Genomic DNA, 123,828 nt, shown 5'->3' on the forward strand with positions numbered 1-123,828 from the left:
TGAAGGACATTTTGTATTTCAGTTGTCTATACTGATTTTTTTCTTAACCGCTTAGTCTGAATTTAATCTTTCAATTTGTCTCTATTGTAATTCATATATATAAGACAAAGGTGAAAAAATCGGTGCATTTTTATGTTAACTAATTTTGGGCATGTGATTTTACCTCAAGATTGCGATTCCAAGCATCGCTAAGTTATTTATATTATTAAAAGCGTATCGTTTAATTTTTATGTTGAAAAAAACATCGTCAGGAATCTTGTATGTGTTCCGACTCATGTTGATGTTCTAGATGTCGCAACGCAGTGGAATAAGCTCAAAACCACCTTATGTTCAAGAGATAATGAGTCCTATCCTTTCATATATACTAATTGGCATCCGATCATGCATTGCCTTCTAAAAATGATCAATAAAATATCTAAAGCATTAAATTAACATACTTATTCAGAAATATAAGAACACCAGCTTAAATCAAGGACGAAAAACAAATATCAAAAGGTCGGAAAATAGCACATCATTGAAGTATTTTTTAAAAGAAAATTAAATACTATTTTCCTCTACTGTTGGCCAATTGGAATCTAACTGATTCCGATTCCTACTGGAAAAATAATGGATATTAATTAGCATTATTTATAACTTTTCAATAGAAAAATAATATTAGAGTAAACTGCAAGTATTTGTTTTTGCGGATGGTATTTTCAGATTTCTAAAGGATCTTACGAGGGTGGCATAGCTTCGAGGATGCGCCCTGGGCGGGGGAGGGCCGTGACGTCACGTCCTATCTCGGCGGCCATCTTGGATTATCTCGTCGCACCTGCGGGGTGCGGGGCGTCAGTATCGACCGCGCTAGCCGTGCACATTTTTCAGGGAAACCCTAAATTTCAAGTAATCCCACTCTGAATGTTTATCCTAATCAATTATTTCCGAAATTACAAATTTTTGTTTGATAATTTATTTTTTTTAGGTTGAAAATATTTACTAAATATATTAATAAAAAATAAAATTTTAATAATAGTATTTTTTTTAATTAATGTTTTAACAATTGAAAACATATTAACGATGTTATTACATAGCTAAACTATTGATTTAACATAAATATCTCTGCGTTAACATAATTTAATTCTGCGTGACTAAATACATATGTATGAATGTATACAGATTCAATTGTTATATGTAGAATGAATATATGTGATAAATTGGTGAAAAATATAATTTTATGTATAAGTAAGAGTAACTGCTTAGTTCATTGTCGGCTCTTTTAGGTGAAACCTTTTGAACTATAAAGTGGAATCCTTATATACCTTTCCAATCTTGTTAATTGATTCAAAGTGCTTGTAAAAGAATCTTGAAATAAAGTTTTTATCAATACATATATTTTTAGCATAATAAGTTCCTATTAATTGAATAGACAAATATATCACTTATATGTACTCGTACGTTAAAATTCAACTAGCTCGCAGGCAGGCGGTATCTGGATGCGGCAGCCCGATACAATCTTCCATCGTGCCCTGTTCCGCTCATCGCTAGGCTTTGTGCGACTTCAAACGATCCCTACAAAGACCTATTTTATTCTCATTTTTACCGGCTATAAAGACGCCACTGAAGTGGAGGGTGGAAATAATTAACTCGACGCTTTTCAACTTCCCTTCTTTACGCGGTGGTATTTAAATTGTACGATTTATAGTTGTTCTTTTAATGTTAGTGTAATTTTGTAGAGTTTACTCTTTCCCTGCTTTATTTTTTGATACAGCAGGTTTTAGAACAGTAAAAACGCATTACTGCTAAAATATCAAATGATTTACATAATGGTGAGTAGGTACTCAATGTTCGTTTTACTTAGTTGCCTTATCTCGTCTTCGTCAAACAATCGTCTCGTCGTACGTGAATGCTCCCGGTTCTCGCCTTCCGCATACAGTCAGGACTTGCCACTAAGTCATCAGTCTGGAGTTCGCCCTAAGCTACGTTTGTTGAACTGCGACCTCCACTCTAGGACTCCTGCACAAACGGCCATCGGTCCTACGACATACTTTATCAGCACATTCTCTTATATTTGTCTACTTTTTCTGTGTATTAATTTTTCAAGCTGTGCTGTAACTCCGATTCTTGTCCGGATAATCTGTCCTAATTTCATTGTGCAAAGATTCTCCGAGTACAGCTCGCTGAATGATCAAGGTAGAATTTGTGGACTACTTTTATCTTATAGTATGAGTTTGATAATTCATCCGCGAGTACTTAAACATTATTGTCTAATAACAGTTAAAACAGGAAAGTCATCAAGTGGCAATCGATGTTAATTCGAGACCACCGTGCAAACACTTATTGAAAACAATGACATTCGCATCATTAAGAGCGCGTGCGGTCGCAGCTGCGTGTGCGCACCTCGTCGTAGGAACTACACTTTGTATATACTTATAGAGGGCGCAATTGTTACAGTCGAGGGTGCTATCAAGGATGTTTTAGAGTGGAACTGAGAGGGTAAACGAAGGCACGTGCTGACTGTCGGTGGGCTGACCTCCGTGATATCGGATATGTGATGTTTGAAATTAATGAGTGATTACTATTAAAGTATCTTGTAAAAAAGGAAAATAAAGAAAATAAAATAAAATATTTGACCATCTTTATTTTAAGTATAACATTTAAGCAATTAAGCATAAAAGTTTCAGTATGTTTCTTTCTATTATTTTGTTCAAATATAAAATAAATTGGAAGAAATAACACATAGGAACTTCTCCTCCGCAAGTTCTTAAGATGTTCTTAATTAATGATTGAAAAATGTAAATATGTGACGCCGTGGGGTAGAATGGAAAACACCTTCACAAACCTTTGGTAATCTTAATATCAAACCAAGCTTTTATTTAATGTAAAGCATCCATTAATACTAGTATGTATTTCACCACAATCCGCCTGCAGAAAAAATCTTTATACCGGCAAAAACATTCATATGACGGTCAGTTATGCTGCATGTTGTAAATCTATTTTAAATCTATTTTCTATTAGTGTTATCAAAAACAAACACCCAATATATAAGGGAGTAGGTTATGATGGCAAGTGAATAATTTACGTAACATTGAAAAGCGAATTAAAGGAAAATATTACAATACAAAAATGCAATGAAGAAAATTACATGATAACAAAGCAGTAAGGATAGAGATTTAGGTTTAGATACTGAATACTTCTCTACAAATCCTATTGCTGAAATGCAGTAACAGATATTATGCATAAGTTTTCTTATAAATACATGTATTATTGTATTGTACTTATTGGCGTCAAAATATTATACGAGTAATAAAATGCAGTGTAATTAAAAATAAATATAAATTGAAAACAAATATGCAATTTTAAAACACGCGATATCCACTAACTGTAGTAAAGCTTTTAAACAGTATCTATACTTTTATGTTTATTTCGGAAAATGCTTCGAGGGTTTTTAAAACTGCATATATTTTAATGTAAAGGAACAACCCGTAAAATCTTGACTGCGTCTCCCCTTAATGAGATTTAAAGCGGATTCCATTACACTGCTCTACTGTGGGATGATCGACATACATAAGGCAGTATCTCATTTGGCAGATGAAATTCTTACTAGGTTTTATTTCACCATTACGAGATGAATTATTATTTATTATAAATATTGTTATTAACACGAAATTTTTACAGTAACTATTTTTCATATATTATTCATATTTGTATATATTTAAGCACTTAATGTTATCAATTCTTATGTTAATAAATTTATTTTAGTGTCAAAGCGTAGTTACAAGTCGTGTGTTTTCAGAAGACTATTACTTAAGTCTAAAGAATTAAGAAATTAAAAATTCATGAAAGATTTGCTTTCTATTATGTGGTAATATTATAATTTGTTATAATGATAACATTTGTTTGAAGCATACATACATAATCTGTTGTCATAATTACAAAACACTCAGATCAAAATTAGGTAGGTATATTTGAGGTGAGGGATAAAAATATTTTTAAATAATATTTTTTCCAAACAAGAACAATACATGTGTGATGTGTGTGTGTGCGTGATCTGGACTCTGGCCTGTTTCTTGACAGGTGGTTAAATCTGGGTTCGGGTAAATCGAAAATTGATGCTTTTTAAATGATAAAGAGAATGAATAATAAACGTAATTTTTCTTATTAGAAATTGTAACAAGATAGTATACACAAGTGAAAGACCGTCGCTACTAGCCTACCACTGCGATAACGCCCAGTAATCAATTCGATCGGAACGCGCGGTGGCGAAGCACGTAATTTTCATTTGTTAAACGCCACGCTCTCGCATTACTCCCATTTTATTATTTATTAACTCCGCCACACTTCTATTCAATGTTGGAATTTAATGTTTAACCTTACACAACTGTTATTCGATTTTGTTAAATTTATTTGAATAATTTTTGTCTTCTATTCACATAAGCTCCAAAAACTCGTAAGTTCAATTTGTAGATGCTACCGGGAAGTACTGACAAGTATTAGAATAGAGATTTTTTCTAACATCTAAAGTATAATATTTGAAATAAAAATATACTAATGATATCTTCTGGACTGTTTTTGGACACGGCAGTCACAGATGAGAGTTTTCTAGATACCACGCCGTCTGATCAAGCGTAGTCGAAGTTGTGTGTTGTAAGTGTGTGTATGTGCCATGCACAAACTTGACGCGCGACTGCTTTAGTTCGTGTTCGTGTAATTGTGCCGTTATAAACTTCAATAACTCTCCTAGGGTAGTAAATCGAGTCAATACAGTTATTACCTATAGCGGTATTTAATTTTAGAATAATTTTATAGTTTTCAAGTACGGTTGGATGACATCGCAGGTATAAAAAAGGATGACTCGCTCGGTTTTCAAACTATCCTATGAACGTGATATTTAGCCTACCCTAAATCTGTGATGAGGCATTCTAGACAAGTAGGCAGTCATATAATAACATATAGGTATAAGATCCTCTATTAGGTCGTAGTATTTTTTGATTTATTCATTTACAACATGGTTTCTTAATTATAATTTCACAGACATATATAATTTTGAGTAAGTTAAGTTTTTAGTTACATATGCACTTAAATTTTAATGTACCTGTTTTAAAAATGTGTAACCTTAACAAATTTAAATATTTAATGCGTCATTCAAAACTCATTTGATACAAGAGAGGACAATTTGAATTAATATAAAAGCTTAATAAAAACACGATGGCAAAAAATAATTGTGGTTACACGTGAACCTATAACAATTTTGTCTGATGAATAGGATTGTACTTCGATAATAAAAGTATTTTATAATGGTTACCTTCAAAGAGGTGATGGCGTCGTGTTTCAAAACAACGAATTCGATATCTTAGTTTTTCGCGTATTTAATTCAGACGCTCTGTCAGGTTGAGGGAGTTTATGTTGCCTTTATAATCATTTGATGTTTTTATAATAAATTGTATAACCCTTTCAAAACATATCGGTTTGTTTAATAGAATAGGCTTCGTGAAAAATGTGCCCAAATGCTTAGATATAATCTTCATTTGTGTTTAAAGTTCTCTCATGAAAGATAAAAGTAAATATCTTATGAAAATTGGCAACAAAAGGAGAGAAAGAATTTACAGGATTCGTGGTATGGTTTGAATTAATATAATAATATATTAGTTGTGATTACGACATTGTTTGTGCTATCTCAAATCATAGAGATACGGATTTGTTAAAAACCATTTCCGGGGTGGAAATATCCCACTGGATCTCACTATATTGTGGTAGGTCCAAAATCAGGCTCTGCGGATAGAACACGAATAACGTCCCGGTTTCAATTCCAGATCAGAAGAAGTTTTTCCTTTGAGAATATTTGTTTCATTATGCGGCTATAGTTAGTTATATTTAAATTACATTACATAGCATAGTGTAATAAGTTTCAAATACTAGTTCATAATAGGAGAAGAGGAATTTACGCAGCTCTAACGTTTATGGATTAAGTACTTCATTCAGTGTTGTCTACGTAATGCGTGATCACACGCAGAGAGACAAGACAATATTTTTATGTGTATGTTTATTATGATTATGATGACTACCTTGGCGAATAAAAATAAATATTAATGCAGCTTTTATTACTTCGATAAAAGAGATATAAAAAAGTCAATACATACCTTACCATAGCGTAGCTGTTAAGGCTACTAAGTACTAAGATTTGACGTAATACTAATTTAAAATTATTTATTAGGTATGTTTAGGCTAACTATGACATTAAAAATATATATTTCACGTGACGAATGCTCTTAAGATTGAAAAAGTTAGTTAAAGGATTCTGAGAAATAGGACCAATGGCGAGAGCATAGTTTACGAATAAAATACCAATTTTTTAAATAAAACAATTTACGTAATATATTTTCAATTCGAACTGTAATCCCATTAATTTAAATGATTGAAGGATATCACGCGAACATGGAGCACACGCGTCGAAAAAATAAATCAAACATTCTCTTACGACGCCCACCATTAATAAAACTCTTTAAAATATATTTAATAATGTCCACAAAGGTAGAGAGCACAATGCTCCATCCATAAAGGGGCAGCATTTATTATGGCGACAATATATCGAATACAAAAAGATAGTGTGACAAAGACGCGTACTTTTTAATAATATTGTCATTTCTCAGCAGCAGTGGACTCTTTCAAAAAGCTATAATGCAATAATTTATTTCTTTATAAAAGTTTTTTTTACTCTGTGGGAGAGTAAGAGCCAGGTGAGCACGGGTTAACTGATTTTTAGTGAAGCCTTTGAACTATTTGATTCACTTATAAATGTTACAACTTACAAGTATTGATTTTAATATATAATTGCCTTGTTTGACATGTAAATAAAGATTCGCGGTAATCATGAAAATGTCATGAGAAACCGTAGTAAATCTAATATAACGCCAATGAAAGTTGTTTGTGACGATAAATTTAATTGTATTTTGACGTGTATGTTATCAAATAAAAATATGAATACTAAGAAGCCAAAAAAAATACTTTTAATTAGTAGCTAAATAATATTTATTTATTAGATTTTTTTTTAAGTTAAATTGTAACCTAATACGTTGTTCAATATTAAGATATACATATATATTGTAAATTTTTATTTTTCATTTGTAAAGAAAAGCGTCTTTTTTAAATCTGTATACTTATATATTTAAAGTTACACAAGTAAAGACATATCTGTAAAAAAACCAGCGCCATTACTGAACTGAAAAGAAATAAAAGTACTAAATTTTGTCACAATAAAAACATAAATTGACCGATATGATACACTTAAATTAATGTTTTTCACATATTTCAAATATTCTGCGTACAACAAGGTTTGCGCAAAAAACCGTCGCATTTATAGCCTTCGTCGAGACGAAGTTGACATCGGAGCCACAATAAAATCGATGAAATATCTTTAGGGGCTGCGACAATAACTCATAGAATGCTTTGTGCCTAGCTGTTTGCACAGGTAGGCCCGTTGCATTTGTGCTGTGGCGCTTAGATTACGAGCTTCTATTCGTAAAGTTTTTTAAACAATTGCTCGAATGATTTGTTGTTTTGTTCTTAAAATTTTATGGCCAGTAAAAATATTTTGGCGCTCCGATAAATAAATTACGTACAGAATTTATAGGAACGTGTAAAAATGTATGTTTTATTAGTTGTAGGTAATTAAATTTATATTTAGGTCGAGAAATGTTTTAAACTGGTTTTAAAATTTGAGTATTCTTTGTGCTTCTTACTCATGTTTTAGGGTTGTGTAGTTATTGCATTTGTTTTAGATGTTGACCATATTTTAAAAAACTATTATATTTAGAGAGAGATAGAGACTAGACTCTAAATCCCGTCACCTCCTGGGTTCCGGGAAGCCGCATGAAGTCGTCACGCGGGACGCCCCGCCGGGACGGTAGCGCGCGGGCGGTCTGTGCCCGCCTTAATTAATTTTGATGCATTTACCTGCACGGCTCGAATACGGGATAGTTAATTTTGTTTTGTGTCACATGCCATTAACATATTTGAGCTAGTTTCTTGGATCTGGAGACGAATTTTAATTTCGTATTTACTATTCTTGGAGGTAAAACTAATAACCACTACTCACTTAACATATGTTCTTCGGCAGAACAGCAATACAAATGCTGTCCGGTTTGAATTGACAACTTTTCATCTGGTGGTCCATCTGCAAGTCCTTAGTTCTAGTAGGTTTAAGTATATTATGGATTAAAAGAGAATAATCTTATACTAAACGACCTACTTTTTCTTAAAAAAAAAAAAACAGAAAAGTTTAAGTTAATAGTCATACTTCTTAAATAAAAAGATACCAAATGTATACTGAAATAATAGAAATGCTCTATGTACAATTTCAACTTGTGCGGTACGAGTGCATCGATTTTCGTAACCAAAATTTCAATACCAGGAATTTATATTCATAAATATACAAAATTGGTAATAAATTTGAATTTTTATAGATAATTACGTAACATAGTTTTATTTTTTTTTTTATTATCAAATTATTATGAAATCCTTGCTCGCAAGGTGATCAAGATAAGCATCGACTTCCGAGCATCTGACCACTTCTCAGATCGGTAGCCCTCTGTCTAATTAAATTTAATATTTCATAATGAAATCTTATTTTATGTCGTAAAATATGAACCTGTAGATTTGGGGCTGGTGTAGAGTTTTGTAAAGGGTACAAGAAATCAAGTAGCAGACAAATTTATATTTCGAAGTGTAGAAGTCAATGTAGTGGCCTTTACGTGGGTAAATCCTATAGGATGGTTGGTAAGCGATGGTCATTCCTATTAAATTTCCCCTTCTCCTGCTCCTTTAACGTGTGGACATTTTATATAGGCGCGCTGTCCAGCCTCGAAAATCCTAATGGTGTCATTAGTTTGCCCTAAAATAGATAGGCTATTTTAGGTCGGCGCAGTATATTATTGTCCAACATAAATCTCTATCCATACTCGTATTCTCAATCATTTAGTAAAGAAAACTAAGGAAAATTCGTGTCAATTAATATATTTTTTAATTAAGCACCTTTTTAGTATTTTATATTTATAGTACAAAAAATATAGTTTATGGTTAATGTAAAATGGCGTTTTAAATTATACAATAATCGTATACTCTTATCGTAGCCATAAACACTAATAGCATAAAGAGGCAGGCGTGCAAAAATTAAGTAATATACTAAGTAATATTAGTGTCGTTTCTACCAGACCAAATTGGCCTATAAGGCTATTGATCTCAGGTTGAAATCCATGGTAGGGCTCGCAAAAAAATAAAAATTTCTTACGTCAGGAAATTATCAGCAGCCCGAAGGTTGAATGTTAGTAGGTACTGCTAATATTCCCGTACCGTAAAAACTGTTAGTTCTGCGCCTTAGCTTCCTTCGCTCGTGTATCCAATTGTGGTTTCATTTAATTATGAGAATCTAGATATAGAGTGTGCACTGTATTTTTGCACAAACTTATGCATTATGTCCTGCGTTTACTTAGGTCCGTCATTACAAGCTAGCCAACTGGCTAGTCTTCTTTGAGAATAGCCTGAAGCTGGAATCGGCCAGGAGGATATCATCGTAATGAACTTAAGTAAAATTTTACTAATAAATTATGGTTGTAAATACATAATGGAATAAAATAAACATATGACAATCAAATAAAGAAGTGTTCCTAGATTAAAATTTCAATATAATGTTATGATTTTAACTTCTTAATCAGTATCTAAATTAGTAAAACGATTACGTTATCTTTGATATTTTAATATCGTTGTTTATCTCACAGGAGACTGATAATAAAGGGCGTGTATCACATTACAGATAAATAAAACAATTTATCTGCTACTGTATCCAATCACTGATTAGCCGTTGCTAATCGACCCCTGTTATAAATATGAAGTTTATTTCTGAATACAGAATAGGAGTTTAAAAATTTACGCTATTAAAAATAATATGTTAGTATTGTATTAAATTTTGATTAATAATAATTATTATTTTAATTTAATATAAATAAAGTATTCTATAAATAAAAAGTATTTAATATATAAAGTATTTTTCGTTCACATTTCTCATTTGAGTTTACTTTATCATGCCTTCATGTGTAAAACATGCTTAATATTATTGTAAAAATATCTGATACTATAAAAATAAATTCAGTCCGGTGTCAACAACAACTTTATATATTTTAATTTAAGTAAATTAAGCGTATACAACATATATTGGGGTATATATTGGGATTACCCAAAATAACCTACCTGTTAAATAACTAAGAATTAGCAATATCAAGTATCAAAATTGGCGGTTTTGAATATTAACGCATAGTACACGCACAATCAAGATAATATTCAACTCAATTAATCCTACGCGACAGTCATAATTTGAGAGTTCACATGTGAAATTATATCGATTCTTCATTAAATTAACTGCAAAATAATCGCAATGAACACGAGCATCAAGCGTTCCTCCCACAATTCAACGGAACATAAAATTGAAATTACGTACTCAACCTCACGCCCAAGCGATTAGAAAGTCGCACAATCTTTGTCAACGAATTAAACTTTGACCGAATTATCGTCGACGGAATTGCGTTCACATCGTAAAATTATCTCGTATTGCAATAAACATGTCGGTGTTTCGGCGTGTTTGGAAACAAGGCGGCCGTGTCGAATGCTAATAGAGCGTGCAATGGGGATCGCTCGCACTGTGTGGCGCTGTCCGTCATTTTTGAGATGTACGTTACGAATGCATATTGATTTATTGACCCTATTGTTGGCTAGTAAAATTATACCTTACAAAAAATTATCCTAAAAATATTAGTAATATATAAGTAATATATATATAAGCATATCATGCTTAATAAAATAACGATAAACCGAAGCGCTGTAATAATTATACTTCAAAAAATCACGTTTCGTAATAATCTTAATAAAATGTAACATTTGAGAGAAAGATATGTACCTAATACTTTTGAATGATATATAATGCTACATTTTAATTTACAACAATACGATTTATTCTACATTATAAGCTTAAGTATTCTATTGTGCATAAATGAAAAAAAATCTAGTAGCCTTTCTTTTCTTTGCAATCTGTGGCAAACGGGGCATGTTTATGCGTATTGAAGACAAAGGCATCAAACTAAGCGCCAGATAAAAGGCATTTGTTGTATTTTTTTTGCCACTCAAACTTTCGTTTTTGGCACAAGTGAACAGACAATATTTAAATTTATATGTGTATTTATTTATATCTTAAAGAAACAAATGAAAATAAAGTAAATGTTGTAATAACTCTTTAATGTCTTAGGGAGAACGCTTAACGCTTATTCAATCAAGGAACTCCACGGCAGCTGATTTATTAAATACATATGTGGAAGAGTTATATCCGACACATACGGTAAACGGGTTCCATCACTGCCGAACACGAAAGGAATTATAATAATAAATGATGCCAATATTAACAATTGATGTTTACTTAAGACTTACCTGATATCCACGTGCTCAATGCACTAGGCTGAAAAAAGTAAAAGGAAAATAAAAAAAGACTGTGTTAATTAAATTAATGCATATCTTTATATATAAAATATTTGTATATAAAAGATCACTATAGCTACTAGGCTTTGACAATAAGTTTTCTAGATATCACTTGTTTGGTTTATCTAAATATGGCAATGAGAAATACTTGAGCTATTGAAAGGTTTACAAAGGATGGTCAACAGTGTATTCTTCGGGTAAATAAATAATCTGGGTAAGAAAATAAATAAATACCATTATTGCGTTTGTAACAGCTCTGTGTTGTCATACAAAAGGAAGCAATAAATCCTAATACAATGCTGTGTCACCGCGTTTGTTATGCAATTAATAGAAAAATGATTATAATAAATAGGCGTGCGGAGCGTTTAATGATATGTATCTGAATTATTGGAAACACGAAAGATTGCTGCTTTTTTTTTGCGCAACAACATTTAATAGCATAACAAATGCTTCGAGTCAGGAGAGTTTTCTCTAGTAGATATGTATTACGTATATTTTGCAATTTGTTATTAGAAATATTTACAAAATATACCTATGTTTGTGTGAAATTATTTACATATACCTATTAGTAAATTTGTATTTCATACGAATGATATCACTCAACAAAATGTACCTAAGATTGAACGATTCGTTAATGACATTTACAAATTATTTATTCAAAAATTTAAACTAATAACACACAAAAATATAGTACAATAATAGAAAACATTTTAACGAATCAATTTTATACTTAGCAACATGAATTTTAAATTAATTTAAGAAATGCCAATCCAGGCGCGTATACGTCACATATTAAACCATCATTAGCCTGTCACTGCGCATACCTGGCCATTCATTATGCTGTCAAAATATTTCTACCATCCCTACTTTTCGGGCGATTTTGGTGAATATTTCGATTGTTACTTCACAATGACATCTTAATATTCGCAACAAAGGGATGCATTTGTCATTGTCCATTAGACGATATTGTTGGGAAACATGTAAAATATTAGCGTTTGTTGCTTACCACTGTGACTGATCAAATCGTGAAGTAATTTTTGTATTATGTGTCAGCATATAATATTGGTCGTGGGGACAGCATCGAGAGAATAGCTTTATTCAATAGGTGCTAATAAAATATATTGTAACTTAGAAGTGATCGTATTTTAAATAGTTTTTAATATTATTTTTACATAATACATAATATTAATAAGTAATTAAATAGCATTTAAACGGATAATTTATAGAGTCTGTCATATGATGTTTATTTATAGCGGTATATTTTATCACAAAATAAATTTATTCATAGGTGTGAAACTAGGTAAGATAACCATATAGAATATCAAGTAAATACAGCATAAAATAAAAATCGCATTGTAATCCGGTATTGGCCGTAGATAAGGAGGGATTGTGACAAGGAAAGAATTATGTGCTCCAGAGGGCAATTTTTCTTTCCCGGGATTTATTCTCGTAATTTATAGAGGATCTGCCTGTATCTGGACTAACCCGGTTGGGTCCATGTTCCCAATTAAGGAATTACAATACTATGACGTAATTAGATTTTACTCTTTTCGTCAAAACGGCTCGGGACTTTCAATTTCATCATCATTAAATATGATTCTTAAAATTTAATTTCATGATAATTTTTTCTTCGTTAGAGAAAATAATTAATCCTAAAATAGATTATTCGGTGTATTTTTGTTAAGAATTAAATTATAATTATAATTTCGAAAGACTTGCTATAGTGTATACCTACGACAACAGGCGTTACTCTGATGCTGATCTATCTACAATCTTTGCATCGATTGAACGCATCGTTGCAATTTGACACGCAGAATTTTTACCGAACGTGCCTCGCCATGAATTGTTGGTGACAAAAGTGTTCCTGGCAGCAAACTTCGAGAGTCGGCTTATACCGGCTCTCACCCCTCGACCGCAGTCGTAAATTTAGGGTTTCATAAAACCAGATCTGAGATAAGACACAGTGTGGAGAGAGCGTCCCGGATCAAATGCGAACCTTCGAACCTACATAGACAATAAAAATAACGCCGGCGCATCTGCGGATACCATCCTACATCCATGCCACGAAATTTGTCGTGTTTACATAAAATACGCGCTGATGATAGCGATCGAGGATTCGCCAGAACTCGTGAAAAAAGAAACATGTCATTTGCAAGCGCACTGGCCGCTATACGAAACCGAAGCCAAGTACGAAAAAAATCACAAAGTGAACTGTCAAGGGGCTCACAAAAGCGCATTATGATTTTAACAAGTTTCTGAATTGTTCCACTATTATGAGGCGTGTATTATGTTTTTCAGCCATAGTAAGGGTATTTGGGCGCCTTTGTGGCTCGGTATTGACAAATAACTTAAGATTTACGCTTAAAGCAAAAATAATGGAGGATTAGTGCGTTGAGTAAAACTTTTTGTTAGAACCTTCATAGTCGTATGGCGCCACTGGCCCGATATTGCATTAATCCCTGTTCAGTCGGCTTGAGTATTACGTTGTGTTAGACGAAGTATTGGAATTAGATCATGTGGAACATTCCACGCAGTTAACAAGTAGAAAAGTAGTTTGCGTAAGTATCGGCGTAGTTGAATACAGAGACCGTCGGTAGTACAATAAGCCGCGCTCCGAATGTCTTAGTTAAGTAATTAAAACTTAAATATCAATTCTCGTTTATCCAACTCGAGTTCCTTTTGTAAGATGCTATCTTATTGATGCGTTTAAGGCTTCGATTCTCTGAAGCCTACAAGTTATAAAATTTACATCAAAGCATCGTATTCAGACCCGGAACGGGTTGTAGGCAGAGTAACGTGTCGGGGACATATATTTAAAGCTTCAGTAGATAGGGGTGCAATAATTTTGACAATGACTAGCAGCCTTACCCGGGCGAGGCGTAGGCGCGGGGAAGCGCGGGGCGCGAGGGGCAATCTGCGCACTAAATCACGCTACGAATAAAATTTATGGCGCCGAGATAAAAACTCGCAGCTTTTCTCTTTTACGTTCCTTCCCTCGTCCCCCCCGGCGGTCGCCTCACTCCCGCGTGGAAAATCCATAGGGATTTTTCCAAGTGTTCCGGCGACGGCGTGTGTGGGGTCGAAACGATTTTGTTTTATGCTTATTGCCGGCTCCGATGTTTTGTTTGCTAACTTGCACAGATAAGGGATAGGTACGAAGATTGTCTTCTCGGCTGGACTATTCTGAGAGCTTTTTCGGTCGCGTTACAACTCTGTTAGCGTTGTTAAGTATTTACTATCGTTATTTTTACTGTGTGTAACATCGTATTACAATAATTATCAGATGACATTAGGATTGATAAAAGATAAAAAAGATTATATAGCATCGTACCAACTTATCTAACCATATTGTTGGTTAATATTGCCTCGATGTTTTTAACAAAAATATACTTATGCATTATAAAAATATATTTAGCTATACACCTAGTACTTTGAGTGTCTTATGTAAAGAAGTTATATTTAGAAACGAACTACATTGAAAAATGTATAGTAGGTGAACAGTGAATAGGTAATTATTTTCCAACGTAATAATGATATGTATAATGTTACAGTTTATTATACATAGATTATAGTTTTTAAAAAACAACCGTATAAGTCAGTGTAACTGTATGGATTCCATCAGATCAAATTAGTTCTTCATTAGCCGGGCATCAACATCGCATTATCTGTTATTCGAATCATACATTATTATATAGTTTATTCCAACCATAAGTCGACAAACGCCCAATAAAATCATTTGACATCGAATAGTCGCGATAGTAGTGGTTGAGATCTTGTATAATCTATGATATTTATTACGGTAAGGTGAAAAAATTGCGTTTTAAATGTCGAAGAGCGGTTATAGACATTAAAGTGTATATATGTATATATGTAGTTAAGTTAAATACAGTTGAATTATTAATAAATACATATGAATCAAGAACTCTAGGCAGTGATCAATATGGTTGGGCTGTTGAGAAATCGCATGGAATAATTAAATCTAAGGTATGTTTATCTTCATTCCATTTTTTATTAGAATAGGCTATCACTTTGTTCAATTACGAAGGCGCGCCCCTCCGCGTTAAATGAACAGGTAATTTGTGTAAACAAATTTTTAGAATTGATTATCTATTAAGAAATAGGTTAAAAACTATTTAAATTTGTTTTCGTACTCTCTGAGGTATATACAAGTAGAGCGAGTAATAAATTATAATAATAAGTAGTCTTGTCTGTGCGTGATATCTTGGAAAGATTAAACATCGTTCTTGTAGTATTATTGTCAAATTGTATATCAAACATCTGAACCAACCGTACCTACTGCGCCATACATAGATACAGTAAATTCTTTAGATATTTGAATAATTTATTAATAATAGGTTACGTTCTGGAGTTCAATATATTGCGAAAAAAAAACAAGAGGGTTCTTAAACTTAAGCAATGTTTGAAATAAAACTAGTTTTTAACGGATTTAATCGCGTATATTAATTTTTTTTTTAACATCCCGACGTTTCGAGCACTTTGCAGTGTTCGTGGACACGGGCAGACAAAATAATTAAAATACGCGATTAAATCCGTTAAAAACTAGTTTTATTTCAATGTGTAATAATCGCGAAAATCTAAGACAACATTAAGCAATGTTCACGTGAACTAGCAATAAGCAGATTATTTCTTTGGTATATTGGCATAAAAAATCCGAGATGGCCCAGTATTTATAACACGCAAGTATTTATAACGCAATCATCGCTTAAGGTTCACCCTTAAGCGATGATTGCGGGCTCAAACCCAGGCAAGTACCACTGAATTTTCATGTGGTTAATTGCTTTTAAGTTACCAAAGGCTTTGAGATGGAGGAAAAAATCGTAAGAAAACCTGAAAGTGTTTAATTTTCCTGAAATTCTGATATATGTGTATCCATCGTCCCGCATTATAGCAGAGTGGATGGATAAGTATCAAAAAAGGAAAGGAAGTACTTTTTAGTTTTTTACTGTAATCGTTTATTTTTTATCTGTTAGAGTTACTGTTTATGCTTAAATTAATCCACCCATAATTTAACACACAACAGATTAAACGTTCGTCTTCTATTAAATAAAAATTATGATCTCATTATGATCTTTCATAGATTTTCCTGTACGGTTGTTCCTCGTTTTGGTGTGGCTATTTAGGTAATATTATCGTAGTAGATCAAATAAAATTATTAATATATTAAAGCTAATATCAATGTTATTTATTTCTTTTTAAATTAATGTTCCTAAGTTAGCAATTACGCAAACTAACGATTTAAGTATTTAAAAAAAACTAATAGATGGTAGCCTTTCGGTTTATACTGACGAATACGATATATTTATAGATGAATTAAATTAGGCCTTAATCTAAATAAATATTAAAAATAATGATTGAATGGAGGAAATAATACATGCTTTCCACGTGGACCGGCAATTTTTAATTTATATCAGATATAATTGCTGTATTTAAAGGCGCTATTAATATTTATTTATTTTTTTGTAAATATTTAAATATAAATATAATATAATATAGGAACAATTTTAAAGAAAAAAATTCAAGAAAGACGGATTACAAGAAACATCTGCTTGTAAGTACAAAATGTGAGACAAATTCATACCACAACAAAACCCCTACATTCATGTCATCCTGATTGTCTTATTTATCTTTATTCAATCAGTGTTTACATTATTACAACGGCGTGATCTCCGTCAAAATAATGTCCTTATTAGACTACAAAGCGTTTTCAAAGAAACTACAGCAAAAAATGTCAAAAATATCCACGTCGAGCCCAGAGATTACTCGAGAGCAAGGCCATCTGTGGATATTGAGACCATCTCACACGAGATAACTTATCAGCCGATCTCGACTTAGATTTTGTGAAGAAAAAGCGAAAGAAAAGGCTCCCATTTATAGATGAAGAGCCATAGACTACGGCGAACGCAAGCCACAATCGCATTAGGTCGGCGGCTGTCGAACACAACGATGATTTGAATTTTCATTGTTTATGGTGGCAGACATGTGTCAAAGTTCGATTGGAATTTAAATTCGGCTCCTTTGTTATACAATTTTTTTTGTCGAGTTGTAAACACGGTACAGTGATGTTCCAATTTGGTTACCAGTCTTATTTGATGGAAGGTTGTATCTATGACTGGTTGTATAGTTCAGACGATACTTTTGACGTCGGTATGTAGTATGAATAATTACGAATCATGCTCCGGAACAAAATCACCAAACAAATGTAGGTGCCTTTAACATCAAAAGCAGCTAGATGTCCGACATACTACCATAAGTCGGAACATCAAAGCTAGCTAGCATCTGCTAAATTAGCGAATTCAACTCAGCCAAGCGAGGGTACAGCACAAAGCGGCGACCATTTTGTTCCGACACTTTTCGAAATTGGAACGTGACGGTTGCAAGCGCTGCCAAGCAGAGACAATAACGTGAAAAGGAAAAATATAAATGGTCCTATTTTAAACAGAGGTATTGCGACGACTAATATTTTATGCTGTATTTGAAACATAAGCGAGTATACTGCATTTCAGTTTCTTTCTCTAACAATTGAAGGTTGAATATTGTGTGTGATAAATGGGTCGGTTACGTCATTACAATAGTTGGCGGTGTTAATTTAAAAGTGCGTTCTTGAACCCTTTCAGAGGTATTGTATCTTTGTACGCTTTGTACGAGAGATGGTTTATCTGCGTCGCGGGGTACATAAGTGCTGTTTTTTCATTCCGTAATGCTTTTACATTTCAAAGGGGTTAAATGTTATTCAGACTGGCTGCCTGCTTAGAGCGTGTGGGTGTTGAGGGGAACGGGAAATATCTGTTTACTCGGTTTTCGTGCAGTTGCTTTACTGTATATATATAATGTATGTATGTACATTTTATTGCATTTATATAATTTAAATAAATAAGGCAGCGTTTATAGTTTATATGAAAAAGAAGTTAATTTCATTTCGTTATAATTTATACAAATATAATATAATTAATGAAACCAATAAAATTCTGATCAGCTTGCCAGATCTTCTCGGTAAAGTCCGTGTTCACAATCGGTAGCTTATAGTTATTTAAATTTATTTTTAATGACGATTTAAAAATTGCAGTTAAAGTAAAACATGCAAGAAATAACTGAAATAAAATAGTTTTATTATTACATTTGATTCATATAAATATTTATTTATTTAACAAAGTTTCTATAACAAGCAAGTTTCAGATTCGTTTATAATATTAAGCAACGTTATTAAAGTAATAAATAAAAATATAGTTTAATATGGAAATGAAAAAGATTTTTGACAATCAATTAACAATTCTGTAATGGTAACAGCTATTATATAAAGTAAATATTTAACGTTTAATGTTTTATAGAGTAAAACTTTACTTATATTATGAAAGTACGTCGTTTAAAAATTGTTTCATGTGCAAAGGGTCAGAAGCTAAGTAGGTACACATATCTTCACGTGCCGAGATGTCATTCACCCACGTCTATGGCTCTACATTAAACGTTTCAAAGTCTCTATATATACAATACGTATAAAATTATTAATAAGTTATATTACAGGTGCTTATATAATTAAATAAGTTTTCCAAATAAACCTAATTAACCTCAAAATTTATTATGTTCATTTTTATTTGCAAAATAATTAATAATTCAAATGGGTAGTCTAGAAATAATGGCTAAGGTCGGTATCTATTCATAAGTATTAATTATAACAGTTCTAACCATACAACTTATTGGTGGTTATACAATAAATAAACGAAATTTCAGTGACGATTTAATGATGAATATTATAATTATGCTTTAAGTACGCCAGGAAGTACACGCATCGGTTATGACTCAGTAGCCTGCCATCGCCGTCCCCCTTCGTTAACGTAAAATTTGCTTTAAGTAGAAGTATGTATAACATGAGGCTCACTGAAACTTAAAAAAAAAAATCGGTTTTATTAAAATTTATAAAAAACAAAATAAATCAGTAAATATAAGTTATATAAAATGTATTTATTGTTTTATTAAATATTATTAACTAAAGTATATAATAAACATATGTTTTCATCTGTAGATACACAGACAGAAATGAAGCTGTTGGCGTCGGTAACATTTAATCTTGAAACGTAACAGCTGTATAGAAACGTTCCACAAATACGTCCACCAACTTTACTTCTATCGTGACCAATAAAGTTTCACTTTAAAAACGCAATACAAATCTTGAAATCTTTACTTATTTAATATTTATTAGCATTAACACTTTTTGACATACTAGACATATTAAAAGTTATGACGATCTACAATTTCTATACGATTTTGTATAATATCTACAAGTATATAGTATAATACAGGTTTTTCTGTGGGTATGTCTGTGTATGTGTGTGTGTGTTTTAAATATGCTGTCATGTCAGTTGGCCTGTACAAAAATCTACCACAGACATTATATCTTATTATGTGAAGTCTCTCATCCATTTTAAGTCTCAAAGTAAAACGTCGTATCTCACTTACTAAACGATAAAGATATTTTCTATATTCAAAGATTTAAGCTTATGTTATTCATCTGTTTGCAGCAAAGAGTTCAAAGTGATTCTATTAAAATTAATGATTTGATCTCAAATTTAATGTACATGTCTACATATCTTTAGACAAACAATTATTTATTCATTGCTTATTTCCTGTACTTACACCAAATGAAAATAATTATCTAAATATACAACATAATGTCATTTCTATGTAAACGTCTTTATGTAGTAATTGTTGGTAATTTTATGTAACAACCAGAACAATGATAATATTATTTACCATATAATAGTAGTGGCTAGGATTTATATAGCTGTACTTAATACCTAGTTAGTCATGTTTGTAATTGTTTATAATTGCATAATTATAGTTTATATATTATAGTTTATAGCCGCATAATATGAACATTATTCATAGTTTTATGGCGTAATATAATCTAAATCAAATCCGGTATCTATTGGATTTGATTTAGGTATATATTCTACCATATATTATTACTATTAATATAGAGTAAGTAATATATACTTATTCATTATATGTAGCTAAGTACACGAGAGACTGGCGCGATGTTTCAACGGGCTATTCAAAGTAGGAAACAACACGAAAACAATATCCATGTTAACTATAAAAAATATCCGTGTGACTAATAATAATATCTGTTTACAAATAAATTCGAACCATCGGCATTGATGTACGAGTCATTATCACTATGCCAGACGGCATTTGAAATGTAATACTATATGTTGTATTCATAAAAATATTAGTTAATGGTTTTAGTTTTATAGGAGATTTCATTTAATGCTTCTTGATTTGCTTATTAATATTCAAATATATATCATAGTATATTTTAGATGTTAAGTCTGGAGTTGTAGAAATGTTACTAACTACAAAAAATATTTTAAAACATACCTAATTTTTAACTGCTATTAAAATTATAAAAAATTCAAGGCTAAAACTGAGTCTTAGTAAAAAATCGTAAATATCTCACAAATGGACAAACGCCTCCTTGTTAAGGAGAGTGTGGAGATAAAATTTTGTCCTCACACGCATTCTTCATTATCGGGCACGAAATAAATTATAAAAATAAACTCACTCATAATCAGAGTGCGCTAATTTGCTTTCACCTGATAAAGTTTTTGCTGCTGTAATATAATAAAAAATTACATGAAACAAAATATAAAAAAAATCTCTACCATTAAGAGACGACTCCTTTTTTATTACCATTGACTCGTTTTTTGATTTCGGTTTACGTATTACTACTAGTATAATAGATAAATATTGAATATTTATTAAGTTACAGGTAGTACTTAGAGCAGCAGTCTTCTATATCTTTGGTTGTTCCCACTGTTGGACAATGACAATGTTAAAGAAAAGTATTCAGGTGTTACATCACGATACGGCTCCGTTCCAGCTTGCGAATATATTTCCAAAGATAGACTTTTTTCTGAGACATGCTGTTTACTCCGACTTTTTAACGCAGATTATGAGAGATAATTTAAGCACAAAGTTGTTTAAATATGGTAAATTGTTTAACTTACTAGAACCCATGACCCTCAGTTTATTTAACTCCATTTTCTTATCTACATTAGATATTAGCCGTTTTTATTTGATCATAATGAATTGATAACAATTACATTTATTAAGTGGTTTTTACAGTGATATTATAGAATATGTATGTATATACATATTTTATTTGTAGTACCTACCAAAACAAAAAATTATGGTGAGGTTGCACCTTTATACTTATTTATAACAGATTCTAAATTCAAACATTCTGCTATTACTTACTATTTATGTACAAACCACTATTTGACACAATACTATTTATGAGAACTTAAGCTATAAATAAACATAGTATCATAATATGTTATAAAAATAAAGTGGGTATCTATCTTTAAACCAGTGGTAAAATTAACGATTTATTAGTAGGTATGGTAGTTGCCTTAAGTAGGTTACCTACTAGTAAAAGTTTATTTTAATTAAAATAATTGGTATTAAATTTTTATCCATTCTACTTCCAATCATATTCCAATGTTCAAAGCTATAAATAAACTATCATTTTAACATCAATCAATAATTGTTTACCTTTACCTAAGTACTTTCAAACTAACACGCTTAATTGTACCGATTATGTCTATTAGCGTAACAAAATTGACAGAACCTTAAGTATTGCTGTCTCTGTCTTATATATGAGGTGAAAAAAGAAAGTCAATCTTAATTTTGTCAACTTTATGTATATACCTACTTTATATAGTATGTATTCATAGTAAATGTTTTTTATTTACATTACCATATACCACCAAACAACATAGCTAAACAAGTATTAAATTGAAGCTTAATAATGAATTATAATATTAAATCGATTTATAGTTGATTAGTAATCCGTCCATATTTTAGAATGAAATCAAAAACAAGTTAATTTCCAATATATATTTAAAATGGTTCTTCTATTACTAATCGTGTCGTTAGTCAAGTTACCGTTTTCAAATAACGTAGATATGCTTAGGTTTAATATATTGAGAATATTTTTTTGTTTATAATAATAATTAATTAGGATATAAATCAATATTTATTCATAATAATAGTAATTAAATATCCTCCTTCAAATGCAGGATTGTGTTTCAGTCAGTCTTTATTTAGCGGTTGAAGCTTATCAAATTTTAATTTGATAAAGTCGTCAGTAACATATTATATTACCTACTGACTTTTTATACAAATTTAGCAGAACTTAAAGTAATGCTATCTCCTTCGTATGCATGCGATTGAAAGAGGAAGCAATCTTAGTGATGTCAATGTTACATAAATAGCAAATAATAATAAACGTCATATTGTAGTCTGTTATAAGTATCTAAGTAATTATATACCTATAGGTTAATACGTTGTTGTAGTTACAATAGGTGTAACGGATAATAGCATATTTATTGATATTTAAAATAATATTATGTAATGTGATTAAAAATCTACCTACTCTACTTTTATTCTAGACTTTTAAATTTTATTTATTACATTTAAAATAACAGCATGTATCGAAATGTTTGTTTGGTTCAAAAATAGATAAGAAGATGATAAAGATACTGTAAAACCAGTATTCTAGGTAGATAATAATGAAAAGCTCTACTTATTAAAAATAAAATCGGTTACAAACTTTTTGGTTTATGATGCTCTTTAAATTACAATTGAAGTGTTAGAATTAATTTAACGAAGTTTGCACAAGATCATAATAATCTTATATAGTATACATAAAGTAGACTTGAAATTGTAAAGATGAGTTCTAATGTATTAACTAATGAGTAAATATTTTCTTCAAATAAATAAACATGACCATTCATATTAACGAAACAAAGTCCTCGGTAATACGTCATCCATCACTCGCGGCGCGAGCGCGACTGACGCACACCACTGCACGCCCAAAAAGAGAAAAAGAAAATTTAAAAAGAGAACACTCCCATTGCAAGTCACGCCCTCAAACCGCCCGTGGAGGTTTCCACCAATGAGGTTGGATGTGTATCGCAGCGGCGGTTGTTACCGAGCGGAGCCGAGGGCGGCCGACGCGTTCACAACAAAAAGTCACACGACTGGTTTAGTGTCGGGTCGCGTCCCAACGACGCCGCTTCACGTGCCGCGGTCTGGCTTCACGCGCCTGCGCACTTACTGAACTATATTCAAAACATCTTTATATCTCCTTACTTAATCGTATATAGCTAAAGCAATAATTATTTTACACAAGTTGTGAGCTGTGCTAGATAATATTCTTATTGAAAATGGACTCGACGGAATGGAGCGTATGATTTCAGTGTGTTTTTATATCGCAACGATAAAAGTGATTAGTGATAGTGAACGATATTTGAGTGATACGCATCTTACGAGGACAATTAAGGTATTTAATGGTGTTATGTTATAAATATTATTAGTTTTACGGATTCATTCTTTGGTTAATATGTTAATATGTAGACTTTTCTTCATCAGGCTGCATTGACCTTACTGCATATAATTTAGACCAATACAGTAAATACCAATTGAAATGACGGAGTAAAAGCGCGGCTGATAACTCTACTAATGTTTAAGAAATCCATTGAAAAATATAAGTAATAACCGAACTATTTTGGACTATGACTAATCAAATAAATATATTTATGTAAAAATGATGAAATAAAATACTAATAAGATGTAATATCTACAAAAATATTTATCTATGTACTTCTCTATTTGATAAAAAAATTGGTTAGAAGTAAGTAAGATCCAAAAAGTCACCTGGAATATTAAAGCCGTCGGGACAAACATCTTCTGATAAGATCACGGTTTCATTATATTAAACCACAAACTGGTTATTAAATAAATAAATAATGCCTATTCAATTTGCTTTTAATAAACTAATAATAAAAATAATAAAATGAGCATTAACGGTAGAGTCGTTTCTTTCATTAAATTTATAATAAAAATAGTTAGTTTAGGCAGAAAATATTTATTCTAATATAATTCTGAATGATAATCGTGTTTCTAGTACATACATAAAAAAACATTTTGGCGATTTTATTTATTGAAACTCTATATATTATATTGTGTCTTTTTTATAATTGTAATATTATTATTTGAAATTAGTAGCAGTATGTCAAATAAGACTTTTCACATTTGCTAGATATTATATAAAAATTCAATTTAAAATTATGAATCAAAATTGATGTATGAAAATTTATTGATTTTATGTTAGATAGAGTTCAAGAGTATCTACAGTTACTACCTAATTATAAAAATACATGTATTTTTGGCAAGAAGATATCTACTTATTTATTAAATTTTGACTGTTATTGTTTTTGAAAATTAAGACTTGTTAATCCATGATAATCCATTAAATAAAATAAAAATAAACATGAAATTATTACATTGAACTTAGTATTTTTTATAGGCAATTTATTTTTGAATTTCGAAGCATTGCTCTTAAGTATTCAGAAGTAGATCCGTCTTATACAAATACAGAAGTAACAACAAATCAATGTCAATGTCCCATCACTGTTTTCGTATCAACGTTCAGTTTTCGGACGTTACGATTGGCCGCCATGACAGTTCGCGTTCGAAATTTGAATGCGGGCCGAGATGCGCAAAGGCTGCCATCGATTAGGCTTCGATAAGCTTTATATGTGTGTGTTACGTATATACAAGTTTCCGCCGGAGATACATGTAGGAGCATCCGGTTGGTTTGCTATTTTTTATAATAAATACTTGAGTAATAAAACCCTTAGAAAATTGAAATTTGGTCAGACAATGACGATTTCTTTCTAATAATCTACGTACGGAATTTGATTAGAATATATATAAACTTAATTGCGTATAGTTAACCTAGCACATATAAGTATTACAGGAAATTAATGCAAATAAATTCGATAAATTAATTAAAATATTAAAACATTTTGACTCGAGCCCGTCTTCGGCGGACGAAATCTATCGAAATAAAGCTAATATATATTAGATAAACGTCCTTTTATTACGATGATTTTATAGCTCGTTAATTAACATTTAAATGCTTAAAATAAAGTATATTGCTTATTTGCAACTATCGACACAGTTTTGTATAAATAAAACACCATATATAGCTTTTAATAAATATTTAATTATTAGTTACAATAAGTGACTATTCTATATAAAATGCCGCCAAATTTAAATAAATTGTTTTGTTGTTTTGTTTGTTATATTTATATTGTGTTACAAATTATTATTATCCGCTAATGAATATTTAAATGGTGCGATAAGAGCCGATCAAATGGTTCAAACTGTTTTATGTTATATAGAAAAAATGAATCAAGTCCAATAAATTATTCAATCTGATCTTTATTTTAAAATGCATCGATCAAACCCTATCAGGTTAACGTCGAGGAAATAAAGTAAAATGGACTCGGATTCTATTCTCGGTCGAGATTAACTTGGAGACGGCTTAAACATTATTAGGGGTCCGTTGGCTATCATATTTATCAATCTAATATTTTGAAGTTTATATTTGATTCTCATGCAAAATATTTTTTTAATAGTTGGAGTTTTTTGTCTGAAAATTACATTAAGTAAGAAAGTATAACTATGTCGCTTTATAGTACATCGATCGAAAAGCACTTTCACATAAACTTCATGTGTTCCACTAATCTTATTAAAAATGGCAAATTTTCATATAGGTATATTTTTTTTATTATGCTTAATTATACATCATACTTTTATTTATTAAAAAAATGTCTATACAGAACCAGTTTATTAGTAAGCAGTCAAATTCAGATCAAAATTATTATCTCATAAACGAAGTAGAGTTTTAGAGAGCTTTATTATAATCTTCTTTGTTTCGACATGTTAGGATTAAAATACTATTATTAAAGAGTTGAAAGTTTTATAAGTATCTGCCATTAATCAAATTCTTCCTCTTTTTAATAGATCTTTGACATTTAATGTCAAAACAATGACGCTACACGTAATCACTCATTGCAATTTTTTTTAAATATAAAAGTTAAAATCATTTTATATATTTTATCTGTTTTGTAAAGGTTGTTTCACGTCACATCTCGATAAAGGGCCGGGGATTGTGTCGGACATATTTTTTTTTGGCCTTACCGGCGGTCGGAGAGAAATCAATTATCTTAATTGGAAGTTAGCCTAATCTTAATAAGGTGCAGTGATAACCCAACGGGTGTAAGTCAACATGTTTATATTAATATTGTAACTCGTTTGGTAATGGCTTTCTGATTGGTGTTATGACTATATTGTTTATTGGCGTTATAATGGATGTATTAACTTTTAAATTTAATATTGTAGACTTAGCTTTATGTTGCATCCGTTTTAAGACACAGAGTTTAATTTAGTTTATTCTAAATTTAAATTTGATATACATACTTTATTGATATTAACAAGATATATGCTTTGGTATGAAACAAACTTAAGTAAATCATGTAAAGTAATAGAATTTAAAAAAAGTCATAGATAATATAGATTTAAAATAAATAGGTCATTAATTTATCAATGTCAATCAACTAATAAGTAATCAAAGAAACCGTTATATATGGTACAAAAAGTTTATAGTTTATTTTTGGGAATAAATGTCTATAAACATAAACATATTTAATAATGCATTGACATTATATTTACCTATTGTTCCATGTGTTCCATGTTTTGAGTTGTTATGTTGGTATGTATGTGTGATCTGTCGTAAATAATGTGATGCATTAAATACACATTGTATGTATTAAATACATGTCTTATTTAGTTACATTATAGTGTATTAAATTAATTTAAAGTAAAATACATTAAGTCTACACTTAAAGTTATGATCGTTTAATATAGATAAGCAGGTACTGAGTATAAAAATAACTAGTCATATTATAATATATTATCAAAAATTAAGATTATCTTTTATAAAAAAATATAAGTAATTTAAATTCTGACTTCAAAATACTTTAACGCATAGAAATAAAATTGATTATTAGACCCCAGAATAAAATTAGATCTTCATTGAAATTAAAAAAAAAAAACTACATTTCTAATTTATAATTCAATACAAATCATTAAACGTATGTAATACTTCAATTTTGAATAAAGGTTTGGCTTATAGATATGTCTAATGACATTATAAACTTAAAATTATTTGAAGTTAATTACCTACTAAAATTATTAAAGTCGAGTAGTCATACAATATTGTTTAGAATCATCATATAAAATGACACAAAAAATTATGTTCTAATGAAATTGGCAGACCTCTAATAAAGCCAAAATAAAAAGTTCGTGACTTCACGATACATCTTCTCTTGTTTGAAAATCTTTAATAATATTTATTAATAAACCTCAAATATTTACCCCAAATTGAAAAAGAATATTATGAAGTTAATTTAGTTTTATTTATTTTCTAAATGAGTTTCTGTGAGATATTCTCGGAACTCACTACATTGATATTTATAATTATATCTACTTATATGTATCTAAAATGGATGAACCGATAAAGTAATAAATAAAAATTGTGACAATTTTTTTTCATGTAAAGCATGAAGTAACTAAGAATTTGAATATGTGAGCATAGTGTAAGTTTATTAACACATTGACATTATATGAGTTTATATATCCTGTACGAAAGTCCGACGGCATTAACTCGTCTGATTGTCTCTAACGAAAGTCAAGCTTTTGATAACGTATGCATGTATTAAAACATATATAAAGAAAACATGTTTTATGTTCATTTATCTAATGTAATACCAAATCAAATAACGCTGTAGTTATATCATACATTAGTAATATTATGAAATAAAACGTCTTGTTAATTAAAATATTTGATAGTATTACCTTGAATTATTAAAATCTAGTCCTTGCGAACTTATCTCCTTATCATATGATATTACGAGGAAATCGTATAATATGGACGCAAATTGCGATAAATATGTGATTTCTATTTATTTATCTGCAAAATGATTTTTTCAGTCGATCGTCAGATAGCGCCTTCAGCGGTTGTGATAGATAGAAGATACCTAAGTAGTAAATACCAACTTTTGTCCTGATCACATCTTATCGTTCTGGTGAGAATTTGTTATGTTTTTTTTTTTATTATCGATTTACTATTACTTGTAAAAAGGTTGGATATGCTGTTTTGTAAATTTAAATTTATTTTATTTATTTAGTTCTTACGTTAAAAACGAATTACTTTGATATAATTTAAATACAAATGACATTTAAATATAGTCTATTTTGAAATCGTATATTTTTACAAATGTACGCAAACACACAAATTTAATTTGTCTTCATTAATTAAATAAAAAAGCCAATTATTTTATTAATAGAAGTGTATAATTTATATTTATGTAGATCAAAATTTGGTACTAATTTATGTAACAATTTTGCCCGCTCGAAATAGTGGCAAGACTTCTAATAGCATTTCCCCGTGGCTGTTCAATTATATTTAAGTAGGAAGTAGGTAACTTAGTAAATCATTATAACTACAATATTTATAATAAAATCATAATTAATTATGTTTTTCATAAAACATATGCGGAATGATGTTTGATTGAGATGTAATTATGCACTATTAAAAAATGCAATGATTCTATTTTTATTAATATCAATATCAGCGGCAAGATCTAATCTTAAATCTTATCTCGATCGAAAAATTAATACAAGTAGCTAATATTCAATATTAATATTTTTATTGATCAACAGATCCTTGAGATCCACTCAACATAATATATAAATTTGCTAATTAGTGTTCAACAAGCACTTGAATATGTTATATTGTACGCAATTAAATAATAACTTCATGTATTTAATGCTTTTTCGGTTATGGAATTAAAAAAAAACCTAGATTTTATCATTGCACTCTTCTATGAAACTCTATGTCGGAACTATAAATTATTTACTAATCAGTTTATTTACAAATTAACGAAAATAATTAAAATTTTATAAAAATGTAAGTAATACCTAGCTATAATTTAGGCCATTTATGGTGTTTTATGTGATGTTAAACGCGGCTTAAATTTTTTTAGTCGTTTGTCTATTAATGGTACCTATTAGTGATTATAATACACTTGTAAATTACAATACATTACGTTTTAAATGTGTATAGTTACTGTCTTAAAAAATAATACAGATTTTAATAAAATTATTTCTCATTTAGGCCATTTCAAATATAATTAAAATTATTAGTATCTACTACTTTTATTACATCGTAGACATTCGGATAATTAAAATTTATTTTGTTAATTATATTTATTTAATACTCTATATACATTGCAATGAGTTACATTGGTTATATTACGCCACTGTATAATTTATGTTTTAAATTTTTGTCGAAATATTATTCAAAATTAAGTTAATCATAATTATTATTAAAAAAATATTTATTTTGTATGAAAATTTTAATAAATTTGGAGGTATATGATGGCATGAAGTAAACGCATGATCTTAAGATTTGCATTTACTTTATCTGTCTGACTCGTGCGTCAACGAGCACTTGAATGTTATCTGCTAAACGCCAGGCTTAAAGCCCTATTTGGGGGACGTTCACTTGACCTCGTCTTAATATTAAAAATATCCCAAAATATTTTTATTAGAATTCGCTATAGGATGTCCAATAAGTGTACTGTACACAGATTGTAGTGATGATACCCAACGCGCTTGCATACACGGTCCTAAATATTGTAAAAAACGTTAGTTAAACAGCGTAATTTATAAAAGATTTACAAGTGCACGTATACCTAGGGGATTTGTTAAATACTTATATTGGCTTTGATTTACATTGTTAAGGCAAGTATCGTGTATTATTAATTTGGACATTGGATGCGATTAAATCTAATCGATTTTATCGTTTTCAATTTCTGACGTATCTTATCTTAATACAAATTAATAGACATGGGCGTAAGTGTTAGTACCTAATCGTTGCTTGAGTTTTTAGCATTATCAAGCGGATACGATTTGATTGTGGTTTTCACGTTGTAATTGTATGCATTCACTGTGTCCTATATTTATTTAGTATTTTAATCTTAAAATCGATTAAACTTAAATCGATGGCCTGATCTATAATAAGACTATTTTTATATCGACGTCTGAAATGTATGCATTATATACAATGTAGAGTCAATTCATCAAATCAAGCAAATTCTTGTGCAGCTATCAGTTGGTTGAATAAATAAGTAGTTATTTATTCGCGAGGCGTTTCACATGACACCTACTGTGAGTTGTTTCATAGAACCCAAGATAAATATATATGGAGGTATTCCACACATGTCACTCTGTTACATTGAAAATTAGTCGATATAAAGAGAACATAAGACTCTGTATAGTAAGATTAAAGAAATGCCTTTTGTGAGGAAACGTTAAAGAATAACATTTCATATTAGTTTAAAAAAAAAAAACTGAGTATGTTAAATAGAATATATGATATCCGCGGTAACTAAATACAACGTACAGATATCTTCAGTGGGTTTAGTAGTAATAAAAATCAGTGCTCGGTTAGCTAACAACGCTTAATGCGCGGTTACACCTTATCGCAGCGTATCGAGTGTTGTTTGCGGTATATCAGTTAATCAAATTGGGAGCGTATCGATATCGATCGCGTACGTCTTTCGATAGTGCACCATTTTTATCTTAATTGATTGTCACATTTTTGACATAATACTAGCTTATTATTTTAGTGATTTATTCCTTTGATGGTGCGAAAATAACCCGCTCATTTCTAATCGGCGTTCGTCTTTGCAGATACGGGTATGAGTGGCCGTCGAGTCGAGTGACGCGTGATCGTGTGGCTCTCGGGTTCGATGATGTCAAGACTGTACTGGGTTGCCTCTCAGTAAATAGGCCAGCGCGAGCGTACATCGGGCGATTGACTTTTGAAATGCGGATAGGGGTGCGGACTTAAAGTGCGTGTATATAAAAGCGATGCATGGTTTGTGAGGTCGGAGCGGCGGTCATGGACATGAGCGGTGAGGGCGGCGGTGCGGGCGCGGGCGCAGGGGGCGCGCTTCAGCAGCGGTGGTACGACAGCCGCGTGAACGGCAGCCCTGCCGCCGGCGATGTCAGCTCCGAGACGAATGGAGACGGCTTCTTCCACTCGCCGCTGGAGGGCGGTCACCATAGCCGCGCCCGCTACTACCATCAGCAAATGCACGCCCCTTACTCTACAGCAGTCGGCTCGCATGGTAAGTTACGTTTTTTATTATTATTTTAAAACCAATATTTCGCACATATATTTTATTAACTATGCATTTATTTATATATTTTATTAACTATGTATTCATTTCTTAGACACCGTGTAAATTTCCATTATTTATAAAAATAATAATAAACAGGATTATATTTTTAAAGTTCTATTATCTTTATTAGGCAGGTAAGTAATAAATTACGCTCATTTAGATTAGCCAGCGAAAAATTTAGCAGATTTGAAGAAACAATTAAATACATTATATTCAACATAAAAACTCCCAGTATTTAAACTGTATTGCGGACAGAGAACGGTAGGCAGCCGTCTGTCGAACCTTATCGCTCATCAGACAATATCTCTCCAAAAACTCGACAATTAATTCAACGGGTCCGGCCAGTCAAAATTGCCATTCTGTAAGGTGACAGCTTAGGTAAACACGATCTAAAATGGGCTCCGACCGTAAAAGAAAAAAATCATTCCATACTTTTTGTTTTTGTCTTTTGAGGTTTAAATTTTATGGCCGCTATAAAGTTTTTCGTGGAGACAGGTGGCTCTTCTTTATAATTTAACTACTCGTCCGAACGCCCATACGATCTCACCTAGAGGGTCCGTAAAGGCTAGTTTGGCATGCGGCTGTTACTCTTTAATTTATTAAGCGGTGCGTCGGTAGTGATGTGACATTTAAGAAACTGTGTCACTTCTCAGAATCGGAACTGGGAATCGATTTTGTCGCGCTCACCCGACGCAGTAATGTGCCGTAGTTTATGTGAGCCCTCGTTCGACTCAATTTTTAGCCCGTTTGTAAACTCACTCTCTTATCGTGTTATGTCCGCAGTCACGATGCGGCTCCTTGTCGCTTTGATTATATCTAAATTTGGTAAATTCATTTGTCGACAACGGCGACGGTTGACTCGATTAGGTACTATAAAATTACGTGAAACATCGATATTCCTCTTTTTTTATTGGCCGTTCATTTACGCCACTGAAAATTCGAAAAAAATGCTTTAACATTTGAAAACTCTATTGAATTTCACTTAGTGCTTCCGAAGGTATTTGTTTTATTTATATGCTCTTTGTTCTGTCTTTTTCTGGCCGGTAAAAAAGTAATAAAACATATTTTTAAGTTGGCTGAGGTGTATATAAACTCGCTACGATGACAACCCGGATCGTTTTCACTTAACATTTTACGAGCGGCTCCGCGGTTCGCCCTCGCTCGCCCTCACTTGCCCGTCGCATAATTGTATTAACTTTATTTATTTAATAAACTTTAATGCCTTATTTTTTACATCATCTTACAATGGCGGGTTTCTTGCAACGTTCTTTATTCCCACAAACAAGGTTTTATTCATAATTTTATTAATCTTTAACAAACATTTAATATAAATTGTAGATTCATATCATAAACTTATTTTTGTCACTTTACCAAATGTATTTAAACATACAAATATAAATGTACGATGTATATCTCTTCAGATAAGGACGAAGGTGCGTGTTCGATAAAGCCTCGATATCATTTGTAAGAATTCTTAATATTACACAAGCTATAACTAAACTCTATTCCCAATTAATATAAGATCACAACTAGAGGCACTCATCATGTGAAAATAATAAAAAGTTTTTAAATGACAACCTTTCAGCATTTTATTTTATGAGCGTAACTTTTATTTATCGAGATATTAAAATCCCCGAAACATAAAAAGTATTTACTTAAATATAAACTATATATTTTTTAAGCCATTGAAATAAGTTGCTAGCTACACACAGTTTTTGTAATGGGTTCGCTGTAACGCGATACAGGGCAGCCGATTTGACGCTCATCCAATAATTTATGGTTTGGCGACGCGATTGATGGCACGGATAAAATTATTTATTTCACACCGTTTTAGATTCATGGCTAGTGGCTTTTTCTTCTCCGAAATTTTTAATTAATAAATAAGCACCTAATGTCTTGTGAAACGCTAACAGGAATCATCTCTATAAAAATGTAAAATAGGTACCGTTGAAAATCCAAGTCTTATTATGTTAGTAATTTGAATATTATCAACAAGAATGAAATTAAGAAGGTAGAGAGCAATGTATGTTTGTAATTTGACTCTTTGAAAGTATTATTAGTTTTGTGAATGTGTAGTTGAATTTAATTCATGAAAAACAATTAAAATTCCTGTGAAAATAGTTTAAAAACATAACAATAAATGACTTTTTTGTTATCTTCTAGATGTTTATGTGATGAGATCAAAGATAAATGAAACACTTAAAAACTTTCTCGTTCAAGACTAGGTTTTTGTAAGGAAATTCGATAAAGCTAGCCAAAACCTATTAAAATTGGCTCATACTAGAAATACTTAGTATTTTAATGTTTTTTATATAAAAAATGAGGTATCTTAATTTTTTATTGAATTTTAATTAAACAAATTACAACAGCTGGATCGTGATCCGATTAAATAGGAATGTAAAGTTTTTCTTGTAAACAAGCTTAAGTAGGTACAATTACAAATTCTTTATACTTAGAGATCGTAGTTAAGAATATTTTTTTTATATACTAAATTGTTTTTTTTTTTTAATTTTTTGAGTAAATATACCTCTCTACTTAGAAACAAGTAGTTTAAGACAACCATTTCAAATATTTATTTTTACTTATTTTTTTGTACACAACAAGAGGAATAGTATCTACAGAAACATGCTTAGAATGAGTTAGACAGTGCCTAGTGCAAGTGTTTTGGCTAATTAAGCTTTTTTATTTCTTAACTGGATTATCTAATTAGTAATGTAATGTATGACGATACTTTTTCTAAACACAGAACGACATATGTATGTAAATTTTGTGTTTATTTATTGAATGCCCATTTTCTTATAGGCAAACCTTCGTAGATATGTAAATTATAATTAAATTATTTGTTTAAACTCGAAAGAAATGTAATATACCTACCTACTTATGTAGTTTACTTCAGAAATTGAAAAATGAATATTTTTAAAAACTGTGTATTTATAAGTTTTAATATGTAAAGCAGAGTAAAATAGAGTAGCTAACTAACAGAGGCAAATTATGTGATGCTTATTTTATTGCCACAAGAATATATACACAAAAATAATTGTCTTCTACCTATGTATAAAGATAAAGAGACATTTAGGTACATGTTTGAAGATGAGAAAAATTAAATATCAAAGTGAGTGAGACAACGGTAGTTATTTTGATGTTTCGACAGCTTATTGATTTCCCTGAATAACATTTTCTTCCCTATTGAATATAATTATCGTAGATAGAATTTACTATTTTGTAATGGGTACGGAATTGACTTTATATTATATACCCACCTTATTAAATATATTTCTTACCAATTGAGAATATCATATCGTTACATTGATAATTTTTTTTTAATTAATTACCTACTCGACTTGTATTTTTGAAAACCTGTAAAGTAGGTTTTATGCTTGTAGGTATGATTTCTCTAAGAGTATCTATTATTTTTTTAATAATAGATAGTCGATAATTTGGAGACTCTTAGCTTTTAAGAATATATAGGTATGTATGGATAAGTAAATGATAAATAGTATATAAAGGTTCTTATGAAGATATAAATGCTATATATTTAATAGTTTGTTCCTACCGTATGTAAAGACATGTAGTACCTAACTTATTGCGTTTCGTACATGCAAAAACAAGAAACACAGATAAAACACTAATAAAATGATGACAGGTCGTTTAATGTATATACATCATTTAAATAATTTATTATTTAAACGCTTAAAAAAACTTATATTTACTTTTTATTAAGACAACAAATATTCCATAAAAAAACAAGTTTTTTAACGTACGACGCATTTAGAAAAAATGTTGTAGGGTAGGTAAGGTTGCCATATTGTAGGACTTTAACTTTAAGGTGTAGAACTTACATTATATTATTTATAAAAAAAATATCTACCTACTTATAGTACAGCTAGGAGTAATGTGTTTTTAGTGATATCAGTCATTTCAAATAAACTTTTATCAAAAAAAATATTAATACCCATTTAATTTTATGTTGAAATAGACATGAAATACACTGATGTTAAATGTCCATTCAAAACGCTGGTCCAAAGATAGCAATGTTACCCTAGTTTTAATAATTAAAATTTACAATTTCGTTATCTAAGAAAAAAATATACTAATAATCTGAATACCAATTACACGTTATACGACCAACATAGAGTTAGAAGTGCTTATGTGCCTCTATAATATGCACGTCACTATGGTCGATGCGTGCTTTAGTACGTGTAGGTATGGTAGGTACCTATGACTATAAAGAGCGGGAGCAATTATTTAAATTGACATTAACTTGGCCACAAAAAGCCGTGAGTGAAGACATAATGCTCATAGTAACATGTTCCGAGTTACTCATACTAATTAAATTTATCAAAAACGGCAAACGATTTTCAGAATCGTATAAAAAAAGTATGTTTCCATTGCCATTTACGCTTAACTACCAAAAAACATCGGCAAATTAAACATCTGTCATTTGGACTACTGTTTAAGTATAATGGTTATGAATGTTTACGTTTTTTACACAATTTTTCTGCGTGACACAAATACCAGCGTCATGTAAGAGATGATATAAAATATGATCCCGACATAAATTCATTAATACGTTATGTCAAACGACATTCTATGTTATGAGTTATGAGAGGATCAATACATTGTCCTGCCAGCCGTCCACCTGCCAACTGGTTGGACATCATTGTCTTTTTATAACCAATCCCTTAACAGACTAGATTTTTTTTCAATTACCCGTCTGGTGAAGTAAATGAATATGAAAGTGCCGGCCTCATCACTATACCAATTAAATTGACTAAACATTCGTTTTGCTCAAATATGCTCTGCTGCTGTCCGTCCGTCTCCTATAGACACTACCCGTCATACGACTTCACGAACCTATTACTTCGACTGTTTTCATGATCCCTTTTTCTTTTCTTTTATTTAGTCTTGCAAGTAGGCAGATATGTAATGCGAAATGTTTGCAAGCTTACATCGAAGCGTATATTATAAATATATAATGATAGAGTATAACTATTCATTACGTGGTAGTTACATTCATTTCTTTTGTAATTCAACAATGAATGAGCGCCGCAAAAAATCTGTGCGTGCATTTGCCTAATAAGCTATACATTTTACTTGTCAATCGTGAATGTGTGGTGTATGCCGGTTGTGTGAGTTCGTAAAAATGCGTGTGTGCGTGAGACGCGTCCCGCAGATTGGCGCAATTAGTTGCGGGGGGCGGGGCCTGCGTCTGCGCAGCGACATCTCCTCCCAGCACGCACACATGCGTTATATGGCACAAAATAATGATGCCATGAAGCATTAATTATTTCCCCCATTCTTAACACACATTAGCAGGCGGCAATTGTGGTTGCGAAAATGCTAAGTAAATTACTTTTATTCCAGCAAGGATACGCAATGTTAAACATTTTAATGTTTTATTTGGATAAAACACGCCCTTAATGTTGGCTTGATGACACTTTCCTGATGTCTTGCAGGCTTTAGTGGGCACCTGGCGTGTCATAGAAGTAATAACTGCTTACACTTCATAAAATATCTTTTTGTTTAACAAATTAATGAGATATATTAAACATTTTATAATTAATTTGTTTTAACGATACGACTTGACATTAACAAACAGAAAATGTTGTATGTACATAAATACTGTTTGTTTAATGCTTCTTTATTCCACATCAGCTGGGAGATGTTTTTATTCCTTACTTAAACAAGTAATGTTTTTCTTTTATATTGCCTAATTTGGAGCAATTTCAGTCCGTTGTAATATAATTGTATCTTAATTGTTTAATAATTATAGACTTTTTAACTTTTTCTTTACTTCATTACGTTAAATATCAAAATAAGAAAAACATATTTTTTAATTTGGTTATAAGTGTGGTGAGTTGGTAAGGTGACAGGTATTTTTATTTTAAGTCTTCTTCAACGAAGGAGGTTACATTAGGTACATAACATTTTGTGTAGGTACCTACTGTAGGTATAGGTACTTATGTTGTGTTTATCATTAAGGTCTTTTTAAAATAATATTTCAATTATAACAAAATTTACGTAAACTTCTTGAAGTAAATATAACAAAAGTACAATTTGCCAAAATTTTGCTCATGTTAATATAAGAAAATCTATTATAGGTATACCTACAGTAAAAACTAAATATTTGAAAAAAATATTCTGACACAATAAAATTTACCATAAGTATTATCTATCGTGTAAAATTTGTCGAAATAACGATGACAATCTTATCGATTAGATTAAATAAATATATTTGCTGTTGGATTTATTTAATTTCATAATCAAATATGGCAAAATAATATGTACTTACTGTGAAGGAGAGTGATTTAAAACTACAAGTCTTTACTGACAGTTGAAACTAATTTCAAGTAACAACTTACAATAAAAACGTATAATTTTGTATTAATTATCTATATTCGTGGTTAAGCCATGCTAAATTGAATTTAACGTAGCTTAGGTTAAGGCACGTATGAGTATAGGCTATATTATATGCATGAAATGTGTATCGTAGCTGTTGTATGAATAAATAACGCACTCCTATAACCTTCCTCAATATGGGCTTTGTAACAAAAATACTAAAATATTTTACAAGCTTAGACTCGCTGGCTTTATAATATAAGAACACGTATAAAGCTAAGGATATACATTATGATTTTTACTGAACTGTACTGTAAATTGTCTATGACTTTAGTCTTAGGGACTTCTATCTCTTCTCTCTATCTGTCCGTGTTTTTTTTCATGGCTGTACTGGAAGTATCTTCGACAATATGTATTTAATCTAGTCGATTTTTTTTATCTTATATATTTGATTTATATCTGCTAAATAAATGATATTTAGAGCATATGAATTATTCAATGTTTATCATGAAATGAACAAAGTAATATTCAGAAAAGCCTGTTATTCGCACAGAAACCGGCAGCCGAAAGTTCAACAGTAGCTACTCATATCTGAGTAACGTTCGCAATGTGTGTATCCAAGTGTAGTATGAGATGAGCCCGAAGCGCTCACGGAAATGGAATATTGCCGTAAACTTTCCAGACGAGACCGTTTTGTTACTAATTACAACCAATACGTACCAGATTCTTGTTTTAACATCGATGCTTGTCTTTAATAATAATTGCCTGAACAGTTATAGGTACATTTTTATATTTATTAGGAACAGAAACTTTACTATTAAACTAAATTGTGTCAACAAATTTAAAAATAATTGCTGGTTAGATCTTGAACGCGTGAAATAGTGGCGTGAACATTTTATAAATTCTCCTTTTTTTATAAGAAGAAGCAGAAGAAGTCTGGGCGACTATGTTTATATATAACTTATATTAAAATACCTAGATACGCATTTCGAAAATACCTCTAATAAACCAAAAGAAAATATCCAAATTAAATATCTACATACAGACACTGGAAATAAGAGTAAATTAACCTTTAAAATAACATTTCTAATAAGATATATGTATGTATAGTATGTAGTTCACAGCTTGATTGAGAAAATAAATAGAGAAGTGGAATGAAAAAAAGGCGTTTACTATTAAAATTAAAATTTATTACACGGTGCATCACCTTTTTGCAGCCACATTCAATTATCTAAGACATGCAAAAACTCAGGAATTGAATACCTTAGACTGATGATTAACATTCACAAGTAAGAAAAAATCGAAAGTCGCCAGCAGAAGCTTCACGATTAATTAACTGGGGTACCGTTATTCATTAGAGCTGGCGTTTATTAGCCGTCACAATACATTTAACAAGCGGTCGCTTTGAACATTTTAAATATTGAGGCAAACTATATGTAAATGCTAAGTCATACAGGTCGAAGACGGTGCTCGTTTCTAGTCGCTAAGGTACTGTGTAGGTTTTATTTGTTTTTTTTTAATGTTATATTTATTTGCGATTTATAGTAATGTAAAATATTATGTCGTTTTCGTTACAAGAATATAACTTAATAAAATAATTAATTGGTAATGACTTCGTATATTTAATATAAATTAAAAAATATTATTGGATAATTTAAAATCGACTTGTTTTATCTGAAATTTATATGCCACATTTATATTCTTTAATAATAAGATATATAAAATATTTTAACACATAGTTCATGTCAACACTATATTTATTTTAATAGTAAAGGCTTGCATGCCGGTTTTTTAGTGACGTGAATGAGAAACTACTTTCTGCTGAACCGACGACGCCTGTTACAATTAGAAAAATCGATCCAGCGACCGCTAACAAATAGTGGAGCGTTTAATTTTATTGCCTACAAAGTAATTGTACACACAAACAGACGCTGAAACTTAAAAAAATAATCTTAAAGACTTTCTATATTAAATTTTAAATATAATTTAGGTGCTGTTACACAATTTACATTTTTTTTCGTTTATTTTTACGTTTTGATGATGTAATACATAAACAAATTAAAAGTTAAAAATAGTCTGTTATATGGTAAGTAGGTAAGTCGTATCTATAATTTTGTAACAGCAAAAAAAAAACTAAAAATATTCTATAATTAATTAACATGAATCAAATAAGTAACGTAATGTATCCGTTCTTAATATATAATTTCACATTTGTAATCGTGTTGCATAAGTACATTTTTGAACGAAATAAGTGTTTCAAGACAATGTTGTATGTGTGCGTTGGTGGTTGCAAGACTGCCCCCATCGATCCATATAGCTTCTAAACAAGGGACGAGTTGACCTAATTAAGAAAGTTTTTACTCGACTTTAATATTATCCTTGTAACACGCTTGAAAGAATTTATTGCTCAGTCATTTAGTTGTAAATTTAGTTATACATAATTCTATATATACTTATGTATGTAACTCACGAAGGTCTGATTTTATCAAGTAACGTACTTATCAGTTTATTGGTTCATATTAAAATATGTTTAGTTATATATTTTTATTTATTTAATAAATTTGAAACTTAGAAATGTGACAAATGTCGTTTATGACTGTTTGGCATCAAATCGGTTACGCTGCGGCAGGCAGCGCACCTTAAGTGTGAAATACAAGAAGGTTCGATTCCCGTGGAGTCTCAGGTTTTGATACGATTTTAAAATTTATAACTCACGCTATACGTTCATAAAAAATGTTGTTGAAGTGAAACTTCTTTGAGTAGGTACGATAAGATTAACAAATTTGCAAATTTGCCCTTCTGTATGCGTTTGAATGAAATGCTACCGACGATAAAAAAAAAACTTCTGTCACGTGTAGTAGTTGTACTGAGTTACAAGCTCATAAATTTTTCAAATTAATTGATTTAAGTAATTATTGTTTGATCAAAATAATAAGCTTCTTATAAAAAATGTAATTCAAAACACACTGTTTACGTACACCTTGACTCATCTTATTAAAAGTTAATTAATGAAGTTGCTGACGTCATGAAAATAATGTTTAATACGGCGGGTACACGGTTCCCTGGCGAGTTCTTTTTCATATAAGCGCTCATTATTAGATTCTTATAAAAACGATTCGGTTCGCTTCGGTGAGCAGCCGTCGCTCACTAGTTTAATGTATTCATTTTGCTTTTATGTTTTTCGCGTGATTAGGTTTGACTGATTGCATCCAAATATTGATGTTTATTATCAAATCCAAGCCGCACTCAATGTCAAGCGGTTATTCCAGTTACATCCCTTGTGGCTGGAATTCCACTGGCTTACCATCTGACGGTATTTCAAATAATAAAATCAAGTATTCATATTTTATTAATTTCTAAATGTCGAACACGTAAAGTGTCTATGACTGTATGAATGATATCGTAAGTTACTTTTTGTTTTATTTACCTACTTATGTAACTGGCTTCGGGACATTTTTTGTCGAATTATATACTGTAAGATTGATAGTTTTGTTTACATTGGGATTTATTTGAGGACCTCGGTCCAATTTGGAGTCTCGGGTCCCTGTTTCCGGTCGATTGCTACGATGAAGGTGATGCGCGGAGAGCTTGATGGATGAAGGTAGCGAAGTCATGCGACCCGGCCACAAGAATTCGTGTGCGTTCAGACAAAAAAGGACTCTAACATCAATATCCGTTAAAATAACACGATAGAAACTTCTGTTATATCGTCCTAAGGTCGACTTTCGTTCGTCTCTATGTTTTGGTGGCAGTATTTGTATATTTGCAAGTAGAGCGGTGTGGATGAGTCGGTGGTTATGTCACGATTTGTCATATGTCGCTTTGCGGTTACTAACATCCCCTGGGTAACATCAGATTTAAGCAGCAGCTATTTAAAAAATGTTACTCTACTCTAAAGAGACTTCAAATATATATTTCTTGTAATTTTAAAACTATTTTTGTCCTGAAAAATACCTACTCGAAAGTGTCGAGCGCTTAGTATGTAAATTAATAATTGTAGTCCAACATTTCAATGTAGCTTATTATAATGTGAACTTTAACTTTAACGAGAAATTTGAAACCTTGGCTCCGTGTCAAGACATATATTATAATGGGCGACAAAATTTAATAAATCAAACACACCTCACTTTTGCAACGAAACGAAAGGAATTTGGAATATTCAGCGAGTGCTATACGCTTAACACCTTGCTGAAATCGCTTAAATGAGATTTATGTTTTCATTATGCCATATTTTCTAGGTTAAAACATTTAGGGCAGAGGGCGTTAGCGTCGCACGAGTCGTTCCGCCTGGAAGGCTATTTTCGCAGCACATTACTAAGGATGAATGATTTCCTGGCGAGCCATGATTTATACGACGTTGCTTTGTGCTGGCTACCAGCGGGCACCCTACATAGACTCATTACAGGCCGTTCGCAAAGAATGGACCTATCCATTCATACCTTTGTGTTAAGTTTCCAGCATTTGTCTTTGTTGCGCTCGAGACGCGATATCACGCCGCATCTATCTTTGTAATCGTTATCGAAATTTGCTATAAACATTTCGATTATATTATGCTGCTACGAGCTAATGTAAAATACGTAGTATATCTTAATGAATCAAAGTGCCTTTGTTTATCAATTATCTATTTGCGTCAAATTAAACATTCATATCTTTAATTTATTACCAAAAGTGTTATCTAATATGAATTGTACACACACATATTATAGTTTATTAGTATTTTCTGTTATATTCTGTAAGTTAATAATAATGAAGGACATTGTTTTCGTTTTAATGTTTCTCCGAGTAGGTATGTGCCTGTCAACTAAACATACAAATCACGTAACACAGTAATAAAATATCGGACAGTCCTTTATTATTTCGTTAACATAGTATCAAATCCTTATTCATCCGTCGAACGTGGAATTTGTTAAGACTATAAGGATAGACGATTTAAGTGGATATATAATCTGTGGTTGAGCGGCGCGTGCAAGCTAAATAACTATCATCAAGCGCTGATCGCGCTGCGGGTGCATTCCCTAACTCTTAGTTATCTGTGCCGCTAACTTTAAGTTTGTTTTCGGCAAAAATTATATTGTTTGCTTATCTGTGGTAACAAAACCAGTATTTGACACATTATATTTAACTTAATTTAATTTTTAAAAGTGTTATGTAACATTGATAGATAAGTTTCTAGAATTATTCAAATAAATTGTAACACTTTTGTAAATTCTACTAACATACTTATAACATATTAATTTATCTGAAGTACTTTATAACTATTAAGCATTACCAAATGTTCATAATCACCACAATGATAAAACAATTACAATGTTGATAAACTTATTGTTATAGACAAATCTTTTAAATTAGTTTTCAAACGATATATTTTATTCTAAGAAGAGTATTTTTGTGTTCTTTAAAAAGCATTAGTTCTTATAAGTGTTTATGTAGTTTTGATTATTGTGATAATATAGGAACTGTTATCGTATAAGTCGCTGAAATCAAAGTAAATTTTCTATAAAGTCATCTATGATAAAATAATAGATAAGGCTTTCTGGTTTCTAATTACAATAGAACTTGTTACAGTCGTTTGGTTGTATATTTACAAACATAAATAGTAAAATGAATAAATTTGATATAATATAGATATGATGCCCTTTCGTTACGTAATCTTAGTAATGTTATAACAGTTTTGCCGCTGACTGTACATGCAATGCTAGTGTTGGCACCACGTCACAGGTGACGATTGCTACAACCTGTCAGCGCATGGCAACATTGATTATAATGTCCGCTTTATGTCCGCGAGTAAGTCGTAAGACTGATTTATTAGCTATGATCGCTGATATAGATACATTAGCGAATTCTCTTGCCACATTACATTTTAACAGTATTTAATACATCATACCGAGCTATTAATTATTAATTTTTATAAGTGTATTTAACTCGATTATCGATGTCACGATATATCTTTATTAACAGTACCGATTTTATAATTAAATATTTAAATTTGTTGCCAGATAAGCTGTACGACTTTTGAGTAATAATCTTGTTTATAGTTAACGTCTTAATTACTAGAATTCTTTAATATTTTTATCAAATGTACATAAGAGATTGATCTGGACGTAAAAGTCAATTTTGCTTGGACGAAAATATAGGCCCTTAATAAATTTTATTTTATATTTTATTTTGCTTTTGTGAATTAAACTCTAACGCACGACACCTGACATGACGTCACTTCTTGATATTTAATTATTTACATTTAATTAATAATATCTACAATAATTTCCTCAATACATATATGCATTTACTTAAAATAGTCGGTCTAACCTCACTATAAAATGAATCGTTATAATATCTATTTCTTGAAACCAATATTACATATCCTTAATAGCTATAAAACTGTTTTCTATTGATATACGATGTAATTATATTAAAATATAACCTATATTCAAATCAAATATTGATTATTTGAGGTCGGTTAATAGTTTGGAGCTCGGTAAACCTGCTCAAGTCGATACCGGATTAAGTTATAGGTTGTTGACGATCAGCGAGCGGGTAAGACACCGTATGCACAGGGGCGAACTTAATAACAAAAAAAGGTATTAAAAGTACGGTTTATTTTCACGTGACATTTTGATTTGTCTTGTTTGAAGTATGTAACTCGGCCACAGATAATTTTCCATACGTTAATCAGTAAATCTTTTAGAATTTTTATATGTAAATATATAAATCGAGCATGAAGATATCAACGTAATTGAGTAAACAAACATCAACTATGTTTGTTTCGAAAGTCCATCAAAAGTCACACGCTCCTTTCACTAACTACCTACGTTCATACCAATAAATATGTAGCAGTCGCCTGCTCCGTTTGTAATGATTATAAAATAGCAATTCCAGTGAAACATAATTTAACAAATACATTATAATGTGTTCTGTATCTGTGTGTTGTATTAATGAATAGTATTACATACAATAGTTGTAATTCCGTCCCTGTGCGTACTTGTATTTTTCTCCCGATACCGTAATGCGCAAGTCACGCGGTTATGTAAGCTGCCATGGCTGCCGGCCGGCGCCGTCATTATAGGCATTATTATTGGAACACTCGGTCTCTCACCCGGCCATTGTCAAGATTGTGGGGTCAGAGAGACCCAGACGTTAGCCAGCTACGTAATTTCGCTATTCGTATAACCCTATAAATCCTATCGTAAAACAATTTACCTGATTCCACGTTGAAAAGCCGAGAGCTTAGATCACGTTTAATGGTAGACATCGTGAGCGCGCGGTTATTAATTATTGAAATGATTACGGCAACTCATATTCTGCTCATGTCGTGTCTCGGCCATAGCTGCTGTACGTCAGATGTCTATTGTCATAATTCAAATGTGCTATGAGTTAGGCCGCTAAGTGCCGCTGAATTATTTACCGCTTACGTTGTTAATATACAAAGCCCTTTATAGTAATATTTTATATTAAACTTAATAATGTTTTCATAGAATACATCGTAAATATTAAATACCAATACATTGAAATTCTGTTATTTATCCTTTTTATCCTTGTAACACATATGTATAAAGATGTTTATTACTGCCTTCTGTATAACTGTCTATGCGCACGTCTTGTGTGTAATACTCAGACGTATAAATCGTAGTCAATGCAAAAAGCGTATAAAATATCCTTCGCTGTCGCTGCGAATATAAATAATAAATTTAACGTGAACCGTATTTGCAGGGGATCGAATTAATATTAACAATTAACTAGTCCATTCCGTACTTAACTGTCGAGTCAAGTGTAGTGGAAATTTTCTAGGCTGCGCGTACGCCGCCGGCATCGCAAAGCGTCGGTGTGTTTGATCAAGTGAATCACAAGTGTACCGTGACATATCCGATGCTGTGGTCGCGGTCGCTATGAGATACTTTTACGGATCTATGAACTCTGTCCAAAGTTAAACCGCCGAACTTTGATCCGAAAATGAAACATTTCATTGCTCGATTGCTCATTGATATTGAGTTTAGTTCCTGTCTATAGTTATTTATTTATACAACGAACGTAATGCAATAGTAATGTTTCTTTATGATAATATTTTGAATTGTTTAGAATCCGAGTATTGTTTATAGAGTAACGAGTAGGTACGTTACAAATTCGTGTTGTTCATTTGTTTTCGAGCAATAAATTGAGATAAGATTTGACATGTTTGTAGTAAGTTGAGTTGCAGTAAGTTTTTATTCAAGGAATGTCCAAATCTTCCCAATAAACAGAACCACAAGATGCTACTTCCTTCCTTAGTCGGAAATGAAAGAGAACCATTGACAAGTCTTCGAACAATGAAATTTATTAAAATGCAATAACAATAAAATTCGTGTCCGGACATTAGCGATGTTAAGTTATTCTCCAAACGCCACTTAATGAGAAGTGATGGGTTCGTAAGAAAATAAAAATACAATGTACCCACCCCGGGTACCAACGGGCAACGACGCATTGCGTATGCAGGGCGCGTGCACTTAAAATTACATGTCCTGTATGCAAAGAAATGCTCGCCACCGCTGTTGCAACTGAGAAGAAATAGTTACAGAAACTATCTATTTTAATATAACAAGTAAAAAGTAACAGTGCCAAAATGTATGCACCCTAAATTAGGAGTAACATGATATTTCACCAAAGTATCAATCTTTCGATAGGCTACTAATAGTTGATACGATTTTATCATCATAAAGATCACATATCTAATAAGGTAGTAAGAAGACGGCGAATGCGACGTAGCGTCTATTAGAAACCAGTTTCCCCGTACCAATTCACAAAACAATCGTCGGTTGATCAGTTGCCCGCTGTTTTAAGCGTTTCACAATTCATCTTTATTAACAGCAACGCGTTATGTGTAGAGGTACTTTATAGCTTCGATACGGGGCTATAAATCACTGCGAGACACCCACGACGACTCAAATCTACATTCGGCATAATCCGATTCGGCTTAACGGCTCCTGTCGTTTTTGAAGACTGACACTCCACATTATCAATTCGAAAATTGAACCTTTACATTACATAATGAGTCTAAGTAAACCAGTCGCCAAATTTGCAATTAAAGAAACGGAAGCCTTATCTATAAACATTACATGGTTACGTAATGGAATCAATCGATGATTTCATAGAGCCTAATTAAAACTTCTCCACGCAGCGAATTCGTCAAACGGAATATCGACTAGTAAAATTGAACCCGGATATTAAGCGGGCTCAAGTTCGAATCGATCGACGCGAGGCTTGTCGTTCGGGCGAACGTTCTTCCGCTCACCGTCACTAGTTGTTATTCCCGACGTCGCCTGTCACACGCCACGGTAGCCAACCGTAATAATAAGAATCGTAATATAATAGCATTATAATCCAATCAAAACGTAACGTGAGGTGACCGCCCGGGCGAACGATTTACCATTCGGGACGCGAGTGTTGAGCTCGTAAAACATTTTTTGGGTGTACAAGTACAACACTTATAAGAATTAGAAGGATACTTTGTATTGAATCGGCGCATAATGGTTACATAAATGTAAATGATATCAACTACATGTGTGGCGTAACTTAGAAGCGCTTACAATAGTCTGCCTGTACCTAAACATACCACTAAAGCACTTGCAAACATGAAAAGTGTTTCAAAGCTTGTTTCACGACGTTGACATTTGTGACTTCGCAATAGAGGCGATATTTGCATCCATTAAATTCTTTAATTCTATTTATTTATGCTTAAACAACACGTTAAGCAAAAACTAAACAGTGGATTACTGGCACGTCGCACCTAAGTAATGATCCAATGTGCATGCATGACTTATTTAAGGTACTTATTCCTTTGTGAACTTTACCTAAAGTATAATAAGTATTAAAAATAATCAAAGTAAGACTGGCATTGTTTCACTTTGAATTCTTCGTTAAACAATAATAAATTAAATGAATTATAATCCTTTTTTTATAGCAGATTAAATTAACGTTTTCATTGTGTAATAAAGACTTATTTATTTATATTTAAAATTATTTTCGTAGAATTTTTAATTTTTGGTTTAGAATCAATGAAATGTTTTATGTAAATGTAAAATTATTATTTTACATAAATTGTCGGTATTAGTTTGAATTCAGTTAGGTAGTTTTTTATTGAAATTGTTATTGTTTGTAATATAAACGTCAATTATATCTATCAATATATAGTTACATGTTTATGCTTTTTCAATTTATCAGCGGATGTTAATGAAGCTATTAGACGTGTTGAAAGTATAGATAAAAAATTAACGTTAATTTATTTTAAAAGTATAATAATGTCATGCTTGTCGATACATGTTTAACCTCGCTGTATGTAAATTTGATATATTAATCTAAAGATTATGTTAGACTAACATATGTTAAAATAATACATTCCGAACGCTTTTTAAAATTTAAGAAAAACTTATCAGAAGCGTCAAAGGCAAATAAATTTAAAATTATTTATAATAATATCATGTCGAGGTTTAAAACTGCATAATTCTCACGATGTTACTGAATATATTTCAATAAATTATTTGTTTCTATCGCTACAAAGTTTGTTTTTCACGTTTCGCGACTTCGACATTACTTTTTCACGTGTGTCGTGTAACTCATGTGTGTCATCAGGATTTTTTCAACTTCCTACTTAAATTAAATTAGTATTAACTTTTTATACACATTGTTGTTAATAGTCATTAACCAAGCGACCGCTGGCCTGCCTTAGTAGGTACCTAAAATACTTGGCGTCGATACGACGATCAATAAATTAAAATTAATTCGGCGTGCGAACGGCGAGATCCGATACGCGATACTGACGCCTACATTTATCATTCGCTAACACGTCGGACATTTCACTAGAGACGCATGTCGGGGAATTGTAGCGTTTACAACGCACGGCATAAGGGTCACGGGATCGCCGATGACGAAGTACATAATGATCTGGTGCTGGAACAAAGGATAACACTACTAAAGACAATAACTCGAAGGGATAAGTTGGCATGCGTGTTGGCGGTTAAGCCGGCGACACACGCGCCAGCACGCACTCCGCATTCGGATGCGGCCGCGGCCGTGCAAATAAACCGCGGCAGACTGGACGACGCTGCCCGGATGGCCTTGACGCTCGCTGGGAACTTTCTCACGATACACTATTTCTACACTTAATACATTTTATTTAGTCTGTAAGACTAATGACATTAATTTTAATTATTCATAAATAAAGATTACGCTGTTCCTGTGTTTCTCTCGATGCCGAGATCATTTCATCTACTTAATATTAAAATGCCATAAAATAAATGTCAGGATATACGGATAACGTTATATTGTTTTTAATTAAGACGCAACGAATATCATTTTAATGCCATATTTAAAAAAAAAAGATGCGATTCATTGACTATTAAAAAATAGGAACATAGAACTGATATTATGTAGAACGTGGGTACCTACCTATTTTCGTGTGTATTGAGGTGAATAGGGTGCGTTTCCCAGTGCGAAGGAGCATATAAGAAGGGCTGGCTGTCAGACCACGCCTTAAAGTATAATAATAATTGAGAAACCAAGAAACCAATGCGTTTTAAAAGAATATTTTTTTAGATTTAGATTTAGATAAAATTGCCATCTTTAAATTTTCTCGTTTTTTTACTTATTAGACATATTCTATACTATTGACATCAAGTTAGTGAAGATTTTTTCAAGTTGGTTATGCTTTTTGTCAAAAACTTATGTAATACGAATATAAGTACCTAAGTTGTATGAGCGGTCAATGATTTGTGAAACGATATTAAATATTTATTTGGGTCAATATCGATTACGTCGTCGATGTATAATATTAGGTTATAAAAAATAAATACTCTTTGATTTTCGTTATTTGATTTAATTTGAATGCTTTTTAAAATAATTTCCTCATTAAATTATTATTAAATTATATCGTTGAGCCAGAATGCTTCGCTGCATATAATGTAAAATAATTTAATACGCTTAATTGTTGTTTTTTATTAAATATTTTAACCTGCTTAAAAAACCATAATTTTTAACTTACTAATAGCGGAAATGTTATTGAACGTCTATACTATTTTTTTTAATTTATAAATTTGAACGTGTTAAACGAAGTAAAAGTATTATGTTTATAGCAACATTGTTTTATGCACATTAAAAAAAACAGTTGCAAATTAACATTTTCGGTAGTATTAAGGCTGTGATTATTTAAAAGGGGCCTCACAAAAACCGTTACAGAATAAACTTACCGTCAATTTGAACAACACTTTCAGTGCCCTGTGGCGCGACGTGATGATAAGATCTCGGGCTGCATCTGCCGGGGGTACATGGGGGCAGGGGTTGGGGTTCAATTCCGGTGTTTTGTTTGCCGGCTGTGAGAATTTGCTATGATTGGTTTATGATTTAATTTATTATTTACTTTAATTAAATTCACTGGTCACTGTTTTACAAAAAGTGATTACATTAACCACCATGGTCAAACATCATCAAAATACATTAAAATTTTCATATTTTCGTATTTTATTAGATATCGATAACTTCTGAATGTATGTCTAACTTATTTGGTTACGTATTGTATTATGTTATTTGAACCTATATTTAAATATATTAAAATAATTCCATGTACTTAAACGAAAATATATTCAATGGATATGATATTCTTTATTATAAAATGAAAATAATAATTAAATCTGCTGCAAAATCCCCAAACAATCAAGGCTTAGCACACATATCCGACACAATGGCCGAAACTAGCTGATCTAATGAATAAAAAGCGTCGGCAGTCCCCGTACCATGATACGTGCACGAACAATTCCAATTCTATGTTTTGTTCGAGTAACATATTATAGAGTCGCATCGTTTGCCGATTTTGTCATCATGGTATGGGGCAGGTAGGGCATGTGGCGAGATGGTGCGATAACAGGAATTATTCATACGTTATCGGGTTGCCATCGCTGGTGGCATTGTGAACGAGGGGTGGCTGCCGGTGTCGTGGACGCTGTCAAAACGTTGTGTGTGTACTCGGCTTAATGTGACGCTGGCGACTGATTATTGTTTTATTTCGTGTTTGCTGTAATGACGAACAATATACTAAACATTACAAAGATTTAAAGAAACCACTGAATATTATCGTATGTTTACTTATTATTATGTTTTGGTTTTTTATTAAATTTAACATGAAGTCGTTATGTGTAGGTATAATTTAAATATAGGTACATCTTTAATTTGCTTCTTAATCGAAATTATTATTTAAAATATATTTTTCATTAAATCCCTAGTGTAAAAGAAAAGGGTGAATAAATCTATAGCCTTTAAGATGACAACCACGAGAACTAATTAATATTTCGACGAGCAATACTAAATTCACTTTTTTTTCGACTACGGGCGCTTTGATAAGAATCTCTGGTAATCTCTCGCTACGATCAGCACCTGGATCTACTCGATGCGGGCAGATCGTTGCAAACGAGGCACGTAAGACCCAGTTTTATTAAGCAGATAGTTTATAACATCAACAAATCGGTGTTGGGCCTTAAAAAAGGACACGATTTCCATTTAATCGATATTGTTGACTTGATGTTGTAGTTAGTCATCGTTATTTATTTATATTATACACACATATATAATAACATTTTTATATTTATTTCGATGTGTGAGTTTTGGTATAATTTATATTATGTATTATTGATAAGTTTTAACGGGTTAACTAAAGCCTCGATTGTTAGTGTAATTTTAATCATAACAAAATAAAAATTTATTATTATAAAACGATACGATATATTATGGCCTTACAGATTGATGTATTTTGTCATTTTTTTACTCTATTTTCCGTTTTGTTTAGTAAAAAATTAAAGTAATACGATATGCGTTGATTTCTTTTACTTTTTTTTTGTAAGGTCAAGGCGTTATTGTCATGTTTAAATAAATTTAGGAAACTAAATTATAGATAAGAAATGTAGTTAAGATAAGGAATCGAGGCCAATTAAGAATAAATTTATATAATTAATTTGTATCGGCAATAACACAGTTCTACTTAATTTGTACGATTGAGTCAAATTTTATATCTGTCTGTGTTTAGTTAAAACTTTTTCTAGGATTTGAAAATAGAATAGAAAATTGTCGTCATGATTATGCCATATAAAATAAAGTTTTAAATTGTTTAACGAAATTGATTCATTTTTCAATGCGTAATTATAGGTAGCTGTACCAATGCTTTCAAGCAATATTTTTTGTTATAAATAAGTATTACATAAAATAATCGGATACAGAAATAACATACCAACTATGCACTTCGCAACTTTGTAAGAAAAATACAATGTATTATTTATAGATTTATATCGATATGAAATAAATATAGGTTTCGATATGAACCAACTATTAGTTACCCGCAGTGCGCCGCAGGCAGACCATAGAGTACAGTTCTTACCCTGTTTTATTTTATAAGGGTATAGACAAGGGATGGTCCCCCCGTGTAGATCCACCAATCCACGAGTTTCAATCGCACAATTATCATTGCCCTTGCATTGTACATATGTTTGCGTTCAATGTTAAATAATAATTGCTGAATAAATTGAATAGGGTGATGTCGTATACGTGTTTTATTTAAACTTAGATATATTGACGCGTTATTTTGCTTTTTTAAACTTTGCCGTTTAGTTTTATGAATTGGATATTTAATGCAGAATGATATCTTAATCGTTTGTATAATTAATATATTTCTGTTTGAAAACAATAGTAACAGTTCTGTTAAAACATGAGAATAATCTAAAGTACCAACTTTGTTGTGGATGTCTTTTAGAAATCACAACGCATATAATAAGTTCATTATAATTTGCTTTCCTCATTATATAAATAAGTACATATGATACGAAACTAATCACGGCTGTGTACAGACGCTGAGTATTTAATTAATGAAATTTCCAGTTGGCCCACTATTTTAATTGGCCGTTGTTGTGACACGACTTTTGTAATATTTCGGAATGGCCCGCCTTTGTTCTCGCGCGCAACCAACGCGACCACAACGCTATTATAGAGGTTATTTGTTTATCAAATACGCATTAAAGCTTAGAACATTCATGGTCATGTTAATTTTAAAGAATAGAGATGTCGTGTGAAAGAGTTGTTGAGTTCAAATGATATTAATTTCGGTATCACGGGCGGGTCGTAACGCCTCCAAATTGTCCGCCCTAATGATGGTTAGTTCGGACAATGACTCGGCTATCGGTCGATCTTTGTCAGCTGTGCTTATATAGTTTAGGGCAGCTAACTTTTGGAAATACTAATATTTTATAAAGCTATTGATTTCATTAAATATAACAGTTTTTTATAGGGTCGAGTTTAGCAATTGGACACTAACAGACCTTCTATTTTACCATAAGATGATTATTAATTATAGTTAAATATACATTTATTTATTGTTAGGTATTTATTGTCACTAAGTTTGGTATATTCAAAATATATCTGCGATTTTGTAATTTGTTATATTTTTTTGTTCAGGTCGGACGCTAAGCGGCGGCAGCGGGCAGGTGTGCAGGCCACACTTTCACACACCGCTTCATCCCTGGCTAGACTCCAAAGCCCTGGGCAGCGGAGCTTGGGGCGGCGGCTTCCAACAGGATAGCGCGCCCGCCGACAAGCCTCTCTCCCCAGCGCAGCACCCACATCCCCATCCTCTGTTCTCATTCCCTCCCACGCCACCGAAAGACTCCACGCCCGACTCCGTCGCCGCGGCAGCGCTCGGTCAGCAAGATTACCAAGCGGCCGTCGCGCACGCCACGGCGATGAGCGTCGCTTTCATGCAGCAGCAGCAGGAGCTGCCGCTCTGCGGTGACGTCAAGCCTATGATGGGCGCACCGCCCTCCAAGCAACGTGAAGGTGCGCAGCCGGACTCGTGTCCCCAGGAGAGTCAGCCCTCTGGGGAATACAACACGCAATACAATGCCGCCGCCGGCGACTACTACAACTACCAGGGGAAGGGTTATAGCGGGCAGCAGCAGAGTAAACCGCGACCGAACAAGACGCGAACTAGCGCCGGTGAGTCCGCGCGGACCGAACGCACTGCACTGCCCTCGCTAGCACTCACATTCATGTCCTCACGCTTATCCGATCACTTATACGGTATGACGAGATTACTAAAATATTTAAACAACCACCTAACGATGACTACAAATGAACTAATGATATCGCTGATTTTCTTCTTTGGGTGAATTTTCATTTCGATTAAATCTAAATACTGCTTTCCAAATCCGTAGTTGCTAATCAGTGAAATCAAATAATATAATTGGTCTATTCGTTCGGACGGTAACGAGATGGTGGGCGCTAAAGTAGCTATAATTAGAATTTCATTGCTGTGTCGCATCGGGCGCCATGATTAATTCGACGGTATACACTTAAAGTTAATTTCTATTCGATTACTATTTGTGGAAATGATGTGGTCTGATAAGCGTGGTTGCACTGGGGATGGTTACACGGTTTTTTGTACATCACGGTGGTTTCTTGTTGGTGTCACGAGATTAACGCTTGGTTTAACAACTAAATCGGTGGAGGTTACTAACATTATATATACATTAACCTAATATCTAATTACGTTGAACATAAAGTATTAAATTGAGGAAGATTGAACTTATAATTATTTTAATCCGAACATTTAGGTTTGACATACATACATATTACTCCGGTAGGTGAGTTTCGCTGTTTAGTTTGAAAAGTTATGACCTAGCTTGAGACCTTAACTGTCTGTGTAAATAATAAATTCAAAACGCAGTCACGTTAATTAATTCAGATATGAATAATGTACTGACGAAATATACCGTTTTAAATCCAGACGCTTTTTACATTTACATGCAATTTATTGCATTGTTTATATGCAAAATATTACTTTAATTAAAAATATCAAATTTAGTTCAAATTATATTCAAAACAATTTTTATCATAATTAGGTATAATTTGCGATTTTATAAATTTAATATCGTTTTAAGAAATTTATAAAACGTAACCCATATAAGTGTATGTATTTTATATATTATACACTTATATAATCAAGTAGGAATATATCGCTTTTGGTTATAAACGATTTAAAAAATATTTTATAAGCGACATCGTTATATATTTATGTGAATAATTTGTGATAAGCTACAATATACCTTATCGCAAAGATACAACCTTCTCATAAAATTAATTCTACCATCACATAGTAATACTTTGCATTTCTGTGTTCCGGTTTGAAGGGTGAGTATGAGGAATTGTTACATTTCTCACAGTACTAATGCCAATGGTGAACCAGCCTGCCTGCCTTTCAATTATAAAAAAACCCTAATGTTGTACAATGATAAAACTATCGTTGTTAACATGCTGATTATTTTCTGAGAGTCGAGTTCGTCAGTTTCCCATTACCTAATTGTAGAGCTATTGTTTTTACGTGAGTTTTAACGGATAAAGGGATTTCTACTTAACTCAAGTCAATCTTCTGAATTAACTTTTTATGAAATCGTCGACTCATCTTTGTTTGCTTTATATTTAAATAAGTAAGATTAACTCACCGTAACTCGACATTACATATTAATTATCTGCTTTCGTACCTACGTTTTACTGAAACGATATAATTAATTTTTTTTTTATTGAAATTATTATTTAAATTAAAAACAATCAATAATAAATATACGTTACGATTTCTAACATACAATTCACATTTACTAAATTATTCAACAGCTTTTAGAGATGTATTTTGAATTTTATAAACGGATTCTAAATATAGAATATCGTGTTAAATATATGTATGTATAAAAATGGCGAGCTAATTAGCATTATTTAATTTAAATAACATTATAATTATCTTGGAACAATAAACATACTTATGTATGTGTGTATTAGTACATATTAAACACCAAATTCGGAGATGCAATTAAAACTTATATTCGCGTAATATTGTTCCACTAACCTCTGCTCTTAATGCGACCATTGTTACCTCAACAATTGTACCAAGTTTTCGCAATAACCAGCACAATAATATGACGAATATTCATATAACTAAGAATTACTCAACAGTAATTGTATTACGTTCGCTTTATTTTATACATAAATATGTAATTATAACTCTCATAGTTAAGCATTGACAATGGTAGGGAACAAAAAGCGGCCGTTTATTGTCTCTCATTAAAGACTTTAATTTACATTACATTTTAATGCCAACATTCAATTCAGCACAATTATGGTTATTCAATAATTTGTGAAATTTCAACTTTGATTAACATGTTCCGATCTCACGGGCGTGGATCTAATCTCGTTAATGGGTTTCTCATGGATAATTAGATTCGTAGTGAAAAAGACGGCGTTAATTACGATAGAAAAAGTGGAACCGCGTTGTCAATAAGCCGTCTCGCGATTGTAATCATACCGCTCATATCGGTGGCGGAAATCGCAATTCTTATTGAATTACGTGATGATTTATAGATCGCTGGTACATCGGCAATATCATTGGAATAGTAATGGCGTACTTCGTTAGGGACTTGGATGATATTCGCTTCTGTTTGAACCGAAATGTTATTTGGCCGAATGGTGTCGAGCTAGCTTAATATTTCCATCGTTTGATTTTTAGTTATCTATGAAACAATAGTTTATTGTATCGTCTATTTTATTTTTTAGTCTCAGCATACAAATATCATTCATTCGATTAAGGTGAAACTTTGTATAGTATCGTCGGCACAAGACATCGGATAATATTTATTAACAAAAACATTTATAGAGGGAATCAAACGAATACGTCCGATATATATATTTGGATGAGTAATCTCTCTAATTACTCAAAATAATATCCGACATTCTAAATAATCTTGTTTAGATATTAGAAGACAGTTTTATTAGAGTTACATTTATTCATATTAACCTAAATGATTATTACGGTCTTTATAATAATTTCATATAATAAGCCTTATCAACCGGTTCTAGAGCGAACTCGTTCTTGTCAGTATTTGTTAAAAAAAAAAAAAACTTAAAGCGTAATTCTTGAATATTTTAAATTGTAAAGGCGATTGATAAACATTTATGAATTTTTGTAATTTATAACTGTATTCTTACGCTACTGAATAGAGTCTTGATCGAACATTAATTCTACGTGTAACACCTCGTTATATTTATGACTTGTACTTGTTAATACAAGTACAATAAATAATTGTACCGATCCCCGCTGTGATATTGATTTTAAGTGAATGTAACTTCATTTGAACTATTTTTATATTCAATTAACAGTTTTACTTGATATGATTTTAATGACTGCTTTAACTCGATATTCATTCGTAATGTTGAACTTTTGCGGTAGTTCTGAGTAAACGTGTCCGACCTCTAAATCTCGGTTCAAGGAAAATCTTAGTTAAAGTCACACTCGCTATTCAGTAAACGTATTCACAATAAGAATTGAGGATTTATTGGTAGCCTTAACATTATCTATTAGATCGTAACTCAACGGATCCCTCTGCAGCACTTGCGGGTTCGATCAGAGCTCTTAGAATATTTTGTTCTATCTCATCCGCACAAGATACATGTCATCCTATACTGAAGTCTAAAGAGGTTTATATATATATATATATTCTTGCAGAGCAATCTATGAATGAAGATGACGACATACCATACGTGGCATTGTTCGTATGTATTCCAAAAAAGTAAAGAAAATAAGAAAAGAAAAGCACTTTCGGTTAAAAACATGGATTTAGCATAACTTTCCGAAGATATCATCTTTTCTATGAGTATAAATAGACTTAGATATTTATATTTTTAATTCGTTTATCATATTTCAACTTCATTAAGAGGTATGTTTGTGTTAAGGAATTCCGAGTAAACGCGCCCGACCTCTAAAACTAGGTTCAAGGAAAACATTTGCGAAAGCCTCGTTCGATATTCATTCAGGATGTTTATTTGCTAACAAGGCCGATGTGGATGTCAAATATAATCACTTTTATTTATTACATAATTAAAATAGTTAACCACACTTATGATCACTTAACAAATGCTTCCATTTTCAAAGTATTGTTTTATGTAAATTGTATAATAATTAATCGCTGGACGCAATCCGTCCGCTTCGTTAGGCATACATTTCAATCATAGTTTTTTCTTTAAATTAAACAATAGCGCCTAGGTATCCCATATTATATTCCATGTTATAATAGACTAGATACACATCCAGATACATAACATGTTGGTAAAATAAAATAATCAGATCATTAATAAAAATATAAAAATCTGTAATTATCGTACTTTACGTTTAATTTGGACATTTTTTTATAATTAACTATTCGTTGACTTGAGATAGTTCTTTATTATTCGATAAATTCCTTAACCGCAAAACTAAATATTGAGTGGACTCTCAAACTGCGCAAAAATTGATGCCATAGGCCCAAATTTATATATAGCGTCGGATTCTTGGTAATAATCAAAGAATACGAAAGCTGACAGAAATAGCATCACGAATATTGCCTAGGGAAACCATAAACCAAAAAAATAATAATGATGTAAAAAAGTATTATAGTAAACTAACTGATGGTATTTCTGTGTTTTATGTTCTTTGGTGGAAGCAATATTATGATAATGCGGCTGCCCGGATGTAGCCCATTCCATTGTTGCCGATCTGACCTCGCTGTAGTGCAATAAAACAAGCGGATTTTAGAAGAAATTAAAATTTTCAATCTATCACAATTGTTTTGTTAATATCATTTATTGTTGTTAAAATCATTTACAGTTGCTTTTTTAGTTCATCGCAACATCAATCAAACTTTCAATCCATAATATTTACAACATTAAATGAAATCATTTCTTGTTCTATGCAAGTTTATAAAATTTAATCGAAGACTTTAAAGACAAATACAATGATCCAATACCGAGTTTAAACTTCTAAATGGTTTCTTTGTGTACTTTCTAAAACAATACGTTCGGTACGTTCACTTAAATGGCATTTAATTTAAACTACAATTCCAGTGTTTCAACGATAATTCAAATGCATCGTATCTCGAGTCCGTTGCACCTTTAGCTAGTCCTTAACGAAAGGTCTTATGACTCATAATAGACTGTTTTTATCCAAACTATAATACAAAACGACTGTTTCTATGCAACTCACGTAGTGTTGCAGCAACAAAGATGTTTCGCAGAAAGTTGCGCAACCAATTAGCGGAGTCATACATTTCACGAAAAAAGTTATGTTCAACTGCCCAAAAGAATGCATGTAATTATGATCTCTATGTAGTTGATGTAAATATTAGAATTGTATAAAAAAAAACAAGATGGTTTTTCCGTCGTGTGTGATTGTACGCCACGGACCGCCGGCTAAGAGGAATGAAGCCGGGACGGCTCTCTTAGTGTGTTATTATTTTTGTTGAGTGCAATTATTTCATATTAGAATCATACTGTAATAATTTTACAAATCATCTCCGTACTGTTTCGCATAGATAATATTATAGGTGTTAAATTTATTTTTATTTATTTCAAAGGTTAACTCCTAATATAGCTAACATTTTACACTTACCGAAGCAACACTTTATCTTTCGTTGAAATTTATATCAATTTCAAGTGTATAAAATATTTAGACACAGCGTCGTATAAACATAATTTTAATGTTTTAGTACATGCTCATTTTACTAGATTAGAAAAAATACAGTAAATAAAATATCAACGAATATAAATTACCTATATATATTCAATCTCTAAAAATATTCAAATTCGATATTTAAGCTGTGGTTTATAAAACTATTCACAGGGGTTTTTTTCTCTTAAAATAAAATTCTATGTAATTACTTGTTTTGATAGTTCTTAAAGAGTACAAAGAGATTTATAGCTGTTTGGAAACGAGCCACTAATGAATATTTTGTGTTAAATATTCTTGTACTTAACAATATGTGGTAGGTAACAATACAGTGGTCCGTCACGGTCTGTCTGTACAGCGCTACAGTGTGGGATACAATGCAACACTCGAAATTTGCATATGACTTCGGCGGAACTTCAGTGATTAATTCATTATAAAAGTGTACTTGCAGGCCGCTAAATGTGTTTTGTATTTATGTAATTAATGGGTTCGTACACCCTTTATTATTATCTAGATATGATTATAACAACGATTATTTTAGTATCAATATTATTTAGATATTAAATTAATGTATTATTAAATTCTATGTTGTTGTTGAGAAATATAATGTTCGGCTTCTTTAACTAGCAAAATATTCCTCACGGACACGATCAGCCGTCTTAATAAGCTCGCGTCATATCACCGATGTGTATAATTATACAGGGTTCGATGCAACCGCTCGCTGCAGTGGCGTCACACGTAATTATCTGACCGTATGATAATAACCAATGCAAATATGAGCGCCGCAGTATTGGCCTGTGCAGGCGCCGTGAAAAATGACTTTATTCCTCCGCTACGCAAAGGCATGTCATCCTTATTGTGGCTTATATTTAATAAAATAATAAATTAATTTATCTATTGCGCGAAAAACACTAAATAAAAGTACCAAAGATCATCGTTGTGAATACAATTTTCTATTTGCATAGAGACCTACAATTAAGGCGTAATAACAGCCTCTGTGGCGCAACAGAGAATAAGTTTTAAGCAATAATTTAATGGTTTGTATGCAAAATAGCCTCACCGTTACGTGTTGATGGGCCGATGCGCCGAGAGAGCGCGTCACGGTAGACGGGAGCAAATTAGTCCTTCATTTAAATTACATTACCCCGCTTCGTATAAGCGTTATACGTGACTATGTACCAGTTTTTATGGCGAGATTTCATTCAGGAGTAACATTCTGTCTTCTTTTATTGAACGCATCGATAGTTACAGAGAGGTTAGATTTATCCGTTAGTCGCGATGTCAGCAGTCCTAAAGGGTTAATATGATGAGATATTTTCCCAGCGCGAGAGGGGCGTGTGAAAACTTTGTGCGCACTCTTCGAGGCCGGAGTGCGCTCTCTTGGAGGCTCTCGAAAAATAAAAACCGCCCACTCGGCTACGTAAATATGGCAGATGAAAATCTTTTATCGCGGTCACGTAGCATCGCCGCGTCACGACCGCGCGTCACTCCGGGCAATAAAGAGCGCGCCGCATTCTAATTTTGAACAAACACTGGAATTTTTTGCTCAAACTTCTGCAGTCGTTCAGGATAGGTTTATCTCTAGCTGGACAGGCACCGTTACGTGCCCACTAAATGATATCTTTATTTCACGTCAGAATCACGTCCAGTGAGCGAGCGGCGTTAGATCATTCGATAGTCAAAACAAGACCAGAAATGAAATAATATTTCTCACAATTTAAAGGAGTTAACTTTGATGAAAAATCGGATTACAATGACTCAAACTCTAACCTAGCTGTCGACGAATTAAAGAAAAATGTCCATCTTTAATAATACGGGTGAATTTTATATCGGCAGAGCTGGTGGTTGTAAATTTAAACACTAACGCCTAAGGCCAGTCCGACTTTCATAAATGTTTAAATCAATGGAGATGTTACTATTGAATTTGATAGGTCTCCGTGCGAGAGACACTATCATAAAACTTCACGTTGCTTTTAATATCCTGTTATTTTTTCGTAATAATCGTTATTGGTGTTTATTTATTAGAAATCTCGGAACAAATTACAGGCTTTATCGACGTACAAAAAATAAAGGGTTAGCCCAAAAAGTGAGTTGTCGGTTCGATCGCAATAAGTTTTCGATAAGGTCCGGGCGATTTAATTGCCGGTTGTGATCTGGTTTTACATAAAAAAAAGATAAATGGCCATACTGCCTTAAGCTCGAGAAACATTCTGAGCTCGGTCGGGATGTTTTTTCTATTCGATATTCGACCACTTTCACCTTTCTTGTTAGATTCCTGCGCGGGAACTATTATTTATTCAGTGCGCGGCAGCGTCTGCCTGGGGACTTTGATGATCGCATCATACCTACGTACTATCATCGCGTAGATATCTAACGATAAACTACGGCAATACCGTCTCTAGAGCAATAAACGTGTTGCGTTCGAAATAATGATTCGCACTTCCGTTTAAGTTTTACGTGTATTTTTAATAATATCTTTAAAAAAACGCGCAATTCATCTTTGTGTGAAATATTTTTTCTATTTTCAATTTATAATCTGTGAACACGTTTTAAAGATAGGATGCGAACGAAATAAATGGGTTTTTAAATCGATCTCGATAAATAATCGATTTGGTAATCGAGTTTAGAGAAAGATTAGGGGCGGCTTGTTTTCTATATGAATATCCTCCGTAAGTAATGGAACGATGTGAAATTGATTTAGCGTTAAAAAAATTACAACATCCTAAGTTTTTAAAGTTATCTTATATTATAGATCATTCTCATAAATGAATTTTATTGAACAATAACAAAATAACCTCGGAAAAATTGGTACATATGTTAATAAATACCTAAGGAGTAAAAGTATAAAAAAGTTGCGTGAAGACACACTTATTTTCCCGGAGGGCTACTCGTCTGGGGCTGATTAACAAACTATTTGCATGTATTTTAATAAAAATAGAGCATGCTATGACGATAGTACTTGTATCTAATAATATTTTGTTCAACATTCGAGATTAGATTTATTGCTTTTGTAGGAAAAACAATTGATATAAAATACGCCATTAAAATAAGCCTTTTTATAGATCTGCGGATGCGTTTTACGGTTGAAATGCTTGCCTTTGAAATTATAACTTGTGTACGTATAATACAATTACACATAGTGAAAATTAGCATGTAGGTAATACTTTATGGCTCCTTAACGCTCTGTTTGGTAAATCGCTCTCGACTGTTTGTGCAATGTTTTTTTTTTAAGGAACTCGCTTTTTGTTTGTATTATGTATGAATAAAATATATCAAGTATTCCTATAAATATTATGCTAATTTTAATTGTAGCATTTATAAAATATTACAGAGATCTTTTTTGAATTTGTAGTTTATATTTTTCATTTCATTTCGATTCTTATTTCAAATTTCAATCGCATTAGATACATTTATTGTAATGTTGGTAATAAGTACTGCTTGAGACTTTGTGAGCATTTTTAATAATTATAGGGTATTCGCTTTAAGTAATAAGCAACGTTACTTTCACCATGTTTTTCCTTGCGTGTTAAAAAAATCTTGATATTTTTCCACGAGTGAAACTTGACTCGCTTTCCCTTGTTAATTGAATATTTTTATATTTTTCTCAGTAATTGCAATACAGTTTGTAACTACATGAGCCGTAGGTTATGTTAGAGTATTTAAATAGCGTGTGTTATTGCATGTTTAAGTAAATAGTGAAATTTGATTGGTAATGTTTCTGAATGTGTTTTCTCTCGTCTTCCCAGCCTGCCAGGAGACAGGTAAATCATCCATTCAAGAGTTTTAAATCGCTTTCTCATATTATTTTATTAATGGTTTATGTATTGTTTTTGTTATTTATTCACTTTTATTAACAAATTAATTATTTCATTTAAAATATGTATTGTACTTACTAAATTTTCATTAGAGTACACATTAAATAACCCAATTCTATTAGAAATATAGTTTTATCCATTTCAAATATTAGATCTTTTAATTTCTAATTTATTTTCCACTTATTTGCAACCATCGTATACAAGATATAATATGTTAAAGAGAATTGTTGTGTGCACAGAGGGTCGGGAGTGCGTCAACTGCGGGGCGACAAGCACGCCACTCTGGCGACGCGACGGCACCGGGCACTACCTTTGCAACGCGTGCGGACTATACTACAAGATGAACGGACAGAACCGACCCCTCATCAAGCCCAAGCGAAGACTGGTGAGTGTAAGAATCCGACCAATTTTATGAGTTTTTCAAACTTTTTTAAGTTAGGTCGTTGTCTGCTTAACTAATACAAAACAATTCAGTACGGACTACGTACTGAAGTACTGTGTAAAGTACATGAAACGTAAATCTCGATATAATATGGTTTGTACATGCGTGAGATATTTGTGTCAGCTTATAGAAATATTTCAATATTAAAATAATACAAAGATAGGAATTTTCTTAGAGTCATTATTGTAAGAAAATGAATCTAAATTGAGTTATACCAATTAAAAGCTCGAATAAGGCCTTACCAAAAGCCAGAATGGGTGTTGTTTACAGTTAGGGGCAGCAATAAAAAGGCGGGGCATGCATACGAGCACGACAGCGCATAAGCGCTCCCACAAATTGGGCTCTTAAGAAACCTGAGCGTTTCGTCGAAAGATCTCTCCGTCCACGAAACTAGCCTGTCTATGACCGCTATAAATCTTCAAGTTAACGTTTAATCTAAGGTCGGGCACGCATAAAACTGAAACAATGCGACATCGCCGCTCAGACGTCACGTCGGCCCGGCTCGTCCGCGACCGCTAACGATCGGCCCGTGCCCACAATTGTACAATTTACCTTAATACCCTTCCCGCGGACATAAACTAGAGGTACAGCTCAAAATATTTGCCTTTTGTTCGCTAAATTATGTAATGTCCAAACATTATGATATAATCGCACGGACTCGTAACGGACTTTGAGACCATTTGCACGTTGAACTGGAAATATGTCCAGAGGTAATACGTTCATGGCTTTACAACATTTTGTCTTTGTTTTTTAATTTCACTTGACTTTGGATCGTAAACATTTCCGAGCAGCTTATACAGTCATGGCTTTTAAACCCGGATGTAATGATACCGACGTAGTTTTAATATCTAAAGTCAGTGTACTGTACAGTGTTACCGTTAATGCGGCGTTGGAGATTGAATTCTCACTTTTAATTTCGTTGTGAGAAATTACGAAACAATGCTTAAGTCGAACTAAACCAAGGAGGCGAGGGCGTTAATCCTCACATTCAGTATTATGGAAATAATCAGAATTATTTACAATATTTTAAAACACCAAAGCGTTATAAGTAACAAATTAATTTGTATAATAGTTTAAATTTTTAATTCGAAGTAGAATGTAATAAAGGCAATTATGAAACGGAGACCTTGTCTGAGTTAAGCTGAGTAATTGGGAGGCAATAGTTAAAACAATCATTATAAAATAGTCTAATTACTTAAACGCACTTGACACGAATGAGAATTGAAGTGGGAATCTTTTGACAATACAAATTAGGGGTATAGTCGCAAATGTGACATTCATTGTTAGATATATTAAAATAGTCAACAATGAAGTGATGAAATTAACAATTAAAGCCTTGAATATTATGTAAATTTGTTTAAGAATTTTGTTTGTGTAATGTCAAAGTGGAATTATTTTGTTTACCGCCTCAATATTGCTATCTGTGATTTACAATCGTATCAGTTTTGATTTAACATAACAATAATACAGATACACAGAATAAAGATAGACAGAATATTTTTTGAAAATTTATATAAAAGTAATAATAATGACCGTATTTAGGTCAGCGGCAGCCATATGCAATTGAACTCAATGTTACAAATTAAAAATGGCACAAGGTATATTATAAAAGACGTGAATCACAGGAGCCTATATTTGTTATCTTATTCTTGTAGTCCCATGAGACCACAGACGCGATAGGATTAGTCACAGGACCGACGGCTTTTAAACACATATAATATAACAATGGCATCTTCCAAAATCCCTATAAAATTAACCAACCATAATTAATCCTTTATTCATCTCATGCTCGGTGGTAGGGAAAATATCGTGGGTCATCTTATGTCGGATGTAAATCTGGTAAATGTCTTAGCCCAGCAATAGGACATTCGTAGAGTGTCATTTTTGTCATAATTATGTATTGAACATAATGCGGTACAACAAGTACTTTTTAATAAAATACAAATATTTTAAAAATGCATATTCAGTGTATATCCCTTTTACACTTTACATTATATAGTAGAGATGGGTGTGCGATAAATTTTATTATACAGGTTTAAACTGCATGGTTAATTGCTTTTTTTCGTCTTGCAAATAGTTTTTAATAAAAAAGGTAACACATACACACTTTTGGAATAAAAAGTAAATTATATTCATGTAATCAGAAGAGGTGCAGTACGTTTCTTATTAATTATATAAATAATTGTGATTTTTTAAATTTTTTCTTATTTAAAAATAAACGTATGAAAATTAGGTTGCTAAAGAACTCTATGAGGATTGCTTGTATTCTCTATGTCGTAATGACGTTTATTTGAAATAAAAATGACATTCTAGTGTAATTATAAATAGAGTAATGTGCATTGCCTATGTTTTTAAATCTAGTTGTAACATTAAACTATCAGTTCAGACTAACGAGTACTAAATGTTATTTACATTTTTCTCAAAAAATAATAATAATGATAATATTATTTTTTATACATTTATTCAGTTAGTTATGTTATATAAAAGAGTAAATAAAAAATTGGGCGGTTCAATCAAGATTATTAAAATCGCTTTAAAAATGTATTTCCTCTTATATCGCACTAAAAATCTCCCACGCTATCTAATCGATCCAGGTGGCTTGCAAATGTCTCAATTACAGCCACTATATAGTACTATCACACAACTAAATCAGTATATTCTCGTTCTACGCATGAGCAATTCAAGCAGAAGGCGGGCGGTCATAGAACTTACCTATTTGGCATTCATGGCCCTAAACAAGTGCCAAATAAATATTACAATAAGAATTCTATAGCCTTAGCTTATGTACGGGACGGTCCCACACTGTCTGCCTTACGTGCCTCGCCATGACGTCATATGAGAATGAATAAGAATGTTTTTAAAAAGAATTAATAAAACGTTCGCTTTGTTTAAATTTAAATTCCGGGAATTTTTTTAAAATATAAATCTTAGATATTTATTTGTTTTTATAAACACTTTGATGTAGGTAGGTAGGTAATATAAAGAATTAAAATTGAAATAATAAAGAATAGTTAGTTTTCAATGGTAATATTATAAAGCTAAATAATTTTTAAATGAACCCATTAAACGTGCATGTCAATAGTTTATTAATTATAATTTGAAAAGGAGGTTTTTATTGTTGATACAGTAGTGACCGTTGTCGATGTCGCCGGAGACCGCTCGCCGCTCATCGATCACCGCGACCTGTCGAATAAATCTTGCTTTAACCTCTGGCGCAGGGTAAAAGAGTTAGCGGGAATCAAATAAAAGCTAAATTTAGAGGGAAAATTGAATATAGAAAAAAAACTTTATAGAATTCCGATTATATTATTTTATTAGGCGAATTACGACAGAAATTTTGAGGGGAAACTAAAAACACCACTGATTGAATGGTAAATCAGACACGTCGGGAAAGTGTTCAGGATATAACCAATACTGTTACGTGCTTTCTGAGTAGTAGTGTTTAACTTGACAATCAATAAGAAAGTGTAATACTTCTATATTGAATAAAGGAATTTGAGTTTGAGTTTGAGTTTGAGCTTGTAAACTAACCACTAGATCATTGAGGCAGTTAATTCTAAATACAATAATAGAATTACGAATGTTCTAATTTACTTATAATACAATTATATGTAGTATCGTTAAAACGACTAAGTTTACTAACTTGAAATATAGTCTTAACAACGTTTGAACCGCTGCTTTGTTTCTAGAAAGCTCCTTACATTAATTAGTGTTTCTTAGAAAAACTTATTATAAGCAAAATTAACGAAATAACATGCGAAGTGAATTTGAGTATCGTGATTCGATTGACTCACTCATGTGTAGTTAGGTCGTTCACGTCGGTCGGTCGGTCACTGATTCAAAGATTACGGCGAGCGCTCGTTACAAATACAATTACTTACAAAATATTAAGCTCTGAATAAATTATTTACTTTCTGTAATAATTTTCGATACTGTGGTTATATATATAACCCTATATAATTTACATATGAGAATATATTTAAAATTTGACGAAACATATATTTTTTTTATTGTGACATAAAACTGTTAATATTATATAATAATGTCTGAGGTTTTCTAGTTCGAAGGTTAAAACATTAAATTAAACAAATACGTTGTAACGAATTTATTTTATCCGTCTATCAAAATAATTACCTGTCACACGGAATGCCGTAAATTGTTAAACATATCTGGACATATTTCGCGTCGTAAAGACGATACAAGTTGATGAAATTCTAATGAGGTAGGTAATGAAATTAATGTAGCGCTGATCTTGATTTCCTTTAATGTCGCCTTATTATTATCAAAAGTTAAAATTGTTGTTATTTATAAAGTGATGTTGCCGTTTAAATGTTTATAATATATTCGATAATGGTCACTTTGGTAAAGTGTTTTCTCTAAAATAAAAATATTCATCTTTACATTTTTAAATTATCGTTTCGTATAAAATACTTTTTAATAACCTGCCAGTGTTAACAATTGTAATATTTAGAATACTTTTTAATACAAGTAGGTACAATAGGTTCTCACACAGGGCCGTGCCCGGTGAGTGACACGGCCTCGCGGCGGGGGTGCACTAACTTTTATCAATCTTACTCGAGACGGATACCTGACCAACCTGTGCGCCACCTGCAAGTAAAGCAAGGTTCGATTCCTAGCGTTATTTATTACATAGCAGATTTCAAGTGATGCCTTTTAAAAATTATTTTTAACTTGCTGTTTCCCACGCGTTTAATTATTATTATACGTGCCTGTTACATACACTTCACGACACGACCAAGTGCTCGTCAGGATGATAGGGTGAATTGATATAGCCGTTATCACAAAACAGGCAATTTTTTAAAATCACTTTTCAAAAACTTTTCAGCTCTATAATATAGTATCTATTAAAATAAATTAAAAGCATCAAAAATCAATACTAATTTAACAAGTTATAAATGTGATTTTATTGACATTGAGTTCAATCCAATACTTATATCTACTTCTATAAACTAACAGTGAAGAATCTAATTATTATTTTTTTACTTTAGGTTTAAAAATTGTACCGATAATTTATATGACACTAACAAAGCTATGCAAGCTTGCGTCTGTGGGGAACTTGCGTGTCTTTTATTGCATTTCCATAAACACGGGCCCTTTTTTCATCCCACGGCCCGAGCACGAGGAAAAAAATTCCACTTTTGTCAACGCCTTGATTGATATGGTAACCTTCCCTTGTTTTAGCAATAACCCAAAGTATTCGGTTTGTTTTTTCCCCACCGACTCGTACATTTTTATTTGCCACGTCGAACAGGTTTGACATATCACTAAATTTTGTAAGAAAAATTACAATTCTCAGGATTTTACACCGGTGGCCGGGTAGCGGGAGGTATTATAAATTTACTACATTTTTTTTTTCGAGTCTCATGTCATTGTTTAGAATTGAACGTTTTTCTATACGCACTTCTACAGTCCTCTACCTGTACTAGGCGCCAGTGGCTGTGACATTTATGGGCAGGATATCGGGAATGTATTAATGTCGATATTAATAACGGGGAACAGTGTTTTCGTAGGTCATAAATTGTTATGATAGAATGGGGGGTTTTTGTTTTATTTTCTTGTCAAAATAGAGGACGACATTTTTTATATCGTTTAATGGGCGTGTGATATTTTTAAGGTAGCTTCGTCCGTGAGCTCGTGTACGACGGCGAGGTAATCGAGTGATTCGGTTAAACGGATCGGTTTTGGAGCGCTGCGGCGCGAGCGATTTCACGCGTGAAGCGAAGAGAATCGATTGCCAGCTATGTGTATGGACTCAATTGGGAACCTGTGTGGCTACATTATGCTCTTTGTGGTTTTGTTTTACTTCAAAAATTTAAAAAGAAGATTCTTACATATCATATTAAGGATTAGATATAAAAAATTCAAGTTTATATTTTATCATAGATTGAAATAATACACTTTGTATTTGAGTCGTTATATAAAGGGTAATGAAATAGATAAATGATTTGCTATTTCTCACATATGAAGATATCAAAGCATAGTTTAAACGATAGAGTAAGAAGTTCTCGATATAATAACTCGATAAGAAGTGGTAGTGTTGTAGTTGGTAGTGGAAAGACCCTTGTGTTACACAAATCGCTTCGCGCGGAGTTATTTATCGGTAGCCGTGGTACGTCTGCGGACTCCTTTGATTTAAAGCCTCAAATTGCACACCTCAGAGTTATGAGAGCATTTCTCTTGAACTTGCAAATTTATTTACGCAGATCTTCACTCATTTGTAAATAAATAAAAATACGCTGACTAAATTTCTTCGGGCTAAAGATATATTTTTTAAGAGTAAATTGGGAATAAATTGTTGACATGATGCGATACAAATAATTATATTTATTTAGAATGCTTCCAAGTATTTACTCGATAGGGTCGTACAATTTACATGCAGTAGCTTCTCTATAAAAAATGCCAATCATCGTATTTCCTCATGCTGTTGCTCCCAAACTAAGCAATTAAGAGCATTAAGCAATCGTTTGAATGACATCAAAGGCAGGCGAACTACCGTATTACGTTATAATCTGGTCTAAGCTTCGTCCGAACTGACAGGTTGTAAGTGCTGCAAATGATCGTGACGTTCCACACCGCACCACTATCACATCGATATTCGGTCTAATAAATAATTCTATGCGGGCGCAACTATGGACTTCATAAGCAATTAACGTAGCAGGAAGCCGCGGCTGTCATTAGCCCGTCAGCGCCAACTGTTTCTAAAAGTACACGAATCACGGTATACTCTCCGATATAATTAGGTACGATGCGTTATAAATACAAATAAATAAAGTTCGGTGCGATGGCAGGCCACAATTTAGCGGTGCGTTCACTACGTTCAAATTGTTGGGTGCGCGCGATGTCTCACTGACTAATGACGACTACCAGCACTGAGCCAGACTGCTGTGAGCATGTTCAATAAATATTCATATCAATGTTCATGTCAACTCATGTTCTGGATTCATTGCATACATTGTGTTAAGCCGTAACCAAGATTTAAGAAGATTTTTATCGCGTCTTATATTTCGGAGTAGGTATATTCAAAAGTGTGCAATTTTATCTATCGAATTTAGTTTTTAATTACAATTTATGTGACACGTATTAAAAGATTTAATGTTAAATATACATTTGTTTGTTATTACAATAACAAGCCAATTCGGTGAAGCAATAAAACATAATAATCGCGTGAAATTGCTATCTTTATAGCTTCACGTTAAAGTTCATTACTTGTAATAGTACAAAGACATTTGGCGAAAAAAAAAATGACTTTGAGGCTTTTAACTTACACAAGAGTAGGTATAATAAATAAATGGTTCAAAGCGACTTGCGAGTATCGTTTTGTCAACAGTGGTGTTAACTCCCACGCGCGAACACTACAAGCCACCGGGCTTCGATTCCCTGGTCGCTTCCGTATACAACTCCTACTTACATGTCCTCGTAAAGGAGATTTTGTCATACTATTGTTGCTACAATCTACATATACATACTTAAAATAATTAGATAAATTAAATTCCACTCAAAACATACATCATGCTTATTCTGAATTTTAATATAATATATTTTATTATTATTGGAACAATGTCCGTTGCTGGACTAGATCCTCTTCGTTTGAGAGGTTTGGAGTTTATTCCACCACACTGTTTCAATCTGGGTTAGTTATATGTAGATATATATATGATAGATTTTCCTTTGACACATGGAGGTTTCTTCACGCACCATATAAAATATAAACAAAAAAAATGTGATACTCGAGTTTCAACCGCAACCTTTGGACAAGATTCACGTATTCCAACCGCAGAACCACCTCGGATATAAGTAAATAAGAAAGAGCTTCTTAAATTAAGTTACCAGCTAATTGATTTTATTACAGTTGAAATTGATCGCTCGAAGCAAATATTTCTTATTATAATAATATACTCTTATATTTTAATAATTGAGAAGAACATTATAATATAAAGACCGAAGTACATTAAAACTAATGCGATGTTAATTTTGTATTCGTTGAACTGGTTATTCGCCAAATATGAGGGTCGTCGCATACAATACATTTAAATGTATCGCGCGATCGCGGCAGATCAGTCGTAATTGACGCAATCCGATATTATCCGCGATGCGAGATCACGCGTCGACGCGATAGCCTTACCGCGACAATATTCACGTGAAATGCTTAATGAGCCGCACATTTACATAATTGCTTTTATTTGTTTAAGTAATCATGCATATTGTAACAGCCTTTGATTAATTGCACTATAAAAGAACGCAATGGAGTAATTACATTTACATTAAACGGTCGCTGTTTGAGTAACGACTTTATTATTATTGAATAAATACATAAAAATCATGTAAAAATAATAACAAGCTTATACATTATAGCTCTACATAGCAGTACAATGTTAAATACGTTATTTTATTTCTTTAAAAGTGGCAAGTCTTTCTTAATAGTTTGATACAGCAGGAAATGTGAGATACAGATCGTGTTGATTGTTTCCAAGAGATGTTATCTTCATAATGACAGAATAAGTACTCATAGACGACTTAGTATTGAATGAAGAAAATGCTTCTAGAAATGTGCGTTAGGTCTCTCACAGTGGAGAAACACTACATATGTATAAAGTGATCACATTGTTCAGCCGTGTTAAAGACCGGTTGGATGCGGAGTAACGAGCATTTCGTATACAATAGACCTTTTAGCGTCATCTCGACGCACGTCAATCGCAAGTTGATCCGTGTGAGCGCTAGTGAGCGACAACCTTTAGTCCCGAGCGATACGATTACCCGAGGCGACATGACTATGCCATAATTATAATAATTTTAATAATTGATCGCCGTTTATGGAAAGTGCGCTAATCTTATGCAAAGGTTATTCAGTATTATTATAATGCTGTCTAATTATTTATTTAGCAATTTTCCTTATTTTTGCACGTTGCATAAAGTATTTTGCAATAGTTACGCATATTTGCAACAAGCAAAAATTTCAGAGAATTTATACTCTTTCGTAATTACTGAATATAAAATAAGCTACATATAAAAAAATCAATAAGTTAACTTAGTTATTTATTAAAAGTTTTATTTAGAGATTTTGTTTTACGAATAAGGAAGAGAGATCAATAAAAGGTTATAAAATTAATCGTATACGCGAGTCCAACATCTATGATAACAAAAAACGAGCGGACTCGGTTGAATTCGTATTAAAATAAAACGCATCCACGGGACTGACGTGCGTCCGGCGTCACTTAGCAGCGCTGGAATGATGTGACAGGCCTTGCCGAACCGAATTCCTTTTTCAAATTTAAAATTAAAAATAAAACAAAAAGTAAACTTTCCGAATCTGTTCCATTGTGTTCACGTTTTGGAAAAATTTAAATGGCCCAATGCTGGCCGTTTTTTCGTGGTTCAGAATCTTGGATTCGGCGTTTAAATACATACAGTTTCGCGGTTTAGCGCCATGTTTTTTCCATTTTCTGCGCATTCCGATGCGTTGAATGCGAGGCAATGCGGTAGATTTTGCGCGATTAAATCCCGGAGTGCGATAGGAATGAGTTGTTAGTGTTAACGATTTGAATCCGATCTAAACTATATTATATCTCTCATTTTGTACTTATCGATTAAGCAGTTGTTTATTTGTATTTGAGTAGCTTTATTAATTATATTAAACCGGTTTGATCCGGTAACAGTTTATTCACACGCACTAGTAATTAATGCTAATATAATTTAATGTGCGGCGATTTTATGGTGAAAGTATTTTAGGTTCGAATTGTAGAGATTATTTCACATATTACGAGTGGCAATACGAATGTATTTATACAGCCAGGGCGGCCTCTTCCTAACAATGCTACGCTTGTCGCAGCCATGGCGCAGGGCTGTCTCAACAGTTCATATTTGAATAACTTTATGACGAATTCGCTAATTGTAAAATTACAAAAAAAATATATATAAAAAAAAGGAAATATATATGGTTGTAATTAATTTTATTTGTAGTTATATTAATCTTGATTGATGATTTTTGTATAAATAGGTACAAACAATACGTACATATTAGTTAATATAGAATTCCAAAAAATGATTTATAATAATAAAACAAGCCAGTCTTGCCTGCCTTTTGGGACACAAAAAATGAGTAAAAGATTAAAAAATGTAACAGATTTAATGTTTCAACCCTATTCGAAGGACCGTGAATCAGGGCTGACACAGCCGCCGGTGGTCCGCGCGTCAGCAGCGCGTGCGCAGTTCTCTTCAACCCTTCCGATTTACATAACCATTCTATGTATAGCTACACCGCACATTAAAAATGACTAAATGTTTAATATATCGTCACTTAGGAAGCAATTAACAAATCAATATTTAATAATTACAATTGTTTGCAATAATTTTATGAAATAGTTAAAGGTATTACGTATTAATAAATAAGTAGATGAAGAGCATATTTATTTGAAATTTAAGCATTGAAAAATATTGTCCCTTGAATGGTTTGCTATGCAGAAAATATTACTATGTATCAATTTATGACTCAAGGAAACTATCGAGACAATGACGATATGAGATAGTGACGACCTTAAATGATCATTCAGTCCTGTAATAAACGACTTAACGGTTACTTCTCACATTTTTCAAGACCTAATCCGGTATAAAAAATAATATTGTTATTACATGTAATACAGTCTATTTGAAAACAATAGTTAGTAAGTCAGGTCATATCTTAAGCGAAGCCGGCGGCAAGCGTTCATTTTGATTCATTTTTGTTCATTTTGCGCCGTTCCATTGTGTTTACCGCGTTTACCATTGTTCGGGGCCCATATAAATTGGATCGCGCTGTTTTACAGCGGTGACAGGTATATTTGAGTGGTCGATTTTGGCCGATAATTAATCCGTATTGTAAAATGTTGGCCCACCCTTGCAAGTCGAGAGACCCGTCTTTGTGTTTCTCTTAATTCGTGCCGACTGTTTACAGAAGTTTTTTTAATGATAAATAAAACAATTAATATAAAAAAATATATACAATTAACACGATTAATACTCATTAATTATATGCTTCTATAACATTACCCGTTGAGTAATATAATACATCTCGGTGTATTTATAACGAGCACCCTGTACATTATGAGTAATTAAAAATACCATAAATACATTTAATATCTATAGTTTATGACGCATCAGTCACGTGTCAGCAAAAACTTAAATTGTGCAAATTGTTCAAGAAAAAGTTCTACGATTGCGCACGCTGAATGTCATTTCACGGTCACTTAGGGCTGGCTGCTAACATTAATTTATACAATAACTAACATTACTCTCTGACATAATAAATTTTGAAATAAATAGTCTTAACATTTTATCCTCTATAGAACGTTAATGTTTTTAACACTTTGAAATGTTAAAAACAATTGTTGTTATTATTTCACGCTACTGTATCTACTACTCTATGCAATAAGTTTTATTAAAACGTATTGTGGCACGTGCAGGTAATATGTTATAGGCTGAAGAAGGTATGGGAATAAAATTAACTGAAGTCATTAATAGAAATGCGAATTGCAAATAAAACATAAATTAATACAAATGTAGGGTTATATTAAGTGACGATTTTTAAGTGTTTATAAAAGTACTTATGTTAAGTAAGTTTATGTAGTTTAAATAGAGTTTGTTCTATCATCGTTGTAGAAACAAAATCATAACAGTAAAATACATACTAAAAATAATACATTTCATTAAAGAGTTTTTGAGATTATCGGTGCTATTAAAATATATACTAAATTTGGGCGTATAATACGTTACCAATATACTAGTTTTATTTAGTGAAAGGCTATGGAGTTAGTCATTATCATTAGTTTCGTTTCGACGCGGGTAGCCGTCACAGAGGAATTATTAAAGGCGCACCAATCAACTTTACGTCCATGGAAATGAAGAGCTGTCGGCTAAGTGACGCGTGGCTGACTACCGTCTACCCGACTTCGACTGACGTACGTCTGTGATTGCGCACAGATGTTGAAAATATTTGACCTTTGGGGTGACTAGCTTTTTAAATTATATCTGAAAAGATCCGTTATATGATAGTAGATGATGATTCTCGCAAATAGAGACTATTATTTAAATGACTAATAATGTTTGGATTATTTTTTACTATGATTTTGTAACTACTTACTTAAAAGGCAATGGATGTTGTTAACAGAAATATAGCGCAGATCGCTTTAAAATCAATTTAGTGGTGTATTCGCATAAACTCATGGTACGCAATTGTCACCAATTTCGCAAATTCGCAATTGAAGAATTAAGAGAAATGCTTATTTAAAAGGGTCACTAAGTAAGGTTCGGCATATTCTTTTCGCAATTAATTTGCGAGAACGAGAGATCCGTGTAACGAACCCGTCGCAGCCATCGTCGGAGCTTATCATTTCTCGTTAAAAAAATGATCCAATTAAGGGTCATGCGGGGCATCAATAAGTTACCGAAAGCCAGTTAAAATCTCTCGCACACCCATTGTAATAACGCATACGCTCTCAATATTAAAATTTAACAAGGTATTAATTAAAAAAACTAAAGCGAAAATATCTTTAAATTTTCTCAGGGCGCGCAGAGGGCTCGTTGTTTTATTTTTAATTCATTTTATTCGGCGCTGGCCGAGCGAGCGTCCCGCCCACCGGTGATTTAAAATTTTGATTTATCGACGCGGGCGCGGGCGAAGCGCGGGAGAGCGCCTAGCACGCGTGCGTTGTGCCTCGGGTAATTATAAATATGACGCGGTGCTAAACTGTGCGAATTGACCCTGCGACCCGTAAGAACCTCGTTCACACTACGCCCATAGAAACGAAAATATAAGTTATATTTAAGCTTACTACTTTCAAATTTAAATATTTTTAATATTTTTTTTAACCGTATCTTCCAAAGTAAAATGGTTTAAAAATGTTATCTAAAACATTTTATTCGTAAAATATTATGCGATTCAAATAGGGCCGGTTTTAACATTAGACATGTGTCTAATTACATTATACGAATGTATAATTTAATTGTACCTCATCATAAACATGCATTAGAATACATGGAATAGATAATAATACAAGAGTAATTTCCCAATTCCGATGCAAATGTAGAAAATCATGGTACCTAGACGGGCAGCTGCCGTATTTACGACTTCCCTCACTTCCCTTCGGAACCCGACTTCGCTTGTACCAGTTGTTGCGCACCTGTTTATATGATTAATCATCCATTATTCCTTTATGTAACTGTCCGGTTTTACACCTTAGCGTATGAGTGGAAAGTTGTCGTTGTTTTCATGTTTATTGTATTTTAATTATAAAAGTGGTATATTTCATCGCAATTATTATGCAATATTTCTTAGATAATATGATGTAGTTTTATTTTTAATCGAACAAATGTAATAAATGTCAAACATTCGTTTCTATTTTTATGTTTCTGTTTGAAGTGTAAGTGAAATAACGTAATTGCCGATATAAAATACATTTTAATGTAAGAAACAGCTAATTTACTACAGTTACAATGTCTCTGAATGGTTGTGTACTTACTATTAGAGCCTATTTGCTTATTTAGATCAAATAAAATGTTTAAACACATTTTAATAGCTTACTCTAGAGATCATAAATAAATAGATACTAAATATCTGAAATTAATGACCTTGTTCAATGAAGCATTAATAAAATTTGTTTCATGTTCATAGTCTAGAAAAGTATAATATTAATAAAACATAAACCATTTATCCATGAGCAATAACTATAAAAACGGTTATGGTGAACATTACTAATGGAAGTCGTGAAACCATAAATAATAGTTTAAGGACAACTATAACTTATTATGTCATTGAAATAGGTAAATCACAAACGGTAATGTTCCGTTCTAATAAAACGGTCATAGTTTTTCGATAACGCGACACAGAGGACACAGTGCCGCACCGTGTTACACAGATTAGAGGAATCCCATTGAATTCCATACGAATACAAAACACAGTGTAACCAGCGGAGTCGCCTTGTATCTAATTTGAAAACGCCCGCACCGTCCTTTGCCATTCAATGCAAATTCACACGTTACAAGAAGCGACCCGACGCTGAATTACCAACGTTTAGTCGCCTCTGGAAAATTATTTTAAGTTGCGATATGTGTCATTTGATTTGAAATATTGTTTTTTGAAATTCAATTTAAATATTATTAGATTAAGATGACATGAAATAAAAATAGGAATCTTGTTATAGTTTAATATGCAACAATTTTTCAAATTCTTGCGATTATTAAATAGTAAGAACTAGATAATCAATAGCCTCAGTAATTGTCACTAGAATTGTTTTAGCCTAATGTTAAAGATAACGATTGTATAACCTTAACTAAACGATAGAACCAATGCCGTTTCTTATCGAACAAGATAATCTTATCGATAGTACCTAAAATAGATTAATCTTGTTCCAATACTACAAAGTGGAATACTAAAAGTTAAAATGTATTTTTATATTTATAATCGGATATAAATTTAATGCACATAAAATGGATAGGACATTCGATTGAATAAATGTAGTCTCAACATTTCAGTTATATTTAGGTCCAGTCGCTAGAACACGTGAATATAAGCCGAAAAGCCGGGCAAATACAATCCAGTCGCTAAATATGTGTTTATAATTAATCTCGTGTTCAGTGATGAATAAAAAGATCTGAAAAAGGTGTCAAATCCACCAATGGAACAGAGTGGGGGAATAATTTTAGTGGCTTCTCCTCAAGAGCAACCCTTAGACAAGCAGTTTGACAAATCCTGGCAATTGTTATCCTATACTTATAAATTTTTATATAAAACGTAACTTAATTAAAAGTTTTCTAAGTGATTTCGACGATGCATAAATCTTACTGCATGATTGTCTAAGAAAATTATAATAGTCTATGTAGCAATAAAATTCCACTGGAAACGGATCTGTTTTCATTTATTAGGTTGAATATACAACGGTTTGCTTATAAAAATCCTATGTATACTTATAAATTGCGAAGCATAACATAACGTACCTTTAATAGACATATTTAAATAGAACGAGTCTATCATTATTATTTTGACATATATGCGATAAAAATTGCATAAAAATGTTTGATAAGTTTCTTTAAAATAAAAACTTTATAAGTGTGTTTACGCTTCTTGCGACGTAAGGTTTTATTTGCATTATTGTGGTGTTTCAGTGGCACTATCCATCAACGTCTGACTGAACTAATTGCAGTTCATTCCCATATATATTTTTTTATCTATAATAAGCATCGCGTACTTATTGTTTCTTCATGCAATAGTGACAGGAAATGATGTTTTATTGCAAATTGATTTTAATAGTAGTCGTATTTCTATTCTAGAAGAATTGTTTTTGTTTGAGTCGTTTTTAATAATAAGTTAATTTTATTACTTGTCTGCTTGTTAGTGAAGAGATTGATTACCAGTATTTTCTTAATAATATATACTTTTGTGGTATTGTAAGGGGTTGTTTACCTTTAAAAATACGGGTAGGGTTTTTGCTAAGGATTTCTCTGACATAATTTAGCCCGTTAACATGTTATTTGGTAATGTGCATATAGTTACTATGAATACCTTCATAAAATTGATATCTATACGAATATTATAAAGCTAATCCCAGGATCGAGCGGATCGAACAGATCTGACGCTACTGCCGAAAATAAATGAAAATAGTTTTTGCCCTAGATTATTATTAATGATGTTATTCTATATAATAGTCCATTAATATTACGTCATGACCCATTCGGACGGTTCAGTGGGTATCATAAGAACAGCTAGTAGTTTAGAAAGACAATCTATATAAAATATTATGTAAACTATGTTAATAGTATTCGTCCCTAAAACCAAGTACCTTATGTATTTTTCCACTGTATAACATTCTCATACTAGCCATGGCAAAGTTATAATTGAAAAACTTATCGTCGTCTATAATACAGTAAAAAGTTATAAGAAGTTATTGTGTCATCTTGTTTCGCTTTTCAAATACGCTTACTCCTTATTAATAAATGTTATGTAGCGGTGGTATACTTAAACAATTCTTTGTCTTTTACTTTCGATTGTCAAATCACTAATGGCAGAAAGAGAGAAGTCATTCAACCTTAAGGATTAATAGTTATATAAAACGTTATAATAACCGTAAGGGAAAAAGCATATTAGTTTTGTAAAAGAGAGAAGTAGACAGAGCGAGTAAAGGAATGTATGATTTTCATGATATTAAATGAATTATTTAAGCTCGTAACATCCATTGTTGGAGAAACCATAACTCTTTTTAAGAACTCCACCACGCTGTTCTGATGCGGGCTGATGGATACACCCGGGCAGTTCGATACAAATTATAAATATAAATGAAGCACATGCTATCTTTGCGGTACTTACACGGGTTTGACTCAAATACAGTAAACATTTTGAATACCAAACTTTTGATAGACGATAATTATTGATTATAAAATAATTTAGTAAGTCGGATGACGTGGCAGCGTGACGCAGGCGTCGATTACGATGTAAGCGATGTAATCTCGTACGCGCGGCTTGATGTGTCAATCCGAATGCGATACTATCGCGATAGCTTCTATTGGGCAACCGCAGCGCTTTGTTATCCTAACGGATTTAAAAAATTCGGCCCATACTCTTATCAAACTACCTCGCCCAGCTGTCATTTTTATTGACGTAATATTGAGCAATTAGATTGAATTTTATTATCGTTGCTATCTGGGAAAATGTAAAGTAATCTGATGATTGTTGAGTCATTTCATTTTTTCTTGTCATGTCCATAAAAGCCAATGCAATGTTTTCAGTTTTCTAAATAATAATGAAATATATATTAATAAAATAATAAATACTACAGTAAATGGTGTCAATATGGATTTAAAAACTATATGTATTTAAAATAGTTTTCGTTTAGTTCTTGAGTATTTGCTAGGTTTATTAAAAGGAACGACGTTTTTATTACAATTTTACTTACCTAATAATTTAAAGGTACAGCCTTTATATCAAGCACCCCTCGTTTAAAACAACACAAACCCTTAATACCTACACAGCACACATGTAAAACGACCGCTATATTATTGTTCAGCTGAAACTAGCTCGGTGTGAGTGAACACGATGAAAATCTTTATTTTCACGCTCTATCTCTCTTTATCTAATCGCTTCGGTCTGATAAGGACGGAACGCCGGAAAAACTGGTGCGGGGCGAGGGGTAAAGGCTACATCGATTCCGCGCTTTCACTGCTAGGGGCCGTGTAAACCTTTAAAAACAGTGCTCTTGCTATGCGATTATGATCTTTCGGCAAATTTATTTAAGAAAGAAATTCCAGTATAGAGAGGTCTACGGTAAATGGATTGCCTCCCCCTTGGGGTTCTCATAGTGGGATCTAGATGACGTAGATATGCTGATACGCGGGTATGTGTGCATGATGTGCTCGAAAGAGGTTTGTCTGTGTGTAGACAAGTAGGTTTGTGTTTTCCGGCTACGAAGTTATATGGATGTAGTACAGGGACGCTTCCGATGGGTTAAATTTTGCCAGTGTTTGCAAATATATGAGGGGCTGTAGGTAACCATCCCTTTTTGTAATATAATTTTATGTTTGAGTGTAGATAGGCGGATAGATTAGGGAAGACGGAGGCTGTGATTTGATTTGATTAGGAGGTGTTTGCAGTAGGGTCGGGGAAGATAAGGCTGATTGGATCGCGAGAAAGCGGGGAGGGCTGGCCTTTATAGAAATATGTTTTTAATGTGGGTAGCTTATTGAATTAGACTTTGAGTGAGTTGGAATGGTGATAATCCGTTTGGCGTATTCGTTGCTAATTATTAAACGTGTGTTCATTGACTAATGAAACGATTCATATTTAATTTGTTATATTTGATAAAGAAAATTGGTTTTAAAAACTCTTAAATCTAAATTGGCAATTTGCTCAAATTGTCCACTTCTGAGGACAGTTACGTCTGTTATAATCAGATAATTCGGTCCAAAATGACAACAATAGAGCTGTTTTTGTTCGTGTCACAGCACAAAAGCAGCCCTGATTTTGTCATTGCGCCCGCTCCTTTGAGTTTACACTACACTGAAAATTAAAGTACTACCATAACAATATGCACTGAATTTACCCTGTTTGTTTGTGTATAGCATTTTTTGTCTTTGTCGGCGTGTCTTCTGTTTGATAGTTATTTTTAGAAACCTGCGCGATATCGATCGCGATGGAATGCTGTTGACAGTGAAATGGGTTTAACAATTAATAAAACTCTTCGGTGTCGGGTACAAGTGTCCGCGTGCTTAGGATTTTATTCATCCCACTAAGGAATGTGAAGTGTTCCAAGTTTGATTACGACCGAAGCTTTCACTGAGACCTCGGGGTAAGCCAAATAAGAATAATTTAATCTATAAAATTTACGATGTTTTTCAACCGTTTCACTGTTTGAGGAGCGAAAGTAATTCGGTCATAAAATTACGACTAAACAGCCGTTTTTCCATGGAAATAAAAGCGCCCCCACGAGCGGTTGACTTCTGTAATCGGCTTAGCCCGTACCCCTCCGATTCAGACGGCGTCCCCCTGGGACCAGTGTGATGCAGCGGGTGTTATAGCTTGATGAGAAAATCTTATCTACAGATTATAAAATCGGTTTCGCGTAATTGAGTCATAAACCCTAGACATAATTTTTGTCCCGTTTTATGCGAGAGTTAGGTTGTAAAGTTGCTAGCGTCGGAAGACTATTTTAATATGTTGTTTTTGGAGTGCAATCGATTGTACTTAAGTCATTCTTCGATAGGAAGAAACAGTTTCGGTTGTTGGCTCGGCTAATATGGCGAGCTCTAATCTCATTCAAGCACAAAGAAGATGCCATGACGAGGCGAATCTTGACGCAAACCATTTAATATTTAGGTATCCCAATATTCACCCGTACTGACGTGTACAACTACTTATAAACAAATTTTTATTTCATTATTTTTGTAGTTATAATTTAATTTATGAGATTATTTTTAAACAGGATTAACTTGCCATTTGCATTGCCCGCATATATTAATATTGAACGTACTACAGACATATTTTATGATTGTCACGATTATTGTGTTATTAAAATTGTATTCACAACGAGAACATTAATAGTCATTCAGAATAGAATAAATAACATAAGTTGTTAAGGTATTATTATTGATTTTTCGAGCTCGTCAGTACTTACTCGAGAACGATACAGTCACTTACAATATTAAAATGGACAATACGCCGGTGCGGTCACGATAATCTTGGTAGTATTCGATTCTAGTTACCGAGAATCGATCGGAGTCGACGTTCCGAATAGTTCGTTGGTAATATTTTACGACCTCAATACTTTTTGTTCGATAAATGACATGACAAATTAATGGATTTATTATGAGTCGGATTGTGCGACTCGTTTTATTTTCGTGTCGGTTTAGGACGAATGCATTTTTAATTGAGTGAGGCACTTTTGTGGACTGTATAAAACGGCCACCGCATGCCGTGGATATTTTTTGTTTGATTGACGTGTAGTAATGGGCAGGTGCGTAAGAAGGGCCGACGATAGCTACTCGCTTTTTCGACTTCATGTTCAAATGTTACTTTTTGTTACTCGACTTGTTCCTCGGCGTGCTTTTGTCGTATGGCGATTGTTTTATATTTAATACGTTTGGCAATTTGCATGTGTCTTAATATTTAATATTTTATTTATTATGACTATTTTAATCTAACAATAAAAACTTAAAACGTGTAAACGTCTTATTATTTTAAGCGATACCTATTAATTTACAGTTGATACAGTATGTAGTAGTATTATAGTCATGGTACTTATCATGTGTCTAACACGGATTCATTTTTAGAACATTACAACAGAAGCGGCTTCAGATGTCGCCGTGTTGCAGATTTTAATATAAATTTCAATTTAACAATTATTAAGATATTTTTTCATATTTTCAGTCGTTGCAAAGTGCTGCGAGACGAGCGGGTACATCATGTGCAAACTGTAAGACGACAACCACGACACTCTGGCGACGTAACCAGAACGGGGAGCCGGTGTGCAATGCTTGCGGACTCTACTATAAACTACACAATGTAAGTCATTCAATATTTATTGTATAAATAAAATATTAATATCTACACAAAAATATCTGTTTTGTAGATCGTCGACAAACTACGCATATCTTACGAACGTTGATTTCTCACTCTGTAGTTGTAATGATTACGAAGACTGGGCGGATAACAAAAGCGTCTAGTGGTGGATATACACTGGTGGAACATATATCATCCGTTTTCTCTAATCCATACACGTCACTTTATGTGTTCCTCATGTATAGAATGCATTTCAGTACCTACATGCTCTGAAAATACAATTTTGAACTTATTAATTCGTTACCCGAATACTTGTTCAGTAATTCCTACTCATCACAACAGCTACACTTTTACAAAAGAAAATCCTCAAATTTTGTATTTTATTTTAATTGTTAATAAACATTTTTCTGCTAAATGTCATTAGAGATGAAACGATTATCTCCATGCTAATACTCAAAAAATAATATTGTTATCTGATTTTTAAACCAAATTTAAAAAAAAAAAAAATGTTTGAGTTTCTTTTGCCGATTCGCTTTAGTTCCGAGATAAACAATTTTAATAATTGAATGAATGATTAGAATTTTTTTCAGTTAATATTTTGTATAAGTAAATTAATTGACGACAAATGACTGAATTGTTAAAAAATACACTTTGTAAATGCTTCAATAAATATGATTTAAAAGTATTAACAAAATATTAAGTCCCCTCCATCATTTCTCCCAAGGGCCAGTAATCCCTCAGGATGATTTGACTGAATCTCGGTGTCGCCTGCTTGGGGTCCAGTCGCACCCTACAGGGAGTAATGTGTCATAATACCCATACAATTGTGTCAAGTTAAAACGAATGATTCTGATGACATTGCTAATACTTTGTGGTTATGAAACATCACGACTATACTATTTTTTTTATTCCACGAGTTGCAAGATTTAAATGTTGAACTTTATGTTACAATATTTTAGTTGTTAGTGTTTTAAGTAGATATGTATTTCACTCCACTTTTTAAGGCAGGTTTGACCTTTTCGTAAGCCAATGTTACGGCACTCAAACTTATTCCAAGTATTCGTACAAGTAACTGTTTTTGTTACTGCTAAAATCAATTCTCACGACTCTCACAACCCCGTATTCGGAACGCCCTTACGCGTTCGCTCTGCTATACATTCGAAAAAGAACAAACGTAACGGAATGGAACGTTACAATGACGAGAATTAACATTCAAAGCGACCCTACAAATACTTGAGATTTTTTGTTGTAATGTATACTTTATTGCCGCTGCAAGTATCCAAGCGACAATACTGTTTGGTCTAATTATTCGTTAAGAGCGACAAAGGAGGTTGCTACTTCAGAAGTTGAAGGTATAATGACAGGAGCACAATAAGGAACGAACCAGTAGCGATGTCAAGACGTAAGGAACGCCTTCTCATACATATTTATAGATATCTTGTAAACATTCGTTGGCCTCTTGGCCTTCGAAGCGAGCTCATTTATCAATCATACATAAAAATGTGAGAATCTAGTTTCGTGGAAACAAGTTGAATCCGTTTGCAAGATAAATGTCTTCACGTTACCGACAATTTATTGAAATGTGCATTTATTTGCATTTTGATTACGGAGGATTACGACCGTACTAATGAAACTAATCAGCTGTAGGCACGATGACAATTAGCTATATCATATATCGACTGCGTTTTTAACTTACACATATTTATTTTACCAGAAAAATTTAGGTTAGTTAAGTATTTCTTATATTGCAAAAAATGGTTTGTTGGTACAGGCCAAAAATGCCAAGTTATGTTATATGGTTTTATATTTAGAGCAAGGAATGTACACACATTTATAAAAATATATAAAAATAAAACAAATATGAAGTAAAGTTACGATAAAACCAAAGGCACGGACAAAATGTCTGTGGAGATACAAAATTAACAATAAAACAAATATAGCACAATTTTAATTATATGTTCTTAATTTAAATTTCAATAGAATGTGTTCATTATGTACCGTTGGCCTCCTTACAAAATAAAATACATTTAAAAGATCGGCACACTAAAGAGACATTTTGTAACAATGCGTAAATAAATACAGTATAATGTCGGGGCCGGAGCTCGTGATCGATTTCACTCAAAAAACGCAATTCATACAATAACGCACGGGCCTATTGTGATGCACCTCCGTCACCAGCCGCCTACACCGTAACTAGCAGTTCTTGATACTATATACGAAATTTTAGATAATACATCTAAAAATATTTCAATGTATCAAAATGTTTGTCAAATATCCAAATTAATTTATAACTTACTTAATCTTAATAATAAGTTATTTCGCTGGAACCCACATTCTGGGTCGTAGCTTACGGAAAACTGACAAGATACATTTTTATAATGACAATTAGAAAGTGGCCGTAATAAATGGTATGGTATCAATTTAAATTAACTTAAAAACTATTACACTAACATATATTAAATTACTTTTTTACCTTGTCGGTAGTTGTATCTTAAACATTAAGAACTTAATAATACAATATTCTTAACAATCATTCAAAATAAAATACGGTATTTCAAAGTTAGTTTTAAGTATCAAAACTATTAATGTTAACTACACCTCTCTAAACATGAGTGTTTACTCAAAACACGCCTCTTATGCTACAATTGGGACCGCTAAAATTGCCCTCACAAACATTATACTGTTACAAAAGCAACGATCATGCTCCTTCGGTCTCACTAAACGTACTCTTGTATTATTGTTTTTAATAAAAACATTTTATTGGCCCTTTGTGATACATTGCTTGTTTGTTGACTTGATTGATATGGGAAACATTCTTGTAAAGAAATGAATGATGACTTTCAAGTCTTATTCGAGAAAATTTTATCCTTATTATAAAATAAATGTTACCTTAGTAAAGTTTAAAACAAATTATTTTTATTTGAGATAGTATATTATAATAAAATTAATAAAGTGACACGTGTTTTAGTTATTTTACAATTTTATGTAATTTCAATAATAATGTGTGTGTCTCCGCAGTTATTTTGAACTAATTGACAAGAAATTATTACTAAAAGTAATTCTATTTAAAAGCTCTGTGGGTTCCAATTGAATGTAATCTAAAATAAATTATTTATTTGGGCAACCACAATAGTAGTTAATAGGATTATCGAAGGTGCGTGGGTTCGATTCTAGCAATCTGAAAGCCCAGTAAATTTGTGTATAAATTATCAAGGTAAACTGAACCTTAAAATATTAGTCATAAATAATAAATTTCTTTAACAAGGCAACCGCAATACGCAACAAAGAGCCTACCCGTCTGTCTGTGGCTTTTTATGAATTTGTTTATTTAATTTATCACGCTCGTTTATTCGGTACTTCCTTCGATTTATACACGATTAGCTTTTTGTGACTTATACTTTTTTGTAAAAACCTTTTAAATATTCGATTATGTAATCCAGTTTTTTGGCATCTTCCGTTACCATGCCATTTAACGATATTTCCCCGATAAAACAACTACACTTTAATTACTATGTTTTTATCATGGGAACTAATAATGTTTTGCATGGAACATTGAGCAAACTTTATTGTACCAATATCAGGCGAAATGATATTACAATTTAGAAGTATACAGAACAAATTGCACAATAAATAACTAGTATTATTAACAAGCTCTGCAACAAACCCATCCTTATATATTTTACGATAAAATACTAAACAAATTAAGTTCTAACTACACATCAGCCGTTTCGTAACTAGATCGTAACGTTAAGTGCCTTCCATACAAAAGTATTGGATTACCAGGTTGCATTGAAGCTAGAGAGAGAGCGCCCATAATAACAGCTCAAATGATACATTTCGAATACAATGGGGCGATCAATTCAATTTTTGAATTGAGAACGCTCTCCTAGTCTTTTTTTATTTCGTCTAAAGTGCTGTTTTGTTCAGCCAACATCCGAGGGAATCTGACAGTCACTGTTTTTTCTTCTGTTTTTCTTTTGCATTAGATTTAAATGTAGATTTATAAATATAAAGTGATCCCTTGGTTTTTTTATAGCACTTTAGATGACGAAGTTTTTATTATGCTTTAATGATTGTTCCTACGTTATAAATATTATAAAGTATTTTCAGTAATATTTGTACATTTTATTAATGCTGGTTATTGAACCAGTTTATGAATAGCGGCAAAGATAAAAAGAGCGTTTAATTTACTCATTACATTACATTACACATGCAACTGGCTGGTGGCCAAACGGGCAGCACGTTTGGGCGAATGTTATAATGACATCAATTTGAATATTCAACATCGAACAGCGATCCCATTTACATAGATTCGACCGTTGAATTTTGTGGCAGTGCAAAATGTCGTTCACTCCTAATTATGTTGCTGTACTGTTTAATTTTAGTCGCTGATGCTAAAAACTGATATGGTAATTATTTTTTATTACAAGTACTATGTTAACTATATAATAATGACAAAATAGTATGGATCAAAATTTGCCAAATTTATCTTCGTGTAAAACAAAAATGTGCTTTAATGGGCGTTTGCGCAGTAGGCTGGAAAGATTTTATCTGTTGGCAATACAGAAAAAATGGCGCCCACCGGAAGTGTCCGAGCGCGGCGCGCGGCGCGTTACCATTTTTTTTCTTTTTTGTTTTAAATGGCTTTTTCCCGGCAGCGTTCGGCCGGAAATGCGTTTGCGTAGAACTGCCGTACAAAGCACAACGGTAATAGCTCCTATAAAGTTTATATGCAATTCTGATACTTGACACCGTTTCTTAGAGTTAATTTTCGAACACCTGGCTTTCAAATAAAACCGTTTTCTGTATACTGGAAGGCATGGTGTGTAGCGCTAAATAGCATGTTTTTATTCATGAGCCTCCCATTCTGTTTAGCGAGCGATTCCCAGCTGATTTATTGTCTTTGTAATATATTTGGGAAACTGAGCCGTTTCTCTTCACGAGAACGCTTTAAATATATTCATGTTAAGGAACTTTTAAAGTTCATTGTGCGATCTATCTTTACGAAACTATTTATTTACACCTTAAATTTAGAATAATTATATTCTAGAACAATTTTTTTACAAAATACATTTATACTAGTCTTAAATAATTTTGACTGCTATTACGGTTGTAAAATTTAATAAATAATTGTATGTTATATTTAGACAACTACTTATTTATAATTTAAACAATTATGATAGTTTTACTAAATTTATTACATATAATTTTATTTCAAAAGTACTAAATAGATAAATTTTGTTTTATACTCTTGGTTTTTCAAATGTGTTTTTAAAATGAATTTAGCGGGCTTTTTAAAAAAGGAACATAGAGGCAGCTGCAGTTAGTCGACTGATCGTTTGCGCGATACGCGTGTCCTTCTACAAAACAATTACACTCTGGTTGCTGCAAAGAGATTTGTGCAATGGCCAATTTCGCTATTATACTTTATTATGCTATACTATTCATTTTATTATTACCGGAATTTATTAATAAACTTCTAGAATTTGAAATTACTTCCGGTACATATTACAATTTATTTGTTATTATTTTTCATTGAACATGTCGTTTGAAACATAAAAGTAATCTTAAATTTATGTAATAGAAGAGATTCAATCGTACTAATTTCATTTGGGTGTAGTTATCAAATCAATTGTTAAAGGTATCTTACATACGTTTTTTACATAATATTTTTTAAATATATAAAGTAGTGGAACAGATGAAACATCTTCAAATGTAGTAATTAGGCGTTGAGCCGCCGAAGGAGATGATCGCTGATCTGGCACGCGTCCACGATATCTGCGACATCTAGCGTGATCTACGCTCATAGGAATAACCTTCCGTTGGGGACAGGTCAAAATTATATTGTTTCATGCTCCATGTCATCATGCTATTTTGGTTAGAACAGCTAGTTTATTGATATGTTTCGAATCAAAGTTTATTTTAAGAATTTATAGACCAATATTTCCCTAGGAGTAAGTTACTATGGCGTCATTTCAAACTCTGGTTCTTGGAAAAGTTGTAAAAGAATACAGATTTAGTACTTGATCGTAGAAACATTGAACTAAGTTTTTGATTGGTTTTTATTATTCGCGCTATATGCATGCCGCCACATTTATTTCGTAGATTCTTAGTACATAGACAGGTATTATTTTAATTTTTACATTAACCCGTTTCATAAACCGAATATAATACTTCCTATACGCGTCATAGCTCACATACCACGGACGTGGGTAGAGCACAGGTAATTAACTCGGATATCAAGCATATTAGAGTGTCGGTCGATTGCGTTCACCAGAGATTCGGGCCGGTCCCCTCCGGTACATCTGTAAACATCTTATAGATAAACATCTGACGTTTGACACAAAGCGCGGTTGCGGGAGATACTATCTAAGAACTATCCGAATACCCCCTCTCTCCTCCCTCACCCCGTATTCCCCTCGACTTCCTCAGCTCTCCGTCTAATTATTTATTTATGCCCGCTTATCACAGGATCGATGCGCTCGGCGGCAAAACTGCGTGTTTTCATGAGCGCAATTTTAGAATGGAGCCATAACGTTATCATGCGATCTCAGTGACAGTCCGTTCTAAAATCGCGTCGATACTTTGCTATTCTATTTATGCGAGCTTAGACGTTTAATCACGGCTGACTTTCGAACTATCTCTGTGGTGGCTTTGAGATCGTTTTTTATAAAAGCCACTTTTAAAGATCATTATTAAGAATCCAATAATATTGTAAGATAAATTTACTGGTAGATAAAATAGTTTATGTTCTTACTTAATTTTTTTTAAAGTATATTTTTCTTTAAATGTACATTACTTATATAATAAAAATTTTAACTCTAATTCTTAGCACTTAGCTTGAGTTATGTCACTCAGCTTTCTTAACTTACTTATAATAATAATAATGGAGCAAAGGTGTCGTCGATCGATAACCTCAAAGAGCCGAAACAATAATTGTGGCACCGTTTTACACCGTTACCACGAAACCGTCGTAGGTACGTAATAACGGTATAAAAAAAAACTTTATGACATCTCATTCGTTCAAAGTGGCCAGGCCAAGGTGTAATTTGATTGAAAGCACCAAAAAAGCCTTATAATCATATAATAAGTGGTAGAATAATTACTGGGGTCTTAGGAGCAGGTGCGTCTCACATGCGCACGCGCCGCCGGCCCATTTACAATTTCTGACCAAGAGCGACATGATTACATTAACAAAACACTAAATTGTAGTAAAAATATCGCTTTGTAACTAATTATTTATTTTAGTTATAAATTTTTGATATATCGCTATAAAGCAGCAGCTGACTCTTAATTAAATGATTTGCAGTTAATGTCATAAAAAACGAAAGGAACTGGAATGTGTAATAATTAAGTAGATCATTTTAATTAATTTAAATGAATAAAGTATTAATAGCTTTGGTGTGCATAATTATTTGCACTTTCTCGCCTTGTAGAATAAATATTTTGTCATAGATGTGAAGACGTTACTAATATATCTGACATAGCTTTATGCGAGTAAATTCTCTGCGTAACAATAAATCTCGTGTATGGAATGAAATCAACGAGTCGCAGAATGAGTGCTGCGAAGCTGAGTTATCGATAAGGCGAGAAACTGTTAAAGTTTGTGTCGATGTCGACAGTTATGATCGCTCGTCGGCGGCTGCGTATGAATTAGGGTAGCATGGTAGCCGTATGAGATTTACTGAGGACGGAGTCGACATCTAATTGGACCGGGTTCGATGCCACGGGCGAAACAAATAATTTATTGTTTTCCATAATTGTTTTTGAGATCTGAGCCTTTAGAACTAGTAGCGCCATCTTCATTGCGATACACGAAGTGCTGTGTGGTTAATGATTTTTCCCTGCTTATAGTATGTAATTACGTGTTAGACAGCGTGTTCATGTAAAATTTCAATATACTCGCAAAGATATCTGCTTCCGTACAAAAAGCTAGTAATAATTTTACAAGCAACGTCCAACAAGTAGCTTCACTTCATATTCGCGTCAAATGAATTACTTCCGTTTGTATAATATCGAATATATAATAAGTTATTATTTTAAGTAAACCTCGTTTACATACCGCGTTGGTTACGAGTCGTGTCAGTAAATCGTTTAGGGAGAAATATTTAATGAAATTCAAGTGTAATTAAAAATGTTGCAAGCCGGTCGTAATATTTAACTTAACAAATCAACTTAATTTACGATCTGTTTCCGCGATATGAACACTAGTATCGATAGCGAGAACTAATTAACATTTGATAAGTCAAAAATAAAGTCGCCATTATTTTTGTTTTATTCGAAACGGTCATTCGGACTCTTAATTATTGTTAACTATGGTCATGTTCTTGTAAAAATTATACAAAGTTTATTAAGGTGCGCGTGGCATTGTGATAGCAGATTTGTCTTCAACAGCAAGATTGAGAGATTCCGGTTGGGATGAATCTTGTATTGAAACAGTGATTTTATACTTCAGAATTTCGTTCGTCCGATTTAGCTCATCATTTTCGTAATTTCATAAATAGCTATGACAAAGGGCAAAGGCGTCGTATAGACAACATTTTTAAGACTGACATTACTTTAGATTCGCCTTTCTGGACTAAAAAAGGATCGACGTAATTCACAAATATTTAAACAATTTTATGGAGTAGTTTATTTCAAACTTGCACCCCAAGAACCATGACAGGTATAGGGCTACTATAGTTAGAGAAGCAGTATTCGTCGAGATGATAAAGTCAATCGTGAAATGAAGACTTGACATAAAAGATTTACTTATAATTTATTCAATGCGGAAGGAAATCCAATCATAAATATTGGTGTTGAAAATGATTGTAATTTACAACATTGTAAAAACAATTGTAAAATAATGAGATTGTCATTATTATAAATAGGTTTACTAGTTTATTTCCGTGGATTCTTTAGCGGAGATTTTAGCTTATTCCGAAGTCCTAATATCTAATAAATACATTTGATATAAGGATAGCTTAAATTATTTTACGAAGGCAGACCAGTAAGTGTCTATGCAATCTAATGGTAAGTGATCGTCTACGCGTATAGCCGGTTCAAGTGCCTTTATTTACACTGGGCCACTCACCATTCAAAGTTAGTAAGTAACACTATTCGAAATAATATTGTTTGGTTCTAATATACATCGGTAAAAATATCAGAGAGTAATAATTAAAAGCTTTACTTGTTTTGTTATTTTATTATTATTGATATTAAGATGTTTCCATACTACACAAAACACACGTATAAAATCAGTCACGTTCCTAAACGGTTTAAGATACGCGGGGACGATAAAACATGAATCAATATTCTTATCAATGTAAAAATCTTAGATGTAGTATTTGATATTTACGTTTGATTTCGCTTCAGCAAATGTATACATTTGCAGAAGATTCTGTCAAAATATTTTGATTACTAGAAATGTATACAAAACTATAAAATGCTTTCTTTACGATGTAGGTAAAAAATAATGTTTTTTTTTTTGTGATCATATTTAATGAATCCATATAGTAAGTACTAAAGAAATAACTATAATTTAAATAATAGTTTTATTTTACAGTTTCGTACATATAACTAAGCGATTTTTGAATACGAAGAAATAGTATTTAAAGGTGTGTAGTCTATGACGTAATTTAATTTTGGTGATAGAAAATTTCAAACTAATTATGTATTTCGTTGAATGAGGAGAACCTGTTTGATATATATTTTCCGAATTTAAATATGATTTTAATAAAAAGAATCCCCTAACAAGATAGCTGTTATACAAGTTGTCATAACATACGTAAGGTTGCGCCCGCTATAAATCGCAGTTATCGATAAATTTGGCGGGTTTATAAATCGTATTTTCAATTATCCCCCGGAGTAGCAGCTGTCCGACTACTGCCCGGAGTATTTATTTTAATCATGCGCGTACATCAAACACTCAGTTGGTGCTTCGTCGACATCTCTCGAGGCACATCCTTAATTATGAAATATTGCTTATTGCAATCACAGTACCAATTGTCAATTAACGATTCTCGGGGTGTCTTATATTGATAAAGGATATCGTAAATATTTCGCATTTATTTGTTCTAAATTTTGAAATAGTGACGAGCATAGTGATAACTTATAGTCGATATCGACAAGACTTGATAAAATTTTGCTGTTATCATATAAATTCATATTAAAAAGTAATTTGTAGATGATTTAACCTAATATTATGATATACTTAATTCTTCATATTTATATTAATCTATTCTATTATTCTCATAATTTGGGACTATCGCAAAAAAGTTGGAGCGCGGGGCCAGCGGCTTTATAAGTTTTGCAAAGCACGGGAATGTCAAAATTTAATCTCCGGCCAGTAACTGAGATTTATTGGCAGAAAAACTTTACATTTACTGCACTTAATCAAAATTTTAACGCAGGATCTCGATAAAGCAGCAGAGCTAGTTAGACAACCAAAATATAGAAAAGGAAGATACTATTAAATGGATCTAAACTAGCTTAAAACATGAATAAAAAATTTGCAACATTTCAAAGTAACATATGAGACCTTGTATTACGGGTTTACCTATTAAATAAATTTTATACAAAATATCACCAATAAACTTAAATTTTATACTCAGAAACTTTTAGCGTAAACGTTAAAATGTAGCGATCAGACCATAATATTAATAAATATAGCGACCTATTAGTTACATCGTTATAGAAGATTTTAAGAAGCACTATAAAATCCAGTAAAACCAGCCTTAACGAGCAAATTTTATTATTCAAAAATAAAAATAATAGTAAGTAACTCAACAAAATCTTTAAGGTCGCGCTGCTAGACACAGGCCTTACAATTAAAGGTAAAAATAAACACCATTTAAAAACTCTAAATCCCACGAATATTGCAAAAAATAACAAACCTGTTTATGGTAGGATAAATAAAAATATTAATAGTAAACAGTTTTTTGTATTTCTTAATGAAAATGTGTCTTGGTTTTTATAAATTCTTCTTAATGAAATGGCGCCTTCAATGGCATTAGATGGAAGGCGCGCTGCGCAGGCGCCAGTAAGCTCGATTGCTGCGCTAACAACGCGGAACTAATTCACTGACAACGCTAAAATATCCTTCCTTTAATAAACCACCTAAACAAATTTGTGTTTCAGAAAACATATATATTATATAACATACCTTAGTTCTACCGAAAAAAGAAATATGTTTTTTCACGATATCTTTATTGTATATTTAATATTTTACATTTATTGTAAAATATATTCGATGTTTTATATTAATACAAAGAAAATAGTTTTTCAATATCAATGTTGTAACAAAAATTTTAATGATTACTTTTTTTTATTTAGTTACGATTGACAATCTATGACGGAATATGTACCATGTAAATGTTTAAATATATGTCTTTTTTGTCTCTACCTTAAAAATCAGCCTATAAGTTAAATAGCCCTTGTACTATAACATCTTGAACCCTTTCTTTTAACAGTTGGTTGGGTTTCACTCACGCGGTACATTATCCCAGCTGAAACTTACCCAAGGCGCCACAGTTTTTTTAATATCAAATAAAAAAGTCGCTTAAACAAAAAAACTTTCAACGAAATATTTTTAGCTTACGTTATTTTTATAAAACTGAAACATAACTGCTGTTGAGTCTTATTTAGAATTGGTTAAAAGAGTCAATCATTCGATACGATTATGTGGTGTGAGGAAATTGGATGTTTGACTTTTTTATCGCTGGAAAAATTGTTCAATGTACGACTGTTTGAAGTCTATTTATAAAAATATATTTAACGTTACCTATGATTTTACGTGGATCAAAACTCAATAAAATGTTCACTTTTCGTGCTGGTGACGAAACCTAATAAAAGTGGCATAATTTTTGGTTTTAAAGCTTTATTTTATGAAATAAGAATTATTATAATAATACGAATAATTTCCGAATTGTACCATCTTCATGTACTTATTTCTCCGTACGAAGTTGCGTGTGGGCATCGTCGCGGGCAATTGCATAGCTCGTTTATTTTGTCTCCACGCCACATTTCATCCGTCCTCGACCATTTCGCCCTTTAATTGCAACTTTCGACACTCCACTGATTGGATCAGATGGCAGACTCTTTTTGTAATGTTTCTATATTTGTTTTGCTTCCAAGTATTCACGATGGTATATCAGGATCATTAACTTCTTAACATGTACCAATTGTATGACCTTGAACTCGGAATTTTATTATCTTGAGGATTTTTTATTACAAACAAAGTTCACCTAAGAACCAATCCACAGGCTACAAAACTAGGTAAAATACGTCAATTACACGTATAATGTTGTGTGGCATAATTCACAGTGTATAGATGAGCACTAGTTTCAATCTCGAAAAATTACGCTCAATCAAAATAAAAAAGGACTACTTTGAAGAAGTTCAATTATTTTTAATATTTAAAAAAAAGCAGAGGGAATAAAATTTCAAAAAGTATATTGTACTGTACGAGATACTATTATCTGTATATCTGTGTTCTAAGAATGGTAAATGAACTTCTTAGAACACAGATTTTTTTTATCTATAAGTGTTTAATATGTGTGATGTTGTTACACCTTTTAAATAAATAATTAATATTAAATTAGTACAATAGAATATCTAAACAAAACTGGTAGTTTAATGTTTATTTTTTCTTTAATCGTTTATTAGTAGTGTTAGGAAATGATGCGAGTTACCAATATTTTATAAATATTCAACAAGACTTTCTAATATACATCTTCTAAGAAACAATTTATCTCGATTATAGTGTTACAAAGCTCTAACAATGCGGCAAAAAGTATGTGCATTGATATAACAATTAAGGTCGCCTGTAAAAAGAGTTCCCATATGCGTTAGTTTTTACTGATATTACTAGCATTGATATAATAATTAAACGTATAAGGCAAGTGAATTCGTAGGCGGTTACGAGTCTATTATATCTTGCAATTTATAGGTGTTAGCAGTTCACACGATTTATATCTATTGTAAGTCGATCTAGTCATTTCTTGTAACATGTTATGAGTTTGAATTATCTATTAATAAAAACATACGCACACGCGACGTCGACGTTTTGCCTACAATAACAAGTAGACTTTATGTGTAAAGCTATTTAGCATCAGATCTCTTTAGATCTGAAACAGCAAGATTAATATATAATGTATTGTTTACAGGAATAAAAATTTGGTGTGATATGTTTAATTTTATAACGTAACGTTGAATACGGTTTTGAAATTTAACTGTTATTGGAAAATTTTCAATCGAGAACCGTGAACGTGACTAGTAGATCTCATGAAAACCGCATGATGTTTCTGAATTTTTGGATAGTCCCAGTAGTAGAGCAACGTAGCGTTATGAACTCCAAATCCGCACTTCTAGTGATTTATTCAATAGTTTTGTACATAATCATTGCTGGATTAATCAATGTTCGATTTATGAAACTGATGCCGATTCTATATTTATTCAAAACACTTTGACCAGAATTGAGTTACATTATAATTCAGTGATGTTCATGAGAATTGTGTTCAAGCAAACAAATAGTGTTCTTTTTTGAACTTCTGTAAAGATAATAATGTCCTTTCAGTTGATATTTTCAAACGACGACTTACTAACATACGAGTTTGTGAGTTTGGATTTTTTAATGATATAGGCAAAGCTATGCCGTTATTAGTTCGAGTTTAAGTTTGAGTTTCAGCTACCCAGACAGGTTTGCAAAAAGCTCTACCATCAAGTAAAGATATGTGTTAGTCCGTCACGTGAAAGCTTCGAAGGTTGATAGAGCATGTCCTAAAATAGGGCATAACTATTTTTTTAATTTAATTTGAAAATTAAATAAAAGTACAACGTTTCTAATTACGGTAATTAGGGTCAAGTTAAATATAAAGGTAGCTTTATTATAATTTATGTCATATTAATGATGTACACCTGATCGATTTCGGTCAAGGCGGATATTCTTAACGGAGAAAAGCTAATTGCGGCGATATTATAGTAAACAAATATGTATAGATCACAGGTGAAATCATAAGAATGCACCTGTGGTTTCCACCAAAGGAACATTGATCTGACACAACTAGAGTGAGTTCACGCATGTTACATGACTTCCGAGGCATGGGAAGTATTAGTGTTTGACTGACTACTACCAAACTTAGGTAGCAGCCCGAAAATTTTATTAACAGAAACAAAACAATACAATCTGATTCTGTGCAGCCTTATAAACTAGATAGAGACCAATGAGGTAGCAAATGCTAGCAGTGCATTATTTTATAGGCATTTATGTTATATATCCTATTAAAATAAATTAACTCATAGACTCGGGGCGTAGACAAACATGCAAGATTAATCGGGAAGTATTAACTTGATTATATTTTTAATGTTATCTTGTGAATTAAACGAATTATAAATATGTACATAAGTTTTCGTCTTTGACAGGCTTCGCTACGAATACTATGATAGTTATTACGAAAGATGGTCGGTTCCATTATAATGGTAATTGCAATCGTTATTTAGGTAAACATCGACATCAATGGGCTATTATCCGACAAAAACAAAAGTCGCACGTGACAGCGATCAGTTTCAATAAAGCCATTTAAGGCGGTTTTTTGCTTGATAATGGGTGTACATTTTTTGTTGTGTAATTGGTTGCTAATTCTTAAGGTTTGTCGTGCACTGGTACGCCTGTCTAATTTATCTGATCTTTATCGATTGATTTACAGCTAAGCGGAGTTTGTACAATTTCTCTCGCTTCGTGTCTGTTGCATTCCATTTTGTTCTGGTTTTGTTGCGACAATTGGAACATTTGGAACGGTACCGAATTTCGTTTTATGTTTGTTCTTTTGTTTGACCGACTGAAATTTAAGTTCGAATATTCGTTACAATTCACTTTGAACCAACCAGTTAACCGCGTATTGTGTTTGTATTAAATATAATTTATAATAAATCTACGGCGATATAACAAATTTGAAGAATCTCACTATTCGTTGTTAAAGTATTGTGGGTTAAAATAGTTATCATGTTATAATAGTTGAGTGCTATAATTATTAATTGGATTGAATATCAAATGTAAACGAACTAAGTGCAAGTATCCATATCGATTTTCCTTTGTTTCGTTGTAGCTCAGTAAAACATTCGTAATACCGCTTTAATTACACACGGACGTGAGTATAAAGCTTTCTAGCTGTCGGAAAAATTATGCGCATCGGGGGCCGCATTTTCCATGGCATTGTATGTGAGCCTGTTATTTTCCCATTTGAGTGGTTTTATGGCGGCTGTGGCCAGATGGGAACAGATAGCACGTACGCTAGAAACCTAACGTAATTATTCACACGCACAGCAAACAAGCTCGAAAACATTTTTCACAATGAACTGGTATTTTTTTCGATTTTTTTTTTTTTAATATAAATTGTTCCGTCATTCAGAAATGATGTAAAGTTGGTAATTTATCCTGCCATTATAATTGATTTAACAACACGGTACAGAACGTAACGAGAGCTTGTTATAAGTAATTACGTTTTTAGTAAAATATGTCTACAATTACAACAAAATACAGTGATATCAAATAGAAATTAAACATTACGAATTAAACATAAAATAAATATTTGACGGAGAAATGAATTACAATAACTTCGTGTTGTAGAAGTTTGTTAGTTAAGAGTTATTTAAGGATGGAGTGCAAGGCTAGGATCGACATATAGGTGAATGCGAACTACACACGCGATCCTACCCTAACGGCATCGCCATAGAGCCATGACGTCGCGCGTCGCCTTGTAATTGCTCAGCGACTTGATTGTGAACGTTTATACATAAGTGCTACAATATTAAATATATTTTGTACCATTTATATTCTATAAGAACCGAGCTAAACCCGAAATATTTAAACCCGCCTTAATATCCTGGTAAGCAGCGGTGACTTATCATGCACATGTTTAACATTTTATGAAGAAAACTGCATGCAGAATCTGTGGCTCACTTGAGTAGCGTGGAGATAAGATCTAAACCTATCTTAAGAAGAGAGAAGGACTTTACCTCCGTGGGATATATCCACACTGTTTAATATTATTATGGTTTTTCGTATTCGGTAATAACAACGTCAAACCAATGAAGTTGCTAAATTTTAAATACTAATATTTCTCTTTTCTTTTCTTAAATATATCTTATTTAATCTATGTATAAAATTTTTGTATTACTGGTTGGTGGTGAGTGAATAGTAGATATCTTCCAGCAGTAATAACTACTAGTAAAAGCTACAAAAGTGTATGAATTTTTCAAATATGTTTCTGTCGAATATTTGTTGCTCAATATCATCCAGACAAATTACCTGATTATGAGCGTTTATTGTCAAACTACATACAACTCAAAAAATTGCGAATCATAAGTTACAGAAAACTTTGAACTAAAAAGAATATAAATGTATATAAAGAAATACAATATCGAATTACGTACATACATGCGTCCACATGGAAGCATTCACCTGCTTTTCCTCCACTAAGCATTAAAACTGCTATCTATTGAAAATTATATTTCCAGCTTCAATTTACAAGACATCACAATACAACCAATTATTATCGGAGCCAAAGTAACCTTTATTGCTATTCCTTTGATATCAGAATTGTGTGTTAATGTGATGTTGATATAGACTTTTCTATTACGTAGATAGCGAATATGCTTGCACGAATATGATCTCTATCTATAGTAGAAATAAGAATTTATATCGCATAAGGATTTATGTATATCGTTTGGTCGGCCGTACAAAGAGGCGGAATGTTGCATGCAAAGTGCGTGTATCGTTAGCAAGGAAACGGATTCACTAGCATATGACCAAGATATTTCTCTTCGTAATTGTTATTGTTTTTGTACGCTAAGTGCCTGCTTTTTATATGATAGGAGAAAATGTTTTGGAATTTAAAAATTAGAACATCTTACGTACTTATTAAAAAAGTTTACCTACTCGATTCAAATATTTCGAACGTAAATGGGATAAATTTAATAAATAATATATTTTAAATTAGTACTCATAACAAGGTTTGGACCTATCATAAACAGTTAACTATGCATTTTATTCTTTTATCTTTTATATTGTTGTTGTATGTATGTAGGTGCTTACATATTGTGTATAAGTCGGATGCAACAAGCCAGCAATGCCTTCATGTATACAGAGCGCATCGTCTCAGTGGGAACGGCAATGTAATTAACCTGACATAATGGCCAGTTATTAAGCAATTCAGCTCCAACATGGCGGATGTCTTGAGATCTAAGTACTAACTGTACTTGGGTACACCTAGGTACCCATTTTAGGTACAGATACGCCTTCCGCGGCGCCGGTTATGGGACTATAATCCTTAAAAGGGACTGAATTTCGCATGCAAACAACGTATGACGATTGCGAACTTGGGAACATTTTCCTGTTTGATGTACTATTTATTTCTTTGAACACTTTGACATTTCCAACTAAATTCATATGAGCATTATTGTACCTCTTTAAACGAAGGAAGGATCCAGGAAAGTTAGCGATCCGTTCGTTTTCGTAGTTTATGTCTAATGATACATTTGGCTGTATTATAACCATGTATTTGATGCATTCGCTTCCAACACACCGAAGGCTTCTCAATGACCTAATTACGCTGCGCTAAATCTGCCGGCAGTGCTAATGTTAATGCATTTTATATTGGTTCAATTGCAAGCAGCGACGGCGCGGTATGCGAGTGTCGTGATGTGTGGGCGATTCGTAGGAACGTATTAGGGACATTGGGAATTAGCACGCAGGGTTTTACTGCACTTGCCGGTTTAAATGACCTTCCATTGTCGAAGATTAAAAACGCACTTGTGTCCAATTGAAGCGAAAATCATATAATTGAAATTTTAAGCTTATTTATTTTATCTAGATTCATATTTTAAAGTAAGAAAGTTACAAATGATGAATACTCTACTTATAGACAGAAATGAAGAATGCTCTACTTTTAGACAGGGCCCCATGACAGGGCCTCATGTTTTAAGGAGAAGATTTTAAGCTTGATAATGAAGTCGAATGAAGGTTATGCGACATAAACAGATTTCCGTACGATGTTTTCCTTTACTGCTGAACACGAGATGAATTTTAAGTACACATATAAAAAAACAGTAGTGTTGACCGGAATCGGATATCACAATTCGATTATTATCCACGTGTTATACCCCTATAGACCATCTCTGCTGATATGATAAAATCGTATTTTATAAATGATTCTTATGTCATTAGATCGTATTTTAATACTTATAATCTTAAATATTTTACTAAACGAGTATCGTCGCCGTCCATTAATTAAGCGGGTTTGACGACCATGGGTCACGTGCGCGATTTCCTGCTGACATTTTTATGGTCTGGTTGTAGATCTTAGTGCGATTTGCTTTTTATATGCATTGTTGGTTCACTTAAGAGGCAGTTGAGTTTGCGTGAAGATTTCAGTACCATTTTCTTATGTTAGGCGTTTTAATATCAATGGTCATCGGAAGATTAATGTTCGTTTCGCTAGCGCCACACGCGTTACACCAAAATCGTAAATAAGATCAGGTCATGCGTATGAGCTGGTGCCGGCGGCAGGCGCGGGTGCAATGAAATCGTGCGTTTAGGCCACATGCCGCCGCCAAGTTCCATGGAAGGCGATGAATAACTCATTGTCCGTCCGTCCGTCCGTCGTGACGCACGCTTCTTGGAAATAACGATGCAATGCAGAAAGTGACCGAGATACTTGACCCGCGAATTGCTCAAATATGAAAGTGCAATTCGCACGCAAAACAATAAAACTGCCGGTGCTTTCTTCGCGCTCTCAAGAATACCTTGCATTTAAATGATATGTACTTAGCTTCACCTAAGGTTACTCTCGTATCAGGAGCGAAGATCAAGCTACATAGCAGAATGAGATGTGAAAATGCTATTTAGTAATATATATGTGTGAGTTTGAAATTCATAGATTGCAACATTCTCCCAGTAGTGATACAATTGATCAAATCAAGTGTAGTTCCTTACAAAGTTAACGGCAATTTATCCGACTTATAACTTAATCCATTGGGTAAAATTTGCAAAATAAGACACTTTGATAGAAACCCTCAAAGATTCGAGTTCATGTTCTGCTGTTTAAATTGTGATTCCCTTACATATGAACAACAAAAAATAACAGATAATGTTGTACGATGCCACTAATAAACACGATCCTTAGCAATTCGGCATACGAATGTGTGATGACGCAACTCAAGTTTCCCACCAACAACAAATGTAGTCACAAAGTGCAACGCTGCTGTAATTAGGATGCGTCGTAGGTCCACTTCACGCATGTCGGCTTCGGCAACCAAACAGCTAAATATTCGCACACAGCCCATTGTGATACCATTTTATGGTCTCGGCTCGCCTTTATACTTCTTACTTAGCATTCCAAATTAGTTTGCAAACGTTTTTTATACAGCTATAATGTCATGTCAAAGCAATAAAGTTGGAACGCGTTGGTAAAACTGAGTCAGGCTGCTACGATTGTTAAACTCATGTTAACATGGTTCAACGAGGAATGTCCTACGTGCTACCGAGTAGGTGAACTTGCATTTCCTTTTGTAGGCAGACATATTAAGATAACGGTGTAAGTACTTATGACATGCAACGATACAGGACAAATGCACTTGCCTAATTAAATTTTAATGCCTTTTTTCAGGTTAAGATCATTATTATTTGATTGGACTGTTTTGTTTACAAAACAAATGACAGAGACAGGAAAAACATACTTGATCATATTACTGCTAAAAAAAAATGTTTCAAAAATGTACCTTTTTTGTTCGCAGGTAAATCGGCCATTGACTATGAAGAAAGAAGGTATTCAAACAAGAAATCGCAAGCTAAGCAGTAAAAGCAAGAAGAAGAAGGGTGGCATGGGAATGGGTGGAGGAGGCGCGTGCGCACTCGCTCTGGGCGGTGTCATGGGAGACATGATCAAGCCTCTCGGAGATGCCACCAAAGGCTTTGGTGGTTCGGCCTTCCCATCGGCTATGGATTTCGGTAAGAATCGATAAAACTTATTGCTGTGAATGAATTGTTTTCAATATTCGAGATTTGACCTCTTGATGCTTCGCATAAGTGCTACATCAAATAAATAAAAAAAATATGGAACATCATCTTTTTTTACTGAAATAGATTAAATACAACTAAGTCACATTTAAAGATATGAGTAACATTTTCTATGTTCGATATCAACGTCTACCTGACAAACTAATAATAATCAATATGTATTTATGTCTTGGAAATGTTTAAAATGTTATAATAGGAGCATTTTTGATAAGCTGAATATTTACCATTCTTAAAACACTTATAAATATACAATTAGCAAACTATTAACGTTTTTCCATGTCTATAGGTCAACACCAAGTAGGGCTGGTGCACCCCGCCGCGGCGCACATGTCGCACTGGTATGGAGCCCCACATCAGGGCTTTGCCCCACCACCGACATCGCATAATCCCTATCATCACCACCACCTCGCGCAACTAAATTCTATGGTAAGTAATTTATATCTCTAATATAGCTCACCCTTAGAATTTTGTTATGTAACGACAGATCTATGATCTTTCTATAAATGTTAATGAGTTACGTGTAAACTAGACGATAACAAGACGATTTCTTTACAGACGGGCTGGAGGAGCGAGTACACGTGATAAGTCAACCAAGCCAGAGCACGAATACGGTGGAAATGTAGGTACGTCTCGCCAGGAGCGACCTGGGACAAATACATCACAAAATAGATACTGTGATTTCACTTGTAGCATGATAGGTCATCAATAACACAAATACTACGACACATCACACTAATTTATAAGACTGTGACAGAATTGATGTTTCTAAGCGCTATACACCCAAACATCAACTCGGATTGATGAATTGATCAAACATATCTGATTAAAACCAGTTGTTATCCCAATGTCTTTTATATACCGTGATTCGTTCCCTACGAATAATAAGTCGTATCACTCTAAACTACCGGATCCTAAGTCGACTGCTACTGACCTTTTTGGTATGTCGAGTTTATCGATCGTCGTAAATCGATTTTGCCGTTTTTTTAATTGTGGATCAATTGATAAATTAAAGTTCCTTTTTAATTTCTATTGATAATTAAAGTTGAAATGTTTTTTCTTTAACTGTATGTTACTTGAAAAAATTGACAAAATCGATTTACTTATAAATAAAGGTAAGCAGTGAAAATGTGAGTTGTAATAAACATTAAAGTTTAAATTGTGTTACAAAATATGTATACACTCGAAGCGGCTACCGGTTGCTCGATTCGGTAGGTAAGTGTGGCGCGGATCTAAGTTCTTTTTACAAGGTGAAGTAACTAGCGAAATTGTACAGTATTATAATATTAGATAAGATTACTATGTCCGCTTAGATGATTTATATAAATATATAAGTAGGTATCTTTCGTAAAAAAATTGTGTATTTGTACATATCTTATTAAGTTATATTCCGTTCCTGTATAGATTGTTTTATTTTTATATTGTATTTAATTTGAACTGTTCGGTTCGCTATAGGAATTGTGATGTGTTCAAAAATTCCAGATGTTTCTTTTGTAAATTCGATTCGTGTAGTCTTTATTAAAACGCAATAGTAATTTATATGATAGATGTAACTCGTACTTTGTAAATAAATTTACGATAAAACATTGTCAATATGAGAAACAATTATTTTCGACTGTCACAAAACGTTTCTCGTCTAACTAAAGAACACTTAGGTCACAAGATTGGGTTGTAACAGATTAACTGTATGTATATTGATTTGTTATAAAACATTACATGGATTATTTGTATTGCTGTACTTTATAAAAATAAGACATTGTGTGGCCATAAATTAATCGAGAAATTTTGTTTTTGGGGGATGACATTACGAGAAATAAAATGTTTAAACATGAATGACATTTCCTAAAATCATTGTTTCAATATCAAAAAGTATGTGTAAATATAAAAATGTAAATGACCTTAGAGAATAAAAAAACTCAAAATATTAAAAATGTAAATTAGCGATCACCGCAGAACAGCCTGTAACGATATCCCGTACCTAAAGTTTTAGTTTTTAAAACGAAACATTGTGAAGTTGTGTATTTTAAATAAAATTGCGAATAAATTATCAATACTTATTGATATTTCAATATGGCTTTTTATTTGTTTTACATAAAACAAACCCGACATTACTTGTATCGACTGAAGGACCAGACGTCTATAGTTAACACATTTCACGGTCAAGTGAACATGAATACATCGCATACATTTCGAGTAGCATTGAATTAAATTAGAAACCGACTCAATTGACCGTCCGTCTTACGTTCGCCATAAGTCACCGGATCAATTCCGCCATTCCGCAGAAAAAGTCCAAAACTCGCGCTTATCTCGCGGCAAATTGAAAATGCAGCCGGCCATGTGATTGTGACGCAACGGGGCCGCTGCTGGCGACATATGGACCTATTCAATTTTAATCGCATTTCAGAAGAAAGGACATCGGATAATGTACCTATAAAACGCTCCCCGACTTGCCTTATTTAATAGGTCGGTTTTATTTGCGGTTCCTGATCGTCTGGATTTCAAGGGTGCCTCGTTGTTGTATACAATTAATGTTTGCGATTGATCTTTTTAGTCCCATAAGATTTAGTTATTTTGTAAGCGTTTTCGCTTCACCGGCATTGCGGTCGCGTCGTTTCCATCTGCTACGTCCTTATAAAGTGTGGGATTTATTTGGCGATTTTTCTTTTCGCAAGACTAAACCTTATATCTGTTTTTTGACATGAAAAAGTCGAGAGCAGGTAAAATTAATTGGATTTCAAATCAGGTTTTAAGTCATAACGTGTAAAGGACTGTCGGACATTAAAAGAGTAACAACAAAATAAATTATATCGGTCTCTTATGTAGACCTGATGGAGGCACAAAGTATTAAGTACGAATAAAAAGTAAACAAAAGGAATAATATACCTTTCAAAAAATGGCGCGGTTTATTTTAAGCGGGACTTGAGACAACCGCATAAGTCACTACGTACCGGCCGGTGATATATGCGGCACTAGCGCGGGAAAAAATGTCGCGCAACAAAAAGCGCGCCATCACTCCCTGCGATTTATTGCGTGTGGCAACACCGCGGAATATTCAAGGCCTACAACACTGGGCGCATATTCTTACACCTAACCGAGAATGCGCGTACCCCCCGATGTGACGGAACTTCGCACTTCGCTAAATTACGACTGTAAAACTGTTGTATTTCCTTCCAACAAAGGTTCTGCGTATATTCGAACGTGTAACTCGAGCCTAAATTGAATTAAGATAAGCGAATTGAAAAATATGCTGACGATTGAATAATGGCTGAAGTTGTATTATTACAACCCCATATAAACATTTCATCAGTACGAGGTAATACGACTTTATTTATAGTGATTATCGAAGAATTATATTATAGTATTTACTTTCTCTAAAGTACTTAGACTTCATAAATCATTGGTAGCCAATATCCACTCTGATTCAAAAGTGTCGGGGATGGCATCACAAATCGCTTTAGGAGTCAGTCATAGAGATCAGTGGGTCGTAAGTAAAGAATCGTCTACACTCCGATGCTCGCGACTATCCGTCTGATCCGGGAATCAATCTTGGACTTACCCGGGCTTATCTCGCTGACCCCGCGCCACACGAGTGTCAAGACATATTTGACTGGCTTTTCAATTTTATAGGACAATTCTTTATTATAATAAGATCATCGTAAAGAATACGGGTGACTTATTTAGCTTTTCTTTAGAATTTATAGATCTTATATTGTTATTAAGTGAATAACATTATTGTAATTAAATCAAATCAAATCAAAATATACTGTTATACAAGACTGTATGAAAAGGGGTCAAATATACTCCCGTAGAGATTAAAAATGTATAATATACATGGTATGTCAAGTATTTGTTTTAAAATGTCACTTTGCTTGTGTCTTTTATAAAGCACTTATATAATAAAGATATTGATACAAAGTAACATAACAGATGCGTGTTAAGTAGCATCACCTTAACTGTAATGACGAGGCATTAAAACTTCGGGTCTGTCAACAGATTCGTTTTTCGAGGTTGTTTAATTTCGAATAGGTTTTCCATTTAACAAAAAATAATTAATTAATTTAAACAAAATAATTAAAACTTTATTAAAATAAAAATACAGAAGAAGAAACTTATAAGTAATATAATTTTTATTTTTTATTTTTACATCAATTGAAATTTAAATAATATTGACTTATAACCTGCGTCGATATCAGAACCTTTCGTCAACAATAAACTAACGGAAAACTTCAAATCTTTTGACTTAATGTTAACAAAATATTTGAATACATATTACGAATTCCTTACAATCTGAATATAAACTACATATAAAAACCTAGAATCATATATTAAAGTACGACTTAGTTCTGGCATTCTGGTTAAGAAAAATCATATTATTTGTTTTTGATTGTTTGTACCATGGTACTGATAAATTGTTGCAGTACTAGTATCTGAGAACGTCATAATCAAGCAATAATCGTAAAATTATTGCTTGATTGTGCATTTAAATAGCTCAAGACGAGAAATACGCGACAAATACAGATATATGAAATGTTTTTTCATATATCTGTATTTTATTTTAATTACGATAAATACAAAACCTCTTTTCAAATTTTAAAATATTATTAAACGAGTGACTCAGGTTGTAGTCTAATTTTTCAACATGAGAGGGTTGGCCCTGCGACCTTATTTAATATTTCTATGTTAATTTTGCGTGATTAAAATAATGTAATGAATTATTATTTTTTCTTTTGTATAATAATAATATAACGTTTACTTTGTTGCATAAAATAATAATTTAACTAATCTTTTATGCATAATATGTGCCCGGATCGATTTGCGCTACAATAGCCATCTTTAATAAAGATTAACCTTTCGATACGCCCAAGCTATACATGATTTTCGAGGAACGGGAATAACCCGCCTAACTCCATGGAACTATCTTAATAGAAAAACCCAATATTTTTTATTTGTCCGACTAAACATTTGACCCGTACCTCATGAAGTGCCATACAAGCTATTGATGCATTTAAATTAATGTTACGACATTCTTCGGCACTTGACCGGTATATTAAAAACTTAAAAACTTCTATTTAGGCGCCTTTCTTTGATCTATACCAACACAAACGTCCCGGACTGCAAATAATGCGTGAATGACTTATGCAAATATTTAATAATTTCGTCACGAACGGTGTTCAATCATACGTGTCTGACGTAACAGAGACTTTCCGATCAAAGCGACTGAGTACCGTTGACCATTCGTAATTACTAAATGTACGACTACGGCACATTGCGACATAAAAAAAAAACATTTGCAGATGTATTATCGAAAGTAAATAATAATATTATCTACTATAAAATACAACTTTAACAAAGACGACAAATTAAATGTGAATATTTTATATAAATGTCATTTTATAAGCATATTTGAATTGTAAAGCGTTACCAATTCGAAACATTTTTATTCAGATTCAGATACTCTTTTTTTAAATCAATAAAATAAACAACAAAAAAACAAATTTCGTTATATGAATCATTGCAATCACGTGGAGAAAATTTGTTTATATTCGATATTCAGAAATCTATCCCAGGGATATGTTCTATTGTGGTACAGCGATTATTTCATTATTAAATTTTTTGTAAAGATTAATAAAATAAAGATTTAAAAAATTGTTCGATTTTAGCAAGCGAAGAGATATCTATTATTATGAACACCGACTCCAAAAATAACGTACAATAAAACTTTGTATTGTTTTAAGCTGGCTCAAACATGAAGGTTATCAATTCGGCGATATATGATTTTTCGTGTGTATGTTTCTTAATTGTCAACTTATTATTACAATGCTTTATTTAATCGGTTATATTTCGATAGTGGTTTTATTTTAATTTAAAATAAAAAAAATACTTGTTTGTATAGATGAGGTTATCATTTCAGATGACAGAGACTTTAATATTATATATATTTTTTAAATTATATATCTCGTATAAATTTGTAGAAAGAATAATACGTTTTTCAGTACTATTAGAAATTAACCTATTGGTATTTTTTTAAATCTTTCTGTTTCAATAACTGGGTAGATGTTGTATGATGATGCAGAAATGTGCCGATAGAATATTTTATTTGATAAGCACCGTCGTGTCGATTACTTTACTAATTGTATCCAAACCAGTTCCAATTTAAGTTTCAAATCCGAATTCATGCTATATAGAAAAGTATAGTGTTTTTATTCAAAACATAAATAAATCATTAAGAAATTTATACATTGGTTACCGTATGGCATTTAAATTATAGGGAACTCACGCCTTACTAAAGAAATATTATAAGTGTCAATTATTATTGGTAATAGCATATGATAAACACAACATAAATACTTCTTAGGCTAAGAATAATCGCTTGAACTCGTTACTATCCACATTGCTTACAAATTTTGAATTGGACATATCATATAGACAAACAAGAGTTATTTAAACTGTAGTAAGGATTACAACATTAAATTTAATGCCAGATTTCTACCTGCCTGTAACTACAAAAAAGTTATTGATTTCATTAACTGAAGATGAATGAATGGGTCATTTGATGTTATCAGTAGATCGTTTGAATGTTTTGATTTTCAGTTTTATATTTGCAAAAAGTTTTTTCGGATCCCATGTTGTAACGAACTATATTATTTTCTTAAATTATTCCCGTCATCCATGTTAAGATTTATTTATTTTTAATAAATTATTTTCATGGTATGTTATGTGGAGGAATGAGGAACATGATATGAGGAAGATCTTGAGCTTGGACGTGGATGGATATAGAGGAAGGGGACGACCAAAGAAACGATGGATGGATTGTGTGAAAGACGATATGGCTGGAAAAAATGTTACTTGTGAGATGATTGCAGACAGAGAAGTATGGAAAAAGGTAACATGCTGCGCCGACCCCAAATAAAATTGGGCTAAGGGCAGGAGGGTGATGATGATGATGAAATAATTGCAGAAGTTGTTATATTTTATTTCTATAGAGACCTTATCAGTGCTTAGGTAATCTAATGATTTAAGATCTGCTGCCCATCTATAGTTGAGGCAAAACCATTGGTGTGGTCGATAATAACAACATATTTATATTGAACCCATAACGGTGGTAATTTTATTTAGTGATGAATCTATAAATTCTAAAGAATCACTTAAAGCATATTTTATATTTATTAAAGATTTCATAGCACCAATTATTCATAATGAATAAATAAATTATAATGAACTATTTTTATGAATAATTATCATTATAGTCTCATTGTTATCCCTTGACCGATTTCACCCACAGCGGCCATTCATTCGGGCAATTAAGATTAAAAAATCACGTAGGAGACACACAAACGTCTTCTTCTTCTTTTACCTGCCTTTGTCCCAAACTATTTACGATCGGTCTGTGACTTTTCCTGCCATTCTCCTCTATCATTCGTCATCTGATCATTCACACCAACCTCACTCATACTCCTCCTTACACGCCATTCATGTCTTCATATGTGTGCAAGCACTCTTTAACCCTCCAATTCTTAGTCCGATAGAGTGGCAACCCGACATGATCGAAAATATTTCTGTGCCTCGCAAAGTAGGTAAAAGAGGTTTTACCTACTTTTCGAGGCACAAACCTACTTTTACCTACTTTTCGGGGCTTAAACCCAAGACCTCGAGATTTGTAATCTCATATGCTAGTCACAAGAATAACTAGGCTGTTATACAATACAAGTAATATAATTTCGATTATATACTTATTTAATTCACTAATTTAAATATTTATTATGCAAATATACTTATTGTAATAAATAATTCAAAGAATATGCATAATTAATGACAATCAATCAATTGAATAACATGACGATATTATTTAACGTAAAAGATACACAGAAAGTGTATATTTTATATTAAATATAATATCATACATACATTGAAAACTATAAAGAATGATTTATATTTTACAAAGAATATGTTCTAGAAACACTAGAAATATTGAAATTATTTACAATAAAATGCAGGTATAAAAATATCAACAAAATAAGTGATATTTTTACATTAAATTACGTTACGTAAAAGGATATAGTGATAATGAAAGACAGTACATCTGTTTTACGTAATTTTTAAAATATTGCAGGGAGAGAATTCAAGACTGGATGTCTCATGTATACGTACTGTACTTAAACATTCATCTAAATAAATATCTAAGGGAACATTCATAAACGTATTGAATATATACCTAGTGCTAGTATGTGAAAGTTTCGGCGAAGTCGACTAGGGAGATTAAATCTCGTCGAAAATTTAAGACGCCATAAAATTTATTCGGATGTATGGCCTAAAAAAAAGTTATTACACATGTACCTAATATGATATGGATTTAGTAGATTATCTATAATTCTGATTCATAAATTTTAATAATAATAGTAATAATGTCAATGAAGTCTTGACTGTTATTTTTAGGTAAGAACATGTGAATAAAATATATCTTTCACGTGATTATTGTAGGGGAAATTTAAAGTAGACATCTACTCAAGCAATTGTGTATAATAACCACAGAAGGCTGAAGATAACGCTTCTAGGTAGCTGGCTGTATCCCTCTTCATTTCTATGGGAAGCGTATCTGTGATAATTTTTAGCCTATGTCCCATTGCTAGACTAAGGTGTCTATACAGATTGGTGAAGACAAATGTGGCGAATGTTATCCTATACATGCAGCTTTCCATGCTATATATAGGGTGGTTATCCGGGATTGAATCTCCAAATCATAGTTAATATTAACATGTTCTAACTAATAGGCTCAGTAATTATATTATTTATGTGATAAAATAGAATTTTGAATTAAATAATAGATACTTTCAACATAAATTAAAACTTATTGGATATATGGATTGGTATAATTTGAATTTATTAAATCCAATTTTTTAGTTAAAATGAAAATTGGAGTCATTAAGAAGAAAGCCGCGACAAGCTGCTTTCACGAGTTGCTTGGGAACGCTTAATGACAGGAATTGAGGATTAGTGATTGGTATCCGAGAAAGCATGTGTTCGAATTCTACACCGAAAATCCTTTATTGATAAATATTATACTTAGGTCTTCCTTCCAATAAAGACATAAATTAAACCGCCAAAAACTGCCAAAACCACGGTGTCATTCGTGACATATTTATGCACGGTTCATGACGAAGTCTGCCAGTATTGAGTGTCCGTAACTTAATAGTTCCGAATACACCTGCCGGCCTCCCTCGCGCATTAATATTTTAATATATACAGAGAAAACGACCCTTAATGCAGTCGGTAGAGGAACAGTCGTAATTATAATTTGGTGCAAACGTATTGAATTTTAAGTCTTGTATTGGGGAAAATAATATTTTTGTTCGAGTCAAAGTATGGTAATTATCAACTGTGGTAACGGGTCAGGGATCCGAGCGTGGCGCAGGTGACTTGACAAAAACTTACGGAATTTCGATAAAGTAGCACGACTATGTGATAAATTAATTGTCATTTGTAAAACATCTTTGATATTGCTATTCGAGAAAAATTAACTAAATAAAAAATTCAAACAAACTTACGAACGATCAAAAATGTATGATCTGTACTACAGTTTTATATATAATATTAATAAATAAATTTAGCTATTCCTTAACTTTGGTTGTAAAAGAAAAATCTGTTTTTAATAAGGTCGTATGAGCAAGGATCCTCACTTATACGAAAGAAAAAAAAAGCTAATCTACCTACATACATCAATCAATGTCGGAAGTTTAGAAATGTTTATAGTAAATAAGATCCAAGAATCCAAGATCTATTACATATTTTCGTTATGTGGAAATCAAATCTGCAGCCGTCGCCTCAGAAGCCAGTTGTACTGACCACTCAATCGATTAAATTTCTACTAATAAAACTGTCATGATAATAAAAATTATGATTGCAAAGTCCCCTCCTATTTTACACATCGTAGAGGTTTTAAAAGATAGGATTTTTTAAAGGAATGAGAGCACCTGTGACTAAAGCTGCGAAGGGTTTATAGGCGACTGAGTCCAACGGAAGTTTAGACACGCACCTTTAGCCAACGGGCACACTAATTACGAGGTTCTTGACTTCATTCCTGGATTTCGGTTTGGAGATTTTTTTTAAATTGTTTCCAGAAGTATATTTTCAACAATTACTCGTGTGCAATTTTGAATTGCGTCGTTTAATTTGCAACGTTTGATTATAAACATTCTTATTCAAAAAGATTTTACTTCCGTCACGTGGTAAAATATGTTACTATGAGTCATAGTCAAAATGGGACAAAGAGTATATATATATATATATATATATTTAAATAATCGTTAATATTATATTTCTATATACTTGTGTAACGTCATATATTATAATGCTTAGACGTTTTTCAATTCTATTCTATCAAATTAAATGTTGAATTTATTAATATTTTACAAGAATATTTGAATTGCCATTTCAGAAAATTATTCATTTTTTAATCGTATTTAATTTATAATATAATTAAATGAAAATGTAATTTTTTAATTAAAAAAATAAAAGTTTTAATTAATTTTATTAATATAAAAATATATTTATTATTAAGAGGTTATATTATTGACTTCTTGCCGCTTTATCCAAAAACATGAAAATAATCCTTGCGATTTTATAAGTTTCATAAGATCGTCTTTTAAAATGTCAAAATCAAAAGCTCAAAATCAATATTATGTTAGAATTTCTAGTAAATAGGTTGTCATATATTATCGACGTAGCCTTATGCTTGTCTTGAGACTTAGTAATGCGAAATAAAATATAAGTTGGAGTTTTACAAGGTTCCGAGAAGTGAACGGTTGAATCCGTCAGTTCATCTGAGGTTAACTGTCAAAGTTTTGCGCACGCGCCTCTGCACCTGACCGAATATTATACAAGAGCGATTTTGTTAGTAATATCTTAGATATTACACGTATATTTAAATATAATACAAAATTTACAAGGTTTCAACTGTAGAATAGTCTCTAAAATAAGATTGGTTTTAAATTAATTTTATAATATGGTTCCTTATATGTAAATAACAATTATTATCAGACAGGAATAATACCTATATAATTATATAAAAAAATATTATATCAGAATGTTTTATTGGAAACTTATTTCTTACTTAAATTTACCTAGGTTAGTTTAATGTCAATACTGTCAAAAGAAATTTGATTGAAATTTGTATAAAGTATTGATTTCTATTTATTTTGTCACTGTTCCCTAATTTGTACTGTATTGGATAAGTAGAATTTAAGGTATCTTTGCAACTTAGAATTATAGAGAAAAAAAAAATTTTATACCCATTTTTTATTATTTGATTTCGAGTTTTTTCTTTATCAACGTGCTAGGACGGCACTAAAATCAGTCTTGAATAGTCTACGCGATGAAGTTTCAAATCATTAAAATACGAAAAAAAAAATCAAATAATTTAACGACGTAAATTTGTAGACTACGACTTTTACGAAGATATTTCTCTTTTACTAAGAGAGCTTAGCACACTATGATAATTTTAATGTTCAATGAGTCCATTTAACTAAAGGTGAAGAGCGAATTTTATATCATGCTGTGTGATAGTTATCACTGTAATTCAAGATATCTAAATCGATAACATCAAATAAAAAAATATGATACTGTAAAGATATTTGCAAGCCGTATTAAAGTTTACATCAATTAAACTTTAGGTTTAAAGCAAATTTCTAAATTCGAGTCATAAACCAGCTATAAAACCGGGTAGAAAAAAAAAAACTGTAATTTTGCGCAAGAAAACAATGGATTATTATTTTATTGTGGTCCTTGAATAAGCACCTTGTTATACAAATACACCTGATCGGTTCTTGCACCTTGCTCCAAGCGTGAGTTGTCTACACCTGTCTCCGTCGTTCTCTTTTATTTTGTGGCATATCCCAGTATCCCACTAGATTTACAAACATAAGTTTATATAAAATCCACTTTATAGTTCGTGTAAGATTTTATATTCTATAAATACTATAGACATATAAAATTCTTAATAGCCCGCACACATTGTAATAGTCATTAATTTAATTATTTAATAAATATTAAAAGTGATTATGTTAACTCCTTAATAATAATTCATGTAATCATTTGTTTTATTTTGAATGTTTTGTGAATGGGAATATTTTTATACTTCCATCTGATCTCATACCGCGCTTGTTCTCTTTGGTTAATTAATAAGGTGATTAATAAACATATATAATATATATGAGCTAATTATATTAATATTTATATAAAATATAATTCAATTGCCCCCGGTTTCGGTAGTTATCAATTAAAAACAATTATAATTATGTTATATGTTAATCATTTTCTTAGACATCAAGGCGTCACATATGTAGAAGTTATATAAACTTTAAAATTTATTACCGTAACATTTTATTTCATGAACACCGCTATCGTAATTATTATTCGATGAAGGAAAATTATTTAATAATACGATATAATAAACGTAACACAGATAAACTGAAGATTTCGTTTCACAAACGAAAGGTCAATAAAACCTTTAGGTATCTTAATCTAACCGTTATTTCTTGAAACAGAAGCTCCCATCCTCTAATGACTTCTTTCTGATTGTGTCTAAGCTTCAGCAATTGGTCTTTAAATCTAGCTCCTAACTAGATTCTGATTAGAGATGCCTATTTAGTTCTTACTCGTAAAAGATAAAAACTCTACATATTTGAATCCGCTCGCATTTTGAGTTGTTTCACCTCATTACGTGCACGAATAGCTTTAGAACTACAACTGATATATTAATATTTTCTACACAAACGAAAGACGACTTAATGTACATATATATAACGACGAAAACCCAGTGAAATGCTTCTAATAGTTAGCGTCTCATTGGTCGTTATTTATTTGCAAATTTATACTTAAAGGATATCGCAGGAAAGTTGGGAATTGATTGTTATTTAAATGAGGTGATTTGAATATAACATACAGACTAAATTATATTTTATTTCTATATAATTAAGGTATAAAATAGCTAGTATAGTCGTTTTACAAAGGTGTGAAGACACGCGCAGGCAGGCCGTTGTGAATGCGACAATTTCGCTCATTGAAATACTGGAACTGGACTAATGCCCACTATCCTTTATGTCTCCAATTAAAATTATTCTCAACATATACTGAAGTGTTAGCTCACTTGTATTCATTTTAACATTATTTGGAAATATTTTTTGAATCACGATTAAATTATAAATAAATATATAACACACTTGTAGCAGGTACCTTCATTTTGAATAAATTTATTAAATTTTTATAAATGGGTTTGGTATGCACAAATGTATTAGTTTTTGCATTATATAGAATTAATTAGTTAATGAATGAATAATTAATTATTAATTATTATTCATAAATAAAATAATAAAAATACTAAAAAAAACCGACACGGCTCATTTTAAAAATAATTATTCCATTTTTAAAAATGAGACGGTATGCGAAGTGAAATTATTATTATAAATCAAACACTGTAACGATGAATTTATTATTTAGACAATAATATATGTCTGTGATTCCACGATTAAGAGCGAAACTAGAGAAAAAAATGAAACTATTTATCGTAATGCTTTATTTACTTGAACATAAACCATATATCAGTGCGTAAAAGTAACAAGTTAAAGTTGTTATCGTCCTTATGAAATCAGAAAACGTTACACTTAACGCAGCCGTCTGTCACCTCTTTAATTAATTGAGAACTTTCAGTAGATGCGTGTAAAATTTGCATAAACAGAGCGTTCACTATCGCAAAACAAAAACAAGATTTTGAACTCGGGCTCACATTGGATAAATCGAATAAAAAATCGATTTTTAGCGTTCGATCTTCGCAGTGGATGCAATTAAAGAGTTCTGGGAATCGATGCGCCCGCGCCGGACTGCACGGAGCCCGCACGAATATAAGACCTTCGTTATTAAGTATGACTGAAAATGCAATTATCCTAAATATATTATTTGCAAGTGTAGAAAATGCGGTCAGTTTACAATTTCAATTTAAATAGAATACATTACGTCGAAATCGATTAAATACTTCATTGCAGTCTATGAATGTATAATTGTATATATATTTTTTATTGTAGTTCATTAGTTTTTGATGGTAACACAACATCGTGTTTATTTTTATATATATTAATATGAATACCAAACAAAATTTAATATGCAACGATTACCATAATGTAAATAGTGAGAACTTTATAAATTAAACGTAACGTAACATATGGTACGTGGTAGATTACGGTTTTTTACCTGTTTTCAAAATAACATCACAAATCAACATAAATAATTATATCATTACAAAGAATGATTAAAGCACATACTGCATTCATTTGACTGTAGCACTATAACTGTAGAACGTCGACATATTCTCGCTACTGAAAGAACTGGTTTATTTTATCCGTACTAAATTCTACTAAGAAGAGATAAATGTCATAGTTTGCGCGCACTGGGCCAATGGCCACGCGTTAAAGACTGTAATCCACGAGAAGGTGGAATAGGAATCGATGATTTGATACACGTTATTATATATGCATTTTAGACATGACTCACTCGTGTTGTTGCAAAGCTCTTCTCCCTGTTAAGGTAAAGTACTGCAAATTGGTACAAATATGATTTCTGTTAATATTCAATTCTACGGCGGATTTGTGAACACTGCAGATCTCGAGGTCAATAAACGGTGAGGCCCGAAGAATTCAATATGGAGTGGAAAAAAAATAGAGTGTCTTTAAAAAGATTTATTTGTAATAATAATATTTAGCAATGGAGTATATACTATATAGTATAAGCGCCTCGCACACACAAGGACCTAGAAACCGGCAGCGGAGAGGAGGCATTATGGCATATGAGTTGGTCTTATCCCCGAAGTGAGTTATAAGATGATTCACATCAATAAACAGCTCGATAACCTAAATTATCTATAACAGCTGTTAGTTGTGTTAAACTTCTTTAATTCGAAAAATCTGTACATCTGTCGGTCCTGCTCTTGATCTATCTCCTGTCCCATTCTAGACAGATCTTATTTTCCAGTGACCAAATATCAATCCGGACTTCGTATCAACAAAATGTTCAATCGTGATTTATTTAGTAATATTAATTAACGACTGAAGCCAAGCTTAATTTCTATCGATGGAGCCATCTCGACTTACTATGTATGACTATATCCCTAATACATCATCAACTAAGTAATCTAGTATTGATAATATACCACTTTTTTTATTCGTACTCAATAAGGAATGAACAAGTGACGTATTAGGTGGGATTAATCGTGTTCCCGAGGTGTTAACAACGACTGTAACAGGCTGCTTGGAATGTGCTTGTCTAAAAGCAGATGCTAATTTAATATTTCTTATTATATATGACTCAAACGATACGTCGATTAATCGGTCTAATAAAAAAACAATAAATTAATTTAGAATCGTATGTTGGTTTTCATTTAAAACCCAGTAACTCAAAATGTACTTTATTCAAGAAGGTTTTTATACTTTTGAATAGTCATTTTAAGAGATAATTAAATGTTAAACTACCAGCGATTTGGAATGTAAATTTTACCGAGAAGAACCGGCAAGAAACTCAGTAGTTACTCTTTACGGATTAATTATACATGAATTAATTAATCCTCCATGAATATTAACGAATACTATGCTACGCTTCTATCATGTACGTATGTTATTTTTGAACAATTAATATGTCTTGACTTATAATGCCTTTTTTTAAATTATATTTTCTTTTAAACGTAATATATTAAGTTTTTAATACGTTTAGTGCTAATGTAAATTTTAGTTTTTAAGTACATTCGTTTTCATTTACATCAATTTATCGATCTTCGAAATGAATATCGACATCTCTCATGAATGTTATCATCGAACAAAGCTCGCAGTCAACTAAACAAGGTGTTTACGAAGCTGATTCCGATCGAACAAAAAAACAAACCATACGAAATCCTTAGCGAATAAATTATAAAGAGAGAGTACGGGACTGGCCGTGTTGGGCCTTAATTGGGCCATGTCGCATGGACAACGGAAAAAACTTAACATTTGTTAGGTATTCCAGGAATTATACACTTGTTGCTGACCGGTCAGGTTTTATTTTGCATACGCATAGTGTGTTAGGTGTACGATCGGTCGATACAGTGAGATGGCATTTTATAGATTGTTAAATTTAGAAATTAATTAATAAATACACCATGTATAATGGATTTGTTAAAGCTTGGTAGATATTATTAAATCAGTATAATCTATACTACCTGTATAATCGATTTCAATATTTCCCTATACTAATAATATAAACCTCTTGTTTGTTTGTTGATTTGTTTATTTTCGCGTTGAATGAACTTTTTATTTATTTAGAAAAACATATCACTTAAGATTCACGATGTCGGAGCGGAAACATCCAACAAAGATGAAACCGCGTGGAGCAGCTAGTTATGAAATATAAAACTGGAAAGTATGTTTTGTTGAATGCGCTAATCACAAGAAATTAATTTGAATAGTTTTGAGTTAGATAGTAGTCTATATAATGATGGAGGTTGTAGGCTATATGACTTTACGCTAGCTGTAAGCTTAAAGCTTTAAGAAGTAGAACAGTAACTATAAATGTCAACCAATATTGCAAAATGTATGAATCAGGTTTCCATGATCGAAATTCAATGCGTGTAACACATGATATTTAGATTTTTTTTACATTGCTTACAAAATAATGTCAGCGTTAAAAAAAAACGCTTTCCGTGCATCTGCTATTTACAATTTGTCAGACAAAAACTAGAATTGATAAGACGTTTATTTTATCTGTGAACGAATAAGAATTAATTCAATGTTCATAAAGATGTTACTTTACTATGTAGAGGTAACCATCAATCAGCAAATTAAAGTCGGTTTAGTTTAAATTATGTACAGGTATTATTATTTTTTATTCACTGACGTCGACTCGTGGTTTTATTCTATTAACATGACATTTGGAAAGTGGTTCCGTAATTTTATTGCTTATAGAATTTATTACGTTTTGTAACCATGTAACTAATAGGTACCAATTAAATGGCGACTGTCTTGTAGATTCCTTGCTGTCGTGTTTTTTATTCGCTTATTGTGTAGTTAAGTAGACGACATTGTTTTTGTTTATTTCCGTATAGGTACTAAAGCTATAAAACTTTTCGTATATATTAATACAAATTTTACTTTCTTAAATTGTTTGGATATAATGTGTGTAATGTGCCTATGATGGATTCTTTCATAAAATAATCGTCAGATTATTTAACTAAAATGTCTATTCAATAATAACCCATAATTTTGGGCAAGTGAGGTTTTGGAACTAGTTCCACTATGCAGATCCATGACAGCTTGGTGGATAGATGTGTGAGAGAAATTCATTCGCGATATACAAGCACAATATTCAGAAGCACTCAGTCGGATTTAAACTGCATAAGATTTCATATTCCATCCATTAAGACACCGCGGCTCTCTAACAATATTAACCACAGTTGGTTTTTATACAGCATAAAAATATTCAAAGTATGCAATTCTGCAATATATGTAAATAAAATCGTAAATATTTAGCACCATTAAAATGTTAGAACATTACGGACTTTATTTAATACTGTATTTAGATTAAAGCATCTTTATATCTGATATAAATATACATATGTTATATCATCATTCTTATTCCATTTCTAAATTAATACACAAAGAGAAACCTTAGTTCTTATTTTTAAACATATTGCTCGCATACAGGAGAGTAGGGGCGTAATTAAAGTTCACAAGGAATGTAGATATATATAAGAATACTATATGTGACAAACAGTATTTGTTTAAATAAAATAAAACATTCATACCAATTATTGCCAAAATTAAACTAATTATAGTCTATGGTCATGGTCAACTTAAAATCGAATAACGCGTTTTGACATTCCCTTGCTTTTTTATAGCCATTCACGTTGAGTCAGTTTCGCCAAGCTAGAGCTAATTTTTCCTATGTTTCGTATTTTTCAAAATATTAATAGATAATAATTAATAGATAAAAATTTAATACTACAGCTCTTTATCGCTCACGGGTTCATCCCTATTTTTAATAATTAAAATAAGTCATTTTCGCATTTATAATATTAGTTAGGAATAATTATGATTGATTTTTTTATTAATCTACTAGTGATGTTTAAAGTAGTACTCCGACATGTTGAATATGCAAATATTTTTGATGGAATAATAATTTAATAATTAATTCCGTTCGGCTTCGATCTTTCGTTTTTATTTAACAAATGCGCATTTTTGTCTCAATAGACAATTAATATCATCACAAATTATACCGTAACGATTATGATATACTTAAAGTATGTTTGTCTTAAAGTCAGCGAAGATATCAAAACTTTAATCGAAAACAATATTCATTGACACAGTTTTAATTAACAAAACAGAACTTAAATATGAAATAAAAGTAATTTTAATAATGCAATTTTCGGTTCATTTCTTAAACAAATGTCCCCATCACTGGGCAAGATAATTACGCGAGGATTATTCTCAAGGAGATTATTCCACTTCGGAGCTCCATTGCGGTTTGATGGATACATTTGCTAGTTTGTCATTCGAAAACGAAACGAATTATGTACTTATAAAATTATCAGTTTTTATTGCTTTTTTACTTTTAATATTTAACATCGTTTTGTAAAACGCTGAGACACTTAAGAATAAGAATGTTCGAGAGATTTTCCCCAGAGCTGCGTTCGTGTAAAAATCTCTGATGGTTAATACTAAAGCGTAATGACGCGCGCGCGCGTGTCAGCGAACGTAAATTGTTTATTATTTTTTATGGGATTTTCATGGGAGGAGCGGGATCGTTAAGGACGCGCTAGGCAGCTCTCGTTTCGCCTTCTTTATGTGTGTAGAACAACGTTAAATTTATTATTAAAAAAAATCTTTTCCCTTTAAATAGCTTTAGATATTTTTTAACTTGAACTCAATTTTGTTTTTTGTTTTAAATATATATGCTGGGACAACATGTCCGATGCTGCAATTTTTACCATCTCAATGTCAATCAATTGTATTAGTAAAAAATGTGCCCACATTTAACCTTAGGAAAATAAACTCTTTTTGTTTTAGACACAATCACATACAATTTATTACAACGTCATTTCATTATTTATGAAAAAATAATTATCAAATGTAAATTCAAAAATAGAATATTATTTATATTTCGCTCAATCCCGTGGAGCTTACCAAATACTGGTTGAAATTCTTTATATTTTTATGATATAATATATAATTTCATGACGTTTTGATTCAATAACAAAAGAAAGATGAAGTTACAAACTTTGTTTTGGAGTAAATCACGCCATTAGTTAGGTTGATGGACCAGTATTTTTCTATTGTAGCACTACAATGAGCTGTACAGCAGTATTACTATAAGAATAAATAAAAGACAAAAATTCAAATTATTTTTTAGTGCAACGATTATATGTTTAATTTTTTACATCATTACATAGTATAAAATAAAGTCGCTGGCCGCTGTCTGCCCCTGTGTATGCTTTCATCTTTAAAATTACACAACGGATTTTAAGCGGTTTTTTAATAGATAGATTGATTCAAGAAGAAGGTTTATATGTATAAAACATGCACAATATAGTAGAGAAACACTGATAATTTTAGAGGATTCTGAAGTGATGTCGTAAATAAACACATTTTTTGCGCTTACATTGCAAACCCAACTAAATAGATCAAAATAATGTACTACAGCTTACACACCTTAAAAAAAATCCGATGGTATATGGCTATCTCTTAGGGAAAACCCACAATTTTTTATCCTTTACAAGAAATAATGGCTTATTTTCGTTTTCCATGTAATTTCAATGAATATTTTCGAAGGTTTGTATTGTCTAATGACAAAAAAGTTGTGAACGTTGTAAGACATTCTGTAGTATATTTGGTATCAGCATTGCACCCGAGCGAAGCCGGGACGGGTCGCTAGTATATAATAAAGC

At 32.3% G+C, this 123,828-nt stretch overlaps 1 protein-coding gene across 3 annotated transcripts; it reads left to right on the plus strand.

Moving 5' to 3' along the window:
- The first annotated feature begins 23,489 nt into the window (after positions 1 to 23,489).
- On the plus strand, positions 23,490 to 104,861 carry LOC125063897 (GATA-binding factor C-like). 3 transcript variants are annotated; one of them, XM_047670585.1, is made up of 9 exons: positions 23,490 to 23,854; positions 28,414 to 28,508; positions 31,180 to 31,619; positions 53,469 to 54,005; positions 63,590 to 63,741; positions 83,696 to 83,830; positions 103,598 to 103,811; positions 104,167 to 104,306; positions 104,436 to 104,861. In XM_047670585.1, the coding sequence occupies exons 3-9, from the start codon at positions 31,364 to 31,366 to the stop codon at positions 104,460 to 104,462; spliced, it is 1,461 nt and encodes a 486-aa protein (XP_047526541.1). In that variant the 5' UTR covers positions 23,490 to 23,854; positions 28,414 to 28,508; positions 31,180 to 31,363; the 3' UTR covers positions 104,463 to 104,861. The 3 variants fall into 3 exon arrangements, with proteins under 3 accessions (XP_047526541.1, XP_047526543.1, XP_047526542.1); XM_047670587.1 differs by having other exon boundaries at positions 63,590 to 63,735; XM_047670586.1 differs by lacking the exon at positions 28,414 to 28,508.
- The last annotated feature ends 18,967 nt before the right edge of the window (positions 104,862 to 123,828 follow it).

The sequence above is a fragment of the Vanessa atalanta genome, chromosome 5 (assembly GCF_905147765.1).
Source record: "Vanessa atalanta chromosome 5, ilVanAtal1.2, whole genome shotgun sequence".
In the NCBI taxonomy this organism is placed as follows: Eukaryota; Metazoa; Arthropoda; class Insecta; order Lepidoptera; family Nymphalidae; genus Vanessa; species Vanessa atalanta.

Excerpts from the sequence above, each read along its gene's own strand:
- LOC125063897 (XM_047670585.1), top strand. The coding sequence starts at position 31,364 with ATGGTTTGTGAGGTCGGAGCGGCGGTCATGGACATGAGCGGTGAGGGC. Across the intron at positions 31,620-53,468 it reads TACAGCAGTCGGCTCGCATG|GTCGGACGCTAAGCGGCGGC; the intron begins GTAAGTTACGTT and ends TTTTTTGTTCAG. Across the intron at positions 104,307-104,435 it reads TCGCGCAACTAAATTCTATG|ACGGGCTGGAGGAGCGAGTA; the intron begins GTAAGTAATTTA and ends ATTTCTTTACAG.